Source organism: Passer domesticus, chromosome 1 (genome assembly GCF_036417665.1).
Source record: "Passer domesticus isolate bPasDom1 chromosome 1, bPasDom1.hap1, whole genome shotgun sequence".
Taxonomy (NCBI): Eukaryota; Metazoa; Chordata; class Aves; order Passeriformes; family Passeridae; genus Passer; species Passer domesticus.
In genome coordinates this window covers 123,092,453-123,236,631 of record NC_087474.1, presented here as the reverse complement: position 1 = coordinate 123,236,631, position 144,179 = coordinate 123,092,453, and the positions used below count along the sequence as shown (strand labels likewise).

Here is a 144,179-nt window from a genome sequence, read left to right as displayed (position 1 = left end):
CTTAGCATATAAGTGTCTCCTCCTAGTCAAGTTTAGGCTGTTTCTAATGCTTCCTTCAGGGTTTATAAAAATGTATGCAATACTATTGAGAAAGATTATGTAATTATATGGGAGGAAGTGAAATTGGATACCATGATGAGATAGGATTATTACAACAGCAGAGAGCACTGTGTGAAAACCAAATAGATAAGTGGGCAGTATTTAATATTACAGCTGAATCCTTAAAATCAAGATTGGCTTCTTCCAGAAGAAAAGTAAATAATAATAATAATAATAATAATAATAATAATAATAATAATAATAATAATAATAATAATAATAATAAATAATAATAATAATACTACCTGAAGTACAGACATATTCACCAATTTTCCCTCTCCTGTAGCTGCAAGGCCACTTCTAAAACTCCATGAAATGACTCCATTTTCTGGGTACTTGCTAGTCACAGCTGTCATAATGTCTAAGTCCTAGACAAACAGCTAGAGTACAAATAAGCATCATTTATGGATGCAAAACAGAGGCTGATGTGTCTTGAATATATCCAGCTACTCTTGGAGACTTCGTGCAGACTGACTCCAGGAACATGCCAGGTCTTCCTGTGCTGGGTTTGTTAAGGTTGGTGGTTCTGTCTCTAACAAAAAGCTGGACAGGCAAGTAATTTTCAGAAAAAGATTAATTCATCTTGCTTGCAATGAAAGAGGATGATCAATGACGTCAGGGAAGACTCATTCTTGGACTTTCTCCTGGACAGAAACTTCAGTGCTGAAATTTGCTCAAACTGTGAATGACTTACACTTGAACTTAGAATCAAATTTTTTTGAGAAAATTAAATTTTTGTGAAGAAAATTAGGAAAGTTAAAAAGCAGTGTTAGTAGACTTTTCAGGAGACAATTACCTAACTCAGATCACCTCATTATTGGGAAGGTTTACAGTCTGACATTGAAGATCTCTTACTAGTGGTGAGCCAATGAAGCTTGCAAAGGAAAACTCAGTGCAAGTTTTCTTCTACTCTCTTGAAGGAGCAATCTCATTACTGAAAAATTATTAGGCACATGCAAATCTGGTAATCATCATTACTGTGTGCAGGTTTTCTGATGAATCCTAGGAAAACTTAGTAGTGCAACTTTTGGTTGTCCTGGGACTATATCTTAGAAATTCAGGCTGACAGATGGGGGATGAATTAGATGATGTTACTGGAGATACTTAAAAAATTTTAGCCCCATTTCATATATAAAAATATTTTCATATATGAAAGGAATCATAATGAAACTTTTCAAAATAGGCATGAGTGCAGATGCCCAATTATAGAGAAAACACTTGACCAAGATTGTACTGACAGACAGCTTTTCAGCACAGCAACTCAGTGTTTTCTCTCCATTTTCACAGGAGTCTCTGCTGCCAAAAAACACAGATTACAAAGGCTTCTGCTTTTGCAAAAGTTGTAGCACAGTTTCACTGCCATTCTCTCTGTCTCTGTGCTGAACAGATCTGACAGACCACTGCTTATCACAGCAGTTACGCACTGTAAAACATCTCTCATATGGATGGAAAATGCATTTCTTCTGTCTCCTTCCAGATGAAAACAGAGCCCCAGACATGCAATTTTTCATCCTTAGAGAAAGGAGACAGATATAGGCATCTTCCAGGTCACTGGAATTAAAAAAAAAAAATAGAGCAGACCTTAGGACAGATGCAAGTCTAGGTGGATATTTTGGGTCAAGTCACTTTTATCTAGCAACATTTCATTACTGATTCTACCCTTGGAATAGTGGTGGGGAACTCTACCATCTCCAGACACAATTTATTTTAAGGCATATCTCTGTAAAACAGTGGGAATGTATCAAAAGCAAAAAGTAAGCTCAGCAGTTCAATACAAAGAAAAAAAATAATACCATGCTGCATCTTCCCCACTGGCATAAGTCTGACAATTTGAATGTTTATATGAGTCTTATGTAGGAAGCATATATTTTCCTGCATGAGCCATTTGATGCTTCATAACCAACTTCATCATAAAAAATACCCTCTAAGTCCTCTAGATTTTAAACAGAAAAATAAATACCTCTCTAGACTAAAATTGTACATGAAGATTAGCACAGATCAATGCATTAGTGTTGCAGAGTACAAGAAAAGAGCATGAACAGCCCAGGCAAAACTGAGGAACATTTCTTCTGTTTTCTTTCCTCTCTTTCTTCTCTCCCACTTGACTTCTCACTGCTTTCTTTAAGTAGTCACATGAGGACAGTAAAGCATAACTTCTCACTAAGCCATGAGCTATTAATATCTGCCTCAGTTGCTCAGAGAAGCTGTGGTGCCCCATCCCTGGAAGTATTTAAGGCCAGATTGGAAGGAGATCTGAGCAAGCTGGTCTAGTGGAAGACAGTCCCCGCCTGTGGCAGAGAGGCCAGAACTAGACAATCTTTAATGTCCCCTATAAACAAAATAATTTTGTGATTCTAATTAATAACTGTTAACATGAAAAATGAAACTTGCCAGCTGGGGAGGTTGTAAAACTGGTGGCGACATAGAAGGAGATACAGAAAAGCATGTTCCTTACCAAAACATATAGCCCTTCACATAACAGTGCTGTATCTGTTCTCTATTGATACGCCTTCTACTGCCAGCAGTTGAACACTTTTAAGACTGGGATAGGTCAGACTGCAATGTTTTAGAACTTGTTTTCCTTTTAATAGAAAACTCCACTTGGATTTTTTTTTCAGAGGATTGTAATTCTGTTTTGCAATCAAATTATCCTGGCTATTTAATCTAAGGACTGAAGTATGTTCTAGCAAAAAAAGAAAATAAGAAAAAAAAACAACTTAAAAACCAATTCAGAGAATTATATCAGAAAGCATTGAATTATTCTATTATCTGGTCTACTTGACTCTTTTTAATACCATCTTCTTTTTCCAAATAGGCTAAACACAATTTATTCCATGACTATAAACTCAATGGACCTGCAAGGTCTGCCTCTCATTTTGAGAACTAAAAAAAAAATAATAAAATGAACATCGTACTGTATTTCCTCAATATTTGTTCAAATGTTTAAGCTAATTTGCTTGTGTGTCTTTTAAATCTCCTGATGTTTTGTTTTAACAACAACATTTTAATCATTACTGATACTATCTTTTGTTAGTACTAGGCAGCATTGCGGGATCACTGACTTTTTGCCAGGTTTTTCTGGATGGGCTTAGTAAAATTTTCTGCTACATATTCCATATTTCTTATATGATGTCTACTAGCAGTTCACTTATAAACATTCATCCCTCTCCCTCCTAGCAGGGCATGGAACAGCTGCACAGGCTCTGTAGGGAGCCTGAGCTTTGATGTCATCTTCACAGCAAAGTCCACAGGGGGCACAGATCACAGGTAATAGAGGTAGCCCTACATGCCTGTACTCACCACCTGCTCCATATTCATCTGGACCATGGCTAAAGTCTGCTGGGGACTAAAAAAGCGATAAAATGAACAATGTTTTCCAAATATATATTCTGCATATTTGCAGAATTATAAATTGTAATGTGGAAAGTGAACTGTGGAAGCATTTTCCTTCCTTTACAAGATCATAAATTTCTTTAGTGTTCACTAAGACAAGACTAATGAAAAAAAAAAACTTTATTTTGACTGAATATAATGTGTGATTGAACAATGTATACTTATGTTCTTGGAGACTATTTCCCAAAGAATTCAAGTTTTCAGGAATACGATATTAAATGTAGGACTAGAAAAAGCCAGTGTTTTGCATGTGTGTTTGTGTGTTTTTGTTCTGCAATCTCTAGTTTGGGTTAAAAAGCTATATTCTATACAAGAAAAAAACCCTGAACTTTCTGAATACTTTTTTTTTTGCATTGGAATATGATTAAAAGCTCGTTTCCAACTTCAAGCCATATGGTGAGTGGTGATTCACATTTGAAAATAATTCCTGCTTTAACTGCCTCTGGTTGCTCTTGGGAATAAAAACTGAAACAAGAAAAGTAAGCAAAAAGAGTATTCCCAAACTGTTTGCAGGAGCTAGATAAAACCTCATATCTAAAATATTTAGCATTCTTTCCTATGTTCACATTTCCAGAAGAATTCTTGGTCACCTAAGCATTTTCTGATCACTTCAGCCGACCTACTTGCTCAGGAGCAGCCAAAACCCATCAAACTTTTGGTGGCTGCTCTGTGTTTGCTGCAGCCAGGAGCCATGGTAGAAGTCTCTGCAGAACTTCAGAGGCATCTGTGCCTGCAGATGAAGCCTGTCAAGGAGGTGCTCTGGGCTGGATTCCACTGCCCAGCCCAGGGTCTGCTCCTGGGCTGCCCTGCTGCCAGGGTAGGCAGGCAGGGGCATGCACTGAGTTGGTGTCTCTGTCTTCTGCTGCAGGCCTGGGGAAGTGGCTCCAGTGCTGTGCACAGCACATGAGCCTGGCTTAGAGGGAATTCCTGCCACAAGAGAGAGCACAGCCAATAACCAAAGGGATGATTCCTGTTCCAAGCAGCATCTGATCAAAATTATCGATCATCTGTCGGGCACAGCCAAGTGCCACTGAGGCCAGAGCAGCTCTGCGTGAAGCAAGGAGACAGCTCAGACTGATCAAATCACAGGGTTGGAAGGGAAACAAGGGTAAGACAACAACTGAGCCCGAGTGCCAGGAAGAAAAAGGAAAGAAGAACATAGTACTTAAATCCAACAGAGAAACAAAAAAACATGGAAGCAAATCAGCTGTTGTTGAACTTAGCTGTTAGTTCCTTTGGGCTTTATGAAAACATACAACTGGAGAACAATCTCTATTATGTATCCAAGTGTGTCCTGATAATCTCATCAAATCAGGAGAAACATCAATACCAAATCTTGATTGCACGCGATTTCAAATTGGAGAATTCCCAAAGGGTGGAAGAATAGTATGGAGGAATGATTTTAAAATCATACTTTCCCAGTTAATTGTTCTCTTCACACCCTGCCTGCCAGAGGATTGTAGTAGGTAAGCTAAATAACAATTACTCCCTTTTTTTCCAATGACATTTTCTGAGCTATTTCACAGAACAGCACGTGTATCATGGAAACATAAACCTCGAAGATCTTGCACTAGGTCAGGACCAAGCGTAATTTGTCACCTCTTATCTCCCTTTCACTCTCTTCTGGCACTACTAGGCTCCTGATGAGAGCTTGTCTTAACTGCCTTCATGCCAAAAAGTGTTAATTGCCTCACCAGTGGAAAGATTCTAGCTCTCCCTCTGGCAGGTGAAAATAGGGCAAAATGAAACATCATCAGTTCCCAAGGAAACAGGTCCTTGCTTTGTACTTCTTATGCTTTGTACAGCAGCTTTTGGAGACTGAATAGGGTTTGCCATTTTTGAATATACTATAGACTATCATTTTCACATCTGCTTTCACCATGTAGATAAAGTTTTAGTGTATTAGAAATTGCTCAAGCAAATGAACAGTTATGAAGTCCCTTAATTTTGTGAAGATTATATTATGGAGCTGTTACAGCAAACTCTAGTCCCTTTCTGCCAAAAAGCCAGCTGTAAAATCTCAATTCTCCAATATACAATTCTGAATTTTTAATTTTACAGAACATTGTCTTATCCAAGAAACTAAATACATTATTGATACTATTGCACAAGATCTAAAGAATTAGCCATCTAAAAGAAAATTAGACAACAACATTTATTTTTAATGTGTTATAGAAAAATTCTCATGTGAAAGTTCATGTAATTTGAATCACCATCTTGTTTCTTTCTGCCTATTCTTAAAAAAATCACACCAATGTTGTCACAGAAATTAAAACAGTGCACCCATATGTATGCACTTCTACTCTTGATGTTACTGAAAAAAATGTAAATATCTTTATCTTAAATAAATATGAGTGATCTTACAGTGAACACATTTTTATGAACAGGTGAGTACATATAGAAAACCAGAAACACAAGATAACTCCAATTTAGAAAATTGAGATTCCATGGCAGGCAATGTTTGACTTAATTGTGACAGTATATTTTGCTGTAAACTATTGAAATTTCTTCTCAGTTAGATGGATTCTCTAGACTGCTGAGGCTGCCAGACCAGAACATAGTCCACCTGGGTGTTTAAGGAGGATGAGACAAAGGCATCTCACCTGGATGTAGGAACGTTTGATGTGCTTGAGAGAGGAAGACAAAGCACAATGAAGGCACACTTCTCTTTTCCCATTTTCTTTATACTGGGAAGATTTCTCATATTCAGAAGAAAAATTGTATTTAGAATCATGCAAATCAGATTGACCTGAGGAAACACAATCCCACTTACTACTTATACAGGGATGCTTTAAAGCAATTCCACAACAAACAATGTTCTTTGCAAATAATACACTTTAGTGCCCAAGCATTACAGGGTCTTGTCTATGCCACATCCACCCTAGGCCAAGACCATCTCCCATGTGTATAAAACCAAAAGATCGTGATATGAATAGACATTCATTCAATTTTGGAGAAGTTCCTGAGAAAGAAGGTCAGCTAGACTTGCCATTGAATCTTTCAAGGTTAATGGTAAGAGTTTAGCACAAGAGTTTATCCACAAGAGTTTATCTCATCTTCCACTGGTCCCAGATGGAGTCAAGGGCTGAAGCCCAGCTGCACGCGACACTTCTACACCAGCAGGGCCAGCTCAGAGTTTTTCATAGAAGGTATGGATGCACCGACAGTGAAATTGATGTCTGCAGGTGATGATCCCATTTAAGGCACTTTCCCAGACCTCTTGAAAATATTCCATCAATCTCCAGCATCCCACAGGGCAGAGGTTGAATATATCCAATCTGGAGCTGTTGTTCCTGTCACTGGAGTGCCTGCCATATGCTTCCCAGAAGACAGAATAAGCTTGGTGTTCACAAGGAAAAAAAAAGAAAAAAGAAAAAAGAAAAAAGAAAAAAGAAAAAAGAAAAAAGAAAAAAGAAAAAAGAAAAAAGAAAGAAAAAAGAAAAAAGAAAAAAGAAAAAAGAAAAAAGAAAAAAGAAAAAAGAAAAAAGAAAAAAGAAAAAAGAAAAAAGAAAAAAAAAGAAAAAAGAAAAAAGAAAAAAGAAAAAAGAAAAAAGAAAAAAGAAAAAAGAAAAAAGAAAAAAGAAAAAAGAAAAAGGAAAAAGAAAAAATAAGAGGAAAGCTGGGGAAAGCCTCTTTATATCTCTAGAGCTCATTCTCTTTTGTTTCCTCCTGTTGGAGGTGCACATATCGGGTGGTGGGGCCAAACCACGACTATTTTAACCACCTCTACATACAGAGAAACAATAACATAGTGCTGCTAGGTGGCTGGGTGGAGAGGAGTTAAATCAAATCCCTTGCAAATGTATGAAGAAGAGAAAGACAATCAAAACAGAGCAAAAGGCATCACAACTGGAGAAAAAAGGAAACAGCAGCAATCAAAGGTTGATGTTCCAAGAGCTGATCAGGATCCACTCCAACTGTGTGGAGATGCTGAAATAATGGGTCTGTTCTGATTGATTTGACCAACTTTGAATTACTTCCATAATCATGTTAATGAATGCCCAGTGATGTCACAGTATTTATTTACAGAAGCCCGATAGTTTCTTGGGCAATTGTAATCATGGTGGATTTGATTCCTGCCGGCACAATCATCCCACACACTCCCATTCTCTGACCTAAAGGTGAACACTGCCTAACAGAGGTTACAGCATCCTTCTGTAACTCTCAGCTAATCAAAATTAAATATATATTTTTTATTTTCTCCCCTACATTTCTAGCTTCTTTTGGCTTGTCCTGCCAGCCTGCAACTCAGAGGCATCACAGTATAGAGCTCTCTATCACATCCTTTAATTCTCTCCATCCACTGAATGCCTGACTACCAATTGCTCTTTATCAAAAATTTTGTGAAATAAAATCAGGTTGGGATTTTATCGCCTCCGTCATGTCACAACAAATGAGTTGTGAAACCACATTTACATAAAAGCTGTGTGGTCTTAGAATGGATGGACGCTCCCTGGAAAGGAATTCCAATTCCATATGTATATAATGACTAGTAAAGAAAATAGACAATACTAATAAAATATTCCTGGTAAGTACAAATAGCAGTAGGGACATAAGATATTAACACATGCATCTGCTATTCCCATAACTTATTAAGAAAACTGAAATAAATTTTTATACATATTGACTAATTGTTAATACTTTTCTCAAGTTTTATTTTGAATTCTTATTTATTGGCTCCATGGTCTCATGTGAAGCCTTCCCCAAAGGCAAGCACATTCATTTAATAGTAAGCAGTTAAACATTTCAAACAGCTTGAGAGACAGTCCATAACAATAAAGGGATATACTTAATCTGGATACACAAATTTCATAAGTTTCTCCAGGGCAGTGTATTCCCTCTGCAGTGTTCTGCCAGCTTAAATGCCAGCACAGCTGTCTTTATCTTTCCCCCTGGGTACTAGTGTTCCTCTTAATGTTTCATGAGGGAAATCAAAAAAGGGAAGTTTGGTACAAATAATTTAGTTTTTAGAAGAAAACAGAATTCACACTCAGGACTGGCACTCTATCAAAGGAACATTTAATTTGTGGGTCATTTGTGGAAGAGACCTTATTTCTCAGGCTTCTGAGACAATTCTTCAGGTCTGTAGGCACAAATAAAGCTAGTGCCACACATAAAGGTTGAAAAACAATTGAGTCTTTTGTGCCATTACAGCAATTCTGGAAACTTTATGTTATACTACAAATATTTACCTGATGTCACCAGACAGCTTTTTCATACAAATTCTGCCCTTAAGCATTCTGGAGATTCCTTCTATGAGTGTTGTACCAGGTGGTTTTTATTGTCATCATTCAGCTCACAGGCTACCTTTTTGAACAGTCCACCCTACTACAGCTTCTTGCTGTTACTGCAGTATTTTTTTATTCCAAATAAGTGCTGAAATCTTCAGCTTGTGAAATACTTCAGAAACCGAGTGGAGATCCTCTGGGGTAACTGAAACAGTGCAAGATTGTGCTAGTTAAAGACCTATTCCTCAGCTGTTTGTTTGCATGGTGCCTTCCTTTACAATAAATGCATGACACTGCAGATGCTTCATCCAATTGAAGTGACTCCATAACTGACTGGCCCCCAGGCTGATCCACCCCATGGATCAGGAACAAGGACATTCAGTATCAGTGAACACAGGAGTTTATGGCTTTTACCAATGCTAGCAACTCTTTCCTGAATACACTATTCTGGCAGATAATTTTGCCCCAGATGTTTTAAGACCAAGAGAGCTTCTTTAGTACTAAATTATTTCATGCTATGTGTGCAGGTAGTCTGTGAGCTTCAGGAGGAGAGGAGGATTGCAGGTTGCACCTGAAGAGAGCTCTGTCTGCTACTGACTCCTGAACAGTGGCAAAACTTCCACTACTGCTCTTCCAGGCGCTTGTCTGGACTGGTGTCCAGGTCCATCAAAATTGTTCCAGCCCATCTGGAAGTTATTGTCACACGAAGGAAATATCTGGATGGGGGTAACAACTTTCTGCCTAGCTTGCGTCTGCAATGCAGCCACAAAGGCCAGTACAGAAGAGAGATGGTATAGTGACATGATTTTCACACAATCACAGAACACTCTGAGTTGGAAGGGACTCACATGGATCATTGAGTCCATGTTCTGGCACTGCACAGGGCATCCCCAGGAGTCACACCATGCACTGAAAGCACTATCCAAATGCTTCTTGAGCTCTGGCAGGCTCGGGGCTGTCACCACTTCCCTGGGGAGCCTGTTCCAGTGCCCTACCACCCTCTGAGTGAAGAACGTTTTTCTAATACATAACCTAAACCTCCTCTGACACAACTTCAGGCCATTCCCTTGGGTCCTGTCACCAGACAGAACACATCAGTGTCTGCCCCTCTGCTTCCCTCACAAGGAAATTGCTACTGCAGTGAGGTTTCCCCTCAGTCTCCTCTTCTTCAGGCAGAGCAGACCCAGTGACCTCTTTCCAGGAACAACCAACTGCCTGGTAGAGATCAGAATAATTTTAACTGTGAGGATTGTATAAAAATTAACTGTCACTACAACTCTGCAGCACACCAAGTTACTGCTAATACAGTCATTGCTAAGGCATTGCTGACACACACAAGAGCTTATTTTGGAGACCATATTATATGCCTGGACTTGCCAGTTATTGTGCAGTGATGGAACAGTGTTAGGAAACTAATATATATCTAATCACAAAGGTCTTCAGAAAGTGTGCTTTATATATCTTCTAAAGCCCACCTCAAGTAAAAGTCTATAGACCGAGGCATTTCTTTTAGTCGGGAAATACTAAATTAAAGTAAAATGAATTAACCCATTTTCAGGATTCATGGGGCTGTTCTTAATGTAGTAGGACAATGTCATAGTTATTTTTATATTTTGTATTGTTCTAAATTGCAAACGTTGAATGCCATGGAGCATTTCCCAAGGGGAAAGGGGGAGCAGGACTAACAGAGGTGCTGACCTTTCAAACCTGCATTCACCATACCCTTTTCACAGAACACAGGTGCTCAGAAGACTGAGAAGCAGGATATGGGATGGAGGCAATCCAGCTGCAACATCTTGGCATTGCCTATGCTATACAGGAGCTGGCAGCCCTGGCAGGATGCATGGGAAGCTCCAGGAAGGAGGAGGTCTGTGTGGTGACTATCTCTTATTTTTTCCTCATTTCTGGGGTGAGTGCATTCAGTTTTCTTTAAGCTACTGTGAAGATTTGAGCCAGTTTTGCTCACAAGCCTCCTTCTTTTCTGCCAAAGATTAGACTTGCTTCACTTCTACACCTGAAGGTAAATCAAGGTGAAATTCACTAAAGCTATGCAACTAGGTAAGACCAAATCTGGGAACAGCATAACCTCACTCTCTCTCTTCTTTTTAGTTACACCTGAGTATCAGTGACACATCACAGAACTGGCACTTTAAAGTACAGTACATCTCCTTCTTTTGATGGTTTTGTTGATGTGCTAGTGCTTCATCAGGAAGAAGGACTGGAGATCAGAGAAGTATGACAAAGAAGTATGAATCGGGTCTGCAAATCTTATATGTTCTCTGAAATACTGCTTTTGGAGAAAGGAAACAAAACCTATGAGGGATTCATACCTTTCTCTCTTTGGAGTTTGGTCTGCCACAAACAATAGTCAGTCAATTGTCAGATAATCAAAAGTTAAAGAAATCTGCATAGGTCATTATGGGCAGGAAATTGCAAAATAGTGATCATAAAGTAAAAATATAATTTTTCATAACTGAATTAACAAATACCTTATTCTTAGCAGCACCAAGTCAGTACCTCTGCCTCCTGATCTCAGGGGCTACACAATTTTACCTAAAGTCTTAAAAGTAAACTGCATGTTTTATTAATCATCTTCACTGTGAAGCACCACAATGACCAAGGTACCAATATTTCATATGACAAAGCACATCATAGCAGGACAATGAGGAATGAGTGGAAATGGATGTTGCCATAATCCACTGTAGAGAACAGGATGGAGTAATGATTCTTGTAATAGGTAACCAGCCTCTGGAGCACTTTAGTTAGAAATTTGGTTTGTGTAGTGTAAGCTCCCAAAAGCCAGATTACATTTCCCAGAAAACATTGCTGAGAGCCTATCCAGTGGGGGAGGTAGTAGCTCTACAGTTGACAGCACCAAAATATTTTGGTTTTCAGCTCCTTGTCAACAAATCAAATAACCCAGCAGCTGTAAGCCCCTGGGATGTAGACGACCATTGTTCTTGCGTTCCTTTTTCATATCTACAGTTCCAACCAAAAAAACCCTGTCCCAAATATCCAGAAACCAATGTAATAATTACAGAGGTAATATATATACATCTGTCTGCTCACTGCTAGCACAGGGTCTGAGTGACTGATTAAAATCAATTACTCAGAAATGGCTGCAATTTTTTCTTAATTACCCATATTCCTAATCCAGATGAAGGTAAGTTTATTTATAGCACAATGCAGTATTACCTTGTTGAATTTCTACTAAATTACTGTCTATTATGAGTTTGTACAATTTCAATAATAAATATTCAGTTCCAATTTTTAGAGAAGTCCAGTTTTCTCCTTTTTAAATAGTCTTTTACAACAGAGTAAATTAAAAAAATGACTCTTCATCCTAACACATCTCAGTCAACATGTATGTGTGGTAAATCATCACAGAAAATTTAAGTTACGCCCCCAAAACAATTTTAAAGTCATAAAGGTGTAGTTTTATGGTTCGGTTTTATCTCTATGCATTGAACTCTGTCTTTTCTTACAGAAAAAGATTCCATGAGTATAAATATGATCCTTTTGCTTAGTGCTATAGAAATGTGGGAGAGGAAGTAAAGGAAACAGAAACTGCCAAATAAAGTATTATTTGCGGACAACAGCCATGTACATTTGAAGTCTGGTTAGAAAAAAAAAAAATTAAAAAAAAACCAAACAACACAGTTTTTATTATGAAGGGTCTTGAGATGAAACAATTTCAGAGACATCCTGCCACAATCTTTCAATCTTAGTAGGATGTATACAGCAATTTCAGGATTCTTCTCTTGTCCATAAGCATCACTTCTGAACAGAAGGGTACTACTCTGCTACTCTGGAGTGCCCATGCCATGAGCTATTCAGAAGGACAATTGTTTAGGAAAAGTACACAAGAATACTTCAGCAAGCTGCTCTGTAACTGCAAGTGAAAGCATATAGAAAACAATTGAAATCAAGATGCAAACTTGAGAATATCTGAATAAACATCAAGGTCAAGCTCTTGTGAAACTCTGGCTGACTCAGAGCACTGCTTTTTTGGTCTACCAGGGACACATGAACCTGCAAGACTGTGAATTTTTTAACACACTTGGTTTGAGAGAGTTCATGGGTCTGGAAGGCACTTCTCTATGCCTGCATTTTCTACATCATCAAAATGAATTGATTTTATCATCCTTTGGAATATATACAGTATATAACTTGTCAGTCCAATGGCATTTCATTCTTTATCCAAATGCAATATTGCTTATGATCATTTCTTATGCTCCACTCTATTTCACAAATCAGCCATAATAACGCTGTTTAAATCTATCTTTAAGATTAGTCACAATCCTAAAATTTTATGGGGCATAACAAATTTATACTGGTAAACTTAGCTGAGGAAAAATGAAAATGAAATTACCTACTGTTTGAAAGGTTAAATATTTTCTTGATGTCTCTGTGTTACATCATGTTTAAACAAAAGCCTTTGATGTGGGAACACATCCAACTTTCAGAAAGGAGGATTTTACCCACCTGGATGAGTCTATTCATGATAACAATAAAAAACTATATCGCTAAGATTTTTCTACAGCAAGGACTTTTGTCTGAAAGCTATCTATTATGTGTAGGATTATGTATGCCAAGTCCCTTTCTTGATTACATAAAATATGAGATTTCTACCATTTATGAAAAAAGGGAAGAATTTAGCATACTCCCATGCAAATTTAAGCCCTTTATATCCTCCTCACATTTCTTTAAGCAGTCATTTTGTTTCCTATTTTTTTCTAACAGTGAAGACCTGCAGCCCTGTTTTATATATCACCCAAAAACTGCAAGAACAGCTTATCCACCACAACATGATATACTGGAGATATTTTGTCCTCATCAATTCAAGCACATTTTATTCAAAGAAAATAATGATATTTTTTTAACCAACAACACCTTTATAAAGTTCTGTATTTTTCTGAATTTATATTTAAAAAATCCTGGACTTCATTGCTTTTGATGCCTGGCAGAAGAGGCAAGTGCCATTAGACTCCCTGCCTACAAGACCTGAGCTCAGGATGATCTGTCAGAAAGAGTGTGACCTGTAGGTTAATAGACTGGGGATAAATTGAGATGAAAACCCCAAAACATCTAAACTGGAACTAACTCTTATGCAATAGTTGAACAGTTATTCATACTTATACTTCACCTCTTGTCATTCTCCAGAATCACTGTGCTTCAATATCTTTCTCTTAATATTGGCAACTGATTCTTCAGAAAATGGCAAATAATTCCCATGCTGAGCTACTTAAACAGGAGTGCTCAAGGGCAGCTGGCTTTCAAAGGGTCTGGAACACTTAGTGCTCTGTTTGTTAGCAGTATCAGGCACTCCTTATCAGTCCAAATGTCTTTGTAGACAAAAAACCAGAAAAATCAATCTGTATTTTAATCAGGTACAACTAACAGGAATTCTAAGGTCCCATAGCAATTTAATTGGGCTATTAGATCATCAGAATATTTCAGTGGGAAATTAAGAACCTAAATATTTTCCTAGCTCTAGAGCTTGTAGCCATCTTCTCACCAGTTTAAAGCCGCTGTTTGCCATCTGGAGTTTCCTCTGCAGATTTAGTGCCAAGAATTATCCCTAGCCTTACCTGGATTTGTTCCTGAGTGTAGAGTGAAGAACATGATGAGTAAGAGTAGAAGTAGAAAACCTGATTAAAAAGGCAGGGAAGAAAACAACAACAGCAGCAACAACAAAACGCACAAGAAAATTGCAGTCCCTGGTGCTCCATAAACATATAATCTGCTCTGAAAGAAAACCACAGCTGTGGAAGGCAAAAAAGGATTAACTTTCAGCTGTGATAGAGCTGAGACAATTGTATACAAGTCTTATCCTGTGAAAGTGGTTAAGAGTAAATCTGAAAATAAAGAAGATTAAGAAAAAGAAAACTCCTATTCAACCTGTGATTACTATGAGAGCAACAGATCTGAATCTCAGATTTAAAAAAATGCCTTTAAGACTTGAAGCTGAAAGAAGTGAAATTCTTTATTTATTTCTGTGTTTCCACCTGACAGGGATTTAGCTAAAGAAGATTTTTTTTCTAACTCAGAGACAGCTAAAAGATTTAGCCAAGTGTTGCTATGTCAAATGTGAGCTACTGCTGTGTAACACAAATTAATCTCATGCATCCACTACTCAAAACTGATGTAAAATCCACCTTTGCTGTCCTCCATTTCTAGAGTCTGAGAACCCACTCAAAATATGGGGAAAACATTCCCTTGAAAGTACCAGCTTCCCTTGGAAACTTATTTCTGCAGAAGTTATAAAAGAAACTTTCCCTTCTTGTCATTCTGCTCCACTGCCTCTTACTGAGGAGCAGCTTGAGGAGCTGTAGCTGCTGGAGCACATCCCTCTCCTCCTGAAGGCAACATCTGCCTAAGTGAGAACCCTGAGACTGCTCAGAGCCCCCTGCCCCCTTCCTCTATCTGACAGCAGCCAAATCCTGTGTCTCCACAGCTGGGTGCTGACAGCTCTGGACAGCTGAATCCCTGCAGAAAGCCTTGGATGTTGGTGCCGCAGGACTCGCCCATCTGCACCATTGTATGCAGGCATGACAAATCAGAACTCAACATTAAGAAAACATTTTCTTTTAACAAAGCTTGAAAACTGCATTTAGTCAGACATCCTTAATTAGAGCAGCTGCCAGTGAAATAAGTGCTTTGACTAGAAAAATAAAGAGATCTGCTATGCCTTTTGCTCTGCTCAACCCACTTGAATGTGGCCAAAACATAACACAAAAATATTAATTGAATTCATGTTTTACAGATTTGGATGTATTCAGCTGTTGAGTACTCTCAAGCCTAAATAACAGCTCTATTAATTATTACCCACAGTCCTCTGCTTAGAGCCACAGCTGCTTTCCTGTTTTACAGACATTTTTCACAAATTACAAAACTACCTAAATTAATAAAAGTCTAGGCACATATGACTGCAAGAGCTGGAAAGAATTTCAGCTCTAAGCTCTGTGACTCTCCACATTGCTAATTTAGAGCAACTGAGATACTTTATCAGTCAGCTTTCATCACTTAATGAAGTTACTCAAATATTGAAAAACACAGCCTGCATATCTTTAATGTGGGTGGGAAAGATGTCTACTACTAGCTACTGCTGTTTCTAGTATATTTTGGAAGATGTATCTAATAAATTTCCTAAACTCATGTAGCACTTCATGGTATCATTATATATGTGCCCAAAGGGACCACCATCTATCAGGAAAATCAGATTATGAGGTTTTCAGAAAGCTTTTCTCAGCAGCTGGGAAGAAAAAGGCACATTTGTGAAAGCAATGACTTTTTACATAGCCTTGGAGACAAATGGAAGAGCTAAGCTGATGCTACAACTGTTTTCACACAGCTTTATTCCTCCAGAGTAGAGGTGATCTGGCATGACTAAAACCATGGACTTAATTCTTGGGGAATGTAAGAGCAGCAATCCAATTTTTGTCTCTGGTTGCAGAAGAAATAAAGCACATCAACAATGTGAAATGTCATGTGCAATTTTTCTGGGAAAATACCCATGAACCAATACTGCATTTTAGTACATTTTTAAAAGCTGTGTGCATTTTTCTGTGAGGTTTGAAAGGGTGCATATTTTTCTTGATAAACATGAATTCATTCTACTAATATGAAAAATTACTGTAACAATTTAAAAGGAGAGGAGAGGAGAGGAGAGGAGAGGAGAGGAGAGGAGAGGAGAGGAGAGGAGAGGAGAGGAGAGGAGAGGAGAGGAGAGGAGAGGAGAGGAGAGGAGAGGAGAGGAGAGGAGAGGAGAGGAGAGGAGAGGAGAGGAGAGGAGAGGAGAGGAGAGGAGAGGAGAGGAGAGGAGAGGAGAGGAGAGGAGAGGAGAGGAGAGGAGAGGAGAGGAGAGGAGAGGAGAGGAGAGGAGAGGAGAGGAGATCCAAGAGAATTAATTTGTTTTTTAAAAGATGTGTCAATATCTAAGCTGAAGTTTCACATCCTTGAAAGCTTCCATGATACTTTGAAAAGACCTAATATCCTATAAAAATGAGGTAAGATAAAGAACTGTGGGCTTTTAATCTTTTTTAGTAGATACAACCTTATTCACAGCTCTGCAGATCACTTGTGGGTTTTGTTTATATTCTGATTTTGCATTCCAACTTTTAAAAGTTTTTCCTTTTGTTCCTGAAAATGTTCTTTCTGTGATTAGAACAATCTGGTGTCTGCATATGCTGCCAGCTACCAGACTCTGGCAAAAGAGAATATTAAGGTATAATGGCACTCAGGACAGGATTTGGTCAACATTTAAAGTGATGTCCCACAAGACAATGCAGAACAATAAGTGGCCAAGGAAGAATATTCCCTCTGTCTCTAATGCTGTGTTACTTCTGAAAGAGGGATCAGGGATCTGCTTTGGGCCAGGAGACAGAAGCCACAGTACCAGCAGAGTGTTTGTACCAGCCAAGCACCACCTGGACTGCCTCCAACCTTCAGAGCAGCCAACCAGCCAATTTCACTGCTACCTTCCATCTGTGGGTAGGAAATAATGTGAAAAAAACAATAAAAACATTCATTCCCTCCTTCTTTCCATTCCCTGCTATTGTATTCTAGCTGCATTTCCTATGTCAATAGCACAATTTTTAGGTCAATGTGAACATGTTCCTGTGTGTTTGTAATCTGAATGCTCTCCTAGTCTATCTCATTGGTTTTTTTTTCTGGGAATTGAAGGTACTCTTCAAAGCTGAAGGGGCTGGGTTTTTTTTCCCCTAAAACACTAATTTTCTTGATTACAATAAAACAGCATTTCTCCTTTGGTGAGTCTACAGTATGCAATTTGCTGATTAGATTTGCAGCAGTTTTAAGATGTGGTTTACATCACACTAGATTTCATCCTTTGAGATTTTAAACTGACATGGTGTCCAGAGTGTCCACATATTACCAGCAGGGCTTGGACCACAATTTTTTCATCTCAGGCTGTTGGAGAGGGAGATAAGGATGAGTAAATCAACTGAAATCAACTTTGCACCAGCTAGAGTTCAAACTCATTTACAGTTTTTTTCTGTGAAATCACTTAAAAAGCACAAACATGTGCAACTAGGGAAGATCTAAAACATACTTGGGAGTTGTGAATTCTAAGGGATAGAGTCACTATACAGAAAAAAATGGAGTACTTTTAAGACAAGGCAAAAGCTGTATCATAGATCATTTGGAACTGTTCTCTGTAGTGTTCCCTATAAACTTTCTACCTTCCTGTATTTCCCAGGTACATTTTCCTATACATATTTTATCTAAAAATGAAATGGTTGACTTTTACAGGTACTGTTTATAGACTCTAGGGCACCATTTCACTGTGGAATGGGTCATTCTATGGAATTCACACCTTCTGCACACACTCTAGAAGGAATATATAAAACCGATCAGAAGAATGCTTCCTTTCAGAAAAAAAAAAATTCTCCAAGTAAGCAGAATATGTATACACCATATGTATGGAAAGTGTCATGTTGTGTGGTTTTTTTTCTCTTTTCCATGAAAATATTTGCTGTAAACATTGTAATCTCTTCTCACCAGTTGTGTCCCCTTCATCTTTACAAATAAGTCATCTCTCTAAAACTCTTATAGAAAAGTCCATATCCCAAAGAACTCTGCTAATCAAGAACAGACACTACACCAAATTTAGAGGACCCTTCCAGTGTTATATCATTCCGCCAGATCTTTTAGTTACTTATTTCTTGTTTAAATTCAAAACCGGCTGAAAGAGGGATCTTGAATTTTGGTTTTGATTATAAAATAACCAGCATATTTTGTTCTTCTCTATTAAGCCATGGACACAAAGAGGGATTTTTCCTCAAGCTTATTTCAAGTGTTGAAAAACCTTCCTGCAATCAGGCAGAAGTAACAGAAGACTCCAAGAGTTCCATGGAAATAAGAATTTAAGTGTCAGAAGTGCTGTAACTAATTACTAATGAATGAATGACATAAATAACACAGAAAAAAATATAACAAAAAAAGACAAAGATATATTGATGGTACTTAAAGCAAAAACATGAAAAGCATACATGCACAATAATTTCCTTAGCCACCTCCCCCCTTCTTTTTTAAAATTAAGCTCATCCAGGAGAAAGAAAAGGATACTTTTAAAACTTTTATTAATGCTCTTCTCTATTAGATAGAACAGGATTTGCATACCTGCTCCTTTTCACACTTTTTTACTTCTAGCTTCACCCGGTACTAGAATATACTTAGTATTCTGTATCAATAGTCTTTTTTCATTGAATACCTTTGTCTTTCTAAGTGACAGCCTCAATCATACCAGATAAAAGCAGAGTGAAGTTTGCATTAGCAGAATACACTAAACATATCATGGTCCTCATTCATTGAAGAAACATTTGCATAATTGCCCTAAATTAGAGACATTTAATTTTAAGTGATTTACTAAAAGTTAAAAAAGACTTTTTATTCTCAATTGTGTACAGTCTGATTCATGACAATTCCTTTGTTGTATGTCACACAGAAATTTTCTATTTCTTGTCAAGATATTCAGTTGATAGCAACTTTTCTACCAGAGAAGTTCGTGGCAGAGAGTCATACTGTGCTCCAGTAATCTGGATACTCAAACTGCAGAGGTAGAAAGGGGAAATCACTGCTAACTTCTGAAAGTATTTAAACCTTTCTGCATTGCTGTTACAAGCAAACACATCAAGTTCTAGATTTTATTTCTTTTATATTTCTCTCCAGATTCATAAGCCTTGATCAATTTCTGCCTTGAGACAAGCCAGTCCACCTCCTTCTAAGTTCTGATGTGGAAATGTGGATAAAAATGGATACAAATTTAAAGGCTGGAGGAAAATTAAGGTTTGGAAACAGTTTTTTGAACTTTCCTTTATAATTTCTGCTATCTTAAGAGGTAAATAATGAAACCAGGTTTGTGAGGGTCCTCATCCCATTCCATCATTTACAGGAACTTTTCAAATGTTCTGTCTATACATAGGAATCAAGTGCTACTTGAATGGCACTCACATGCCACCAGGTCCTGAGACAATCACGAGCTTCTAGGCTGACAGCAGGTAGGATATCATTCCAGAATGTCTGATATGCCACTCTACAGTCAGCTGAGTGTAGGCAGCAGAGCCATGCCCTTCCTCACACATTTTCCTGTCACAGCCTGTCAAAAAAACACCTTTTCCCTGGTATTTGAGCTGAAGTGGTTTAAAATAGTATATCATCAGCACCTAGGATACGTGATCAGGCACCATTAATCATGGAGCTGAGTCATTCAGGTGGATGGGCATGCAAGGCTACTGAGGATGGATATGGAAGAAGCTGGGAAATCTTTCCAGCTGGGAAAAGTAGAAGTTCCAGCATTTGAATCATTCATCAGCCTACTTCTGTGAGGCTGACACCTTGTTCCAGACTCTGCCAGGCCGGACATGTCACAGCAAGACTGCTGCACCTAAACTGAGTCTCCAGCTGCCCACCCATCTGGGTGCCTGGGCAAGAAGGACCCTATGGCATATCATGACACATGACACACCAGTCTACACATGGTGATAGGATCCTCATCCCTTCGTTTACGACTGTTCCAGATAGGCAACATCAGTAAAAATGGTAATGAATACTACTCTGACTTCTACAATCTGTTCCAACTCTCCCTGTTTTTTTCTTTAGGGAGGTCATTATCTTTTGCAGATCTAAGAAAGATTTCTGAAAAATCAAGGGGTTTTTTCCTGCAGAGTGAAGAGTATTCTGTTGGTTACAATGAAGTGAAGCAGAACTAATGTAATTATTTTCCATCAGTTTTCTCCTGTTTTATACCAGTATATCTGATGCCAAATTTGGGGTAAAGTTATAATTACATATTCTTTTCTTAACTTATTTAAATTTGTAGATTATATTTTATTGGTATTCTGCTTCTGCATCCTGCTGACAAAACAGTGTTCCACCAATGTATCTGGGATGAAAATGGTGGGATTTGCAGCAGGAAAATATTTCAGCTTCTAGAATAAATGTTGTCATAACTGATCCATTACTCATAACTCTAATTTTACCATATAGAACAAGAGAGTAAATGTAGGAAAGGAAATAGTGTTTCTGTGTGTTGTTAATCTTTACCGTGCAGAATGGAATATTAAAGAAAATAAATTAATTCACAGTAAAAATCCTTGAAAGCATTTTTTTTCATTCAAATATTTCTTTAACACTCTAGGAGCCAGAACATTTGAAAAAGAAAGCACTGATTTCAAAAAGACAGTGTCATATAACCATTACCACACTATGGGGAAAAGTTCATGCTGATATTATTGCATTTTCAAACTTTGCTTCTCTTACACCACTCTGTGAATATGGCTTATCAAGATCAATAACATAGTTTTGAGCTATTCCATGGATTTACCCTGTTAATGGATGAGTGGAAAATAGCTGCTCAGTACTAATTTCTGTGAATAGTTTGGTAAATTTCAAATTAAAAAATCATTTTGAAGTTGTTCTTTTTGTTCCTAAGCCATTGATAAATATATAGAAACCCTCCTGCTGCACAATGTGAACAGCAGATTGTTTACCAAACTCTGGGGCTTAAATAGACTAATAGATTCCCCTTTAAATTAAGAGAATTTGGTAAATTAAATAAAACACCTTTCACAAGAAATTTACTGGCTATTACTCTAATACTCAAACTTCTGTAATACTGATGATTTCTGCATAAGCTTAACAGAGCTCTAACTCAGCTGTGCTGCTCCAGCTTCAGCTCAGCTCCCAGAAATAATGAGGTATCTGGAGAAAGAGCTTCATGTTGCAAGGAACAGATTTTCATAATGAACTGTAGATTATAATTTACTTCTGATTTTGTGCTATTTGTTTGGTTTTAAACAACCCATCATTTGCCATTCAGGATGAATTTAGAATGTGATATAAACTCAGAAATATATAGATTATGTATAGTAGCCACAAAAATTTCTCTTTGGTGAGAAGAAAAACAGGTGCACATTCAGTGACAATTTTTTGTGTTTTACTTCCTACACTAAGAAACAATTTAAGTTTACTGGTCCCTTACCTCCGTTCACAGAGCTACAAAGTTATCATAAGTAGGAATGATGAAAAGGCAGTATTGAGATGGATGTCACCAACATAGAATTCAGTAAGTGTCCTTGTGGTTCTTCACTAAAATTCTGCATAACTTTCTTTTTAGATATCTACTGATCAGTGAGGAATAAGAGCATGTCAGTACTCAAAAGAAAATCTGAAATGTCAAGACCATTTTGCCTTCATTACCAGAAACAAAAGATCTCAGTTATCAGATCCCTAGCCTCCAAAATAATCTGGTCCTGTAACATAAAAATATTAGTGAAAAATGCAACAAAATACATTTAAAGACCACCTACACTCAGCCTACAGATATCAATGTTTTTTGGTTACAAAACAAGCTACATCTTACTTAAGAAGCAAGTAAACTTATTACTACTGCATTATTAGTGATAGAGACTCAAGTAGCTAATATGCCATCAGCCATATTTTTTCTTGTAAGTTCTTAAAAAAATTATGATAATGAAGACATTTATAAATTATGAGCAAAATCATAACTCAGTGGTTGGTCTTTTTGTCTGCCTTCTGTTTTCCTGCACTTCAGAATAATTTTGTTTCAGACGGCTTACTGAAGGCACAGTAAGTGCTCAAAAGGCTAAATACAGAGATCAGTAAGTGGCATGTAAACAGCAGTTGCTCATGATTAATAAATAAAAAAGTAATCAGTAGACTCATTGTTTGCATCCTGCGCAAGTAACTTCCATGGCAAAATAAGGTCACAGTGGCTAATGTGATTGTGTGTCTGTGTTTGTGTATTTAATTTTGGATTAATGTCACCTTAACCCACAGGTTTAGGAATTTAAAAGAGGTCAACTAACAAATACACAGTATACAGTCTAATTCCACCTTTATTTGGCCATAGTCTCACTGCATAGTATTTAAGCAGGGTTTGCTTAGGGCCTTATTTAATGAATGAGTATAAAACCTGGAATTTCTAACAATGATAGTTGGCTTCAAGACAGATTTCATGTACACTGCACACCATACAAACTGAAGAATTTTTTTTTTAATGTGGGTTGTCTTTTTATTTTTTCAAAATACCATAGATAATGGGAGGATTATCTCAAAGCCTACTGGTTTGGCAGTCACAACATGGCACTGAGGAAAGAAGTCATCAACACATGACACTGTCCAGGAGTGTGAGGTGTGCCAGAGATGAGGATGGTTCAGGCTGTGCACAGTGTCTGCCTGGAGTACACCCTGTGATGAACTCTGCTGCAGTTTCTTAAACACAGTTACTTGGCTTGCTTGCAGCAGGATGTCCAGGAGTAAACCATCATATCCATGATGTGGAAGCAAGGAGAGATCAAAGTGGCAGTGTTGTCACATCCATGGTTTCAATGAGGACAGTAAACAAGGTCCCCTTTTCAGCCTGAGTATCTCTGTTGGTGACAACACATGAATGGCATCACTTAAACTTGCTTTAGAACCCAACTGCAGGGAAACTTCTGTATCATGTAGTTGGTATGGTAGTAAATTTACAAGAAATCAGGTAAGATTAACAGAACATTTTATAAACACATCAGATAATGATCCATCCAAAAATTTTGCTATCAATGGTGAACATCAATATGCTACATTAACTGCCACATTATAGGTTTTCTTTTCTGTAACTAGTCTCTGTTTTTGAAGGTTTAATCTCTCCAGTTTTATCTAGTTCCTCATTTTGGCATGCATGAAGAAAAATATTTGTATATCTGTCTCTGTGGGTTTGTATTTAAACATTTTTCCAGCTTGCACTCAGATAAAGAAGCTTTTTCTTTTTTTATACTTCTGACTGCCTGAAAAGTGCTGAAATAATGCTGTCATTTCTCAATAAATTCCTGATTGTTAAGTGATCAAAATAGAAGTCAGTGCGTATATGCTCAAAAATATTTCCAAAGAGTTTCAATAATTAAATCTTTTTGTTTAGGATGCTTCAGCAAACATGTAGGTCTAAAACCTTGATATGGCACTTTAGATCTAGCATGGGCCGGATTCCTGTTGATTTGCTATGTCCATAACATCATCAATTGTTGCTGCATTTGCAAAAACAAGAGATATCAGGGGCAGTAATTTTTTACATTGTAGGGGAAACAAATTTGCTGTTAAAAATCAGCCTACTACAGATTAGAAATCATCTTGCTAGAGATTAAGTTTTCCTTTCATGAAGCCTTTCAGTCTCATCTGAAATTAGAAACAATAGGTGGAAATATCTGCAAAATTTCCTGATATTCCTATAGCTGTCAGTGGAACACCAGCTTCACACTATGAGTATCATTACTTTTGTTTCTCTATGAACAACACCAAGAATGGCAAAAAAAGAATTCAGAAACTTGAAAAAATAAATTTGTCTAATATTCAACAGACTGATTACTCTGAACTCTGTAGATTGACAGCAGATTGGCAGCCCAGCATTATTGCACCAAATACTACATCACAGGCAAAGAAAAGATAAATGACATTATAATGTTCAGTGAATCATTCCACTTGCAAATGCTGACACCTTTTCCTTCCTATCAGACCAAAAGAAAACATCATAATTACATCTAAGATGCAAGTGATGGCATTCTCTTTTAACACTCCAGTAGAGCTGTGAAACATGGCAAAGATCTTCATCAAAGGTAGATCTTTATGTTTTCCAGTTCCCAGTCTGAATTACTGCCACATACACCAGCAACATCACTCAACCAGCATTTCCGTCACCTGCCTGTCTCACCAGAAAGTTCTTAAATCCCTCTAACAGCAGCCTTAAATTAATTTTAACACTCTTGTTTCCCATATATATGACCTTGCAGCCTGCAAAGAAGAAAAAAGCATATGAAACAGGAAGTTCAATTGTGGGTGGGTAAGTTGAAATCTTGAATAAATATTGACAAATAAGAAGACAGAAGAAAGAGCAAGAGGTTCTAACTTTGTCTTCTAATTACCTTTGATTAAAAATGGTGATGATACACAACACACACCCCTCAATCCGGGACGTTTAGAAAAGAAAATAAAACCACAGACAATGGGATGATACAGGTTTGGAGTCTCATCTCCTCCTCAAAGCAGAGATTACTCGGATGCTCTGGATTGCACAGAGCCTTGTTCTGCCAAAAAATCCAGCTAACCTATACCATAATCCTGCTGTCTGCTATCCTTGCAGCAGTGCAAGGATGAAGCCCCTCTCCTGTCTTTCTTTCTCTCTTTTTGTGGAAAAAGAGAAAGATCTTTATAATTATATCTAACCAAAAATATCTCTGGAAAATGGAAGGTGGGCTTGGTGCTTATGAGACTAAATTTCCAGATTATTCTGAAACTTTGACCTTCAGTTAACAGGTTAATCAGCAAATGGGAAGTTGTAAGTCATAGGGGAAACACTGACCGGGAACATCTGCAGGGAGAAGTGTCTGCAGAAAGTGTCGTTGATATAGACTTACCTGAGGAACATGACAAATCTGAAAAAGTTTTTCCCAGAAAAAAATTCTGATTGGCTTAAATTACTATAACTGATTTTTTAGTACTTGCATTTCTTTATTACAAGTGAAAATTGTTAAGGGCCCATCTGGAACATCTGAATCTTAATTTGCGAAGGTTCAAGGAGATGGCCCATTTAAAAAAAACTGGTCATTTTATCATTTTAAAAATTATTTTCTTCTTTTCTGATGGAAAGTTTTGTGTCCTTACAACATTACATCTGATTGATTTGCACCAGGGATGTAAAGTGTGTTAAAAGTGGTTTATACACCTCCTTCACTCCAGAGGCTGAAAGCAGAGAACAGCTGATTCAATATCAGTCTGTTTTCTTTCTCAAAGAAGTTTAAAGTCTGCTAGGCAGTGATTTAAGAAATGCAAATAAACTGAGTCGCTGCTTATTTTTAATTAGTGATTTTTTTATATTTGATTTTTTTTTTCAGAAAACCAAGAAAACTACTCAAAAGTTGCAGTACATGACTCCAATAACCACATTTTGTCAGTGCTAGATAGCAGACATTCAATGACAAAATACAGCTCTCAATTATTTTTATTTCTCTAAACTGATTTTATGAGTCTACAGAATTACAGAAACATGGAATGGTTTGGGTTGATAGGGGCCTTAAATCATCTCATTTCAACCCAGCTGCCATGGGCAGAGACACCTTCCATGAGACCAGGTTGCTCAAAGCCTACTCAGCCTGACCTTGAACTCCTCCAGGGAAGGGGCATTATTACAGTCATGAACCGCCTTTGAATTTTTGATATTTGCTAATACAAAGAAAAGGGCAATTAGAGCAGCTGGGTTAAAAAAAAATAAAAATAAAAAAAGAAAGGTGTTTTCTCTGAAACCCATATACCCAATGTCTAAAAACAATAAGATCCTGTAAGTTACCATAGCAGTGGCCAGAGGAATTTTCTACATATATGAATTTTCATAATAGCATTATTGCCCATTTCTTTTTCCCCTGTCTCTTTTTGTCTATTATTACCAACTGCTAAGGAAAAAAAAGACCAACAAAAAAAAATCCCACCAAAACCCAACAAACCCAACCAATATAGATGTATTTAAGTCCTGGTTTTGTTGCTGTGAATAGCTATTTAGCAATCAGTAGCCTCTCCTGCCAAACTTTTTTTGTGGTATAGTGGATATAGAAATTGCTCAGTCTACAGCTGTGTACCTCCTGTTACTAGAAAGATCCTGATGAATAATTCAAAAATCACATCCTGCCTACCTCATGTGTAATAGAAATATAATCAAATTCAAGCAGGAAAGACAATTTTTGTCACTCTTTTAATTTGCCTCAACAGTAATTTTCACTGAAAATTGACTATACTATTCCTTATGCTAATTTTAAAGTTAACGGTGTTTTTCAGTGAAGCAGGCTTGAAAACCATCATCAACAATGAGGAACTGCACTTATTCAGTAGTGGTAGGGGGCCACCAAACAATTTGATTGAGTTGTTATTGAAGGAATGTGCAAGTTCTCATGGCACAAAGAGCTCCACAACCTCTGCTATGGCCACGTGCACCAGAACGGCAGCACGAGTTAAGGACGGGCAGTGCAGGAGTCTGGTGTGTCAGCATCAGAAACTCATAAAGTACATCCCTGCAATAGCCTCAGGATCCAGTACTGGAAATCACCTGGGAACTTTCACTTATTATTCCACTAGGAATATGGATGGATCTGAAGCAGAGCAGCAACATATTCCTTGTTAATATCAGCCCTTACATCAGTTCTGATGAGACTTTCTCAACTGAGACCACTAATAAAGCCAGCGGTAAGAAATTTACCACCATTACTAAGTGGTTAAGAGAGTTTAAATGTAACTCCCCAGTTTTTAACTTCTTTAGCCACAACCTGCTTCAGCCACAACCTGCTTGAAAATTTCTAAAAGTTTTAGCTTTTCAGGTTTGGATTTTTTTAATAGACTGATTTGAAATATATGTCGTAAGCTGCAATTTTTTATCTTTTGTTGAATCAGGCAGCTTCTGTTGAATAGTGTGCTTGGATGGAAGGTGGAATTACTCAGACCCATTCTGGGCAATGAATCTATATTTGCTCAATACCCTGTTAGTTTATTATCTTTTTCTATGAAAAGTGATGTATTAGTCCAGCTTGCACTGAATAATAGTGAGCCCCCTTTGACTCTTTTTGAATCTCATAAACATGCTTTCTCTCACTCATCCTCTGTTTGGCATTTTGATAGAAGACAAAGAAGGCTGCTGCTTAAAACAATAACCATTTTTAAAATTTCTCTCTTCATCAGAAGACAAGTGTGCCAGGCAGGAATATCAAGTCTTGGTTTAGAAGGCACAGAAAGGAGATGTTACTTCATTAAGGATGCTGTGAACATACTTGGGCTAGCTTGGGGCTTTTCTGAGCAGGAAACTTTTGAAGCTGTTGGAGGAATCCATGGAGGATAGAGAAGGCTGGCCTGGAGGGTTGGAGGCTGGAGCTGAGGGACATAAGTGGCTCTGAATGAGAAAAGGAAATGTCACAGCAAAGAAAGAGTCCAGAAAAAGTGCGGTGATAAGAGTCAGAAGAAAGTGGGATGAGTCCAGAGGTAAATTTGAATTCTGGAAGAAGAAAAGTGTGAAAAACAGAATAGTGAGGAGCAAATAGCTCTCTATCAAGTGATCTGCAACAGGTATTCTCAGTTTTACCCTCTGAACTGCAGAATGGAAAAAGGCAAGATTATAAAGAGGAATTTTATTCATCCCTTACAAATACCACATAAAAACATTTAAACCTACATTATTTGGTCTCCTCTGCAGCAGGGTCCTCATGAGCAGTGTCACGCCCAGATCACACTGAGAAAACTGTGATCTTCCTACTGTCATATGTGATTGACCAAGCCCTGTAAAAGATGAAAGCTCAGGTCTATGAAAGCACATGTCCCTTACAGAAACTCTTGAAAATCTTAAGGTCTCTGGCAAACCCTATGTGTCAGGACAAAGCTGTATGAGTGTGTATATATTTGTGCATGAGGGAATGAAAGGGATAATTGCATGCTATTGCATATTCATATTGGATAACATAACATGTGTTTTGTTTGTACAGAGAGTACCTGGAGTTTATTGAGTTGTGAAAAATGGGCAAGATATGAAACGGAGTCATCATGTCAGATTTTAACTTATGGACTGGGTAGAAACTTAAAATAAAATTCTTTCAGTATTGCTTGTGTTGATTCTTAGCTAAAAATGAGAGGCCTCAGTTTTGTCTCATATTGAGTAGCTCATACTGAGTTACAGAAAGAGTAGAAGGGCAGAAGTAGATGCTGTAGCAACTGCTGTGAGCTGAAGGCTGCAGGCTGGTGGAAAGGTTTGACAAATCAAGGTCCTGGATTTTTATTTTTTACTTCCTTTATTAAGCTTCATTTAATACTTCAAAACTTTTTTTCTATGTTTTTTATTCTCTGAGTTTATTCTGTATAACATAATGTCATAATTAATATTTAGCAGAATATTTTTTTATGTTTGGTTGCTGCATTCCAGGATTGTTTATAAACTAAATTTACCAATCGTAATGCTCAAATTAAAATGTTAAAACTATAGATCATCAATGAGCATAGCCTGGCTTTGAGAAGCACAGTTGATGCCTCCAGTGGAATCAGTTCTTGTCCTTGCTATAGTCTTTGAAGTCATTGCAAACTTAATGATGTTTTATCCTGTATCTGCCTTGCTAATCTTACCCCCAGGGATATAGACTATATGGTGGTTCAAATCAACAAATTATAGAGATTTAAACCTAGAGCAAATTATATTAGAAGTAGATGAGGTTTTTAAAAGGTTTTCTGTATCATTTTCAGCTATGACAATGGGTTTTTTTCTGTTTCCCTGTTTTTTTAAAACCCTAAGCACACTCCATTGATAAATGCATAGCAATTTTTTTTTCAGTTTTCTTTCTATGGCTAATATAGTGGAATGCATTCTTCCTCCTGGCTATGCTGATTCAACCAAGTATGTACTTATTTTTATTCTCATGTTGAGGAGGATTTCATAACCTAGCTATCAAAAGGTATGTTGTGAGGGACCATGTACACAGAGAATTTTTTTGGGTTTTTTTGTATTTTTTCTATATTTTTGTAGAAATCTGGAGAATAAAAAAAACCAAAGTATCTCAGTACATCTTTTTAAGTCTGAACAAAAAGCAGCAAAGTTTAATTTAATTAGTGTTTGGAAACACTTGTTCTGACTTTAATTATATTTAGCTTAATTAGTTCTGACTTTAATTTAATTATGTTTAGCTTAATTATGTTTAACAATTAGATAAAATGCATGGTAAGTCCTGTTAGCAAGTCCTCCCGTGCTCACTGTTAGCAAGGGAGAAGGAGTAAGTTATTCAGTTCTTCAGGAAAAAAGTTGACAAAGAATTATTGCTTATAACACTAGTTTATAACTTCAGGAGGAGATTATTAAAATAAGACTCAGAGAACAGGTTTATATGTCATCAAAGGGATATCTACACTTAGACTGTGTATTTGAGCACCATATGAAATCTGAGCTTTATTCCAGCATTGATATTATTAACTCAGACCTCATTTCCTAGGCCTCCTCCTGTTCATAAACTCTGTGGGTGACTCCTACAGCTTCAAGGTTCCATCTTCACAGCCTAATTGTCTTCTTAGTCCTTATATATGTCCAGGACTTTTGCCAGTAGATTTTTAATACAAAGATACACCGATTTTTATTGGTTTGCTGTTGTGAGGTTTTTATAAGTTCCAGTCCTGGTCTGTTTGGCATATACTGGAGAGGGAACCAGGACATGTAGTAAAAGTCAATTCCCCATCCCTGGAAGCATTTAAGACCATATTGGATGCAGATTTGAGACACCTAGTCTAGTTTCTGTGTAGTGTTGGATAAGTTTGCTCATAATACCTCATGGCATCTTTAGAGAATTAACGTATTTTGGTAGAGGAATGTCTTCATTTGATTAAATCTGGCCTTTTAACTGATAAGGTGAACACTGTAAGGGAAACTCCTTTGTCCTCATAAGGTTTTTTCCTAGGACTTGATTGTTTCTGAGCTTTTCGGTGTGTTATGAATGCAGTGAAATTTGAAGAATCAAATTCACTGGGGTTTGGATTTTCTCCATATTCATTTGCCATTTTTATGTTTATTCTGGCATCTGAATGGTCAAGTATTGGAATACTTCAGATGTGGTTTGAATGATGGTGATAACTGATCTTGCAGATTAAATCAGGCACACTGTTAAAGATGTCATTTTCATACCTAGATAGAGCAGGGATTTCCTGGGATTTTGGATATTAATTTCTTTTGGGTAGTAGGTGGCAAATCAACAGTAGTCTGGAATGAATTACATTTATTCAACTTACTCCTGCTCTAATAAAACCCTTGTCTGAAATGTAAGCTACCACTATGTTGTATAGTAAATACCACCTAGTCTTGCAACATATGATTGTAGCTAATTTTTAACTTCTAGAGAAATAACTATTTTTTTAAATGGTGTAAGAAATTAGTGAAATATAAACATAATGATAGTTTTTGTACTGATGATTATATACAAAAAGTAGAACCTTGCACAAACCTTATCTAATAAATGAGAAGGAAAAAAAAATGCCTCCGTAGCTGATTCTTATTAAAGAAAGATAAAAATAAAACACAATTCAAATGTATCCTCTAATAGCTTCCACTACACAGCCTGTGTTAACTTAAGGTATCATTTTTTTCCTCTAACCTATTGCTTACTCATCAGCATAAGCAAAAGAATTAGATATTTTCCCAGTATTTGCAATTATAATGAATACCAGTGATTGCATGACTCCTTCCTGTAATTGTCCTTGAGCTGATTAAGTGCATGGGTCTCTAAAGGACCAACAACCCCTCTGCAAATACTTAAAACTCTGGTTTGGACTTCAATCTATAACCAAGACTCCTTTCCTCCCTCTAACACAATGCTAAATTTTCTCCATGAATTTTTTTTTCACTGAAAACTTTTTCACTAGTTTTGGCATTTTTTACTCTTCCCTGTAGGTTTTCTTGGTGACATGCAATAACTTTGTGGGGACCTTTCACTCCACAGTCATCCGTAACAGCACACAGAGAAAAACATCACTGATGCTCATTCCAGGATCAATTCTCATGAGCATGTACCAGAAATATCTGCATTAATCTCAATGCACTCATGGATCTCAAGCAAGTTTCCATCTAAAAAAATCTTTCCTTTTTCTGAGTATCACCTGGAGAAAGAAATGGTAATGATAAGGTAGGTAATGATCTTCACCTGGCTATGGTTGTGAAACCCTGGAAATTGGGTTAATTAGCAATTGCAGCTACACAGTGTTGAAAGACACAACACAGCTCTTCATGCTCATTCAATCCTAGACAAGGATTTGTAACAGCTGTCAGAAAAGGCCTCCAGCCAAACTCCATTTCTGATCCTTGATGTTTTTCCTTCTAAAGGCTGTGCAGTGCAACATTAATGATGCTCATAACTCTCTCTCCAGTTCCTGCCACCCCGCTTTCCTCTGACTCTACCATCCATTTTCTGGGTTTGCCCTTCTGTCACCTTGCACCAAATTAACACAAAGAAAACACATCCAAATCTGAGAGCTTAGGTCCCTCAAGGGAGCCCAGTGCTGCCAAGCAGACATTCCTTGTGGGCTGCAGTGGCAATGCACATATTAAAGAAAACAGGAGCATGTCCTAAAAGTTCTTCGACAAGACACTCGACACATCTTCAGCTCTTCCTCAATTTTCTGCTTTAGACTTCTAAAAAAGTCATCTCAGGACAAGTGCACATTTTTCGAGGACAAGGTAATATATCTGGGGATGATAAATACAGTGAAAATTGAAGTTCTGACCAAACAACAGTCTGTGCTCACTACCCTTACTACTTCCATTAGAAAGAGCTTTTATTCTGAGAGGGGGATATTTTTCCCCACTGAAATATGCTTTTCAAATAGCTCCTATAGTACTCTCCAATCATCACTTGAAATTGGACTATAAAGCTGGGCAGGAGTGTGTGTGAATCTGCTGGAGTGCAGGAAGGCTCTGCAGAGGGATCTGTACAGGCTGGATCAATGGGCTGAGGACAATTATATGACGCTCAAAGAGGTGAAGTGCTGGGTCCTGTACGTGGGTCACAACAACCCCAGCACTCCATGCTTGAAGAGGCACGGCTGGAAAGCTCTCCAGAGGGAAAGACCTGGGAGTGCTGGTTGACAGCCAGCTGAATTTGAGCCAGAGTGTGACCAGGTGCCCAATGGCAGCCTGGCTTGTGGCAGAAATGTTGTGTCCAGCAGGGCAGGGATTGTCCCCCTGTACTCAGCACTGCTGCAGCTACACCTCAAAATCTGTGTCCAGTTCTGGGCCCTTCACTGCAAGGAAGACACTGAGGTGCTAGAGCATGTCCAGAAAAGGGCAACAGAGCTGGTGAAGGGTTTGGAGCACAGGCCTTATGAGAAGTGGTAAGGGTTGGTCTCTTCTCCCAGATAAAAAGCAATGGGACAAGAGGGAATGGCTGAGATGCACCAGGGCTACTCATTTAGTTTGGCTATGGGGAAATATTTCTTCCACAATAAGGTTGTCAAGCATTGGAACAGGCTGCCCAGGAAAAATGCTGTAGCTACCATCTCTGGAGATACTTAAAAGACATGTAGATGTGGCACCCAGTGACATGGTTTGGAGGAGGACTTGGCAGTGCCAGGTTAATGGCTGGACTCAATAATCTAACAGGTCTTTTCCAAGCTAAACAATTTTATAATTCTATGAATTATAAGCTTTACACTGCCTCGTGAGGAAGAAAATTAAAAAGCCAAAGTATAACATTTTTAGCTTCATTCAGTTGAATTCACCAGCAGAATAAGGAAATGGACAAATAGAGAGAGATTTTAGGGTTTTTATTTTGAGAGAAAAAACCTTCCTTTGTGATTGAAGCAAGAAAAAAGCCATATAAGATGTTAGACTTCCTCTGTGCACCACCCCCCCCAAAAAATAAGCCAAAAAAAACCAAAAAAAAAAAGAGAAAAACAATAGAGAAAAAAAAAAAGAAGAAAAAAAAGAGAAAATAAAAAAAAAAAAACCTTTAAAATAATGTCAGTGTTTAATATGCTTTGCTACAAATAACTCCCACCACCTTCCTGGGTGTTTTTCCTTCCTTTTCAATATAGTTCCCAATTCCACTCTAGCATCACCTGGAAAACCTTCTTCTGCACCTTTGTTTCTTCTGCTCCCCTCAGAAATGTATGTGGGAGATAAGCTTATTAATACCAGCAAAAAAAAAAAAAAAAGTACTTAATGTGCAATTCCACAAAGTACAAGCTGAAAGTACTTGTTCATATGAAGCTATTGCCACAGTTCAAGTAATTACTGAAAGGCAAAATAAGAAAGATGGTATCCATTTAATAAGCAAGCTTACAGCCTTTAGGGTGTATTTGATTATCTTTACAACAGTTAATCTTTTCGATGTTACAACATCTGTGATTAAAGTTACAGGTGCCAATGAAGGGTGGCCTTATTCAATACTTTTCATGTGACAAGCAGAGACTTGATGGATGCTGCTGTTACACTCGGAGTGGGTAAATCTGCCATGAGTTGTGCATCACCCAGGTCACCTGAGTGCATGAAGTCACTGCACAGGGATGCTTGGCTCATCTTCCTGTTGACAGCACCACTGAGAAGGGTGGCAGCTCTCAGAGGAAAAGATCAAGAATGAGGAGAGATGAAGGAACAGGACCACTTGATATTAACACAGTATTAAAGGTTCTAGAAAATCTGACAGCTGGTGTCAGGCATAAAAGGCACCAACTAAAAAATTATATCTATATATATTTAAATCCACAGACATTGTTATGTGCTTCCACAACTTTCACCTTGGTCTGTGAGCATGAGAAATATTGGTACTTCGTCCTAGAGCACAGCCACAAAGCCCTACTAAAACATCAGTATAGAGACATAAATTGCAGAAACAGCCAAACTGCAGTTACACAATGTTTGCAGGTGTACACATAATTGCACTTTCATTATATCTTGTTAAAAGTGATTCCACATCTGTCAATAGGAGTCATATTTTCTTAACCACAATCAAAGCTGTAGGTCATAAAAACATATCAGAGTGGATAATTAGTGCCATTGAGTTTGGGGAGTGAGTTCATCTGAATGGACTAAATATTCCATATCTGCTTAGGAAAGGAAACATCTGTGAGCATAGACCTTCCTGCAAGGACCTAAGGAATTGTTTGCCTTCATGTTTATAGCCCCTAAATGTGCTTTCTTAGTTGTCCTAAGTATTTGTCCTCTGTAATAATCAGAAATTGCTAATCTGATTAAAAAGAAAAAAATAAAGTGTACAAAACCTGAATTCATCAAAAATTGAATATAAAAGCTTTTAGTAGTTAGGCTCTCTCCTGTATATATGTCAGTAAAACCCTGACTGCATGTGACAAAACAAAATGCAGGAGCTTTGGAGAAGGTGCAACTGATGTGGCATGATTTCAAAGCAAAAATAAATAAATACTAATTGCTTTAAATTAGTGTATTCCACGTGCATCTGGAAAAATCACTTGAATGGATTCATTCCATGTGAAAATTTATCTTTCATGAAAATCCTGAAACTCTGCTTCTCCCAAGTCCTTCTCTGCAACATCTGTCATCCTCTTTAAAAGAATTAGGAGCAATCAGATACAATGAAATATCTTTGTTTCCTTAAAGCTCTATACCTGAATGTAGTCACTGTGTTGTATTTGATCAAAGGGCTTTCATTACTGATTGTCTTTAACAAACTTCTGACATTGGATTTTTCTCTCCCATTGTTTTCACAATCTGATCTTAATGGCTGAAAACCAGGAAGTCAACAGACTTTTGAAATAATTTGACTTTAAAACAGGAAGCTTTATGAATTTTTAAACTTTATTGCCTAGCATACATGTGAGGATCTCATTCTATCTAATTACATGGGTCTGAATTAATACATCAATGTCGTACATGACTGCATTCTAACCTGAAAGGCTGATTGTAGCTGTGAGAGCACTGTCACATATTGCAGGAACTAATTAAAGACTGCACAACTTCATTAGTTCTGTCACAAAGCTCTGGTTCGATTAAATATGCTGCAATTATATCTTTGTTAGAGGGTGGATTTGGAGAGAAAAATATAACTTATATAGGTGAGAGCTTCTACATCTATTGCAACACTTGAATGAAAATATTGCAGCTAAATTGCTGTCATAATTTTTTTTTTCAATCACAGCCATTAAGAAAAGAAAGTTGTAGTGGATTTGATGTAGTCTTTACTAAACAACTGATTCATAAAGTACACTTCCATTCTTGGATAAAAAAGTTGATGAGTTTTTCTCTTATTTTTTATTGTCTTGTTTCCTGTTAAGTTTTATTAGAGACAAGCATATGAGTACAAATAAAATGTAACACACATTAGGCACGTGTTACAGAGGCATCAAAGATTACAGAATTAACGCAGGACCTGGATTCAATGGTCCTTTTGAGTTCCTTGCAACTCAGGATATTCTAAGACTCTATGAACCCTGCTCAAAAAACTAAACAAGCTCCCAGCATAGAAAATACCCATAAATCCTAACATTCCATAGAAATTATTTTTAGCTTTCTATAACTTCTGAAAATTTCTTTGTTATAAGACACTGTCTTCAAAATCCTCAGTTTCCAGAGCACTTCTACAGTCAACCAGGGTAAAATGTTTTAAGGGTCCTGGACTGCTTGAAGTGTTTTGTGGGAAAGTCAGCAACTGGGCTAGGCAACGTGATTAGACCTCTTCATAACTCACAGTGACCTCCAGAAAACAGCCAGCACAGCTCTTGAGCTTTGGCATGAAAGAGAAAGAGAGGAATTTAGCAAAAGATACAGATTATCTCTGCCAACCTGCTGATGTAGAATCAGAGAGCTGGCAAAAGCCACAGGGCAGGGGAGAGCCAGGTGAGTAACTGTGATGATCCAAAAAAATCTGGAAGGGCATTAACAATCTGTCATACAGGCCAGCTTCACAACAGCATACAATTAAGCCCCTTGCATGTATTTGGAAAGCTGTCCAACTGCCCAGGTTGTTCCATGCCTGCCCACACCTACCCAACAGGATAACAGATTTAGGGGGAGACAAATATATTCATCTTCTCAGCCTCCCTTTCCTCCTGAAGCTGTTGCTGCTTTTATGCTCTTGGATTTTCACTTTCTCCTTAAACAGGAGCTATAGTGCTTTAAAATGATTGATTATTCCTCTCCATAGGTTCTTAGCATGTTCCAAAATCTTCCAATACTCTGTACACAGTGGGGTGGCACGGGAGGCTTCCTTCACATTACACGGCTCTTCTCTCTCTATGGCCACACAGGTGGATATCCTTACTCCCACCTCCCTGCTTGGGAATGTTTAAAGGGGAAAATTACACTCAATTTCTGTGTCTAGACAGAAAGACTTGCTTTCAAAACTGTAATTATGTTTTTAAAGTTTGAAATGACTAGCTAATGAACAGATCTAGTTATATAAATGAAAATTAAGAAGTAGTTATGCAACACCATCAGTGCACATACCAAAAGCTGCTCTTTTAGAACAGAAAATTCTGGTATCTGCTGTTCAGTTAATTCACTGTTTTGATTTTCCTCAAAACTTTTGAATCCAATAGAAAGTATGTCAATACTTTTAAATGATTAAGAGGGAATAACAAGTTTTTGTCTTTATGTAGGTTGTCAGAATTTCCACAAGAAGCTTGAACTGTAAAGAATGCTTAAAAAATAATATTTTTCAATGCATTGTAGAAGGTTATTCAATTGAATTTCACATATAGTGGAATTACTAAAATGGTTACTTCTGAGTTAAGTGAACAAGTAATTCTCAAGAAAAATCATCAGTGGGCTGCAGTATTGTCTTAAGTGTATTGCCTTTGAAGTTAAACTGCTTACCACGATTATACTTTAAGGGTCTTACAATGATTATTCATGGATCTTTGCTATTATGTCAGTGAATCATCAAAGGAAAAAAGGTTAGATTGATTTCTGCAAAAGATGAGGATTTGTCAAAGACAATTTTCAAAATAAAAGGAAAACTGCAGGTTTTAGTTTGTAATGAAGAAAAGGTATTAAAAAACACACAGATAATTATGTTCTAACATAAGACTTCTTTTGTGTGGGAAGAACAACTTTTTAAAAGCAATGCATAGGGAACTAAAATACATTAACCACATAATTATTTTTGATAGGATTTGTCCAGATTTCTTCTTGTGTGCTGCAATGAAAGTTCACTCTCGCAGGACTCAGCTCAAAGGCTTTTTGCCTTTTTTTTCACCGGCACCAGGTGAAAAATACAAAATTAAGAAATAGGCTTCAACTGCATCAAAGAGAACATGAATTTTGCTGTCCTTAATAGATGAAAGGGAAAAGCATTATAGCAGTACAACATTCTGTTCTTCATAATTATTGTCATTACATGAGAAGTGCACTATACTGTGCAACTCCTCTTAATGTGGAAAGATCTCTTAGCTTTTCTCTACATAATTATACAATAATTGAAATACAACCAAGGACTATCAAATTCTGCAAAAGAGTTTTTCAACAATTTCTGTGAATCCCATTATAATGAGTTCTGAGTAAAAAGCAGAGAGCATCTGTTTTGTACTTTCTAATCATATGTTCTTTCTGAAAAACCAGGGATTATCAAATCAACTCATTTGGCCAGGTTGAAACCAAGGTAGAATTGAAACTTCTGATGTTACAAAGCTGTTTAGACTCAAACTCATTTGATTCCAGAGCAAGATTTAAAGCTACACTGGGGGTTGTACCACTCAGTCCAAAAGAAGTGTAGAAATAGGTTTTGGGATTGCAAACTGACCCCTTTGTAAATATTGTGAAAGCTAATAAAATTTTATGTTACCAAACGTGTCTTCATTAACTGAACCTCTCAATTTCCCAATGAATATTTGCCAGGTAAAATGTTCTGGGAATGTAGAATATTCCATCAGGAAATAATGATGGCTTTGTAGGAAGCTTTTGGAAGAGACCACAAGAAGGAAGACATTATCCTGCCATTGACCATGCAAATAAAGTCTTTCACAGCTGCTTGGAAGGTTAGAACTGTCAGCTGTCCTTCAAAGAGAGCAAGATGCACAAACACCTTTGATGTATTTAATCTCAGTCATCAGATCTTAATCTAGCTATACAAAATACAAAAATGTGGCAGCAGAAACTGAGAAGCTTGGCTAATGAAGGCTGGGGAAAAGCAGATTAAAGGGATAGTAGAAGATTTCAGGGCTGATTTACAGTACAAAGAGTTTCTAAAGCCTACAATGCAACCAAAAGAGACATTGTGCTTTCTGATTTCTTCTCCTTCCCATAATGAGAAATTTGGTAGAGGAATCTATGAGCACATGGGGCCTTTGGGTAGTTGGTTATGAAATCTGTGAAGACCAACAAACTTTACTCTTGATTCCCCTTCTGTTGCTGACAGCCATTTGAGATGAAATAAGACAAACAGTAAAGGATATGTCAATGATGTGGTATATTGTTATCAGAATCGCTTATATTTCCATGCTCTGACTCATCTAAATTTGTCCTGGTATCTTCAGAAGAAAACTTTTTTTCCTGTGTCAACCTCCCCAATTAGTGATATTTCCACAAGTAAAAGGCTATGCCACATGTCAGAAAAATAGGTCTTAGTCTACTTAGTATTTAAAGAGCAAAGAGCTATGCTGTCTGCACTTTCCTAGTGACAATTGCTCCACAGTCCAGACATCATTATATGGCTTACAGATGTTATTTAAGCTGCTACAAGAGGAACCACTTGATAGACAAAGAAGGTCCAGTTCTCATTTCTGAGGATAAGAACATTCTTCTGGTTATGACTGCACACAGGTAGCTTAGTGGGGAACTTGTCAAATATTCCCTATTCTGACAGAGAAGATATTCCATTCACCACTTAAACTTGCTTAATTTCCTGAGATCACACCTCAAAACTAATTTTGTCAGCTATGGGTCCATTTTCAGAAGGCAAATTTCCTTTTTTATGTTACTTCACCAATTTATTCTAGGTTCCCCGATAAAAACTCTTCTGTCTCAATTCACTTATCTTGTAAAGTTCATTGAAGTTCACAATTAATTTGACAGATTAATAATGAATTCTTTCTATGAATTAACTTCAAAGAACAACTTCAATGAGTGTAAGAAATTGATGTCATAACAACAAAATCATGATTTACAGCAAAAATTCCTAATCATGGGCAGTCACCAATCTAAGAAAGTAATGAGCCAATACAGACTTTGGTAACTTAATGACTTTTTAATACCTAGAGCATTATGATCTATCCACTGACTTAGGGAATTGTATCTGGAAAGTGTTAGGTAGGAGGCTTACATAACGTAGTTCATCTAAAGTGCTTTCCTAGAACTTCCTGGGTGAATATTGCACATTGCATTTGAATACAATACTGCTCTGCATTTCTTTTTCTTAGGTTATTTTCACAATTGCAAAAAAATTTGTAAATGTTCATCACAGACTTTTTCCTTTCTGTGTGTCCTTTTCTAGTCTAAGCAGTTTGCAATGACTCGTCTTTGAATTCAGTGCCACATTCAAATGAGAAAATAAAGTTTGAGCATAGATTTATTTTATATTCATTTTAATTCCCATTCCACGTGCTTTTCACAGCTGCTCATTTTACTGAGTTGCTTTTCCAAATGAAAACTCCAGCTGCTCCGGCCTCACAAACCATATAATACATGTTGTATAAGCCTGTTTCAGTAGACTGTTCCAGATACCAAACAGTTATTGTTTTCCTTATTTTCCACCTCTAGCCAGAAAAATCTAGTGTTTAGGTTTCAGTTGCAAATGCAATCCTTTAAAGTCCCAGCAGTTTCTTAGTTGTATTCCTTAGAAAATGAGAGAGAATCACATACTCATAGGATATTCTTAATTGGAAAGTAGTCACAAGGATCATCAAGTTGAACTCCTGGCCCCATCCCCAAGAGTCACACCATGTGAAAGGTGTGAATTCTGAATTTCTTGAATTCTGCCAGGCTTGGGTTTGTGATCACTTGCCTGGGGAGCCTGTTCCAGTGCCCAGCCCTGCTCTGGGTGAAGAACCTTTTCTTAATACCCCACTTAAACCTCCCCTGACACAGCTTCAGACCATCCCCTTGGATCTTGTCACTGGCCACCACAGAGAAGAGATCAGTGCCTGCCCTGCCTCCCAAGAGGAAGTTGTAGACTGTGATGAGGTCTCCCTTCAGTCTCCTCTTCTCCAGGCTGAACAGGCTTCAGCCACTCCTCACACAGCTTCCCCTCAAGGCCCTTCACCATCTTCATTGGTCTCCTCTAGACACTGTCTAATAGATGAATGCCTTTCTTATATTGTGGTGCCCAACACAGCTCACAGCACTCCAGGTGAGGCTGCCCCAGTGCAGAGCAGAGCAGGACAGTCCCCTCCCTTGCCTGGCTATGATGCTGTGCCTGATGCACCCCAGGACACTGTTGGCCCTCCTGGCTGCCAGGGCACTGTTGACTCACATTCAGCTTCCCATCAACCAAGACCCCAGAGCCCTTTCCACGGCACAGCTTTCCAGCACCTTATAGTATTGTTATTTGCAGGGACCCTCATGGCAGGGAGGAATGATGAATCTGACTCCATGTTCTCAGAAGGCTAATTTATTATTTTATTATACTAAATTATATTAAAGAATACTATACTAAATAGTACAGAAAGGATACTTTCAGAATGCTAAAAAGATAATAATGAAAACTCATTACTCTTTCCAGAGTCCTGACACAGCTCAGCACTGATTGGCCATTGAGTCAAAACAACTCACACCAGAATCCAATGAGGCAATCACCTGTGGGTAAACAATCTCCAAACACATTCCATATGTGAGCACAACAGGAGAAGCAAATGAGGTAAGGATTGTTTTCCTTTTTCTCTAAGGCTGTTCAGCCTCCCAGGAGAAAATCCTGGGTGAAGGGATTTTTCCAGAGAATGTGAATACCATATCATAGCTTGCTCTCTTTATTCTCCTCAGTAATTTCTAGGTTATGGGACAACTTAAAAGAAAAGTCAGCATGTTTCCAGCTGAGCCACTTTCCATATGCCTAATGCAAGTAGGCTGACAAGTGAAACCCTTTGGTCACATCATTAATTCAACCCTTTTGAGACATCAAAGAATCCATGTTCATGCACAGCCTTTAGGATAAGTTATTGATCCTGATGCGGAAATACTTTTTACATAGAAATAGCTCTGTAACTCAATGAATTGCCTGGCTTCTGGCCATTGCCAGTCAATGTGACAGAAGGCAAATGTGCCTGTGTTTGCAGGAAACCTCACTTTTAACATCCCCATGAGGCAGTTTATAATGCAAGAGGTCTCCACTTACCCTAGAGAATCTCAGCTCCAGATTACAGTTTGCCTTGCTACAGTTTTCCTTGGAATAGCTGTGGGACACCAAGAAATCAATACTTACTGACAACACAAGCAGATCAGGCTCTGAATTCAGTTAACTCCTATACCAGAAGTAGCAGATTATCTGCGCAAAACTGACTCTTGTTACATTTCTACTTAGTAGGCACACTTTTCCTTCTTGGGAAGCTCAGGGAAGTTGAGTGGGTTTTGTTTTGCTGTTGATAGCAAGGTCTCCTGAGATATTGATTGGAAGTCTGTGTACCTGTCTCACATGCAGTGATGCTGCTCATTGCCACAGACGTTGCCAGCTGTGTGCCAGTATTTTATTTCTCATCGCTGAGCAAACCTCTAGAGGTACTTGCCAAAGGATGTTGCAAAGACTGTTTAGTAGTGCTGCCACTTCCTTGAATCCCCTTGTATTGTCATGACCCAGGAACATACAGCACAAATTAATCTAGTGACAGCAACTGAATAACATATTTTGGAGCCCATGGGAAAGATTTTGAAACGTCCCTGGTATAAAATTCCAGCAACACAGTAGAGACACTTGCTCTGCATCATCAAAACAGCCCTACATTTCAGCTATCTGATGGCTGGATGAAGAAAATAAACTGCAAAAGCAGCTGTTTGGAGTGGTACTATCAAAGAGCCATGCTCATACTCCAAAAAAGGATAAATTTCCAAATCTAATGCTCTAGGAGATGGATCTGCACCTAACTTATGCTAAAAAAAAATCTATATTGTTTGCAAAATTGGTAATAAGAAGTTGGTTGCAAACTGCAGGTGGGTCATTGTTTCGACATTTTCCTTCTCTTTGCCTCTTAAAACCTCCAAACTCTAAACAATGGTTTGCTGTCTAATCCTGAGTATCCTGCATTAACTTTTCAGTGGAGTCTGCTGTTTTATCATAGCACAGGGGATGGGATGAAGGAAAAGAAAAGCTGCTTCTGTTTATTTCAAAATTTATAATTTATCTTTGTGAATGCTAAGATGGTAGCTAAGGATGCAGAAACCAGAACAATTAAACTATGTTGCTCCTCATTCTCATTTTTTTTAGCTTTCTATTTTATGTGCAATTCAACAGATTTTAACTTCAGCTTTCATTTTTGTTAAACAATACCACATATTTCAGCTTCATCTATTTCTATTTACTTTTACTTATATAAAATGTTGTAGTTCAGAAGTAATGGTTTACTGTGAAATTTTTATTCTGTTAAAAATAATGTGTGGAATTAAATCAGTACTGTTATGTTTTCCAATAATAAAAATTTTAAAAAATACTTTTCATAAGCAAAAAAAGTTCTTCCAGGATCATTGCAAAACGTTGGTACAATTATTTATCGAAAACATTACCAACATAAGTGCTGAACACAGAATTAATTTATTACATTAAATAAATATTTAAAATTCTTTCCAGTTTTCAGGGTTTTTTAATATTGAGAAAGACCATCTCCAAGGGTTCATACTTGCTTTATCACCATCAGTTCTGTCTCACTGTCTATTCACCATGATTTTCCACAAAAGACACAGTCCAGTAAGGTCTTGGAGCTTTCAAATTCTGCTGCTTCAGTGAACATCTTCAATCTTTCAAAGGTGATCAGCTCCTTCTTGAGATGGCAGTACAGTATAGACATGTGAATTATTTAATGAGCTATAATGCAGCAACTTTATTTGAAATGCTCTTCAATTCCCTCCAGGCTACCCCGTTTCTATTGCAATATGATAACTAATCTTCTATTTTTTATTGCTTGTGAGCTTACACAAGTTCAAAGCTAAGAGGCTGGGCAATTTTTCATAAGTAAAAATACAAAAGAAAAACCAGATACCTATTAACAGAGCTATGAGTCCCAGACCCCCCTCATCTTTATAATATTTGATAATAAACTCCTTCAATAGCGTTGGGTGTTTATAGCTTTCTATCCATAGTAGATCAATTTTTGCCCTTAGCCTTCAAGATTCTTGTGCAAGCAGTTAATATTTACAGTTAAAACTTTAAAGTAACTCTTTTCAGAAATGACAACTCACAGAGAAAATAAATTTATTTTGAAAATGATGTCAAGAGCCTGTCTACTAAATTGCAAAGCCCAGAAGGTGATGCTATAATACAGCTCAAACTCCCACCTGCTGAGCAGGGTGAGCATTCTCTTGTGCTCTTTGCCTATGATTTTTTTTCTATAACCTGTCATCACTGATGTTTTGAAGCAACTTTCCAAAGAAAAAGAGAGACATCATTATGCTATTCATTATGAATAATTACCTGTTTGTAAGAAACATTAGTTTGTGACAGCCATAGATTTTTTTCTCCACATGTTCAAAATTCAATACAATTCTGCTTCCCTTCATTGGTCATCTGTATTGCTGTGGTAGTGATTAAATATGATTATATACTTGATGAGTCTTTCCCCCTCAAGCAACTAATTTCAAAATGCAGAGTCTAAGTACTTCTACAACTGATTATTTTGTCAATCTATAATATCAACTGTACAGTAAATTAGATGGAGCTCCATGCTTCAGTATTGTCTCATGTCTGAGACTCAGGTGGTATTGATGGGCTGGTTTTGTGCTCATTTGAAATAAGCAGGAATTGAAATGTCGAATATTGTACTGTATTATACATAATAAATCTAACCCATACAAGTGGCTGAAAATGCAAAAGGATGCTTTTGTGGAGAAGGAGGAGGAAGGCAGTAATATTTTGTCTTCCTCCAGGAAAAGACTTTTTTGTGAGAGTTATTAAAAAAAAATTCCTTTGGCTTTTGCTCTTCTCTCTCAGTAATCTTGGCTCTATATTTCTAGACCAGCAGTTTCCCAAGGATCACCCTACCAGCTTCTGACCAAGACCAAAAGCTGGGACATCCCCAGACCACCCCAGGCACACCCAATTTACCCTCTATGAGTACCTTTAGGAACAACCACAATCCTACAAGATCTAGCCCATTCCAGGACCTGTTTTACTTCCAGATCCCCTCTGTAAGGCTCATCCTAGTGACCCAGCCCATGCCCCTGCCCTGCATCACCTACCAGGTTTCTGCAGGCCACATTTGCACCATCACCCACTGCAGCCTGTGGGGTGGCCAGAAGGCAGGAGTTCCAGAAAATCCTGGCCAGAGCTGGACAAACTCACTGCCCCAGTTCTACCAAGGACCAGCTTTACTTCCATGACTCCACAATCAACTACATTTCAGATGCCTGTGGAAGCGCTGGGAATTCAGTGGAACCACAGGAAGTTATCAATCTACAAAATAGAGACTGTTGTCACTCTTCAGAGGGCCTGCAGCATTTTCCAAGACTTTTCTGCTTCTCAAAACGCCTGAAGTGTGTGACACATGTTAAAACCATGCTCTGGTCTTGCTATTCCAGCTGCATGCTCCTGGGTGGCTGATGACTTTCTCCCTGCAAAGCTGAGAGTTGGTCCACACCCAGTTTGTTCTTGGATCCTTCAGAGCTCTCTTGGATTAAATTTGTCTATAGACCTACTTGGGCACCTTGGTCTGGGACTGATTTTTTATTCAAATAAACACAAGACAAATAAATGCAGATTGGTCCTAGGGTGACTCTCACTCAGAGAGATTAACATGCCAGATGAAACCAGTAAGCTAAAAGTGCAAGCAGAAATACTTAATACTAATAACAGTCCCACTAGTTCAGACCACAGTCTGCTCATGTACATTCTGGAAGTCTCCACCATCACAGTCAAAAACTCAAATTCAAAAGCAGAATGTGAGAAAGAGAAAAAGCCCTTTCACCTTAAGAGAAGCTCTTGTAATCCCACGGCTGACCTTTTTTCCACCTAGCTCCTTTGACTCTTGCTGGTGAACAAACCACCTCAACAATGACTTTATAAGTTTCCCTGTGTCTACCCATTTCCCTGGGTCAATGCTCTTCCTTTCAAAGCTGCTGCATCTTGCAGGTCCTGGAGAGCCAGGGAAGCTGCTTTCTGGTGCTCAGAGAGCACAGGAGCATCCAGGACAGAGGCAAACTAATCATGGGAAGGGAAATAACAGCCTGTGGTTTTCTTACCAGATCCTTAGATCACAAATTTTCTGTTATGCTGCTATTACTGGAAACTCATGATGTTTCTGGTCTAGTTAATTATTCTCTTCAAGATTCTTCAGTATAGAAAAATACATCTCATTTCCTTTCCTAGCCATAGTGCTTCATTCTTCCATTCTTCTTTCAGGACTTACCCTTTGCTGCTAGCTGAAGTGATCCTGGTCCACCTTGGCGTGCAGAGTAGGCATTCCTCAACCCTGTGATACATTTGGCAAATGCACAACAGACCCCCAGCCTCCATCTCCATAGTTTCCTTGGATAAGCCAGGTGACCAGGCTCTCATTGACTGATGCACTTGGAAGGCGTGTTCTGCTTAGCGATAGCAAAAATTACCTTCTTTCCACTATGGGCAATAGAGTGGGGGCCTTCTCCAAGCTTCAGGCTGTCCCTCCAATAGGACGATGTCATCTTTTCACAAAAGAACTGTGACATCCCGTTAGTGCAGAGGCAGAAACACACAGAGCAGAAGAGTCCCTTCATGGAGTAAATGAAGCATTACCTCCACCATTTCAGTCCTGGAGGCAGAAGAGCTCTGGCAGATGGACCCCACAGAGCACAGGTACATTGTGGACAGGGCCAGTGCTGCCCTGGCTCTTCTAAGATGCCCACAGGGCCAGGGGGTGCACAGGTCCAGGGGGTGCAGATGCTGTAGCAGCATTGGCACAGCTGTGAAAGTACAGAGAGATTCATGGGTTTCTATAAGTAAAACTTGGAGGAAATGTTAAAAATCTCTATATCTGAATATTCACATTTCACTTTTGGTGTTTATCTTGCCCAAACCCATTAAAACATGCAGGATGACAACAAAGTTGTTTTTACATTCCGTTCATACCTGAATGAATCTTCACCAGACATGATGGTAGTATGTAGCACCGAGGAGTAGGCAAGGGAACAGATGGAAAATCTCATGTCTACTGTCCTCCAGAATTCTGCCTCTCCACCCTAGATAAAACTCAAAATTCTACAAGCATGAAGGTACTTCCTCTTTCTTATTTTTTTTCCCTGCTCTGCTCCAAATCAAATACATTTCACTTGGAAAAGGAAACATATAACAGACTGCAAAGAGAAATGCTGAAGTCTTCCAGGTCTTTTTGGCACAACTGGGCTTACTAAAACATGCAGGAGCCTAGGAGTGCTGACTGGAAAGTGGGCAGCTGTTGAATTCATGTGCTTTTGATACCTGTCAGTGAATTAGTCATTACAGTTCAAATACTCTGATTCTTTTGAGAAGGGTCCATTCATCCCAACCTCTACTTTTCAGACATTTGTCTCTGACATCCTAATTGCCTCAAAACCAAATATCCATACACAAAGTTTTAATTATGGGGCAGATATGAGAAGTAGGGATTCTTCAGCAATTCATAGTTTTTTACTACTGTGGGGTATAAGTACATGACTCTTCATCTTCTTTAAACTGATGTAAAGACATTTTAAAACCCGTACACATGACACCAGGTTCTAATATGAACTGATATCAAGCATGTATCATAAGGCTGCCTTTAAATCAGAATTGCATATAAAATTAATTAAAAAAACCGCTGTCCAACAAGGTAAGGAGCTTGACATCTCTTACTTACACTGATTTTTATGTCCTAGAGTACCTAGACTACAAACACTTAGAACAGGTATTTGTTTGGGATTTTTATATTCCTGCCATCCTGGCCAAAGTGGTAGTTCTTCTATATATATTTTAGTCCTCTAGTTCTGATAGCACAAAATTTCTAGGAGACAAAACAGAGGACATCTGAAGAAAGGCAAACGATGTAACCTTAGATACAAAGCTTGGTGCTCTATGCTCTGCTTATGCTATGATGCACTTCTCTGCCACAGTTTGACTTTTACTTTTCCTAAGTCTGGAAGAACTCAGTCTTAGATGTGCCTATATAGAAGAAAAAAGTAGCACCACATGGTTTTAAAAATGGGGTTTGTGCAACTTTTATTTTCTGCAGGAAATTCAATGTCATGATAGAGGAAATATCTACAATAATTTTGGAAATAAATTTTCATGTGACTTCTCTTAATTTTTCTGTTTAATCCTTAAGAACAGAATGCATGATCCTCACACAAAAATTGCATTTTATGATCAAAATTCCCCTATTCTTTTACAAACAAAGAAATATTAATGCTTTGAGAATATGTTAAGAGCAACAGTGACATGGTAAGAAGAAATAAATGGTTTGTGGGGGAAGGCTGCATATTTAAACTACAAAGTCCTTTCATTCTATGAGGACATCATGTTCTTCTTGGGCTGGTCTGGTGAAAGAGAAAGAAGCAAGAAAATTTCTTCTTATATTTAGTTAGATGCTAGTTTCTATGGAGACAAGTTCCTCCAGTCATTTTTATTTGCAGGCATTAATAGCATAAACAATACAGAGCAGCAAGGGTTTAACCCTGGATTGAACCCCATATTGAACATATTCTGTAGGGAGAAAAATGAATGTCTAAATTGGATACAGGAGCCATTATAGAATCTCGTTAACATTCAATCTTGTTAACTGGACTCTGGCAGTACAAAGCAAAAAACCTGAAGAGTCACATATTTTCATACCCTGTATCCTCTTTTCAAACGTATTTTGTGCAGAAACCTGAGAGGGCAGCATCATCTGCCCTCTGTGTGTCCCTGTGCAGCTGATGACACACATTGCTGTGCATTAATTACCCACCTCTGCTTTCACTGGCACCCACAGAGAGGCTGGTGGCTCCCAAGCCTAAGGCTGTGACAGGCTATGCCAGGAGAGGTGAAAGCAATGAAATAAGCTACCTTTTCTAGTGCAATTGAAGTAATTTGGCATGAATGCGAAGACCCATATCATTTTGTGAATTTAAGTGATCAAAAGGGAAGAAAAGAGCAGCTACTTTCAAGTATCAGGCAATCCAATTTCTCTGAGAGCTTTTTTCCACTTTCCTTTCTCCCCTCCCTGCACATACTTTGATTTCCATTATATTATTTCTAACAGAATGAACAATTTACAGTGAACATTTAGCTATCCACATGTGTCTCTTATATATGCAGATCAGAGTATTGACTTTCTTGAGTTTTCAGGGATTGGGGGAGGGAAGAGCTGTTACTGTTCAAATATTGAATTGCTCAGTGGCATTATATAACAATACTTAATACCTGAAACTTCAATTTCACTATTTATCTGTTTAATTACATGGAGGAATTTGCCTTAAAAAGAAGAAGAATCACCATGGATGCTGAAAGAGATGTTAACTAAATATTTTTAATTCATTCAGAATATATTTCCCAATTAATACATGAAGGTTACTTAATTAAACTACATTTGCCTGTTTTAGCTTTGATAGATACTCCAGTTATTAAATAGGCAGGAATGCACCTTTTTTTTTTTTTCCTTTTTTCCAAAAATATGACACAAACATGGTGGCCTTAATTTGAAACTCAGAAGCAGCAAATAGAGGAATTTGATATTCAGAGTTAAAAGTATTTTCTAAATATCAGCAAAACATATTCAAGGTCTCTGCCAGGCACACACACCTTTAAAATAGAAGAGACAGGACACAGCTGATGCTTTCCCAACTGCGTGCTTTCAGAAATTCCAGATATTAGATACTTAATATCTAACTGCATCTGTGGAAGGTAAGCAAGTGAAATCTGGATTCCTTGCATCCTCTGGCTGGATTGTCTGGTTCTTGTAAAGCATGAATCTGCATGGCTGCAGGTCAGACACCCTCTCATCTGTTAGGGAGAGCATTGATATAAGCACTCTTTTTGCACGACAGCCTTTTCCTCAACAGAGCTACTAAAAACACCTCTCTCTTTCTGTTGAGATTTTTTTTCTACCCAGCAATCCACTTCCACAAAACCTGGAGTAGCTTTATATCCCAGAGGCGAAAGCTGCCCTGCAGCATTTGACTGAAGCAGAACAAAAAGTCCAGGACTGAGGCTGAAGAGCAGGCTCGCAGACAAAAAGACATCACATAAACCTCATGTCCTCAGGAAAGTGACTACTAGATAATTGTAATAGACTCTTTTGTCTCACAATTTGCCAGCCTGAAGCCCTCAGTTATACAATGTGATAGAGGGGTAATATATATTAGGAAGTTTATTTGCTCTGACCACTGCCTGTATCACTTCTGGGCATGTATCAGTTAGTTATTTCTTTTTCTCCCTCCACACAGAGGCTCTTTGATCATTGGCATAACCATTTGAGCTCACCTACGCAGCTGATTTCACTTTACAGCTAAATGTCATCAAATTGCTTAAGGTTAAAAAAAAATCTGAATTTTTTGTAAGTAGCTAGGCAGATATTAGGACTTAATCTGGAAGTTAAAGGAAGTAATATCACAAAAATGTCTTAACAAGAATATCATAAATAAGAGGGATTCAAGGAGGAAATGTGCTGTCAGCTTGGAGGATGAGGATGAGTAAAACAGAGAAATAGAAAACTCAGTGCAGAAAAGATGGTGGAAACTGCAGCAGGATTTTGCAAAGGCTGGGCAAAGGAAGCTGTCAGGTGATGGGCTGGTGAGGAGGAAGAGGAGGAGCAAGAGAGATCTGACCTGTATCAAGTCTGTGCAGAAGTTCGAGAAAAAGCCATATGGTACAAAACTTAAGCCAGGCCAGCTATTCCCAGGGACAAGTGGGGTTTTTTTGGGGCACTGGGTGCATACAGGATGGATACCCATACTGGCCACATGCAACTTGTGGCCAAGTCTCAGTGCAGTGGTGGCTGCCCTGTGCAGGACAGAGCCCATGAAGACCAGGGGGAAAGAAGGAAAGAATAAAATAAAGAGTTGGGAAAATAGCACAGCTGAACTGATGGTGATGAGCAGCATAACAGTGAGATGGTGGAGGCTGAACAAAAACAACTTGAGACATGAATGACCTTGGAGGGGTGAAAATTCACTGAAAAAGGTGGAAAAGAGGGAGGGTAGAAAATAGTGTGTAAAGAAAGTGCAATGCATTTGAGCATGTTTTTTATATCTTGTGGAATTACTTGTATTTTTAATAAAAATTTGACATATTCATTATGACATACCTACCTCTTTCTATAGATTTATAAATTCAGTTCTCCACTCAGAAAGACTTGCTGTCATATAACTTGAAACCTTTTTAAAATCTACCATAAAATACAGCACAGCATCTATAGGGGATAAAAGGAGGAGCAGTAAGCCTTGTGCACAGGAGAAAACTCAGCCACAAAAGGAAGCAGTCATCCAACCTTTCTGTTTGGCACTGCTGTACATCTCCACGCCCCAAGTTAACAAACTGTTGGCTCCCTGATGTGCCTGCAACTCCTCTTTGAAAATAACATATATCTGGCATATTGCAGCTTTCCAAGACCTGTGGCAAAGCAATTAGAAAGAAAATTGGTGCATTATCGATTGCAAACTTAGTGTGGTCTTAGGCAGCTACTTACAATGATTAGACTGCTCCCTTTCTCTCTACTAATTTTCCGCTCGAGTAATCAAGAAATAAGTTTGGATTAAAGACAGAGCGTATTTGACAACTTTGTTACCCAGTTGTTGTGCTCAGGAATTCAAATGTATCTCATATGTCTGGGAACATTTTTTCTGATGCCCTTTTTCTGGGAAACTTAGGCAGCTTGCTGTGACTGTCCCAGTGGTGACTCCACAGAATACACTCTGGTGAAGCTGATTTTCATGACAGTAAGCTGTCTTTTTTTCCCTACTTGGCAAAACTCTGTTTCTTCCCACAGTTTTACAACAGAAACATGAATGAAGAGTTTCCAGGCTGATTTCAGCACTGGGTGCTGTAAATGAGCACACAATCTGCAAAGAGTAGAGTAGTTACCGCCTTCAACTGAGCTTTCCTGTTGCTGCTAACCCACTCTACATAAGACACAAACACATAAAATTCTACATAAAACATATGCTGTTATTATCAAGAAAATGAAAAGATAAGCAGCCTTTCTTCATCTCAATGAGCTGTAAAAGAATGCTAAAACTTTAGTGAACCTCTACACAGCTGATCCAGCTAAAATTATGCTTCTGAACATGATGAGTACTCCTAGAGTTCCTCTCAACTGGCAGTGCTTATGAAAGTGGAGATATTATTTACAAGTCCTTAGCACTGCATTTCCAGAATTCTTAGTATAATGAGGAAACCCTTTATCCACCAAGCTGAAAAACCACCATTCTTGATGATTTGACCATCTCTAAATGAAAAGCAGAGCTGAGCTCATGCTGAAAAACCCATTGTGTTTCACCATGCCAAAGGGTCCATCTGCTCACTGGCTGTAACTCTAAGAAATAGGGACACTGACTTTTACCCAAACTGTAGAGAACATCACAAGATTTTGAGGTAGTCAATGCTTATATCTAAACTGCATGGGATTTTTCAACATTTGTTTATATAGCCTACTACCACCAGAAAATAAAAATCCATCTAGATAATATGTTTTGGATACTGAAAGAGAGGAAATATTTCTTGCAATTGTTGAAGACCTATAAACAGTTACTCCATCCTCACCAGCAGAAAAGTCTCCAGGGGAGGGCATTGAATAATACGTGTTTGTACATGCAAGTAATGCAATGGAAAGGTTTAATAATCTTTGGTCTGCAGACTTTAGCACCAGCTCTTCAGTGGCTTGTGGCAGACCCTAGAGTAATCTATACACTGTACCAACAGATCAAAAAACAAGGTGTCCCCGATGCCTGGGAAAGTTTGGCATCTGACTCCATTGATTCAGAATGCTGAACTATTGCTTTATTAAACTATATTATATTACATTATACTATACTATATTAAAGAGATACTATACTACAAAGAATACTAAAGAAAAACTCATGACTATCTCCAGACAGGCAGGACACAGCTTCGAGTGATTGGCCAAGGAAACAAAACAATCCTCAGCAGAATCCAATTAAGAATTCCCTTCAGGTAAACAATCTTCCTAACACATTCTACATGTGCAAAAACAACAGGAGCAGCAAGTAGAGATAAGACTTCTTTTCTCTTTTTCCTCTCTGTGCTTCTCCAGGAAAAAACCTAAGAGAGAGAATTATCTCCCTCTCTGTTCAGAGAATGTGAATGCCACACCAACAGCGCCTGAAAGGAGTGGGTCAACTGGACAGAAAAGTGCAGTCTCCACTAGCCCTTTTTTTTTCTGATGAGGAGAGAATCTCCTCATTGACCCCCTATGGCTGACCCCCAGAGTACCTTGGAGCACACAAACCAGTTTTTCTCCAATGACCCCAGCCAGAGCAGCAGCCCACGCAACCCCGCAGTCACTCCTGGGCGTGGGGACCCAGGGGCTGCAGAGGAGCTGGCCTGCAGCACACCTCCCTCCTCTGCTTAATTCAGGTCCCCAGCTGGCAACACCAGCTGCCTCCTGCTGCACTACAAGACAAATAGAGCCAGTTGAGCCCAGGTCCTATAGATCTGACAGATGTGCTAGGCCAGGGAAGAAGAGGATGGCCACGTGGGCCATTGCTCTTTAGAGCTACAGCTCCCCAGCCCATGAGCATACTGGACATTAAAAACTGACTCATCAAATGAGTCAATGTAGTTAGTTGGGACAGGATGTGGTGAGTTCATATGGCTGCTTTATCAGTGTTGATATTTTCTACTTTTGCCCTGGTTTATTTTACTTTTCATTCAGTAGAAAATGCAGCATCTCCCACCCCAAGGAGAGCCCCTGCCTGGAGAGTCTCTGCCTCTCCCCATAGTGTCAATGGCAGCAGAATCCTTTCCCGGGTCAGGTTATGAAAGTGCTTGGAGAGGAGGCAGGGGGAAATCAATTCTTACAGATGTGTCCCACTGCAGAACCCCACTCTAAATGAACTTTTTTTTCTCCTTCAATTCTACAAATTGCTGCAACAGCAGAGGCAGGCTTGTAATACTGATATTTATTCTCTCACAGCAATGTCCACACAGAGTTTGCTTACTCAAGCATTGTACAAGAGGGGTCTAGCTCTGTCTACAATGCTGCAGCTGTATCAAAAGAAAGGAGATGTGGCTTGCTCGCCCTTTGTGTGGGATGGCACAGCAGTGTTTGAAGAGGACTGTGTTCTCTCTCAAATAATAACACTGACAGCTTATTCAGAGTACTTGATAGGGACAGCATCAACACAGGATGATGCTAGTTCTAAACCTGCTAGTTCTGTGCTGGAACACAGAATTTTGCTGTATTTCTTAGATTTTTTTTTTTCAGTTTCCTAGTGGATGTTTTTCCCCATGTCACCAAAGGTATTGTCTGAAGAAAAGAAGAAAGCAACCTGCAAAAGTATCACGTGTACAACAACAACAAAAAAAGCTAACAGCTTCCACGTGACAGAATAAACAGCTCACTAACTTATCTGGCAAGAAGAACAGGACTGAAGCAAATAAAACCCATTTTCTCAGAGGTGATTAAACAGAACTGTGCTGCAGGTACAGTTAAGCACAGTTAAGGTTTCAAGCACAGCTGTCAAAGCTTGAACACTGGCTGTTCCCCAGTGTTTGTGTCCTTATCTTCTCCTACAGTGTCTGAACATTGCAGGTTCACTTCAAATTAAGCTGTTTCAAAGTAGCCATGCTCCCTGAAATGTGAAAGTTTATATTTAATGGCTTTTGGTTTTTCTCAGATTGGTCAAATAATGACATATCCTAAGGAAGATTTTATTTTTTATTAAAATTCCTTGGTTTTACTGGCAAGACCTCAAAAATAAAAATGTAGTATAAAAAGAGATCAACTCTGGTCCTGAAATGACCTAGGCATTTCTTAATTTTCTCACAGTAATACTTCATAATCCCTTGACTGCTAGCTAATTTAATTTTTGTGCTAGGAAAAAAAAACCTGAAAATGAATTATTCATTTTTGTGTTGAAGGGATTTTATTTTTTAATATCACTGGTGAAGACAATTACTTGCAGCCTTCTTAAATGGTAGAACTATATAATAGGACTTGAAATATTCATGCAAATTAATGCAGTCACAATTGCTTGCATTTACTCCTTTTGTCAACAATATGAGTAAGTGATTAAGCTATTTCTATGATATTTTCTTTTCAGCAGGGGAACATAATTTTTGAGAATATATTTCTTCAGTCTTAACTGACAGAACAAATATATCATTTTTGGCAAATCTGCCATTGATCTTTGATCCATACTTGAAAGACAGGATTTACTGAAATATTTAAGTTATTTTAGATTAAGATAGCAACCCTTCTTAGACAGACAATTTAAAAAATCTATCTGAAATCGCAGATAATTTTGTTACTTATAGTTGCTATCCTTCTCATATCATGAGTAACTTGATTACTTGCAACTGGTTCTCAGTTTTCAATTATCATGAATTACTCTGTACATTAATTCTTTTCAAAAAATAGCAGGTTGATCAGAATAGTGTAATGAAAACTATTTTGAGATGGAAAAAGAAAATTTATCAGTTTTTGTGATGATGTCACAAAAACATCATTTTCTTGGAATTTCTGAGAATTTTTTTTTAATGAGAAAACTTTTCTTTGCATTGGAGAAAGTTCTCTGCAGTATCAATTTAGACTCTTTTCCCCTTCTAGAAAAATCCAATCAATAGGAAGTGTTCTCTATCTTTTTCTCCTTATAAGATCCAATACAGAATTTTTTTAAGTCTTCCATTTTATCTCATACTTCCCATAAGCCAAAAAGGAAGAAACAAAGACAAGTTTTCATACAGTTTTAGGTGAAATTATAATTTCAGAAACATAAGAACTTCACTTAAATAGAACTTAACATTGTCTTGGAAATACAATGCATTTTCTGTGAGTTGATATAAACATGTCTAAACTCAGTTGAAGGGAGGAAAGGACAAGTGATCTCTTGTGTACATCCCAAATCTTCAGATGGCATTTGCTATATTTTATGGTTCAGTATTGCTGTTGGTATCTCACTAGACACTATTCAAAGAGATCAGTTTTCAAAATTTTAGATTGGGGTGTGCAAGAATACTGTAGGAAGCTGCTAAGCAGAATATCAAAGCCAGAGAAGTTAAATGGGCTTTTTACTCCTGAATAGTTTTTATATGGCATTGCAATCTGTTCTGTTAAAAATTCGATCACTTCAGACAAATTTATAACAAGAAGGGGAAGAGAGTATTTAGTAAAGAGAGAAGTCAAAAGAAGATACCAGAAGCAATACAAATATGAGAGGTCTTTTGTCCAATAAAATTTTCATAGAAAAGTTTGGTTGACATGATAGATGAAGGATACTGAAGTTTAAAAATCACACAATTGCCAATATCTTAGAAAAATGAGTCTCACTGCTACTATTGTTACAGCCTCTGTGCGGATTGTACAAACTTTAGGAGTCAAGTAACATGTTATTGGTCTCCCAGGATTACATTCTGAAGTAGGATTTTAGGATTAAGCTTCTCTAAATAATTCAAGAATATGGTTTCCCACAGGAAGAGCAGCATGTAAAGAAATGGTATCCATGTTGCAGGCAGTTGTAAAAACCATGGAGTCTTCAATTCAATGTGTTCTCCATTACTGCAATGTGTTGATGATGGTGGAGATGAGGATTACACAAAAAACGGAGACTCAGAGCTATTTAAGATATTTAAAGTCAGGAACACATTAATTTTTAAAGAATATTCATTAAGATGGACTGACTAGGGCTGGTATTGGTGCATCAGGGTTTCCACCTTTCCTTTTCTGGGCTGTTAATACAGGTAGGTGACTGCCAAACAATCTTTTCATATCTAAATCAGCATTCATTATTAGTGGTCTCTACCATCTGACAAAGAATTGTGTATATGGAAGAAAACAACAACAGCAGTTGAGCAACACCCACATTATTGTGAGGTCTAATATGAATGGGGCAGGGGACAAGGGTTGCAATAGCAGGCTAAGGCTCTCACATTAATTGAAAACACCTGCAGGGATCCACAGATCTTATAGGTACTTCTGTGCTCTTTATAATCTGCTTTGCACCCACACGATTTTCTTTTAAGCTCACAACAACATGTTGCTGCTTCTAAACAATTCCCTACTTTGAAAAGCATAATCACATATCCACCAAGTTGTAATTATTGTTGTTTTGAGGGCTGCAGGTAAAGCAGAATAAGATTTATCCCCTTTGGTTGAAAAAACAATTCATACAATAACTACAAAATATTTTTTGCTGAATAGAAATATTAAACTAGATTGAAATGTTAATTGCTAAAAATATTTTAATGTCTGTTGCTTGGGGACTGAATTCTGGGATCCTGAATCATAATATTTAAGGTATTTCAAATGTTTGGATCCCTTAAGTATCAGGTAATGGGCCATAGCAACAAAAAAAGTGTCTTAATAGCCACAGATTTTTCTAGGAAACAATTCCATAGCCAGTGTGAATAGGCTGGTAAATTCAAGGAGAGCAAGGGCAAGGTGGTGCATTGCAGGGCTGTTAGATGTGTGTTTCCAGGCACCTCAGCAATCCACAGAAGTGTCCTCTCAGGACAGGACTGGCTGGGGAGTCCTAATTTTGAGGAGAATCAAAATAAATTTGGAAGAACTCCTTCATCCCCTCATTTGTGTAAGCATAATTTAGAGCTGATGGCCTCACACATTTCAGTGGGAATTGTTCTATACAATACAAATTTAGCTGAATCTTAACACACATTTTACCTATGAATATTTAAATGTACCTGAGATAGGCTAGGATTTGGTTGGGAACAGCTAAATAAGAGTTCTTGTGCTATCAGCACTTCAGATCTAGAATGGGAGCAGAATGTATGAAATTAATATTCTCCAGTGTTGTTGGCTGGTTGTTGGCTAAGATGCATGGGTAGCACAACAAATTCAGATTAAACTGCAATATATATTGACCATCTGGAGTAGTAAGCTTTGCAGACAAGTGTAAGGTTTTCCTTTAGAAAGAGGATCAAGAAGGAATGGAGTCATGCAGTCCAGGCCTGCAGACATCCTCACAAGGCACTGCTGAAATAAAAGAGCAGCAAGCCAAGTAAAGGGCAACTTGCTGCTGGGCAGGGCAAGCTGCAAGCACTGCAAACACAATATCTTAGAATTGTGTCAAACATCTTTTATTAAGAGGAAAAGATTAATGCTCTGGTTTGGATGCATATGAATGGATATGCCCAGAAATCCTGTTCTGAAGAAACAAACTCAGTGCAAAATGTGTAAAAGCTGTGTTACATGTCTAGGTGGCATTGCTGAAAGAATCAGAGTTACTCCAAAGCTTTAAGTCCCGTCATTTACATTTCAGACATGGGTTTCAGCATACTGTAATGTGCTTAGGAGCCTGCAGGACTTACCCAAAAACTATGCAAGTAACTAAAAATCTCCCCAATGATTTAAATAGGTTTGGTTGAAGCCAAAAAAGCCAGACTCCAGAGCAAGTGTAGGATGACGTGCATATGTGTGTGTGCACTGGGGAAGCAGCACACACACAGATCCTGCTGTGAAATTAGAAAAGGAAGCAGCTGGTGAACTAACCCACAGAGCTTTGGACTCCTCAGGGTAATTAATCTCGTACAAAATATGGAGCTATGAAGAAGGAAGAGTTAATATCACAGTAGAGTCATAAGCATCTGCCACTTGAACCTGACATGGTAGCACCACAGCCCTAATTCTGGGTTTAAATTATCAGTACATGTGAACAGCAGGCGCTGCTCCAGTGAAATGCAAGACAGGAAAAATATGCTCTACCTGGATATAGAGTTTAGCCTAATAAAATGTTGGATAATATACAATAACATCCCTAAACCCTAAAATAAGAAGTAAATTCAGCCCAAAATTGAACACATAAACTTTATTTTTTTACCATTTTTTCATCTTTTATTTCTGTATTGCCCTGTGGTTCAAGTTAATAATTTTGTTCTAGCCAATATTTTGCTAAAAATATTAAACGCACCAGAAAGAAGTTAAAACCTTGTACTTGTTCATAAATTGTGATGAAAGTAAGGCTCAATAGTCTTAGCTATATCCTGAAAACTTCTTCATTGCCGTTGTTTCCCTCTAAGTCTGGACTATTGAAAAATTGTGCTCCCAGAGAAGTTATGTGGGCCACCTCTAACTATTGTGTTTACTATTTAATTTGGTTTTTTGCACATTGGTAGAAAAAAGAGATTAGTCTCATATAAAGAAAATAAGACAGTTACTTTTAGAAGAGTAATTTTCTTTATTCCCTTTGCAAAAATGGAAGTGTAGCAATGTAATGTTAGCCAAGCAATGCTGTTTCTCCTTACAGATAAACAATTTTGCTTTGTTCATCTTCCAGCAAGCATATTGTGGGTAACTTCCTAACCAAAGGCTCTCTCTTTTCCCCTTAAAATCAGTTTTTGAAAATGTCACACTTCTACAGGCTCTCCAAATCATGCATGATAAAGCACCCAGCAATGTTTTCTGTTGTTAAAAACTCCTGCCTGATCTTAAGAAAAAAAACCCAAACCTACCATGAACAGCTAAAATTCAAAACTATTTATGATTGCAAAATGCCTTTTCCATGCTCAAAACCACTATCCTCTCCTAATACATCAAAGCCGCACTGAGAAGATTGCTCTGTATTTGAAGGAACAGACAGGATCCTGAAAAGTACTGTTTGAAGAATGTGATTACGCATCCCACTTCAGAAAACATAAACTGTGTGGTAAAGAGAGCGGGCAGGTATCACAAAAAATAAAGGTTTATATTGTGCCTTGTTGATTGTATCTGGTGAACGACAGTAACACCAAAGTTTTAGCTTCATTTAAGGTTAAAAAAAAATCTCCCTTTACTTATAACACAATTTTGCTTAAGGCCTCTGTTGAAATACATTATTTTGAACTCCATAGGGTAAAGATAATTTCATGTCAGCATATATTGAGGAAACTCAGTGGATCAGGTGTCTCAGGAATGTTTCAGCTCTAGCTCACTTTTGCAAGTCCACAACAGGTTTTCCCATGATTTATGGTTTCATCTCAGTGGAGTATGTAAAGCTGAATTACTGATCCCAGTTTCAGCCAGAAATGGCAAGAGTACACAACAGCTTGTACCTAGCTACCTTTTGCTTCAGAAAGAACAAAGAAAGGGATTGGCAAACTTTCTTGCCCAAGAAACTCGCTTTGTGAATTCAGGGTCAAGAAACACAGAGACATGTGCAGACTCCCATTTTGTGCCACCTATGTCATTAGAACTTTTGCATTTCCCATGCCTGAAATCTGACAACTTTAATGAACAAATGAATAATGAAGAGTAAAATGCTATTGTGTTTAGCATTAAGAAAAACCATTTTCAGAAGGAATTCATTTCAACAAGCCATGAGAGGATTAAATTTTTGTAATCTATTTCCTTCCTACTCTTATTAGTTACTGCTGCTACCAGGAGATCAAGTTAAATGTCAATTTCAAATAGTATTTTTCAAATGTATTTTTTATTAGCAGCTATTTGCCATGTTTGAATAGTGGCTGTGTAAGGTTTGCTTCAACTGTTCATTTTTCAAGTATCTGCTGGGTCCCAAGCTGCTGTTTTTCCTCTCCAAACAGGATAGGTGCAATTTAAAACCAAGGACTGAAGAATAATGAATTTTCATTGAAAATTTTCAAATTAGCAAATATGAAGACTGCAATCTGTGAGGTTTCAAAATTCGAAGAGTTTTCTCAATTGAGTGGAATAAATAGTTACACTTCTACTTTTTTGCTGCTTTTGTTAATGAGCATCTTCCTGAATCAGGAAGAACTAGGAAGAACCAAAAAGAACCAGGAAGAATCAGAAAGAATGAAAGACAAATATTTGGTCAGGAAATATGTCTGTTAATAAGCCAAAGATGTGAACTTGTACCACAGCTTTGGCAGTCCATAGACAGAGCTCATCTAGAGTACATAATAGTTGTAACTGTTTTTGAAAAAGCATACTAGGATAAATCATAAGATTATGCTATTTACCAAGGAACAAAATCGCAGATATAAGTGAATTAGAAGTCAATAATCTAATAGCCTCAAAAAGGGTTATTGGATGCATACTCCAAGACTAATAGATAGTCTTCCTCATCATTTAATAAAACTTGAATAATGTGGTCTTAGGGAACAATCCTTCTATAGACAGGATGATGGACACATGGTAATACATTTTATAGCAGAACATGTAATTTCATTTTTTACTGCCTTCCACCTTCCCAAATTCATACATTTTCAGACAGAAAAACAAAAGTTGTAGCACAATTTTCAAAACCATATAGCAGGCATCTTAGTTGGGAGATGCGATATTATTCTCTCACTTGTTGAACACATCTATTTACATATCAATTACAGTATTCATAGTCATAATTATTAGTGCTTGATTCCACTATATAGATTCTTGAACCCTGAGCTTTTATAAGTCATTTAAGAGCATAGCTATACAAAAAATAGCCCCTAATTTTCATTTTTTTTCAGTGGTTCTACTGCTAGTCTAAAGGAAGTGCTTGTTAACGTGAATGAGTAACAAAGCTAAGCTAATGTTAAGTAAAAAAATTATCAAAATCCAACATGTACATAAACTAATAGCTGTCTTTGCAGACATTTGGATACTAAAATTAAATCTAAACCAGGATTTTAGATTAAAGATCTCAAGTGATGTAATCATTGTGTTTACACTTTGTTTATATGTTTTGGGAAAAAAAGAATAAACACACCATGATACTTCTCTCCTTAACAAGGTATAACACTTTGTTATCATTTGTTTGCTGATAATTTTGCCACAAGGAATTGCAAAGGACTGTCATTCCCCATGGTTGTTCATAGAATCAAACAAGGAAGGAAACTTGACCCTGAAAATTTCTGTCTATGAGGAGGTGGTTGAAAAATTTCCCAGTTGTGCCATATGAATACTTGAATGTTAAATGCTGTCGAATGTTCAAAGGCAATTTATCCTCTTTTTTTCGTTTGAAAACAGTGAATTTCCAGTAGTATTAATAACTGGTTTAGGAGATATACAGGTTGATCTACAGAAATTTATAGAAAATTTAGTAGATTTTATACAGAAATTTTTTATAAAAATCTGACATATACTTGTCAGCAGGTAAACCTGCCTCTTCACAATGAGCACAGGCCAGACAGTGCCTGGGAGCTGCATGGTGGCTAATGAGATGCACAAGAACTACTAGCAGAGCTTCCAAAACTGGAAAGCAATCTTAGTAACTCCAGTCTTGCTACTCCTGAGTCAGATTTTTGCCAAAATATGAGTAAAAGACTGTGCTGGTTTTGGCTGGGATAGAGTTAATTTTCTTCACAGTGGCTGACATGGGTGTGTGTTTTGGATTTGTGCTGAGCACAGGGTTGGTACTATGATGGTTTTTTTACTGCTGAGCAGAGCCAAGGCCTTTCCTGCTTTTTGTGATGCCACGCTGGTGAGGGGGCTGGGGGTGCATGGGAGGGTGAGAGGAGACACAGCCAGGACAGAGGGACAAACTGACCAGAGGGACATTCCAGACCTTATGCCATCATGTTCAGCATAGAAAGTGGGGGGAAAGAGGAGGAAGGAAGGACATTTGAAGGGATGGTGTTTGTCTTCCCAAATCACTGTAATGTGGTGAGGCCCCATTTTCCTCTGGATGGCTGAGTACCTGCCTGCCTGTGGGAAGCACTGAATTAATTCCTTGTTTTGCTTTGTGTGTGGCTTTTGCTTTCCCTATTATGCTGTCCTTATCTCAACCCATCCAGCTTTTCCCCTTCCAACACTCTCCCTGATCCTTCTGGTGAGGGAGTGAGCGAGCAGCTGTGTGGGGGCTGGGTGAGGGCTGGGGTTAAACCACCACAAAGACACATTTTTGTATTAGCTATTGGAATGTGAGAAATTGTTGGGATGAATAAGCATGTTAGTTTAAAAAACCCCACCTCATGATTATAGGAGCAACACCAGGTGCTAATGCTTTGCAGGTGACAGTCCATGTCTACAAGAATAAAAGAGAAACTCTACCAGGGAGAGGAGCTGGCACCAACCTCCCTTCCCCAGAGGCTGCCCAGTTAAAGCCCATTCATGGAGAGGAAAACAGATGTAAGGAGTTGGGACAGACTTCAGTGGAATTTCATACCCTTCCCATAAAATGCTTTTTGCCTTCCTGACTCCATGGAAACATAACAGTCAGTAATACCAAAGGGGAAAAGAGTAGTAGCCAAAAGGAACAGACCTGTGGAGAAATCAGGCCTATGTTAGCAGACAGAAAGATAATCAAGTGGGGGTTGTTGAGGTGAAAAAGTGGATGTCTCCTTGGCAACCTGAGATAAACTCATGAAAAATGCAATGGGTTTGCTATGAGGGAGAAAATGACAATCAGATTAATATTGAATCAAGATGCTTCTATTTAGTGTAGGTAAACAACTCTCCAAGTGATGTGAATGCATAAAATATTTCTTTATTCTCTTTCTAGAGTGGCCTACACATTCTAGTTATCACTGACATATCAATGTGTTAAACAGGTCAGAGAAATAGGCATGGAAACTGATGCTGATTAAATTTTATTCTGATTTCTGGAAAGCAGTACTACAGTGGAGTTGTTGCCTATTTTATTACTTTTTAATTTGGTTTCCTAATCTGATTTTTCACCTGATTAGAAGAGGGATGAAAACAAAAGGTTTATGATTAATATTTGATAGAAAAGTTAGGAAGTGTTTTCCAGTTCAATATTTGCATTTTCTTTTATTCTTTTAAGTTCTGGCTGTAGGTTCTTTCTTGACTTTTAATTTGCCTCACAGAGATTTGGAAGCTTGATGATAAATTCTCTTTTCCCTTTTGTGCGCTCAATGTGAGACTCACAAAACAGGGATTTTATTTCAGTCTGAAAAATAGTCTATAATAAAATATAATTTCAGTTCCTGAATAGTTGAGGATGAGGCAAAATTTCTTACATTTCTGAGATGGGGAACACCACCTTCCTGACAAAGCCTGATTCCACTCAATGTGATAACCAGATTGAGTGATTCCACTCAATCTGGTGATAACCAGATAAGGAACTCTGTTGTGTGAAATCCTACAGACAAATTGCCATATATAAATTCATAATAAAGTTTTGTCATTAGCATGGAAGATATTGAAATATAAATTACATTGATTTCTTAAACTTTAAGCATAGGTTTTTCTTTATTTGAATTTTTTCTGACCTTTGCCTATATATTAGCACTCTAGCACTCATTACGCATTCACATCTGGACATGTTGTGCATGCACTGTTTTTTTTTTAATGTATTTGTGAGTTAATGTTTTATTCTTTGACATTCTTAACTATGTTAAATCCCATTGTTTCACTATAACTATTCCTCTCTTACTTTTAGAGACAGTGTACTCTTTAGCTTAGCTGTAGTAGGTTTTCCTTTAAGCTGAACAAGAAAAAATACTGATGGAATACAAATGACTGGCTAAAAAAGATACTGCCCTGCAGCAAAGAAACCATTAATAATTAATATGTATTATGGTCAAGAATTTACATAGTGATATTTTAGATCCACCAAAGGATCAATATTGACTGTTTATTCTGATTCCCTGAGACAGGTCAGGAATTTTGTTTATCAGTTTCCAAATCTATCCCAAGAACTGCAGAATCGAGCTAGGCTGTTAGTGAGCAATATCCCAGTGATTTTCAGCTAAAGCTGGAAAACTATGAGGACTGCAGCACAAGGCCTTAGGTTAAAAAAACTCTCACATCTACCATTTTTCACTTAAATAAGTATTTGAAGTTTAAAAAAATTATGTAGACTCTAGTCTAGGAAAGTATCTCTGTTCAGAACAGCGTTTGACTCTCTGTAAAGACTCATACAGTGATGATTTAACACTTAATCCTTATATTAAAAGTACTTCATCTTGCTTATCAGACTTGACAAACTACAAATTTTCAATCCACTGTTAACACTCCACACCCAAAGAAAAGCATTTGCATATGTCTTTCTTTGGGAATAATATTTGAAGTTGGGATATATCCTTTAGTCTAGGCAATAGCTTCCTCTTAGACACAAATTTATTACCTCTGGCAGGGAAAAGCCACACTTCAAATGAGTAAATATGTAATAAAACAGTTGAATGAAATACTGGTGAATTTTCTATAACATTTATTTTGCAATTTTTTTAACAGACCACGTAGATTTGGGTTTTTCTTAAACTAAGAGACAGCCCTGGGGCTAAAGTTGTGTAACCAGCCCTTGCACCAACCCTACCAGTGTGTTTACAGTCAAACTTGATGTTGGGGCTACTTCCAGGCACCAAAGCATATCCCCTCTCTCCAGACATGTTTTTTTTCCCCAAAACACACAAGGGGATAATTTATTGTTCACCTCCCCACCTCTGTGTTTGGTCCACGACTGGCTCCAGGACCATGGCTGTGTGCAGTGCTGGCTACATGACCTGGGAAAGAACCATCATTTTCCACATTCATACTTAAGATTGGAGCAGAATCTCTTCTGGCACCCATTGTACATCTTGTCTGAGGACCAATGAGCAAAACAGGAGAGAAAAAACACACTGTCATGGTCTCAGAGGAGGATTTTATTTCTTTTGTGTTGGACAAGCTAAATTCAGCAAGGAAGTTATGTCAACATTGGAATAAAGTGGTGCCAGGAATGGTATAGTGGGATGTTGAAAATTATAAAAATTGCAACTTTTACAGTAGCTGACAGTCCAACTCTCTTAACACACAGTCAGATTGTTTGAAGTTAGTAACTACAGTTGTATCAGCAGCAGGGGGGCAAACACAACTGCGTGGTTCTTCATAAATCTGACCGCTGACTTCAGTTACTTATTTGAAAGCAAATACTGAAGGTCAGACTTAGTATGAGTGCACACCAATGCAAATTTTTCACTATTCTACATGCTAATGGCAAGAATCTCACCCAGACCACAAATTAATTAAGAATTTAACCTGAAGAATCTGGAGAAAAAGTACATCATGTCTGCTTAGCATTTTATTCAACTTTTCATCTGCTCATGTCATCAGAACAAACCAGCTGGTAAAATATTTTGGTGTATTTTTATAGGCTTTGCAAGCAGTACTATAAAGAAAAAAATGTATACCAGTATCTTAAAAGCTGCTATGTTGGCATGCATTCCTGGAGATATTTTTTTCCACTCTTTAATGTTAGTTCATTCTTACAAATGTTGATTTAAAATGTCTACAAGTCTAATCTTAATAATAGGAGATTCAACTGCTCTCATAAGGAATTTCAAATAATATTAGGGCCAAAAATTTTATTTAAAAGAAAAATACACACACAAAAGAAAACAAAAATAAAAAAGAAAACCAGCGCACTATTTACAGCCTCCTCTTACTGTTTGCAGAAATATTTTTGGTATATCAGAGGCTCATAATCCAAACTTGTTTTCATAAGTTGTTACAGATGATGACAGACGCTTCCAACAGAATTTTGTGTTTATCCAGGCAGGTCAGGATGGCCGAGCGGTCTAAGGCGCTGCGTTCAGGTCGCAGTCTCCCCTGGAGGCGTGGGTTCAAATCCCACTTCTGACAGTTTCTTTATGACACCGAACTGAGTGGTGCAGCTGACACACCTGAAGGGCAGGATGCCATCCAGAGGGACCTGGACAAGCTCCAGAAGTGGGGCCATGGGAATCTCATGGGGTTTAACAAGACCAGGTGCTGGAGCTGCACCTGGCTCAGGGCAGCCCCCCGTCCCAGCACAGGCTGGGGATGAACAGATCAAGAGCAACTCTGCAAGAAGGACTTGGGGGCATTGGTGGGTGAGAGGCTGGACATGACCCAGCAATGGCACTCACAGCCCAGAGAGCCAAACGTGTCCTGGGCTGCATCCAAACAGCCTGGCCAGCAGGGACAGGGAGGGGGTTCTGCCCCTCTACTCCATCCTGGTGAGACCCCACCTGCAGTGCTGCATCCAGCCCTGGGGTCCCCAGTGCAGGAAGGACATGGACCTGCTGGAGCAAGCCCAGAGGTGAACAGAGGGATGAAGCATCTCTCTCCTATGAGGAAAGGCTGAGAGAATTGAGATTCTTCAGCCTGGAAAAGAGAATTGGAGTGATGGAATTGTATCATTCCAGTACCTGAAGGGTCCTTAAAAGAAAGATAGGGCAAGACTATTTACAAGGATATGCAGTGATGGGACAAGGGGGAATGGGCTTAAACTGAAAGAGAGTAGTTTTAAGTTAGATATTAGGAAAAAAAAAATCGTTCCTGTGAGCGTGGTGAGGCAGTGGAGCAGTTTGAACAGGGAAGCTTGGGATGCCCTATCCCCTGAGGTGTTAAAGGCCAGGTTGGATGGGCTCTGTGCAACCTGATTTAGTTGAAGGTACCTCTCTCCATGTCAGGGGAGTTAGAAAAAGATTATTTTAAAGATCCTTTTCCAACCTAAACCATTCTATGATTCTGTGATTCTTTGTGTCTGTGAATAAGGAAATATTAGTAGAGAAGTATAACAATACAGGAAATCTTGGAACTTTTCTGCATTTTTGTAATGAGGGATTTTTAGGGCTATAAGACTGTGCAGAAAGATTACAGAAGTTGTATCACTTCCTATTACAATTGCATAGAGATTAATAAACTTGTAGTCATGATTATGCTATATAGAATAAATCATGAACATTTAATTTCTTCCTCAGCCTGATGCAAGAAGAAGACTGAATAATGACAAAAATTGTATATTTTTCATGCAAAATGACTTTCTGATAAAGCTGTACCAATAAAGATGCATAAAAGTCGGATATCACTCAGATCCTGCAGGCAAAGAGGAATGTAACTTGGGCAGGTTTTTGTAGATGAAATTGCCATGCACTATGGTAATGACAACACTACAAGGTGCTCTATGGGTTTCTCTCCAGTCTGGCACAATCACTCCCTCTCCATAGGCTCCTGAATGCTATTCCTGGAATGTAAATCAGACTACACTAGAACAAGCTCTTTGCAATACTCCTACCTCCATCACAGATAAGTTTTTTTGAGTTTGATTTCTATGGCCTAAAAATGCATGGCAATTGAGAGACCTGGGCTTCTTACTTGTGCAGAGCTTGGGAGGCAGGAGGAGACAAGCAGGAACATTGGTGTGATGAGAGAGCCCGGGCACATGGGCTGGGTTATATTTCATTGTCAAACACAAGATTTCCATCTTGGGCAATCACAAGATTTCCATTCAGAGAATGACAAAATTATGTCCATCCATGATGGGGGATGATGTCATCTAACTTCACAACCCAAGTAAAAAGATTGCCTGTAGCACATCTCTTCCATGGATGGAGGCATCTTCCATGATGCCTAACTGATTTAGAAGTATCTAAAGAAGTTTTAAACAAACCTGTTTAAATCACATCAATAAAAATTTCAGGGCTACGTTTCTCCTTCATATTTCTATACATTCCCTTGTGGAATTAAGGTGTTCAAGACAATTGATTATCATGTATTCAATTTGACAATTTTCATTAATTAAAATAGCTTACTCCAAGCAGTTTAGCTGTAGCTGAGTGATGCTCACCTATTACCTCTGCTGATCCTAATGATGTTAATGTAACTTACAGTTAAGATGCAATAGAAATGCAGACTCTGCCAAAATCTTCATAAAGAAAAGCTTTTTCTAAAGGGTTTTTTTGTTGGTTTTCTCCTTTTTTTTTCTTTTTTTTTGTTTTGTTTGTTTGGGTTTTTTTTGTTTTTTTGTTTGTTTGTTTGGGGTTTTTTTTAAAGTTTGTTGTTGTTGTTTAAGAAACATTTCATAGATCAAAAATTCAAGAAGCCTGGCATACTCTGTACTTTGGACTTCAAAGTTTCACTACTTAAGGGAAATTTGAAGCCAGGAAGTAGAAAGTCAAGTTTAATCATATGTTCTTTGGTACTTTCAATTGATCTGTGGTATCACTTGGGACATATACATTGATTACTCTTGAAGTCCTGTTTCCTTGAGCATCCTTATATGAAATTCAAAATAATTAATGTTCATATTAAATTATTTCAGCACAACTGGAGAGGCTGGAACTTGTTTTTTGAAGTACTAAGTTTTCTTCATTTTGTCTTCACCTGTTACTTCTTTTGGCATTATTTTTCTGCATTATTATTTCTCTTGCTTCAGAGAAACATGCTGTCCACTGGTTTTTCTTTCAGCCTCCTTCTCAAAGAGGAATCATCCAGTTTGCCTGGCTCTTCCCTCCAGCTGCTCCCTGAGGTATTAATATTTTACCTTGTGTACACATTCATTCCTCTGTTTTGCCACATGCTTTTCTATAGCTGTATGACCTTCAGCCCAGGCTTTCAACAGGGCTGTCTTGCTCAAGCTGAAATGTCTGTCAAGGATTAATGTGGAGGAAGAGACTTAGAGGAAACTGAGCAGGAGACTGCTACACTGGGATTGTGTGCTCAAACTTTTAAAGACCTCCCTCATTTACCTTGAAACTCTTGAGTAATGGCTTAATTACAGAAAAGCCTTCTAAAGAGAAACCTAATAATAGAGATTTCTGTTATCTGATAGAACAAGAACCAATGGAAGGAAGGTTTATTAATATGCTTTTATCCTGTTATTAGGAGTATGGTAGAATTGTTAATAGTGACCCAGATTGAGCAGAAGTATTTGCTCAATATTTCTAGTTGTTATTTCATTCAATATATACAATTAATTCCACACCTCTGATGATAATAATACTAATCAAATATTATAATAAGCTGAAAGATAAAATACTGGACAATTTTAAATAGTAAAGAATTTGCATTTAGGAGCTTTAAAAATGCTTAACTATCTAAGCAATTTATGTTTGCTTCAAATGTTCTTTAGAAATTTGTAAGATTATCTTGTTTTGAAATTTAAAACAAGTAAAATGAACAACAGTTTGTTCCAGGCTTGTCAATCTGACACTGATCTGAATCACAGAAAGAGCATGTTAGTTTGATAATAAAGAAACCGAAAGAGTAGAACAAATAACAAAAACATCCAGAAAATAGGTGTTTTAGAAGTTCAGTATAAACAAATAAAACTGATGGAATATGCCTACCACTTTGTAAGGATTTTTAATAGGTGCAAAATGATGGCTTGATAGTAGAACAAAGTTGGAGGCATAAAGACTAGAGTAAATAACATAACCACACTTACACAGCAGAGAACAAGAACTGCAGATGTGTCCTGAAATGAGCCTACAGATGATGAGTGATACTCGGCTTAAAAAAAAAAAAGAATTAATGCAGTCTTCCAATGCTTAAACAATGAAGTAAATCATTGGAGTTTCAGTAATTATTACTGTGGTAACTTGCTACTGAAACACCACCAGCTCAAGAAATACATTGACAGTGTAGGAAAGCACTGAGGAAGAATACAGGAACAAATAAGGATAGAAAAAGAATGTTTTAGGGAAATGTGTAAGTCTTTGTTTCAGTTGGCAAGTATGTCTTCAACTTGGTTTTCATATAAAACCTGATGGTTCATATACTTCGCCTTAAGAGAAAAGACAATAATGATTGATGGGAGTGAGCTAGTTGGAAGTTGTGGTAAATTTTCTATTGCCAGAGTATTTGTTTTTCAAGGCTGGAAGTTCTCAGCAATATTGTACAGTTTGATGACTTGCTGCCTATAAAAGCTGCAGTCCCCAGCCATATTAAGCTTAGGAGAACAAGCACTTTAAGTGATTTCTGAGAGGTAGGAATACTTCTTTTCTTATAGCAAATGCAAGTTGGTTCATAGTGACAGAGGTCACTGGTTTTCTGCAAAGATTCTGTCTCCATCACAACTCCTATGTCTTTATTTCTTTCACATTGACTCTATTTAAAAAGAATAAGGCCTTGTACAGCCATGCTGGCAGGAATACCTCCTAGTACTCCTGTACACATCCCTGGATTTCCCTAGATAATTATTAATCCAAATCTGCATGGAATTGTTTAGTCAAAAATATACTTCAGGCAAAGAATGAGTTCTTTTCAAAACTCTGTGAAATAATGACCATAATCACAATAAAAATACATAAAAGTGTATTAATTGAATAAATTCCAAGCCCTTTTACCCTTTTAGCATATTTAAACTGATACTCTTAAAGGGTACTGAAGGGGTAGGTTTATTTAGAAAAATCAGATTAACATACTTCAGCATTTTAAGTTTCCTTTGTGAGTCTTAAATATATTGTTCTTGATGCAGATAAGTGAAACCAGTGTTGATTTTTACCTGCATGCTACTAAACCACATTTCAAATCATGACCTCAAAGCTCTTGGTAAGATAAAAAAGCACCACAAATTATTAATGGGAATGTATACACCATATTATGTAAGAAATTTAAAGAGAAGGGAAGGATTAAAGATAATTTTTTCTAACTTAAACTCTTTTTGGAAAGGTCAAGGGAATCTTCATCTTGGTAAAAGACAAGCAGCAATGTTACTCTGATTGCTCTTAGTCATGTATACTACCTAACCATGTTTTTGAATTAATTTGCAGCACTTTCTTATTAGTCCCATCTCTTTTCAAAGGCATAATGGTCATACCAGCATTTAGATTCAAAGTGCCAATATACTTAAGGGCTTCAGTCAGATCTTAATTGATAGTTCTAAGATGGATATATGAGTATCTCAAACGTGGCCCATGCTTGGACCCATCACATGAATATTGCAGGCACACATTATTCTGCTCAGGGAAACAGAAAATGTAATTGCTAATTGTTCATAAAAGGTTTATTTAACTAGAATTTACATTTCTTTAAGTGACACTCCCAGACAGAGAATGTCTAAGCTCTCATTAAAACACATTTTATTAACAATTAGTTAGTCCATATTAATTAATTTGTCAAAGACAATTTCTCTCCCGTCATTCCATCCTTTTTGTATAACAGCTTGTCTACATAAACTTGGTTTCTTGTCTACTGTACTGAAAAGTGTCTCTTTGGAGACAGGCAAAGAATAAATTTTTATAAAATCCAGATTATATTCACTAATACCAAGCCAGCCTTGTTAATATCAGACTGAATGGAGAAAATCTATCACGAGGAAATTGATTACCAAACGTAAATCAGAGAAAATGAGATCCCATACTGGACCATTTTACATCACAACATAACACGCAAAGCCAGGAAGAGGCAAGGAGAATTATTCCAGTAAGAAATACTGCAAATAATTTTCACAGCAAAGTCCAAACTTCCCTGACCACAGGACATCTTCATGCTCTTAGCTCATTCCCGTGAATCAACATCTTTGCTTTATAGGATGGCAAAGATAAATGCAGGATTTCTAATGTCCATTTTGAATAAATAATTTTTCAACTAGAGACAGGTGGGTTATTAACCCAAATATTGTTTTTACAACTAAAAAGAAATCGAGTAGACAATCTAGAAACACTGAACACTGAAGGCCTGAGCCTGTCTAGCTCTGCCAGAAACTTAGGAAGACATCTATATTATTGAGAATATACAGGATTAAAGCAAATTCCCTTTTTGCCTGTACTTGCCAGGCAAAACTTCCCAGAGTACTAACAGGGAAGAGTTGAAGGCTTTGGCATGTGGGAACAAAAGTACTGCTGGCCCTGCCCATGCTGCCCCTCCTGCACCATGTGCTACATTAGCACGAGTGGGATATGCACTGGAGACACACAGGTGGTCTTCCAGTCCTTCCTGCTCCTTCCCTTCAGCTGCACAGGGAACAAGATCTTCTGAAGGGTGGAGAAGTTTGCTGGCATGGCAGTGGCATAACTGCTCCTCACTTCTGAATGACATCATCTATAGGGGAACGCAGTATTCTTTAGTTATCATTACTATTTCTCATACCTTTCCAGGGGAATCCTGAGAAGAACAATTCCTAGTTTTTTAAGGGACAAAGTTGGGCTGAGAACTGCAGGATTTGGTTAGGATAACTGGAAATAAGATAAGCTCTGTGGAAATTGCTTTTAAATTATCATTTAGTGTGATGTAAGACAGGCTTTTTCTCCTCCTTTCTCTTTTCCCACTTATTTTTTGGATAATGAATTTTTTGGACACTTGATAATTACTTAAGTGAGGGAATACAAAATACCACTTTGTGGTTTTCAGTCTGCCAACATAATAAATGCTCAGAGTTTTATTTTTAATCTTTAACAATAGAAAAACAGATGGCATGAGTAATTCTGTAGTGTCCTGTGCACTATCAGTATTCCCAAAATGCTGTGGACACTCACAGTATTAACACAACTTCACAGCAAGGGGAAGGGGAATATCATGGCAGCTGGGCTGGTATTTTTGTTACAGTGTAGTGGCCATTTGTGCATGCTCAGAAACAGAGAGAGGAAGACTCCCCCACGTGTGTAGGTTGGAAGATATCCCTGAGGGCACTTTCTCCATCCTCCTGCTCAAAGCAGGACCTGTTATAGCTGGTTGACCAGGGCCACGTACAACCAAGTCCTGAACTTCTCCAAGGATGGAGATCTCACCAACACTCAGTGCTTGGCCACCTTCACAGTGAAAATATTTCTTGGTGACTAATGGGAATTCCCATTGATACAGGACCCACATCTCCTTCTCAGTATTGACTCTCACAGAGGTTTTGGGTCACCTCTGGGGAGACTGTGACACCTAGAGACCTGATGCTTCATCTACTTCAGAAGGAAACTGTGAGAGACATAGCACAGCTAGGAAAAAATTTGCTGGATTCAAGTCTATTCTGCTTCCTGGGAAGTGTTGAGCCAGACTTCAGTAACCCACCTCTCCTAGTTTCAGTGTTTTGTTGTAGGGGGTTTTTGGGATTTTTTCTGGTTTCCAACTCTTCATACTTTCTAGACCTAGTTATTCCCATTGCTTATCAATGGTTTGCTTTTGTTTGAAGTTGAAAATGACTCAAAAGCCTGAAGTTAGTACTTTGTTCCTTTTAGACACAAGCAAAACAGTGACAATTCTTGACTCTGCATGGCAGTACAGATTCTGTGCTTCGATATAACTCCTTATTCCCTGGAACTTTGTGCTTTGTTCAGAGGACAGCATTGGTTCAATCAAATGGAAGGTCACCTAATAAGTTTAAAGTTGTTTGCTGTCTTCCTTTGTTGTGGTCTGTGGGCTTAAAAATAATGAGAGGAATTATTGTAATAGACAGCATGAACTGGAATTACTGCCTAAGGAATTTCTTTTCTCTATACACAATTTTATAATTTTTTTCCATACAAATGTGATGTGAACTTGGCCTTTATCAACCACAGGCTGTATTCCTTGCTCCTTCTCTTGGAAAGTGCAGAACATGTTGTTCCAAGTTTGCAAATTTAAGTATAAATTTACTTTGAAAGGAAATAGGTTTTATACTTTGGGTCTTGATTTTATTTTCTTGCCTGTCATTGAACAACTTGCTTTTGCTTTTGATATAAGTGCTGTCTTATGTATCAGTAATCTTTAATGATCAGGCTTGCTGGGGTTTTGTTCAAAACACTTAAGGATAGAAGTAGATATGCAGCATATTTCCTGCTCTAGTGATTTCCATTTTAAAAGACACATTGCCTGTAAAGCCACATAAATTTTCATTCAAAATCCACTCTAGTAACGGTATACACTTTGAATTCTTTTAAATCATGAGTACAAGCAATTCATCCTTGTACTCTTACATGACATTTCTGCCACTCATTTCCTGTGTTTTTATTCCACAATAGCTTTTGTTTTCCCTGTTGCTTCCCCCTAGCAATTTATTTTGTTTATCCTTAAGTGCATCCAAAGATCTGATCACAAAACTCAAATAGCAGCTCTGCCAATTAGAGGGAAACAACTTTGATGTGCCTGAACACAGATGAAACAAAAACAAATGTGGGTACTTACAAGAAAGGGTATCAAGCAGAAAGTCAAACAGCCATGAAAACAATCTTTTGGTTGTGAAATGACAAATTTAGAGGCATGAAGAAATCACATCCTGTGAAGGCAACATAAAATAAAATAAAAAAATATTATATATATATATATAAAATATATAAAAACAAATATAATGAAGTTGAGCAAGATTTTTAGGCAAAATAAAGTAATTAGTTTTTAATTCAGGAAAGTTCTTCCTAAAGGACATTTACATAGGGGGCTGATGTATCATACTAAGTAGTCAAATTGTCAGTGGCAGTGAACATCTGACAATCTATGCTCAGTGTATGTCAAAATAAATAATTTGGAAAATATGATTTGGGGAAAAAATTATATTTTAAACAAAATTAAGCAAGAAATCAATAAATAATGATAATTTTTTTTCTATGAAAAACATTTTAATAATGTTTCAAATAAGTAAATTAAAAATAGATGTATCAAATATTTTATAAAAGAAAAATAGTCTCAAATAATTTCTTACTACCAATGTTCTATAGGCAGGGCATCATCCCAAAGCCATTTTAGACTACGTCTCTATGGATTTTTATAGTGATGGAATTCCTAAATTCCCTTCAACAGATATTCCCAGTTTGGGGCACATGTCACAAGTAGGAAACTTTCCTAATCCTCCTACATGACAAAAGTAATATAACAACAATAAAACACAAGAAATTGCTGTCTTAGTTCTATTTTCACCAAAATTAATAAAGAGTACATTCCAGGAATGAAACCAGGGTTAAAAATTAAAATATGAAACGATATATAATGGATAGGAAAACTGGGCACTATTTTATTCAGAGAAGGAAGGGGAAGAGAGCAAAAAATGATCCTCCAGATAATCTTTCCATCATGAACACAAATTATTCACATAATCCTAGCAAAACACATCAAAACTTACTGGAAAAGCACATTTTATTCAGTGCATTGACGCATCTTGACAGGAGTCAGAAATATTAAACCTTCTTCATTTTTAACAGCAAATGAATTGCCCACATGTTCGTTTAACTCCATACAAAATTCATCTGAAAACTGAACAGTTCTGGATGCAGTTTTTGGCAGAGATTTCCCAGATGCCATAAGCAGAGGCCATGGATTGTGTCTGAATGCTTGGCAAATGCCAGGCCACAGGAGTCAAATGGGTGGAAAGGCTTCTTTTGGCCCACCCACAGCTGCTGATTTGGCAGATAGAAATACTTTGTTTTGAGAGGGGCCTTGTGACACATTCAGTTTTGACAACTGCCAGAGGCAGAACTGAATGATCTGACCCAGGCTGTCAACTTCCAGCTTTTTATTGGCATCATTGGGTGAAAAATGGGACGTGTGAACAAAGTACAGACATGCTGGGAGATTCAAGGTAGACCAATTAGTGATATTATCTGAATTTCTTACTTTTCATATGATATTAGGTATTTCAAAACCATAATTTTTATAGAATGCTTAAAAATATTTTTTTTCTCATTGGACACCTCAAGTCTTCACTTCCCAAGCTGTCAATTTGTCATGTACTTTATGATCACAGTGACAATTCACAGCTTTTGAGCAGAGACTAATTTGTTTCACGTTGATATAAACTGGGAATCATTTCTTTGATGTCAACAGAATGACAGCAAGACAACACAAGTAACTGGAACCAGGTCCTCTGCAATGACTTTGTGACTTGGTGATGGCAACCAAATAAGACATACTCAGGCTCCCAAAATTATTGTTATGAACAACTGTCAAATTAGTTAAAGGCAGATCCAGAAGCTGAGATTAACAAATTGTCTCCATGCACGTTTTATTGCATAGGGGACAAATATTTAAATGAAAGAAAAATATCTTTTAAAATGTGAATCCTTTTCTGCAGTTAAAGAAAATTCACATTACCCATCACAATGGAGACCATTACAAATGCAAATCACTTGAGGTTTATGTCCTCTGTTTTTGTGGATTTTATGTTATTTCTTGCAAGTGTTTTATGTACAATAATTGTTTTGCAGAGGTACCTAGACAAATGCTACAGAAGTGTCTGTGACTCTGTCTTCCATGCCCTCCTCCCCCATCCCCACTCATCCCCCTGCCAGCTCCTGCTCCCTCAGTTCACCCAGATGAGCTAACTTCCTAATACTGATCAACAGATTTGCTTAAGACTGCAAGAGGTTCTTGGAAGAGCACACAGGGCTTCATGGAAAACATCTGACTGCACTCTGAAGCTGAAAATGACTGCTTACCTAGCTGCTCCTGCTGGCTGAGATGAGGGTGGAAATTTTTGTCTATTAAGAGAAGATGGATAATCCTAAATTTCATGTACAATTTTCACCTCAGTGATTTGTGAAAAAGCCTTATTCCATGTTTCTTCCAGACCAAAAAAACTGAAATGATACTTTATCCAAGTTATCAACAGAAATGTTAGAAATACAGGTATCTGTACTATTTGCCCTGCTTCCTTTTCACCAGGCTGCACCGTTTCACATCTGTAATGAAATTTTACAGACCTAAACTAAGAGTGAGCCCTTCATGCAAGATTAAAAGTCCCCTGAATGTGTACAAACAGCAAAAGAGCAGCAATAGGACACCTCACTTCCAGGCAGGTGGTTTTAGAGATCTGTATCTTCATATTAGTCTGTTAGGAACACATTCAAAAGAATGAGGAATAGTCCACAAATAATTATGCCTTTCTTTTTCAGGCTGTTCTTAAACTTCCAAATGATTGGGGGAGAGCAGGAGTAACTAAGGGACATGGAGCTGGGCTAAGAATATGAGAATCCAGCAGCTTGTGCAGAGGTCTCAGCAGAGAAGCAATATAGACAGCTGTGCTTGAGGTTCTTCTTGGATTTTTAGGGGCACATAATACTAATGTAATTATAATGGCCTGAGAGTAAGCATCTGTAATATATTTCTGAAAGGTGATGAGGGGAAGACAATCCTTTCTAATATTTTAAAGCTCTTATTGCTTACCACTTATCACGTTTGGTGGTAAATAGGTATAAATTTTACTGCTGTCCCTGCTCTAGGTCTCATGGGAGTGTGGAGAGGGAGAAAAGCAGAGTATCCCTCTGAATGCCATGGCTTTCTGAAGGTGTGCATGGTGAAATACAGCAGTAAGTAACATGCTGAGAATCAGAATGTCACTGTAAATCAGATCTCCAAGCATGCCCCATATGCAATCAACTCAAAAGAAGAGGGATCAAAAAACTAGGAAACCTAGTTCAGGAATTTTAATCTAGGTTGAGAATTTGGGCAGAACCATATGAAACTGACCCCAAGAGATTATCCTAGAGCAACAGGCAGCCAAATCCAATACTGTAAGGCTGCCAGCACTGTTCTGGGATGGATCCATGTCCTGCTCACTTTCTACCATTGTATTCCATGAGGATTTCTTTTCATAAATTTCCACTAAAACCAGCCATCAAAACCTGGTCTCCACCCATAACCAAACCTCCAGCACAATCCTAGGAAGTCCATCAATTCCCAGAAGGTCCGGATTCCCTGCAAGCATGCCATGGGTCTGGGCCATATGATGGCCATCACTGACCATCACGTGTGGAAGAGCTGGGCTGTACATTCCCAGGAAATGAGACCCCCGCAGTACCTGTGCAAAGGCAATTCTCAGTTGCTCTCCCAAGGCAGAGGTAGGCATGCCTGGGGTTCTGTAATTCAGTGAAACCTGACTTACAGAAAACACACATTATAAATTAACCGTGTTGATGTTAATGCCGTGGAATAGAATGCATGTAAAGTATGCAAGAGGCACAAAAAAAAATCTTTCAGCAAAAAAGTCCCATTAAAACAAGTCAGATTCCTTATATGAGGTCTTCACAACCCTCACAGAAGCAGCAGCTTCTTTGTTCCCCTTTGTTTTACTGACTTATTGCTGCAATGCACCAGAGTGTTTTAAAATCACTTTCTATTGTCAATACATGATAATCTCACACCATCAAGCACAGCTACCTTTCACTATTTACCAGTGGTGGTGAATTTAACATGTTGACCTTCAGAGAAAAAACAGATCAGAGTTTAAGGTCAGTGATGAAATTGACAGTAATCAATATAAGATTTACAAGCAAATTAATTGGAGAAATAGGTATAATTACTGACAAATGCACAGATCACTTAAATTGTTTCAGTCAATCATTTTATTGGTTTTAAAAGACAGAGGCAAAATGAGGTTGCAGCATTACAAGCAAGCCAAATGCAGCTGGACTTATAAACAAAGCTGCCAAAAGCACTGGAGGCCCCTGTTTTAATTGCATGAATATCCAAATATCATGTTTGGCATAAAGCATTCAAGGAGTATCCTCAAAAGTCCACTTTTGGAGAAGAGGCAGGAATTATAAGTCTGGGCTTTATTCACAACAGATTAGTCACACGGGTGTTGCATAATTTTTCTTCAGACAAAGACTGAGCAAGTGGGGAGGGAAGCTCATGCATTGGCTTTTGGATGAAGTTGAATGCATGAAGGGGTAATTTTCTAAGCTGTAGAGGAGTCAAGAATGCAAAACTCTAAGTAAAGGGATTGGAAGAGTTACAGCATTGCCTTTTCTGGTCTGAGAGGCTACTGAGCCACATTTGACAGGGCAAGCAAATTTAGCCCACATAAACTCAAACTAGAGTGAGAAAAAGTAAATTTTATCCACTGAAAATCATAGGATATTGGTCAGTTTGGGCCCATTAAGGAGACAAAAGTGCAGTGAAAGTTTTGAATTGGAGAATAGAGGATGCAGCAAGTTTCAAAAGTATGCAGTTCTAGCTGTCTATATCTTGAGTTTACACAAAAAACTCATCAAACTAATTCTGTTTTGTGAAACTGACTTTTTGACCAAAAAAGAGAATTAAAAGCGGCTTCTTTTGCTGGAAGATCTATATGAAACTTAGGAAAAGCCACAATGTGGAATAAAGGGGGAAATAGTAAGCAAAGAATGAGGGCTGTTATGTTTGTGGAGCCCTGGAAGGAAAATTGGAAAAGAATATCCTGAGGAGTGGGTCAGACCCAAATTTTCCTGTCTTATACACAAAGTGTCATGGAATGGTTTGGGTTGGAAAGAATCCTAAAGATGATCTAACTCCAACCCCCACACCATGGGCAGGGACACCTTCCACTAGACCAGGTGGCTCAAAGCCCCATTCAAACTTACCTTTAAAATTTCCAGGGATGGGACATTCTCAGCTTCCCCGGGCAACCTGTTCCCATGCCTCACCAGCCTCAAAGTAAAGAATTTCTTCCTAATATCCAATCTAAATCTACAGTCTTGTCAGTTTATCTCATCCTATGAAAAGGACACATGCCCCTGTGAAAAGTCCCTCTCCAGCTCTCTTGCCGACCCCACTTAGTTACTGAAAGGCTGTTCTAAGACCTTTCCTAGAGCCTTCCCCTCTCCAGGCTAAAAAACCTCAACTTTCTCAGCGTGTCTTCATAGGAGAGCAGAGAAAGGGATAGTGGGAATTATAAAATCATGGCAGTTGGAAAGATATGACAGGGTGTAAAGCCCACTTAGTGCAGGCTAAAGCTAACAGCAGCGGGGGTAACAGATTCTGTTTATTTGTAATAGAACACCATATTTTCATATGATTCAGAGCTCTCAAGATGCATTGGAATCCATAACATTGCTGTAATACATTCAGGCATCCTCTTCTCAATTTCTTTTTAATTCACTATATTTAAGCTGTGGTCTTGAAACTCTTCAGGCCAGGGACAATATTTGCCAATGAATATAGCAAAATACAATCCAGACTCTGGTTGTTGGAGAACTGCTCATTCTAAAACAGTGATGCAAGAAGAGAAAACAAATCTATTATCAGTCCTGCCTTCCTTCTACAAGTTTTTAGAAATCCAGTTTTATTCTTTTAAAGCACTGTTGACAAAAATTCCTAATGCAATGGTAAGCTAGGGAAAGGTGAACTATGTCTTCTTGTTTCATGCAAGCTTTGGCCATTTTTTTCTTACCAAGTCCAATTTGTTTCATTGCTTTGTTCATCTGAGGGTCCAGAAGAAAATTCAGGCTGGGTAATTTTGACCCTAATTATCACAGGTTGTTAATATTTGGAAATTAAATTACAAAAGTAATGTCAAGCTATAAATTCCTGGAAATTACTGTCCTTCACCCTCAAATACACTACTCCCCTCTTCAGCTTGATATGACAGCATTTAATGTTGGTTGGCTTGTTGAGATCTGGTGTAATCATAGCAGCACTTTCTGATGGCTGGTTTAGTGAGTACTTATGTTAGATGCAACCTTTCTCTGATACAAGAAGATTTACCAACAAAATGTTGTGCTATACAAAAAGCATGAATGCATAATTCAGTACATGTTCTTTGGAGGGGTGAAAAGGAGAGGAAAGAGTTAATCTCTAATAAAGACCAAAAATTATTGGGTTTTTTAAAAATCCTATTTCATTTTCTGCAATGCAACAATGCACTGAATAAAAAGTGAAGCCCCATTTGTTGTGCCAAGAAAACACCAGCTAACTTTTTTTGTAGCTATTGTTGATCAAAGGCATTAGAATATCAGAAGCTCATGAAGTGGAGAAGCTTTGTGAAAAACGTCAGAAATTTCTCCTATATCATATTTTTTAAAATGAATTAGCACTTCCTTATTACATTTATCTATACAATATTGCAAAGAGATACTATTAACAGCAACTATGAGGAAAGAAGATACTAGATATAGTGCAGTAATTGGGATTTTTCATAACTGCACATCTAATTAACCACATTCTCTACCTGTGCAATTCTGAATAACAGTGCAACGCTGAATAGGAAAATAACCTGCTCTGCCTCTTCTGGGTGGATGAAGAAAGTTGTCATTTTAGTTGTAGAGATACAACACTCATGTTACAGACAAGCCCTTGAGGTAAACTAATTCTCCTTAGCTCACATTTAGTGATGATCAATGGTCTCTCATTTTACACTTCAAATGTTAAAATACTTGAACAGTCCCTTTTGGAATCTGTAATAACAAGCCAGGGAAATGACTGTATTTCAAACATACTTTAACTGGGTTTTAAAACATCCACACTCAAATAAGCAGTGCTGTCGAGACTTACCTTCTGTCTGTAATTCATGCTTAAGTCCTGGTCTCAGCTGTACAATGGAGCAATTTTATCATGTGGACAAATAGATTAGTTTTTTTGAAGAATCCTTTTAAGACACATAAAATCAGAACTGAGCAGAGAGTTTGCAGCAGTGAAAATCATTTTTATTTTTCATTAGATCCATGTTGTAAGTATTTGGAGACTTCCTGCTTGTGCAGGAGTTAGTATTTCTATGTCAGAAGCAATGCATTTAGAAAGACATCAAGCTTAACCCTGGCTGGTGCTAATCTGAATTGTGTAAAAAAGTTACATGACTCTCTCAGATCTGAGGTAAACTGATGTAAATTATTTTCTGGTTTTATTCCTGTAAATTTTGTCTATAAAATATCTTCCCATATGAGGTGAAAATTTCTAGAGGTAGTGAAAGGAAAACAAGGAGTTTGTATGCTGTGAAGTAGATCATCTATTGCACTTTGATCTCACATTTCCTCCCATAATTTAAAAACTGTTTTGAAATAGGTTATGGCTATGTATTAAACAATGAGTATCATTATAGTGTTAAATAACTTATCCCCATGAATAATTTTAGGATCCCGCTCCCTTTTTATCTACACCTCATGCAGTTTTAGTTGCCTTTGAGACAATTCATCCCAGTAGTGGTCCATATTGAAAATGTGTTCTGCTCTGAGAGGGGTGGATTAAGAGAAAGTGAAGGACTCTTTCTGTATCTCAATAAGGCCTAAGAACCAACAGCTTAATGAGAAAACTGCTTCAGTGAAATAGGATGAGAAAAGGCGTATGGACAACAAGTAAATTTTACATGACCTCAGTCGCAGGGCACCCTCAATTCATGCAGCCTGGGATGGTGGATTTTGTCACAGCTCACTGCCCAGAGCAAATACTGTCCAAAGAGAGTTCTTTTTCTCATTCCAGCTAATGAGCTGGATAGGTTTCAGGCTGCATTAATAACATATGGGCTTCTCAAGCCCTAAGTATGAGGCCCAGTGCAACAGATGTTGTCTGCTCTTTTTTGAAGACAAAAAAGCTTCCACAAAGATTCCAATACACAAGTCCAGTCCTGGCTGCGTTCCCTCAAGCCCTCAAAGTCCTCCAACACCCTTGCAGCAGCCATTACTCTCTTGTATCCTATAAGCCCACACCCTGAAACACTACCTTGTCATAATGCTATGAAAGCACCCACTACTCCATCAAGCTGCCACACCACTTGCCTGAGAGCATTCTCTAAACTTTTCTTGAACTCTGTCAGCCTCAGTGCTGTAACCACGTCCCCGGGGAGCCCATGTTCTGCAGCATAGTATGCTCAAATTAATCATGGAAGACATGATTAAATTCTTTATGGTTTATATTGCATAAACTATTAACTGTTACAAAATTAACAGTTAACAATGCCAAAACCAGCCAGAGAGAGACCGTGAGTCTCTGGATAGCTAAGACACATCATTAAATCTAGAAAGTGGGTTTTCAGACACACTCCAATTTTCAGTGTCTTTCCCTCGACTGTTTTCTAATATTTTTAAACCATTTTCCTCAGACACCTAGCTCTTGTCATCTAGCAGATGGACTGCCAAACTGGGCTTTAAATTCCGTGCCAGTAGTCATAAACACAATTTGCCACACGTAATCTGTAGACCCAAAACCTCCTGCTGAAACTCATTTGAAAACAGCCCAAAGTCAGTTACATCTTTGACATCTGACTTCAGTCAGCTGAATCATCTCTTCTTCTTCTCCAGAATGTATTGGGCATACCTGTACGATATTTTATTTTCCAGCCCTCTTGCAAATTAGCAAAGGCTTGTCAGTGTTTTTCAAAGGAGAGAGCTGACACAAGTTCTTTTCTGACCCAACAAGAAATGTGCAAAACTTCAACCTTAAATGAGGCCTGGCTTTGGTTAGAAAAGTCTGCTAGAAGTTAATGCCTAATGCCTTTGTCATGTTTTTCTTTCTTGACATAATCCTTCAAGAGATATGAGTGTTGGAGTTCTCTTTGCACTGTAAATACTAAATAATAAAAAGGTCTGGTTCTTTTCTTCAAAATATCTTTTATATACATGCCTATCAAGTCTAGTAAAATGTCTGACTCACATATGCTTTTCTATGTCAGAGGTATTAGTTAGATGAGATATATCTAAGAGTTCTCCCTTATTTAAAGACTTCAGATCAAGTTAAGAATATGTTGGAGCCATTAAAATGACATCAAACTTGTGAGAAGAGTATTTAAAGCTTAAAAATGAGCAAAGTGGATACCATTTAATAAAGTGTCTTTCATAAGAAGAAAAAAAGTAGTTCACTGCCCTCAATTAGACCAGCCAAAAGGCTGAAGGGAAAAGAGAACTATCTCTCCAACTTGCTGTGGGTGCAGGAAGGGCCAGCTAAATTAGCAGACGTGTTCATTTGGTGAGGGGCCGGAAGGCACCACAGCACTTCAAGAGCTTTTTGTTCAAATTGCACTTCAAATGAGAAATAATTTCCCTGCTAAATTGTCCTTACCAGACTTTGCTTCTTTTTTTATAAACTGCATTTTTTTTTTCTTTAAAATGAGTAAGATTGACCCAAATGGCTGGTATTTTCAAAAGTATTGGGAAGAAAACCTTAGGAGAGGTTTTTCACCTTTCAGCCTCTATCAAGCCATATGCAGTCAGTACAGTCACCCACCCTATTTTAAAGGAAAAGAACAAAATATAAACCCAAACAACTGTGTGGTTCTTTCATCCTTGATTACAGCTGAAGGGAAGACATTTTTATTCAAACAGTCCACTTTCACAATTTTTCTCTCTTCATCTCCAACCACCCACTGTTACCTGTAGTTCAAAGACGTTTTTGTGGCAGACCCTTGTTAAAAATCTACACAGCCCACTATTGAAACACCTCATTGCAATGGAAAGAATGGTGAAAAATTCCACAATATATTATTGCATTCACCCCTCACAACAGCTAATTTAGAATAGAATAAAATTTTAAGGAATTCAAGAGCATTGAAAATAGGCTTGATAAGTCATGTTCTCTAACATAAAGTAAGGCTCCTTGTTGTGTTTTAACATTAAGTAGCATGATTCACCCCTTAGAGGTATCTCTTATTTTTCAACCCATTTGTGCAATATTAAATTATTTGTATATTATCCAAAGCATGCCAACTTCTCTTACATTCTCCTGTACATGGTGAGTTCTAAGAAACCCTTTTTTTTTTTTACCAACCAGATGTTTCCAGAATTCTCTGAGCTTAATGGCTCTTTCTTCTGCAACAGCGATCAGAGATCTTTCAAGAACCTTATCTCTTTGGCCACAGGCAGCCTTTTCTCTGAGGGTTTTTTCTTCCCATTCTGTCACTTAGTTTCCTTTTCTTTCACTTACTCTCCTCTTTCATACATTTGTCTTTCCATGTGCTGGTCTTGGAATTTAAAGAAGCTTAATCTAATTAATGGTTACGCATTCTCATAGGTTATGACTGGATTTTATTATCAACATCTATTAAGGCAATTGTAACATGGGTTTATTTATATCAAAGTGATATTCTTTCCAAAGCTGTGTTGAGTAAACAGCTTTACATAACAGGTTTTCCATCCATTCAGCTAATGTCACTAAAACAAAGCAAACAATCAAGCAGTAAGAATAAGTACTAAGTAGGATTACATCTCCCTTGTCTTGCACCCCCTAACCAAAGGCAATAGGACACTTCAAGTATATACCCGTGGAAAACAGCACAGCATCATAATATTCAAGAAGGTGCTGATAGGAGGGAATGTAATTCCTGAAATCAGTGTAGGAAACTCACATATTACATAAACAGCCATATATTTTCTGAAATTATGCTTAAATCTTGATTCTGAAGCTTATGGCTGTTCACTCATTATTTATATTAAACAGTATATAATGAGATTTTTTAAAAAAACAAGTGTTTTGAAATATTTTACCAGGTTTTGCTACCCTTTAACCTTCTACCAACTGTCAAGGTTGCAGTGTCACAACACCTGGGAAATGTCTGGGTCACAGCACTGCAGGGCTGTTGGTTCCTCTCTATTTCACAAGAGCCAAGAGCAGTGGCAGGTCAAGGGTACTTTTCCTCATGGATGACAAACTGTCCTAGAACTAGCACATAATTCAAGTTTAGTGACCAGAGCTTACAAAAGAATCCATGCCGGTGATGAGCTTGCTGATATTGATCACCATAATGAACTGGGTTTTCTAAATTACATTCACTAAATCAGAGTTATATACTAGTTACTGAACAGCCAGTTCTGCTGAGGAGTAAATAATGCAATCATTTCCACTCAATGTTTTTAAGCGTCTCAGCCGAAAAAATAATCCAAACAATTGTTAAATTACCCTGAATCTTACCTGTGACATAATTTGTTCTGAAACCAGGTTTTTGAAGAAGAGATTTAAAAGCTCTTTTGCATATTTGTCTGAATATTTCAATGACATCTTTGTGTTGTAATTCAAAATAGAATTTCTTTCCATGAACATTAGGAAAAAAAATAGAGGTGCCAGTCCTCTAATGAATCTGAAAATAGAAAGATCATAGCTCCATAATTAATATTTGAGCACACAGGCATTTCTAGGACAGATACTTGAAGCAAATTTAGCTCAGTTCAGTTTTTAACATTAATAAGTGGCATTTGAATTCGTAATAAAATAGCCTTTTTAGATAATAAGTAGGATCCCCTTCTACTTTCAGAAATTTGTGAGATTGTGAATCCATTTCAGTCATCCTCTAACATTTTTTATGTATGAGCAAGTTTATAGAACCTGGAGTTTTCACTCAGCATGAGATTAAGCTCTCACAGTATACATTCTTACTTAGTCCTTCACTGGTTTAAAACCTGAATTTAAAAATTGATAATGTAAACTGTGCAGTTACTGTAAGAAAACTCCACAACACTTATCACAACACAAGGCCTCTACCAACGACTTAATGCTTACAACATCATTGTGTCAAATACAACATAAAGAGGAAATGTTCAGTCTTTTGAAGTGTGTCAAGGCAGCTTCCAAGCAGCTTAGTGAAGCAAAGCCATATGACAGTGACTGCTCAAAAAGTCGTCCATCCTTTCTCTTCGCAGTCATGCTCTGCTAATGAACTTGGAATAGCAAAGCACAATTTTATTATTACATTATTTAAATGGCAAATATCCAAAATTTATTTCAGTTTCTGAGTCACAGCCTTTGTGGTATTTTCAAATCACAGTTGTTAAGTCACTTAATTGTAATACACAGAGTTCTGCACCCTGGCCATTTTTTTGGATGGTAAGAGGTTCCATTTCATGAAATCCCTAAAGACCTACATCCAGGTGGAAGCTAATGTTTAAATCCAGGGCTTCTCTGAATCAGAGCTTCAGTAATTAGTGAAAACTAATTACTACTTTCCCAAGTGAGAAGAGACCACAGAAATAGCTTCAGCCATCACACTTTCACAATGTGTTAGAGACACTCCAGTCCCACCATAAGAGCACCCAGCAAGAAGGGAGGCTGCTGAAACGTGCACCAAGTCCATGAAGAGATAAATGGAGAATTAACTGAAGAAAAACCATGTTGTATTTAGTTCTTCCCTGGAGGAAAGCAGTAAGAGCAGGAGCAGAGCTCTTATTTATGATGGAAGCAGAACCATTGTAACAGAAAAGCAGAAAAGTGGCAACAAGAAAAGAGTCCTGCACTAAGAGCACTAGAACATGATTTTCTTTTCTGCCTTGTGGTTGATGCCATCATATATGCATTGAACTCTCACATACTTCCACAGCTAAGCCTTTCAGAAGGTTGCACAATTGATGTAAGTGGTGAAGACCACTGATTAAGCCAGCGGGATTGGAGCATACAAACACAAATGTAAAGATATAAATGCAAAGACATAAAAGGACGGAATTTTGCTTTTTAAAACTTATATTTTCCAGTACTATTCTCAAATAGTGGGGATCCTTAGAAAAAAAGACAGTTATTCTTCTTATACTGCTAACTACAGGGATCTCTTTAGCACCCTCCTTTCTAGTTATTACTTTTCTGTTCTCTCATCCATTTAATGGCGTATACATGAGTTTGTAAATCTGACTGTCTGTCACATACACATTAGTATGCATAGGCATTACTACCAAATACTAAGAAAAAAATTCTTTGTTTCTGTGTGCCTCATTCTGTATTTGAAAAAAATTCTCTCTACATGATGTACTAAGTGTTTAAATTTGGCAACTGAGGCTCTAGAATATATTTATCCTAATTTAAAACAATAAATAAAAATCAGGAATCACCACTGCTCAGGTATTTTCCTGATTTGAGGTAAAACAATTTTAATTCTCCAAGGAATTAAACAGTGTATTCTGCCAAACTGGCATCTGGGGTGAGAACTGAGGGGCTGATCTAACTTTGCCAACAGAAATATTAGCAAGGGTCTGGGCAATGGAAAAAATCCCCAGGCAGCTACAAGAGCTCAGTGATCATTTCCTCTTGAACTTGCTCACAGTGACAATTTAAGCAGCTGCGTCTCACTGACTCCAAAGTTAATGAAAGTCTTCTGTAACTACTCTCATGCAAAATTCAGTTTCAGTAATATTTGCAGTTGCCAGGGTTGTTAGTCACAGCAGAGAAAGTGCTAAGGAATATGTGTAAAAGAGCAGCTATTCAATGCTAAATCGTATAATTTGTATTATTCTGGTCATTTTTCCATCTCTTTGCATCTTTTCCCATCCTTCTGTTTAGTTTCATAGCTTGTGAGGCTTTGTTCTCCCATAAATGCATCTTCATACTGCACTTTGTATCAGGGAAACCACTTTTTTCATGTGATCATTCTGCTGATAGTGCAAATTGGTCTAAAATATAAAAAGCTGACCTATGTAGAAAATCTGGATATCAAATATTTGTACTGAACAAAAGTTTCTTCCATTCAGTATATGTGGAAAGGGAGAATATGCAAGCAAATTACTGACTCAACTTGAGTATAACTCTGTGTAGATACTGGAAAAATAGGCCTAATTAACTAATTATATTTCTCCTTAAACTATTGATTAAGGTCTAACAGAACTCTCTTAAGGCTTGTGTCTGTTCCTATTTCAAAAGCACTGTGATTTCCCTCTTCCAGCTGAAAACACTTCATCAAATAATAAAAGCTCCAACAGAGTAAAACAGCTAGACTTGTGTTCTTTAAGAAAAAGCTGATGTAGAATATGCTAAACAGTATTCAGATCAAGCTAAATATGCATGTCATCCATTTACAAACAGGGTATATATCCTCACATTTCACTCAGATCTAGTGTACAATGAGGAGTGGAAGTAAACACACAAATATTAGTACTCTGGAGGTCCCACATTAATATAGAAATGGCAAAATTAGGGGTTGAAAATGCCATTTCCCTTCTTCTGATTTTTTAGTCAGCCTCTCCTTTTCATAAGAATAGGTACTGGTCTTTTCCCTGTAAGACTTAATTGATTGTAATTTTACAATTAATTTTACAATTTACAAGGGAAATTGTAATTTTACAATTTCCTCTGTAAAATTATTTCAAACCAAATTTAGTAGTCACTCTTTCAGACATTCTTTGAAGCCACTCTTTCTCTCTATTGCCTTTTCATCTAAGCAGACTTGACCACATGTTTGCTTCTGTGTGAAACAGGAGTCTGAACTCTTTACAGTGGCAGCACAAAACATTCTATGCAGAAGAAGTAAAGGAAAACCCATTGCTGTAAATTTAGCTACCACTGTCAAACATCCCAACCCCTTTCTAAGCCATGTTTTCCTTAACCTTCACCCCTTATTCACCTTCTACCCAGCAAGCATTTCCCCTCAGCTGACCCTTGGCAGAGGTGTTTCCACTTGCCAATGCCACTGATATAGAGTTTGCACTAGAGCAAGGAAGGATGAACAGCAGGGTAAACAGACTTGTCATGAAGATTGGTTATTAATGTACAGAAAAGAAAACATTGAAGGAATCTGCAACAAATACCTCCTTTCTTCAGGAAAGGAAGATAGTGCAGGAGAATTTGTACGCAAAAGTTGTCTTTGAGAATTAAGCTTGTGTGTAAATCGTAAAATTTTACACAATACATTTATACAATCCATCAGGTGCAAATACTCCTCTGGATATTTCAAAAGTTCCTTAAATTTTTGGTCATTAGAACACTTGGGATTTTTCATAGCTATTAAAAGGATCTTCCATATGGTATTTCATAATTAATTTAGCTATATATGATTCATATAGTGTAGTCAAATTTTTACAGTGAATTGTTTAACCCATTTATGTAAAGTGTCTCAGCATTATTATCCTACTGATCTTAAAAGAACTTCTTTAGCCTGAAAATACTTCTGACTTATTTTCTTCAGAATTAACAAGCTGTGAACGTTTTGGTTAGTGCTTGGGGCTTAACTACATGAAAATATACAGGGAGGGTATTATACAGTCATTAAACAGCATTAAATCCCTCTAGGAATATTCTTATTCTGGATTTAAGTTGCTTTGTTCTAGCTAACTTATATAATTTCCAGAATAAACTAAAATAAGAGAAATTAAGACAATTGAAAATAATGCAAAATTAAGGCCACTTTGCTGCTGTAAGTACAGAGAGATGAACAATTACATTACAATTACAATTCAGGTTACTGACAGAAATGTTATTTTCAATACATTTCTTTGAGTGTCCACCTGAAGACAAACCCAGAAAGCTACCCAGGCTATTTACTCATTGTTGTGTTAACCAGAATTTCTATTCATTATCTAATTAACTAGAGTTAGCTAATTAATTAATTAGCTTTGGCAAAAGTCTTGCTTTTCTAAGGCGCTCTTCTGTAAGTAAACCAGAAAAAGGAACATACAGGAATAGATTTTTACTACATGCTTCACAAGCAAAGCCTGCTCCTGGACCTCTGTGAGTAACCCTTTAGTTAGGAAAGACTGTGGAAAGAAACAACTTACAGGCATTTTAGATAATCTGGGTGTATTCAGAACAATGCGACTGCATAGAATTTTACTACAGAGCTGAACAAAAATTACTACTGTAATTAAAGTGCTGCTATTTGTAATTTTATTTTTTTAAGTGACAGATAGGTCAATGAGAGCTGGCAGAAGGCCAACTAAACACACAGCTTTGAAAAACATGGAAAAAGACTCTGAGGAACTTTTGGCTGCTCAGCCTCCCCTCAGTCACTAGGAAGACACTGGAGCACAACCCATTCAATCAATTTCTGAGTCAACAAAGGACAAAAAGGCAATTTCAAACAGCGAACAGAAAGTCCTTTACCAAGGGCACTTTGCAGTGACCAAGGTGATTGAACAGCCACAGAACATTCAGGGCTGGAGGGCACCTCTGGAGACCATCAAGTGCAACACCCTTCTATAGAGCAAGTTGCCTGGGACCTGCAGACAGGTTTCTAGGGATGGTCACAGCCTCCCTGACAACCTCTTCCAGTGCTCGAGCATCCTTAAAGTCTTCACTCATGTTTAAGTGGAATTACTGATATTTCAAATGGTGCCTTTTTCCTCTTCTCCTGTCACTGAATAGCACTTAGAGCTTAGCTTTGGTTCTTTGCTCCCCTCGATCAGTAACAAAAAGATCATATAATAAAAAAAGAAGAAAAAATACATATATGAGGGTTAGAAAGTAATGCATAATCTTGTTTATTAATTTTTTTATACAAGTATTATAACACTAATTTAACATAATGATTCATAGCAGAAGGTCACTTAGATCATACAAAACAGACACTGCTTTTTTTTGCTAAAAGGAAAGTTTTAGATTTTGGTGTAAAATCAGAGCCCTCCTAACAAAAATTAGAAAAACAAAAAAGAAAAAAATATTTATTTTTATAAAAACTGAGACATCCCTTTAATTTTATTTTCAATATGCAATATATGTCATTTGCTATCACTAGAAATCTGAATACTTCCAACTTGTTTCAAGGTGTTAATATCTACCTGACTTTTTTTCTATAAAAGCTTAGGGAATTTGAAGGCAGTAAGTGTACTCAAAAATAAAAACTCAAATTTCTGTCCATCTTCCACAGAGGATTGAGAATTTTTACAAGGCTCTTTAGAGAAGATAAGAAAAGCAGATTTAAATGAGGCTCTCACCATCCTTGTGGGTAGAACTAAAATGGATCCTGGTACTGCCCATTACTCATTAGCGGGGTTAGGCATTATCCCAGAAGCAAACAAGGAACAAGAATTTCAAACCTGAATGTTCAGAGTGAACATTTGTAGCACTAGAAGCAAAGCATTAGAAACAAAGAGCATGTTTTAGGTAAATATTGTCTCTCACACCTTCTATTTTATTGTTTTCCTGTACTTTGGTTTCATTTATATCTATTCCTTCATTTACCTGTAGTTAAGGAGAGTGGATGGGGGTTTTTTTATCTAGACCTGAGCAAATAGTATCTACCCTGACCCTTCAGCTTTCTCTTAAATAAATACATTGCTAACTCAGTGTTGCTTCTGTTTATTTGGCTATAGTCATACTTTGAAAAAAAACAACAACAAAACTGGGGTGATGTGAAGGGGTGGAAGGACAACAAGGGAAAAGCTTTGTGTATTAACTACAATACATCTCAAAATGGCAGTTTATTGACAGATGGACAAATGTAATTGCAGGTCCCAAGGGCCTGCAATTCAAATTAGATTTAACATTATAGCAGATGACAAGGAATTAATCTTATCAGCACACGTGCCTGTGCTGTGTGTGTTGCTACATATGTCTCTTTTCATCTGGCTGGCTCTTAAGTATATGAAGCTGCAAGAACATTTGCAGTACAGCTGGGTTACAGAACAAAACAAAGTAGGATAGAAAGGAGCAAAATGAACTTTTATCTTTCACATGGAGAGATCATTCCAGGAGCCAGGACAGAGACAAAACATCATCTGTGGGTGAAGCAGGTGAAAAAGGTGTCCTTAAAAGTACCCACTTCCATGCAGAAAGCTGGAAGCACACTGGTTTTGGCAGTACCCTTTGGTGGTTCCTGGAAGACAGGCACAAGCCTGAATGTGCCAGTTCAGTGATGAAACAGAAGGTAATATCTGGGGACATGTGCAGGGGAGGAGACATTAGAGACATGCCAGTTGTTCAGAAGAAACGGGGGGGAAAGGAGCACAGTGGGAAGAGGGCACTAAGCTCCTGGGCCTTCCTGAGGAAAAGGTCCAGTAGAGACCTATTTCCTTCTGTGTGGGCTTAGGAATCACTTCTCATTTATTATTTTAAATTGAAACCTTTGACACTGACAGACTGGGTATGCAGGTGGGGAAAGGCAGGAATAAGGAGGTCAGACACATACATGGTGTAGAGAGCTGATGAATGACCTCACATGAGTCAATGAAGTCATTAAAATACTGGGAAGAGAAGATGGAAAAATGTTTCATGAGTAACAACCTAAGGTTTGCAAAAAGCTGTAGCAATCCTATAAGATGCAAATATATCACATTAATGGACTGAAAAAATATATAAAACAGTGCAAGTGCATATTAAATACCCTGCAATTGTCCCACATGTTGAGAAACTGCCACTCTGTTAAAACTAGAAAATATCATTAAACTAATTCAAAAGCTTTCAAAAGGCTTTCTTACGTGTATACACACATATGTGCATCACTCCATATAAACATAATTTTGAAATTTCAGCCCAGCTGGTGCCTTTATCTCTGAGGAGGGCTTCTTGTGGGGTTTGGCTGGGGGCTTATTTTTTCTGACATCTGTCACTGCTTTTACCATATTCTTTTAAACTGGGCTCATACTTTGAGACAAATTAATCTAGAATTCCCAGGCTAAAATATGTAAAGGAACTGTAATTGTAGGTAGTGCTGAGAGAGTAGATCTCTCTAAAACACAGCCTGGCTATGGTATACCAACCAAGGATCTGTGGAAGTTATCCCCTTTCCAAAGCTCTTGTCCAAGGTGTTTTATGTTTCAAAGGTCTTGTGGCTGGTCTGTAAACAAGCAGAGAAAAACAGAAAGCTAGATATCAATGTTGGGAAGAAATGGATATTTTTTCTTTTCTACAACATGGCCATAGTTGAATATCAATCCAACACCAGCTGCATGCATTATTTTGAGTCGCTCTGCCTGCTCTAAACCACGGATTTCTCATAGATCCCTCAGCCTTATTATCTATTTCTTTTAGACTTTATTTAACGTGATATTGTTATAGAGAAATAAGTTCCAGCTCTTAAAGAGTTTCAATGCCTTTATCTGGCTATGGCATGAAATACTGAGAAGAAAGTGAGATGTGATGAAGACTTTTGACTGCAGAAGGCTTGTAAATACTTCATGGAGGCAGTTTACACAACTGTGCCTTAGACCATTTCATGCACTCTGTTAAATGTCCTGAGAATTTTGAAGGGGCCGAAAACTGAATTTAGATGTCAAAAAGCCTTGAAAAATAGACCTTAAAACTTCTTTAGTACAAATAACACTGCATCCTGCCCATACTCGCTTGAAATACAAGAAGCAGTGGTTTTTTTTAAAAACAAGGTAGTCTGGGAATCATGTGTAATATTGACTAAATCCCTCCACTTTACCAAATGTGAGTTGCTTGGTTTTTTTCCCAAACCTTTCTTTCTTTAAAATCTCCCATACATCACTCTTTTAGAAAAAGAAAAAATAACATTGAGAGCAAGTCACTTCAGCATTATTCTGTTCACCTCTGAAACATTTTTTCTTTTGAACAGAACATAGTGCTCCTCTTCTCAAAAACCTAGTCAGGCCATTTCATATGTCTGAAACTGCTCTAACACCTTGCTGTGTGAGGCATTTCTATTCCCATTAACTTACACTGAGTCAAGACTGTCACCTGTGCCATACAGGTGCAGAAGAAACTCAGCTGTACCTAACAGTGTCATCCTCAGTAAGACCCAAAGTAATTCTGTAGCATCCGCTACCTTGCTTTTAGTAGACTTATGCATTAAAAATACATTTATTCTAAACTTTACGGTATGTTACAATATTTAGAAGCAAATCTTATATGAAAACCTCTAAGTGAGATCTTTATAATGCAATCTGTACAGCTCTGCTCTCTTGTGCTCATTTCTGTGGCTTAAAGGTCCTTCAAGGCTCTATGACTCTGTTGGGTTTGTGTGGCCAGGTTTTCGGGACAGGGGGACTACAGGGGGAGTGCTTCTGTGAGAAGCTGCCAGAAGGTTCCCCTGTGTCCAGCAGACCAGTGCCAGCCAGTTCCAGGACAGACACTCCACTGGCCAAGGATAAGCTCATCAGAAGCAGTGGAAGAGCCTCAAGGGTAATGTCTTTCAGAAGGGAAAAAAGACCCCAGTGCAACAGCACCATTCCCTGTTCCCCTGTGCCTCTGAGAGGAGGATGTAAAAAAATCAGGACTGAAGTTTAGTCCATGAAGAAGGAAGGGGTGATTTGTTTTAATATTTGTTTATTATTTCCCATTACTCTGCTCTGATTTAGTTGGTAGCAAATTAAGCTAATTTCCTCAAGTCAAGTCTGTTTTGTCCATGACAATAATCAGTGAGTGACCTCTCCTGGTCTAATCTTGACCCACATGCCTTTCATTATATTTTCTTTTCCTTGTCCAGCTGAGGAAGAAAGTCATGGAGCTGCCTTGGTGGGCACCTGGCACCCAGCCAGGATCTATCCACCCCCATGGCTAATGATATGAAACCCATTACCATTGCTGAAGTGTGGGAGTTTGGCACACTGTGGTGAAGTGCCTGTCACCTCCACTGCTTGAGGGAAAAGCCTATAGGTCTTTCCAGAGATTTTCATTGTTGTTTTATGGTTTTAAATTACTCTTCAGCTCCTGATGCAAGCTATATGCCAGTAAAGGTACAGGAATAAAAATACATTCAAATATTGAAAATTATATAACCTTTCTTAATTTTTCACTCCAAAATAGACATGACAGTATAGTGTGAAATATTGTAGAGATGGGAAGCAAGACATCCATATGTAGCCAAATTACGAAGACTTCACCTGGAGTTAACAACCATTTAGCACAGACTGAAACCAGCAGACATCCTTGTTTGGTTTTTTTTAGTTTCCTATTGACGTCCAGGAGAAGTGGAGCCAAACCTGGGGTACTCTACCCATGATTTATAACACAAAGGCTGTTCAGTGAGCAAAGACTTGACAAAAAGAAGCACTAACTGAGACACTGTTTTGCGCAGTGGATGAGATCTGAACATGTTTTCATAGATGCCTGGTGCTGTGCTAGTTTGAGGAGCAGAGTCATAGGCTGTCTCTCAATTCTTGAAGAGGAAGGTTTGAGCAACAGAAACGGTGCCAACACATTGTTTAATTTTTGTTCCTTCCTCAATAGCTTTCAGTCAGAAATCAGCGAGGGGTTCCCATCTTGTTATGATAAAACAAATGTTACCAAGTTCCAGCGCCGTTGTGACAAAGCCAATGTAGGTAAGAGCTTCCCTGGTTCCTGAAGGAAAAGCCAAGAGCTTGTATGGACATATCCATAAGAAGAATAGGGAAAAGAATAAAACCCAGTCCTAGCCAGGTGACAGAGCCTGTGGGCTCACTTATCAGCAGAGAAGAAATTCAGTTTTTCTTCTCTTCGCGAAAAACAATATTTTATTTTACTAAAAGAAAAGGATTCTTGACAAAGTAAAGATTTTTCCCATAATGGCAGTCCTCCCTTGTAGAAAATTGAAAATGTGCAGTGAGACAAGACTGAGGAGAACAAAAGCTGCTAGAGGAGAAAGAGGAAAGCTGGAGTCAAGGAACAGAAATGAAGCCAGAAAGACAATTTAAATATATGCAATGTGGAGAGAAAGAAAGGCAATAAAATATAGCATTGGAATGAAAGAACGAACCTTAGACCAGACTGAAAATTGTGGGCCAAATTAATTTCAAACAAACATGTTCAAACTAAGGAAGAAACATAGAGGTGATGAAAAGAGAGAAAACTATGGATTTTTTTTTTTTTTTTTTAACAAAGGTTTACTGTGAATTCTGTAATATTTCTTTACAGCATACTTGCAGTCATCACCTGTCCAGGTGTCTTCATATCAGGGGTGTCCACAGAGAAGGTACTGTGGCTCTCCTCTACATCTGCCTGAAGCTTAGTGCTTCACCTGTACTGGTGCAGGAGTGAATAGTGTGGCTCCATGCTAGGCCTCCACCCCCAGGAAAAGAGAATGTTAGTGAAGATCAGCAGCAGAAAAAAAGGATGCATTTTAATCTCTGATATGCTTTCCTGACCCCTCTAATGAATTAGCTTTCAGAACAAGCAGTGGGACCAAACCTGTCCCCACAGCTATTGCCACAACATTTCCTTTCAATAAATAAATATCTTCACTTGCCCTGACCCCAAAGTGCTTCTGTCTCACACAAAGGTTTGTCAACCATGGAGTTTTCTTTAGAACAATTCCTTACAGCTATTACCAGTTAATGCGTTATTATTAAAGCTTTTCATTTTCAGCAGTATTTCCTTTGGTTTTCTTTCTATTTAATTTAAAAAAACCAAACAAAAGGAAATAAAGTATGTTCATCCATGACTCTGGCAGCAGACCAAAGCAATTTGGAATCTTTATTACTAAAATTTAATGTTGATTGCCCATTGGTAGGATCTTGTTAACACTTTGATACTTGTGCTCCACATATTTTACCAAACTCTGCAAGAGAATATGCTGGCAAAAAAATCTCACGCCTTTTCCTGACTTGCAAAAGCACTTGCATGCATTTACCCCAGACGTGAGCAAAATAATGTTCTGCAGATGGGCTGGGGTGCTTTGTGTGGGGCCAGGCCTCCTGATGCCAGCAATGAGCCCCTGGCCAGCCCAAGCTGCCAGTTCCCTTGCACAGAGAGCATCCAGAGCACAATCCAGCTCTTTGCTCCAGATTAGATAAAATCACATCTCTTTCCTCCGGGGTGTTTTGTTCTAAGTAAACTCTATCCCCAGAGTGTTGTAACAGCAGCAGCAAATCTCTGAATGCTGAAGTTTGCAAAGGGCATTTGCAGACATGATATTTAAGCACTCAAAACAATTCAAATCCCAGCACGTTCAGTTGGCGCACACGGCAGCAGAGCAACTTGCCAGTCCATTATTTTTGAAAAAACTTTGGAGACCCAAACAGTTACCTAAAGGCCCCAAAAGCAGCAAAGAATTTTGCTATAGCAAAATGTACATACAAAGATGTAGAGATGCTTTAAAGATGCACTCATTTCCATAAACATAGAAGATAAATAAACTCAGAGATTTGCCTCTGGTTTAGTGAAAACAGTTCACTGGATGTGCTGATTAAATCTTGCCTGCTGCACTACAGAGCTATTACCAAAAGAACTAAAACACATAATTTCAATTAAATACATTCCTTGTCTATGAAGAGAGGTTTCTTTAAGAGGAACTATCACAAAAATACAAATCCTTTGATGTGGGCTTTAAAGTAATCAGTGAAGCAATATGGTGAATTTTTTTACTCAACAACATTGACCGAGGTAATAAGAAAGAAAAGAAAAAAAGAGTTAATTCTCATTTGGATTTGTAAAAATATATACATTTTGCTTTTCTTTGCATTTCCCACTTCTCTGCCTCCTGACATGCTCTGGTTCTTTGTGCAATGGAGGTGAGGTGGTTGCACCTGAAGAAGCCCGTCAAGTTCTATTGATTTGGGTTTTGGGCAAGTGAATTTTCACAGCTCTGTAGCACTTACCAAGTATTTTGGGAGAACTGAGATACACTCCATCAGTAAATCAGGCTGAAATCTTCAGAATTTACTTGGTTTAGAAAAAGTTGTTGAATCACAAGCATCAAAAACAATTTCTGGAAAAAACAAAAAGCATTACGAAATTCTTACAGAAGGAATGAAACTCAAAAATTATGTCCCTTTTGCTAGGCAAACTTGCAAGCCTGTATTCATTAAGCCTGTGTCAACTTACTTGCAATCTGATTATTCACATTTCAAAGCTGTAAGTTTCAGAACCTGATTTTTGTAGTCACTTTTCAAGCACAGACTGTCTAATCCACAGTGTAAGAGGTAGGAAACATATGTTCATAAACATTTCTAATTTAATTGAACAGTTCCTACATGTAGGAAAACTAATATATTTCTAGAAGGAAAACAATTAAGATCAAAGAAATAAACCAGAAAAAAAAAAAACAAAAACAAACCAACAACAACAAAAAAAATAGGCTTCAATAATAGAGGATTCTTTAGGGGTTTCTTTATAAAGGTATGAAAACCTAAGTAAATATTCTTATTTAAAATAACTCAAGACATCTGGTTTAGGGGCTAAATCATAGAAGCATTAACCCACAAGGTGTTATTTGGTTTATAAATACATAAATAGCAGCAGATAAAAAAAACATACCCAGTTCCTGGAAGTACCATCTCCACCACAAGATATTTTAATGATGACATTATATTTTTTGTACTAAAATAACCCATCTTTTCTGGTGGTTATCAGGTTATACAGGTGTGTGCATGTCTTCTGGTGTTTGCTCTAGAGGACTACAGTGATAAATAAATGAGAATCTGATATACAATAACTATAGACTCTACTAAAAGATTTATTTTTAATTGTATTTTTTTTCTATAAATTATTAACCTGTAACATGAAAAACAATGAATAATATTAAATGTTTATACTTGCCACAAAGTGTAACCTACTATTTGGTAGAAAATAATGGACATTCAGCATCATATCTAAAGTGGACTTTCCACTGTTCTTGGCTTCGTAGCAATACACTGAGCTCCTTCCACATTCCAAACCAAAACATGAAATTGAAGTATTTTAAAGTTATTACGTATTAATAACTTTAATATGTTAAAGTACTTATTATATGTAAATTATGTTATTATATCAAATTTTATTAAATATAATACAATTATTATGTTTTATTAATATAAAATATTAATATGTATTAGTAACTCTAGCATTAGCCTAAGTTTCAAAATAAATAGTCCTCTGAACCTCAACAAAAAAATCATTAAAAAAGTTAAAAGACCTCTTTACAATTTTGAACACTTTTCAATACCAATGATCTTATAATCATTTTGATAAAATTTATATTTGATAAAATATTCTTGTTTTGTGAAATAACACTTCAAACTAAAAAGGCAGCTAAAAAATAAAATTTTTTCAGCTTTTGCACCAATTCTGAAGCACAGTCTTCACCTCATGGTTTTAATACTTTAGGGAAATTCTTTACAGTCTTCAAAGCTGTGGTTCTTTCTTTTTTTTTCCTTGCCACGGACTTCTGCAGATGTGAATTTTTGCATGGTGTTCAGCATGTGGCATGTATGTTTTTGCAATATTAGTAGATGCCTGTCATTACTGATTTGTCTAGCAAGTGATTTGGCTACTTATTTCACTGAACTAACTCTTTCATTCATATACATCATAAGTTTGGAAAGATAATATATACTTTTATATGAAAAACATTATATTAGTCCTGAAAGGAGTAAGCAAATTACTACCTGACTACTTTAATGGCATATTATTGGCTCGGAGGTTATTGGATACAGAAATATTTTTCATAGATCAAAGCCACTTCTATGAATATCACAGGAGAAACAGCTTTATTCAAATGATCTTTGCAATGGGTCACATTTCTCAAATTTGTTACAGTCACCTGTATGAGATAATGCTGTATCTTCTCTACCCAAATGTATCTTGTGTGATGTGGCAGACAGGAAGTAAAGCTGCCCATGGGTGACTTTTTCAGACAGTTTCAAAAGAGACAGCTAAACAGATATACCATTTGTCCTACTGCATCATTGTCATTGAAATTGCGTCTTGTGAATCTTTTTTTTCCCCAGTAATTGAAGCAAATTAAAGTCATTTATCTCATGTAAGTCTGCCATGGACAACTTTCACTAGAGTTGTATCTGATTATGGCCCAGGTTGTATCTGAGTTTTGATGTCTCTTCTGTGAAACTTCTAACTGGAATAAAACCGAAAACACCTTGTACAAATTTTGTCAGGTCTAAAGTATTAATTTTTCCTTTTCCCTCTTTGTTTTTTGAATTACTCACTACAAATATGTTTCTTGCAAGTCTTGGTGCATTGGTTATGTACAAGAAGTTTATGGTATGTTACACTATATAAAAAATCACTTGAAATTAGAGTAAAATCTGATTATACTAAAGAAAGAATTATTGAATGATTGAAAAGAAAGGAGTGGTGATAGAGTTGGAGCAAAACAGGAGGAAAAAAATTGCTGGATGTTAGGGTGGAACTGGGTCAGAATAAGAAGCCACCATTTTCCAGGACTGTGCCCTTGCAGGTCCTTTGGAGAGTCATGTTTGGGACTTGAAGGGAGAAGGTAGAAATTTGCTGCAAGGGAAAATTGTACTTCAGAAGAATTCGTGCTACTGAAAGACCTTACCTGGAGAAGAAGACCTGCATATGTACCAAACACAATCTTAGGTGCTAAATATATTTGGGTGATTGAACGTAGTGGTCCAAACACCAGCAGTGTGTTTACCCTATCATTTCATTTGTATGTTACACTCTCATTTCCTTTTGTCCCTGGACTGAAAAGTCATTGCAGAGACATGAATATGACACATGCAGTCATGTGTCATGCCATGGCTGATATCATCTGTGGCCTGTCCTTTATGTCATGCAGTAGGTATTTATGGTCTTGGAAGTGCCTGGAAAATTCAGGACTTGGCTCTTGTACTACTGAATGGGTCCATAGCCCTGTGTCCTGTTCAGATAATTTAGCCATCTTATGGCACTCCCTGCTCTTCACAAATATAAAGTAGTGCAAAATAATACAGAAAACCTGTCCTGAAGAGTTTTCTCTAACAGCCTTTATCCATCACACAATCTGATTTTAGATTTCTCTTTCCTGTTGCGTTCATTTAATAGCTTTGCTAGAGTTTTGAAGTTTGAAGCAGTTCTTCAGTTATTGTATCAAATTTATGGGAGACAAAACATTTTTCTGTGGAAGTAGGGTAGTGTGTTCTGCTGGAACTCATATCTTCCTCACAAGAATGGCCCTGCATTCTAAATAGGTTTGAGCTGATCAGTTTGCAAGCTGGTTTTGAATAGGCCTACCAGGAGTATCTGCCACTCATAATGCCTGATGACTTTAATAGGATTCTCAGTACTTTGGTCTGATCTCCAGATTAGTCCATTTGATTAAAGATAATTAGGACTTGAACATTTTCTGTTTAAAATTCCAATCAGCTTGGATCTTTGCATACTAGCCATGACTGCAGCAGCCTGTGTACTTCATTTTTTTGTCTCATGGATACATGGCACTGAGTCCAACTTGTCTGGAGATTTCTTCCTGGATAGTTTCTCTTACAGGAAAAGTATATTTCTGTAGAGTAACTGAAAGCTCTTCCCTTCTCTAGCTCAGCAAAAGTGTTAAAGGAACAAAATGTAATAGATTCCAGTCAGCATGGTGTTACAGAAACAGACTTTGTCAAAAACGTTTGATTTAATTCTTTCAGGAGATTACAAGTTGGGTCAATAAATGTAACAGTGTAAATGTGATAGAAATGGTAATCTATTTGCCTTGGTGCCATATTCATTCTGATAACAGTGAATTAGAGTGGGGTCAGCAAAGTGTATTTCACGTATATTAAAATCCATCTAATGGACAGATCTTTAAAGTAATCATCAATCATTTCATGGACTTCATTATGTCAGGGTTCTCCTGCTAGAATGTGAGATTAAACCTGAGGCTTCCCAAAATTATTTTTTGTGATATCGGTATAAATACACTAACAATTTAAAAGTTATGAAAAATGTCTGAATGAAGATTAGAAAACTGCACAGAGCAAGTTTCCTTACTGATTTCCTTGTAAAATTTCCTGCACAGATTTCCTTGTAAAATTAAATCAGTTCAAAGTGTAATTTTGCACCATTTAAGACAAAATTATGCCTAGAAGCAATATATGAATGGCAGTATTATAGAGTGGGAATTGTGTTTTGGAGATGAGGCTTGTAGTGGATAAGCAGTTTTGTATAAGCTCCCTGACTGATGCTAAAAAGCCCATCAGTAACCCTGATAGGAGTTAAACACATTCCATATCTCCCCTTTATTTTCTCATATCTCAGTTTTCGCTAAGTTCTGACTCTTAGACTTCAGCTGAATAAAGAAGCAACTGCAAAAAAAAAAAGTCAGGGATTAACAATCTTTTCACTTCTAGTACTCTGCTAAAAATTTGGGGTTAGGCTATTTGCTCATCCTAAAACATGTGGGACATGTGGTAACTTACTTAAAAGAGATCAGTGACTTATATAAGATCCACATTACACTGAAATTATGGACCACTTTCCATAAATGCTACAACAACCTTGAAATGAGCACTGAAAGCCAATCTTTTTTAATTGCCTAAGCCACAAGTCATAATCACATAATTCTTTCTGATTACCAAAGCACACTAGACTATTAAAATCTATGCATTGCAATCTGAATAGATTAGCCTTTAGGACATATTAACATCAAATTTCATATGATATTAGCTAATAAATTAGTCAAGCAGAAGAGTTCAAACTCTAATTACCAGACAGTCATGAGATATGTCCAGTTGCTAATATCAGGCAGAGCTGGAGGGAGGGAGGGAGAAAAGGAGGGAGTGTTGTGATTAACTTGTCAGGGAAATGCAGCTGTGAAAATCATTACCCGGCATTTCTGCAGTGCTGTTGGAAGAACCATTTCATCAGCTGCTGTAAGTATCATAGAACTAATGCATTTAATTGTAACAGCTAGGCAGGCTGGAAGAGGAATGCCTCAAAAGTGGGCCTCCTCTCCCTGTGGTAGAGTCTGACTACATACATGTGTACCTACGACTATCCACGTGCAATGTGTGACTGTGAAGTTGTATTTTGGAAAGGATTCTCTCTGTGCAATGATTTTAGCTGCAAATGGAAGAACAAAAGAGCATGCCATACCATCATCCGTGTCCCTCCGAACCCCAAAACCACAGGTCACTGACACACCTGTGAGTATCAGCAAACATAGAAAATCACCCAGTGGCGATAAATGTTTCCTCACAGTGTACAGGAATGGCACTTATAATGTTTCTGCTCTGCCTCAAAGAGTCAAAGCATGCCTCTAAGCAAGCCTGAGTCACTTCATAGAGGTAGAAAGAGTTTAAAATAAGATTCATTCAGCCTTCACTGTTGCAGAAAACGTTCGCTTCCTCTGCATACCAGACACAGGCTAAGAGGCGGCAGAACCAAGGCATCTGTAGCAACATATTCGTATTAATTCATTTGTAGTGCTGAAGAACCCTTGAATGAAAGCCTTTGAACACCTCTCCTCCAAGAGTCCTCTAAGGTTAAGAGAGTCTATTCTTCCCTTGAAAAAACACATATATTTTAAAAATACATGAATGCAAGGTTGTTTAGACACCAAGCAAAGAGGCAACTAAGCCGTAAGGAAGTGCCTTTGGTATCTTCATGCTGTTTCCATTTGTTCTTTGTGTCATTGGGAGTGCTATCAGAGTAATTTTTTTAGATTGGTCTGTTCCTGTTATTCAGCTAATCAATGTCCCTGAGAGTCCTCCCTCATTTCTTCATCTCCAAGAATACTAGGAAAATGCTATTTAATTCACTGCTGAGAATTTCGTAAAAGATTCAGCTTTACTCATCCTGATAATGAGCAATCAACATTTAACAATGAGAGCTGGCTGAAGTTCAATTTAACCTTTCCTGGGTTTTTCATATTGTATCATTTTAGGTTTCAAGACAGCAGCAAATCTAGTAGGTTGTTCCTGCACCTCACATCTTCATAGTGCTACCTCTATCTCAGAAAGAAGAAAATTTGATTGCTCTCACTGAAGATATGATACAGTGTGATTCTGTAATTTCTTCCTCTCGCACCCAAAATAAGACAAATTTTTTGTTGCAAAGCATTTAAGTTTTCACTACTAACAGATATTCTTGAGCTCAGGATCTTTATGGCACATTGCTCTTGTCTTGGAGCCCTTCAGAAAACATTTGATTGCATCCTGAAAATACTTGAGACTCCCTGCTCCTCATCTTAGTGTCTGCTTTGCTTCTGTTTCTACAGATGGGTAAATACACTTGTTCATTGATACATACCTACTACTAACCCCGAGTTTCAGTACATAAAGGATCACAGTCCACCAGGTAGAAGCAGGGATGTTTTTGGATGTTGGCAGAAGCAGCAACCTGTGGATGTTGTTTCCTTACAGTGCCAGAACACTTGCTGATGTGTTCAGTTTAATGGATGAGTAAGACGTGGCTCCTTTTATCACTTCCAACAGATGCTGATGCTTCTAATGAAAAGAGCCATGATGAAGGTACTGTAGGCCTTCATTCTGCCTCTCTTCTTAAATTACAGATCACAGCAGAAGCTTGGAAACTTTTGAAATCTGTAGCAACTCAAGGTATCAAGTAATCGGTGATCCCAAATCAGGATTTTCTTTAATAAAACCCCTAAGGCACTGTAGAAGTTTTTTTTAAACACTGGATTCCAAACACTAGGCTATGGAATTGTCCTCAAGGGTTACAAGCTGGACAAAACAAAGCTGGAGACTGCTAAATGGATGGCTATAAGTTCTATATTATAATGCTCCTCTGTGCTTCTTCCTAAATTTAATGTTTTCCTGTTAGCATGTAGACAGCAGCAAGCAAATTCTTTCTTTATTTTTAATTCCTGTCTGTCTTGAGTTAAAGGTTGCTTCATTAGGACTGGCAAAACATCAAAGTGTTCCATTTTTATGTTCCTTAAAACAGAACTGAAATAGCAATGGCCAACATGGAACAAGAGTAATCAAGATTATCTAGAAAATAAACAATGTTCAGCTGCTGACTGGAGAATGAAAATAAGGTGTTAGTGTGGTAAAATTGTCTTCCAGCAACTGGTTTTAGTCAGAAAATCCTACAAATCTGGCCAGCCAGAAGAAAACACCATGCAATCTTTGCTAGTACAGGTCTTATGTGTATAAGAAGCAAGGCAGAAATTGCTTGGAGTCAAAGTCTCTCTGAAAGAAATGTGAAAAAATAAGACATAGAGCATTAAAAGGCAATAAAGACAAAAGTATTCTAATAGTTTTTCTTAATCCTTCAATTTGAAAAGACATTTTTTTCCCATTTGACATAATGCTCTGACTAACAATAAGCCTGTTTTTTCTGACAAATCATCATCATCATCATCACTATGTTTGAGTAAAATATAAAAGATTTTTCTCACCATTCTAATCTTTTTATTTTCGTCAGTCTGAAAGCTCTTTAATATTCAGTGTGGAAGACAGCTACCGAAAAACAGACAGTAATGATGATGATTTTATTGATTTTGACTTGCAAAGAAATCTCAAATGGGAGTAACAAGTAATTCCTTCTTCTTTAGCAAAACCTTATACCAAATCATATGTCAAAAAAAAGCATCTGTGGTGTCACAGCTCATACATTTTGTATTAACTATGTTGTTATAAACAACATTGAGACCACATACATGTCTTTACTTGTTGATTACATGGACCCTTACTCATTACTATGTGGACCTTCTAACCAATTTAAATCAATTCAGTTTCTACAACTGTCACAAGAATAGAAATATATTTCATTTTTTTCCTCTAAATTGAATTTCTGATCTATGACTTGAAATTTATTCTGCTCTTCTTGACATAGCTCAGTTTTGCAAAACAGAAATCTTTCTCATAGTGCTGCACTGTTGAGAATGATTTGCATTGAATGAGGTTTGTTGCTCAGAAAAATGCACACGGAGACATTTGGAGGAGACAATTTTTTTATGCAAAAAAGTGAACAACATAAATATGTCTGTTATATATTCACAGGAGACATTCTCCAATGGGACTTACAGTAGCATTAATATTTCACCAGACTTCTTCCAGACTGGCATGCTGCATTACTCATTCACTGGAACAACACTAAACTGAATATTCACCAGCAGCACAAATGTCATGTGCTGTGAGATGACTCCAGTGCATGGACCATGGTTATTTTCACAGTGCTCAGGAAAGAAGTACTGTGTCCCTCTAAAACTCCTGGAATCCAAATTCCAACTGCATGCAAAGTGTATTTTCTGGTTATTTCTCCTACTTCTTGTCTTCAGTGACTGTTTGGAATAGAATACCTAAAAGATATGTGACTTTTTAAAGTAGTCTCCTTTTTTCCTGAAGTTGCTGCCTCAGACTTCATATAATACATATTCATATAGCTTCCATCAAATTCCACTACAAGTTGTTTTCTTAAGATTTCTATTTCTATACTGATAATGGTCATGGAGAAAGAAAACAAACAAAAAAAAAAACCAAACCTGCAATAGACAGGTTTGACTGAAGTCTCAGAAAAACTGAAGAAGTTCAACCCATCAATTCTTTCTGAGGTTTTGGTCTCATCTGAGTTGGAACATTGGTTCTTCCTCAAGAAATGTGTATCATACACAAACAATATTTTGTGCTTACTTGAGCAACAAAAGTGCATGTCTGCTTCTTAATATTTATATAAATACACACAGGCAGCACACTTAAATGATCTTGCTTTATCAGTATTCCACAAACAGAAATCATACAATAGTCTCAAAATAAGTTTTATAGCATAAATCTGAAAGCAGTAATTACATCTCATTCTTGATGTGCAAATACAAGCATTTTTGAATACATCTGCTTTAGAGAGATTTTTTGTTTGTTCATTATTGTAATGACTTAATTCTTCCCAAAGAGAAATAATACCAGCAGTTCTGTTATGGGACTAAGAAAGATCATCAAGTAAAAGATAATATACTTTCTCTGTTATTTGGAAGGAAAAAAAAATATATATATATATACACGTTCAAGAATGTACACATTCTTCATGCAGAGATTTTATTTATTTTATTTAGGCTCCTGGAATACTTAATGAACCTTTTCAATATTTTTTTTTACTGCTTGCCAGGAGTCATTTGTAGTCCAGCAGCCAAACAGCCATCTTTCGTTCAAAGTGATTTAGATTTAGATTTCCCAGAAACAGCAAGCAGGTGTTTGAGGTCAAGAAATGCTTCCATATTGTAACTTTTTTCTTCTCATCTTTCCTTGCAAACACTCTTCTGTTCTACTTCTGTTACCTAGATATTTCCTCTTTCTTTTTCTCTGTTTCTTTAAGAAATGAGTTTTCTAAGGTGTTATCACACCATAGTTTACTGTCCTAGAGGACCATCAGATGCATGGTCCATCTGATGCAGTCTGCCTATCAAATGCTTGTTTACACAATGACTTTTCCTCAGACAATTTTAACCCCTTACACACAGCCCAAAGAGAAAAATGAAAGAAGAAATTTCAGTCTGGAGCTTACTGGAAAAACATTTTGTGTGACACGGACAACACTGTGCTTACCAACAGATCTCTGAGTACAACTGGACTGGCTGGGAAAAGCTTTGCCTTCTCCAGGAGCTGCTGAAGAACACCTCTGTTCACAGATCCTCTTTCTTATCTTCAGTCAGAATACCTTGCTGCACACCTCTTCACTATGCTGACTGCCAAAGCCCCAGAGGCAGGTACATCTCCTCATGCCTCAGAGAACAGCGCAATTAATCTCATTTGTATGATCAGAGGAATTACTTTCCTGTCAAAATGAGTAGCTCCTAAATCAGTTACGTTTGGAAAATAAAGTATTAATAGTTCTAACCAGCAGGAAATAATATTCAAGTAAAGAACTTTGGAAAAAAAAATTTGTTCTGACTCTATAACTCACAAAGGTGTGAATATTTTCTCTTTAACACAATACAGAAAATAAATATCCCATGGCTGGGTGATTAATTAATGGGGAATAGACTTTTTTTCACCTGGAAATCTCTGTATTAGGTTAACAGGCATAATAACTTATCAGAAATTAAGAGTGGCAAATAAAAAAAAAAAGGATTAGAGAAAGTAAATAATCTTTCCATATGTATCTTGAATGGCAAAATTGTAATTTCTGGATATTATTTTACATCATTGCAAAATCAAATATCATCTATTTTAGTTCAAGGTTTATTCTAGTAGATGTGTTAATTATATTTTTACCTAAATAGGAAGTTAGGAATCCCATGTACCTAGATGGAAAATTGTAACCATGCAGACACCTTCACTCATGCTTTCTGTGCTATCTTCTGATGACATGACTTTAAAACCACCAAGAAGTTTTCTTTTCATTTAATCACACTGACTGTCTTAAATACAAATATGGTTTCCATTTAGTTTCTCAATTACTGTGCCATTATAAGCCTTCAGCAGCACTAGCTTTTAAATTCCATCTTTTCTACAGAAGAGCCAAAGTAAAAGTTGCAAATCCTAATAAATCATATGACACATCAGCTACAAGCACATGCAGTGTTAAAAAGTCACAAAAGCAAGGGATTTTTTTTGACTTTCAGTATTCTATTTTTATATTTGTTTTGTTCTTTCAGTAACAAAGGAAAATAAATCATGAATCCTGGCTCAGTCTGTCCAAGATACACTAGAAATTAAATTAAATCCAGTGCAACAGCTGACTCTGTATTGCTGCCTTTTTCTTTGAAGGCCCTGATTCTAAAGCAAGATCCACCTAGGCACAGCAAACCTTTCCCATCAGAAAGTGAAAGAACAATTTGGGATGATCTTGGAGGGATTCTTCCTTTTGAATAATTTCATCAGTTCTTCCCTATCTCTTCAGGGAACCATTCCTGCCTGACTGTATCTCCATGTTTTCCTTTGCGTCTCCTCCCTAGCAGGCCTTGAAGCGGGGGGACCTTTCAGATGGGTCTCCACTTTCAAGAAAAAGCCACCAAGCATATTCCTTGAAGGAAGAGAGAGGTACCCTAAAACTCAGGATGGCAAAACTCAGGTGATGCCCTGAGTTTAGGGTCCATTCCCAGGATTTTGATGTCTTCAGTTTTTGGAGTTCTGGAATGCTTTCTGAGCTGAAGCTCCCCGCAAAGACACCAGGAAAGGTGTGCTTTTTAGAAAATAGGTCTTAGTAGAGCTGCACTTCTGAGTAATGAACTTCCCTCCCCAGGCTCCTTCCTTCTCTGAGAAATTGTACTAACAAAAAATACATATTTCCACCAGCCTGCAGCTGGAAGAGGTCTCTATCTAGTTCATCCTTCCACTTGGCAGGAATATTCTTGAAGCCTAAACCCTGGCAGTGCAGGAGCTTTCCCAGCTGTGCTTGTCTGATATAGGCTCTTTTTAAAATATCATTGATGATTTTTTCCTCTAGCTTGTGAGAGTTGAATTCATTCATTTAAAAGGAAACAAATTAAGAAACTTGCTTAGTCTTTAAAATAATTCTCTTTGGGACCAATATCAGGCCAAGTGTAGCAGAATGAAAATTAAGTGCATTTACTTAAATATTTTCTTACCCAAGCTTGAATGAATTTTGCAAATGTGACACTTTCTTGGGATCACTGTCTTTATGGATATCCAAGAGCTAGAAGAGCTGCAAATGGAATTTGTGATATTGCATGTCATTTCACAGAAGTTGTTCTAGGTAGGAAAGTCACAGTTTAACTAAGGAAAATTAGATTCCCCAGTGTTTAATGAGATGAGAATTGCTATTTAATGAAGAAAGACAGTAATGGCTTTTTCATCAAGTTCAGAAAAACTATTATTAGCTCTTTAAGACTGCTTTTTCATTTCACAGGATGTCTTTAGACAGTCCATCTTCAGAACTGCCCTTCTATGAAGGACGATTTTTTATGAGAAATTGTGATATATTAGAGTTGCACTTTCCAGCAATATGTGGGAGTTAGATTATCTCTAAGTAGTACAGAGTAACTGCTGGCTTAAAGATAAGTTAAACCTGGAGGAGAATTATTCTATACCCTGTATAATATGGTCAACAGCAATTTCTAGCTGTACATCATGGTTTATAACATTATCTTGGAGAACTCTAACAATTGAGTTTCACAAATGCATGGCAGTATTTATTCATTTCCTGGCAACTTTATTTTAAACTTGATTATCTCACTGTGTGTTCCATGACTGTGAGGCCCTTGCTTACTTGCAATTACTTTTGAAATTGCTCTCCCCCCGCCCCCCCCAAAAAAAACAAAACAAAAAAAAACCCACCACAATTATCTGTCCAGTGTTCCAAGCCTTTATATCTGCAGTATTTGTATTACAATGTGTCAGAGCTCAGCCAGCAGAGCAGCTATGGGCTGTGCTGAGACAGACACCTCTTGAGATGACCTTGGTTGTATGATGATCTTGGCCCTTGGTAAGGGCCTGTTTGAGTCTTTTTTTGTGCCCTCAAACCTTTACTTCATATGGGATACAAAATGTTGCAGCCTTGCAGCACATACAATGCAGAGCTCACGGAAAAGACAGAAAGTGCATTTCCACAATCTTCCTCATCCTCCAGATCATTTAGCCAAGCCATGGCTTTTCACTAGGTCTCTTAGAGAGAAGATGGAAAATACCAGAGCAGTGTATTTCTTGAGAACACCACTTCACTCTGTGATTCTCTCTCCAGATTTCTTGGGGGCAGGCAGGGAGGGCTGACTGGTGCTTGCCACTTTGCTCTCAAACAGGTTGGTCCAGCTTGGAGTTTTTTTCAAAAGAAATGCTCTCTAAGTCATGACTCAGACAGCATGACTATTTTATTTGCAGCCAGAACCCCATCAGATTTCATCTTTGCTCTTTGCTGAGCAAAAGGATGGATGGGATTATGAAAGAGGTGACTAAAGGACACATGGTACTGAGCTTGTCACTTCCAGGCAGAAGCACAAGCTCCTGATGCAAAGCTGGCATGATGCAGGGATCAATCTCCTTTAGTTCTAGTTATTGCACAAGCAGTACAATGGGATAAGAAAGGAGTTTTCCTGGTGCCAAATATCTTCCTTTGATTTGAGTTGTCACAACTGTCCCTCTTCAAGCAAAAATTCTCCCAACAAGTCTCAGTGTTTCAGTGTCACTAACATCTCCTTCCTTCTGTTTCTGTTCCTTCTTTTCTTATTTTACCATTTCAGCCAGTGACTGGAATATATAGTGTGTTGTCTGTTGCCACAAAACAGTCATATTTTGTTTGTTCCTTTGTGTAAATTGGATTGCATCATCAGCAAATTGCTATCATGACAGGGTTTTTGCCCGGTCATTCCAGTAACCAGTTCCACCCAATTCAATCAGATTGTTCAAACAGGTAGAGAAGAAAACTTTCCTATTGGATGCTCATAGAAACTGACAGCATCCTCTTTTGTATAGGCTAGGAAGGTTTTTGAAGAAAGCCCAAACTTCTGATAAAATCAAACAAAACTAATTTTAGCTCTTCCTCAGTCTTTTTCATCTCTTATTTCTGTTCTGCTCTCCTGCAAACACAGCAGAATTTCCAGTAGCTTATTTTAAGATACTATTTGCCTTAGATTCAGCAAAATCAAAAACCTCTGCTCCTCTTTCCTGCTCTGTGGGCCACAATGCAATGCATTTCACACACACAAAATAAAAAGACATAGCTGCAACTCAGTTTAAATACATCATTTTGGTCTATCTTGTTTGCCTCGGTTTCTCAACTTCAGCTTTGAAAAGCTTCTTCAACTCATGAATGTGATCATTTAAGATCCAAGCTGCAAACTATCTCTCAGCCAAAGAGTTTAGAAAGGCTCAAAATGAATGAGATTCAAATACACACAGCTACAGAGATAGGCTGCAAGTTCCTAAAGTATATGAAGTTTTGTGGGTTTAGATAACAGATATTTTTCAAATACCAAGAGCTGAAGCAAAACTTCCCTCATAGCACAGTGGCAGGGGACAGCCAAAGTGCAACAATTCAGTTTCATGACAACATGGGAGATTTTGGTGTTCATTTTTGTCCTTCACTGGAGCAAAACCAAAACCTCTTCCATATTTTCACAAAGATTTGTACTAATCCCAAAACTTCTTTTTAAAATTTAAATTCTTCCCTTGCTCTTATCTTCTCTTCAGAAATGACCAGAAAAGATGCCCTGGACCTTAGAAAAGAGAAAACCTTGCCCAAGTCTTTAAGCCCCTTGGCTATGTGGTGTTCACACACTGATATTTGCAGATGAATGCCTTTGTGTCAGCAAAAAGAAGACACAGCAGCCTTCCCAGCCCGAGTCCATTTTCATGCAGCTGTGAAGCACCTTGCCCCTTACAGAAAGGCATCAGTGTCTGCTTTCTGGGTATGGGGCAGCAAATCAGGGAATCATGGAACACCCTGAGCTGGAACCTTCAAGGGTCATCCAGTCCAGCTCCCTGCCCTGCACAGGACAGCCCCAGGAGTCACACCATGTACCTGAGAGCACTGTCCAAATACTTCTTGAACTCTTTCAGGATGGGGCTCTGACCACTTCCCTGTGAAGCCTGTTCCACCCTCTGTGCCAACCATCCTCTGGCTGAAGAACATTTTCCTGAGATCCAGCCTCCTCTGACACAAACTTCAGGCCATTCCCTCAGGCCCTGTCACTGGTTACCAGAGAGAAGAGTGGGACCATGAAGAGAAAATTCTTGATCTCTAAGCATCAGAAGAGCTGTAAGAAAATTCCTAATTCAGGGAATTATTTGTTTCTCTCATGGTCTCTACCTGCCCATGGATGGGTGCATCCTCTTAGGAGCACACAGTGGGTGAAGGAGCAACCCCAAGCAGCTACACACACTCCCCAGCTGACATTGGACCCAGGACAGTGAGCACTCGGTGCTCCAGCCAGACACTGTGCTGAGCAGCAGCATGGGCTCCAGGACATCCGAGTCCAGATAGGTCCTGACACATGGAACAAGAAAACTGCAATTCTTCATTAGCAATTTTAAGAGTATCTCACTTGTTTGCTCTCTTTGGGGTTTTGTTTCCTCATTTATTTGTTTGCCTTTGTCTTTGTTAGGATTTCGATTTCTCCCCCCCCCTGACATTTAACATGACCACTCATTTGGCTCTGTGACTGACAGCAGCAGCATTAAAAAGGAGATGAGAGCAGCTCTGGAAAGGATTAAACAGCATGAAGCCCACAACAACTGCTTTTCAATGAGGCATTCTCTGCCCAAGTGCTCCCTGCTGCTGCTGACACCAGTGCAGGGAACAAATGGATCTGACAAGGGGGAGAAAATCTAGGGATGGGGGAGCAGCAAGAGAGGATATTTGTGCATCCACAGCCTCTGTGAGAGCAGAGAGAGCCCATACACAGCACAGACCTGGAGGGGCAGGCGAGCCAGCAAAGTCATGTGAAGACCTGCTTTCCCTTGCCCAGTTCTGCAGCTGTCTGAGTCACAAAACTGGCCTGCACAACAGCCACACTGAACACCTTTCCACTCCCATGACCACTGGACTCCTGAAATAAAAATTGTTTCCAGAATTTTAACACCTGTCGTTTAAAAAATAGATTTCTATTTTGAGTGAGTAATATTCAGCCTCTCTGAAAATCAGGACTGCAGGATCTTTCCTCTTCTTGTATAATGGCTTTATTGTGCATATTTTTATATTGCTATTTTGAGGTAGATTTAAAAAGCAGTATTTCATACAAAATGGTGGAGGCCCCTGCTAAATTCAGGGAACAGCTGGATTTTGTTAAATTAGCTTTTATACAGCTATTGTTGTGCCATTTTTCCACCCAGCTCTTCTCAGAAACAGTGAATGAAATTGTATAAAGATTTTAACATAATGGTCATTTTAATTTAGAATAGAAAAGTATTTCTAGAAGCTGAATTAAATTTCATTAAAACTTTCAGCCAATTGAATGAAACCACAGTATTTTGCTTCAGGCTGGTTAGAGCATTTCATGTAAAATTGTTCTAAGTTCTTAATATCTATTTCATCTGCTTTTATCTTTTCATTTTGAACAGCTCTTTTAGTTTTGAACATTCTAAGGTTTTAAAATGGGAAACCTTTCTATGTTTGCATTTTGGTGGTTTGAGGGATCTCTCCAGTGAACTGATGAAATCCTGGAATGAATTTTATTTTACCTGTTTATAAAATCCAGGGATCAAACACATACTTAATCCTCACAATACATCACTGCATAGTCTCTGCAAGATACCCATATGCTTTCCTGGAAGTATAAGCTTCAATACCAAAGCCAGTGATACTTAAAACTCATGCAATAATTAAGACTGGGTGTATACAACAGCTAAAAAAATGCAGCTCAGATTATCATGTGATAAAAGCTACTCTGTATGTCCATAAAGAAGCAGAGGGAGACGTAGTGGGGGAAAACCAAATAATCACCTGCCAGGCTTTTCCACAGTCCATCACAGAGCCATCAACCCATCAAAGATTGTCCATCTCCATAAGCCCAGAGGAGCACAGGGGCAGGTGAAAACCCAGATTAAGGACTCAGGAAGGGACACACTGCCCAGACCAGTCCCAGACTTGTCCCAGAAGACCCTCAGCCCAACATCCAGCCATGGAAAAGACCACAATGAGTCAATGCTGAATCATCTCTCAGACCTCTGGGGTTTGCTGCCTGAGGTTGTCGGACACAATACAGGACACAGAGGAAGAGATTGCCCAAGGCTTACTATGGGATGTTTAGGAGTTAAAAAACCCAGTTCCTCACCAGAGTGAATAAAATCAAGTGCCAGTGTTGGAATCAGAGCTGAGAGGCCTGTGTATCCATGGTGCTACTGAGATGGAGAGACTAGGATCCCGGGGTATCTAAATATATGCATAGATTTCCACTAGCATCACTCCGTCCTGCTTATACAGAGAGGAGGTCAGGATGAGGCCCCTGACACTGAGTGTTTGTGTGAATCCTCAGTGTTTCTGTCACTGTCAGCCTGTGTGTCTGGCCATGTACATGTGTATTTATGACTCTTCATGGTGCACATGCCTGCTAGAAACACATCCTAGTTGTGAAACTTGCTGCTGGTTGTACCTGGGGGAAAAGAGCTGTGCCAGCCTAATATCCATTGAGCTGTCAAATCTGTCCCAGCTCCCCTAACAGGGATGATTTATCAAAAACTTTAATAACAGAATGGTACAAAACCTGGAACCTCTGCTGATAATATTTTCATAATTTATATTGAATAAAATATTTACATTTGACATCCATGTGTGTTCCATCCTAAAGAGAGAACTTCCAGAATCCTGGAAATAATAATCATTCACCTGTTATTTGCATTGTGAGTCTATTCCCCAAACAGTTGTTTTTCTGTAGTATGTTTGAAAATAGAAGTGGAAAACTTCAGAGAACTGATCAGTCTAAAAGTCATTTAATGTTATCTTGCGTCCTCCCATTAGACTTTATTCCACACTTTATTTAAAGACTTTCTCTCATATTGGACCTGTTACCAACCCAGTTTTGTAAAAGCAAAGTAGCATTTATCACTGCTGCAAAAATTAATGTTCCAGCCACACACATCTTAGAAGATCCGGTGGTATCCAGCTTTATAACATGACCTTTTCCCCCCAGGAAAGCCAATTACTCTATTCTGTCTTCAGAAATAGTAGTAGAGTTCACCCTCTCTTTGTGAAATGTGCTTGGTACTCGATCAGTTTAATCCTCACTGGGCTACACTCTATAAGCAATAGAGCTACATTGTTGCTGGGGAAAAAACAGGGCTACAGGTGAAGCCTGCTCCAGAAATTCTTAGAAGCAGCATGAACCTGTGAAAGGTTTGAGCTCTGCCCAGGTGATTGGGAGAACTGGAGGTTTCTGGCTCCTGTGTTCACCAGGCTTTCATTGGCACAATTCAAAAAGAAAGAGGAAGCAAAAGAAATTTTCATTTTCTGCTAGCGAAGTTCTCTGGTTTACGCCTGCTGCAGTGTTTTCAAATGCTTAGGACAAAAGCAAAATAACACATTTTCAGCTCCCAAATTGGCATGACAGGCTTTTGTCCTTAGTTATGCTTTTCCCATATTCCCTTAGATTCATGTATTTTCCTCTGGGAAATATCCACAGGCTTCTCCATGCTTTCCTCCAGTGTTCCAAAAAGAGAGATAAAGAATGAATTAATAGCCACAGCATAAGGATCTTCAATTTGTCTGTTCTGAACAAAAGCAAAATTATGTTCAACTCTCTGAATATTTTCACTCTAATTTTTAATCCATCAAGTTGGTGGGCTTACATCATCTTTCATTTTTCAGATACAAATATCCCTCCCAAGTATGATTTAGCCATTTATTCAGAAATCAAAATAGAATGTGAGTACCGTAAACTGAAGTTACTGATGTGGGCTGGTGAAACTGAAAACTGTGCATACTTGTTACATCCACAGTAAAGAAGAACATGACTAAGAAGACTGAATTTCACTCTCAACATTAAAAGGGCAAGTGCTGAAAGTCTTGGACCTGATGAGACAAACTGGGGTCTCTTGGTGGTTGTCTGAGGCCCAAACCTCTCAGGCACAATTTGTGCTGATGATAGTAGACGTCAAGAGCAGAGTTTCAAGGTTGGAGCCTGCAGCCCAGCCTCTGCTATGATGTATCCCAAAAGCCAGCTGTGAGGCTACAATTTTTTTCCATTAAAATGTCAGCATTATCCATTATTACAGTGTGATGGTGTCTGAGATTTTGTGTGTCTCATTGGTGCTGGGACTACAGAGTTATGATATGTAATGGGTAAATAGGTCTGGACAAATGATGCTTTCATTGTCCCGTAAGAGTTTTTGAAGTTTAGATGTTTCTTTTGAGCCCATTTCAGAAAGAAAAATAAGTTAAATGATTTTCATTCACAGCCATCAAAAAGAAAAAAAATTTCTCAGCTCACTAAGATTTTTGTTTACTTTACCTTTCTGCTCTTTTTACCTTTCCAGTGATGACTGTAAGTAACATTTTGAAGAGTTCTTTATAAAAAAAAGACCTGATCTGACCATCTGACTTTTCCATCTTCTCTAGCACAGAGGAGCAACAGTCAACACAAAACTCTTCTCACGACTGGTGTTTGCTAACTGCACATTGGGTTCAAAATTACAAATGCCACCGATGAGTTTGAAACTGTAGATTCCTCAGGATGAAGGCAGTAGGATAAGATGTGCCCACAGCCCCACAGACACTTCTAGAATGACTTATTGAAAATCCAGAAAATAATATTCTCCTTAAGATTTTCATTTTTGCAACAACCTCAAATTCTCTGCCTTTAAAGATATCTTACTTTTGGGCCCTGTCTTCTCTCATCTTTTATAGATCATAATACTTTTCTTCTTATATGCAACATTTTTAAGTGCAACAGCCACTTTTGCCTGCTACTTCTACATTTTAGCTAACCATCTATTGAATCAATGAGGAAAATCAGTGCAAAATTTACTTCCTCCATCTCTATAAAAGCTCAATCTGACACGTACAGGCTAAAATGTAATTATTTCTTCTCCCCTGTTCACTCACTCTCAGTGACTTATATGAAAACCTGTTAAAAGATGCAGGTTTGCTTTCCCTGAGGGAGTCACACTAGAGCTGCCCATTTAGTAGATCTGAAATGCAAAAGCCTTAACTTACGTACATGACATCCCAAATATCCATGAGATTAGAAACATGACCTTGTCACAAAAATGGATTAAGCCTGTATTTTTTTCCTGAATTTATATTTCAGAGGAGATTAATCTGGTTTCAACTTTTGATATAATCTCTGCCTAAGTACCAAAGCCTGAATAAAATAAATGCAGCAATATATTGCAATAAGACATTCTTATAAGAACAATTTTGCTTGGAACAGAGATGAAAGCAGGGTGTTTATCCTTTCTAGAAACAATCTTATCTTGAAATTAACACAACCAAAAGATCCTTCAGCTATCAGTTCTTATGAGAAAAATAAACTGAGGAAGAGAAATTATACTCAATCTACTTGCTTCATGGTAGCTTGAAAGAGCATACAGTTATGTTTTCCTCCTTTATTCCTTAGTATTGATAAGTGATGGAGAAACACTGTGGGATTGGAGTCTTTACACAGGAAAATCCCAACACTGTGCTTTTAGAGCAACCAGCACAGCAGGTATTCATACTGAGCTGTGGATTGCTCAGGTCCCACACCTGCTGTTGCTCTTCACCCCAGGAGTTCTGAGGTCAACCCCCAATGTTGTAATACTACAGATAGGGATTCCCCTGTACAGACACCAAAGGTGCCCATCTCAGTTGCTTCCACCATCACCAAGTGGGTCTCAGTTTATCTTTTTATCAGTATCAGCAGGAGATATCTTGTTTCAGTGTGAGAGAAAGAGCTTACTGAAGCCAAAGTCTTTCCAGCAACATCTGTTTCATCTTCTGTCTTAAAACAAAGGCCAGCTTTATCAAATTTGTCACTACTCAGCAGCTTGGCATGGTCTTCAGAGAGCTACTCCCTGATCCATCAGCTATATGGCCATTAATTTCGTTTATTATTTTTTCACTTCTGCTAAGCAAAAAGATAGGTTAATTTTCCATCTCTCAGTATTCAATCTCTCCACAGTTTTTTTCCTCCTGTCTTTTCTCTCCTCATGTAGGTGTTTGAGTATTTACAGGGTTGGCTTGGTGACTTACAGGAGCCATCTGTCATCCCCGTGGTGTGCCACAGCTCATGCTATACAGCACTAGTCTGTCAGCACTCAGCTGTCAAAAGAACCAGACCTGTGTCGGTTCCTCAGCTTCAAGTGAGTGCTGGAAAGTGCACAGCAGGGGGGTAAAATGTACGCTGAGAAATTAAAGCAGTTGAATCACAAAGCACTTAAATGACCAAACACAGCTGGAGCTTTTGGAAAACTTGAAGGAAGCAGAGAAGTTTGATGATAATGTTGAGGCCACCATCACCACAGTTTTCTCAATGGACAAAGAAATCCCTTTAGCAAGATTCCTGTAAAATCCCTGTAATGGTGAGCAGTGCAAGGAAAATAATGCTTACTTTTGCTGACTGAACCAAGAACTTGAGACCCATTCCTGTAGAAACTGGGATGGACATGGGATACAAAGCTTGATACAGAATTTAGGAAATGGAAGGCAACAATTTAGACGTTACTCTTCCAAGACACACTGGCAGCAAAAGAGAAGCAAGGTGCCTGTAGGTGTCTCCAGGATGGTTGTTTGCACAGCTGCCAGGTGAAGGTGTACCCAGAAATGGAAACCAGGGGTTTGTGCTGCTGCTGCACTGAAGAAAACTGAGTCTCTTCTGTTGAACAAGGAGAGGAAGGTTTGACACAGGGAAAGATCCGCTGATGTATTTTGAAGTGCAAGACTGAACCTGGAATTCCCTTCACACAGATGCAGAGTATGCTTGCATTTACCCCAAGTTATTGGTAGTCCCAACAATAAGGAATACTGAAGAAATGTCTCATCAAACCTGGATCAGTTTTTCAGTGCTATGAGCTCTTGCCAGTTTTTCAACTCAAAAAAAACCACAGTCATTTCCCATTTAACACTACAGATTAAATCTGCCACACAGGGGGCATGGTATGAAATAGAACAGTATTCCAGAGTGTGCCAACTCTCCTTAAGTCACAGTCAGTAATAGGGAGGGAGAATGCCTTTTTTTTCCTTCTTGTTTTAATGCCAAAGTCGAGACTTTCAACATTTTGAATGAAACCAAAGACCCGGAGAAGAGCTACATGCAAAGTTCATCCTTTGCAAATGTGTCGCAGGGATACAGTCAAAGCACATTGTTCTCAAAAGCAAGTAATAATTTATTTCAAGGGAATCTGCATCTTTAAAGGAATAAGGTAACTTCTACTGTAACTGTTATACACTCTGTGATGATTTTAATACAATCTTTTCATAACCAAGTTCTCAACCACATTTAAACTTAGTATTACTCACAATTGAAAAGTTCAGTTTGCATTTACAGTCACAACACAAGTGTTTGTCAAGACACAAATCCTGACCATTCAAATATTCAGAAGGGATACAATGTTCTGTCAATGTGTTAAGAGAGGAAGGGGCACAATAGAAAAAAAGATTACTCTCTATTTTTTAATTTCCTTCTTTGTGTATAGAACTGGAAGCCCCAGTCTCAGTCTTTATCCACTAATTAGAGATATTTAAATGTAATTCTATTTTATTCTTCCTATATTCTTCTATTAAGGCTACATATAATGCCTAATACATCTGACAAATTACCTGCAACACTGACAAAAGATCAAACAGATCCAGAGTTCATAGAAATATTTATAGAAATATGCTATAAATGGAGGAAGAGTGATGTATTCAATGAAATAAAGACTTTTAGCAGCACTGCTTTGATCTGTCTATATCTGAGCCCACTCAGAGCAAATTTTCTTGAAAATTTAAGGTTAATTTTACACCAAAGAATGCAATGTTATTGACAATTATATAAAAGTGTAACTTAGGTTAAAAAAATCCAAAAAAGGCACAAATAAAAGATTAATAAATAGGAATCTGCTGATTTTTCATAGAACTTTATTTTACTTGTAGAAATTTGAAAGACAAATTGAAAAGAACAGAAAATAACATAATTTATTATTTTTTAAATGTTTTCACTTTAAAAATATTCTTGGAACAAGATTTTTTTTTCAAGCTGTGCAATTGTTACATGATTTTTTGTTTGTTTGGGTTTTTTTTTTTGTAAACTGCATCATTGTATTGCTGTTTTAGATGAGATCAGAAATTCCTCAGCTCAGTCTGCGAGCTGTTACAGCACTCACAACAGCACACCGGGTTGTCAGCTTTGGTCTTGGTCTGAGGTGTAGAGGAAATGTTGAAGAAGAGCAAATAGTGTAAAACAGGCATTATGCAATGGCAAGACCGTGAGCAAGAGCTGTGGATACAATTCTGCTGCAGTAAGTCTTAGGGACATGAGAGAAGCTCTATCTGAAGGAAGCTGTATTCAACAAAAAGACAAAAATACATAGACTACTATAATAATTACTTGGAGGTTTTGGTGAAGGAAAAGCAAATTTTACTCAGATAAGACCCTACACCACTTACATGCCAGGAGAAACCCCTACCATCATCTGTGACTGCTGCTTGTGTTAGATATTAGAAAGAAGGGATGGATTAATGGACTAGCCAATGACCTTCCTGCCTCCATCAGCAATTCAACTTCGGTATCCTGCCTTTCACTCATTGTATGAAAGAAATTGATACTACAGTATGACAGCAATAAGTCATCAAGGTTCATCGGGACACAATCTGTAGGTAATAAAAACATCATTCATCTGGGGCCCTTTTTTATTCCCTTCAGGACTGGCACTCTATAAATCCTTCCAAAGGGAAAGTGCATCTCAGTGCCCATAAATGACAGTATTTCTGTTCTTTTCCATCAGCTTGAATGAAGATCGCACATGCAAGCAGCCAATCTTAAGGAATGAATCATTATTCCAATATAAGAAGCCACCTTGGTATATGTTTTTTTCATTCCTAGACTGACTCAACATCTGCTTTAATTAGATAGTCTCCATGTGTTCTGATTTGTGCTTAGTTACACATTCATTTCAAGAGGAAGAGGCACCTGGGTTTATACACATACATAAAGAATTGTCTTTGTATGAACTTTTAGAGCATGGGAAGAGCTGAGCTTTCATATTGAAGAAATTATATTAAAACTTAATAATCTGAATAAGCTATTAAAAGGAAAGTAACCATAATGCACTGGAAGCATCTTTTCTATTGGTAATTATAAAGCTGTCTACTGCAATTCCAGCACTTTTACTCCAGTGCCATTCTCTTACTGTGCTGCACTTTTAACCACATGGCCAAGTACTGATGACCCCTTATCTTATGACTATCTATGTTCTAAAATGACAATAGAGAAAACCAGCAGAGAATTTAGAAATTTGGGTATTTTCATCACCTTAGGGAGCATGAGAATGACAACGTGAGCAGTAGAAGCCAAACTCCAGCATGCTGGCAAAGGAGTGGAAAAGAGGAACATCTCCCTTCCTCATTCACTCCTGCAGCCAGAGGAGACCCAGGATGCTTTCCATCCCTCGGCATCCTGAGCCATTCCTGGGACTGCACAGCCAACTTTGCCTCCCTAAGTGCTAAGGCAAGCTGCAGATGAGATGAAATCAAAAAGTAACGCTACAGGCTGAATCTTTATCTCGAGTTAATCTTGACAATAATGTCTGTGATGACATTTCCATTCTTTGAAGTATATGGAAATGATACAGAGATAATCTTTGATGAAGGGACATAGTGACTTTATTGAAACATAATTCATGCAGCAGTTAGTGGAGAAAAATCTGATGTTCATGAAATCACGACTTGGAAGCACTGATTTAAACCCTACACTTTCGATCTTTAGGAGAAAAATTATACCAAGAGCTCTCCAGGCAGTTTCACCTCTCTGAACTGTCTGGATGACAAAATTACAACATTTTTTACAGTTGGTTACAGTTGATTTAGCCACAAACAGAGAGTCAAATAAACAAATAAAAAAATGTTGGCAACTGGATGAAAAATACCTCTCTAGATCACTATAGCTAGACTACCTGTAATTGAAGTTAAACCATACCTGACCTTAAACTGATGAAAAAAAAATTAAATTATCTTTTAGGCCATTTCTTACAGTTTTCCTCTGTAACTAATCAATGTACTCTCTGCAAGAAGGTACATGACTGGGCTTGCAGCTTTGGTATCAATCTTCTTATTCCCATCTATCAATGATGGGAAATCTGTTAGTGACGGCAAAATTCTAGAGGATTTAGGAAATTGTCTAAATTGGCTAAATATGCCACAAGGCTGAGTGGTAGATCCCAGAGGGCTGTGATCAGTGGCACAGGGGCTCATCAAAGGCCTGTCACCAGTGGAGTCCCCCAGGGTTCTATACTGAGCCCAGTATTGTTTAACTTATTAATCAATAACTTATTCATTCAATATCTTGTTCAGCAAGTTCACTGATGATGGGTTGAAGGATGGAGAACTGTGTCAGTGCAGAGAAAACATTGGGAATAAGCCAGAGAGGTTGTCGGGTTTTGGCCAGAACAAAGATTTAATTGGCAGGATATGGCAGAATAATACACATGACTAATAAATCGCTATAAGTGGATACAAATTAATGCAAATGGCCTGTTCTGGAAAAAACAGGCAAGATAATAGAGAGGAAATGTTGGATAAATTAAAGAGAGAGTATCCAGGCTGCTTTGGTAGGTGTTGGTTACAAACCAGAACACCAGGCAGGGCAGAATCCTCCAGAGCACTAACTGTGTTCCCCCCAGAGGATTTCAGCTGATCAAATGCCAGATGCAATAGGGACACAGTAGGACACAGTCTGCCAGGGTCATGGCATGCATCATATGCACACCTTCTGCATGGAACCCCACTGAAAATCCAACCAGGCCTGAATGTAGGTGATTTGCAGAAAATTCAGCAGTAATAGAAATGTGACTACCTGTCCATGTCATGACTGAAAATTGCATATTTGAACAAATTTTATTTTTTCATAGAAATATCAGATAATTCCTCAGACTTTAATCCTGACATCCAGTATTTTCCATGAAGATCTATAATTTTGTAAAATGAGTATGTGTGAGTGTAAAAAGGCAACGAGAACAAAAAGTGGAGTTTTACTTAACATAATGCAAACCTAATAATTATTGCTAATATTCATTTGTGATGCGTATCACACTGAGCTGCCAAAGAAAACTCTTGCTGCCCTGCAATGCTGAAATGCTTTCCACCAAGATCTGAGTAATTTTGCCTGTCAAGAAAACAATCAGCGTGCTTTATTCCATAGCTTGGTTCCATCACCATCTCTCATTCTTCTTCAAGGGGCAGAATCCTCTCTCTGCTTAACTTTCCCATAAATACCTGCTTAGCATTTCTTTTAAATACCACACATTGTCAGCGTGTGCAATTAGAGATCTTTGGCTGAGTGAGGAACCTTATGCATGTTTCAGACTGGCTGACAGGTGACAGATTTACTTCCCACATCCACAGGTTGTTATGAAGCACAACTCCCCCACTGAAGACTGACAGGTGCCTGCATTTACAAAGCCAAAGCCCCGCTCAGACTGATTAGTACCAACACACCAGGCAAGATTGGGAAAATGTTCCTATTGCTCTGTACACCCACACTGAAGGTGATAAAGCTGGTCAGGTGATCAGGTTTCTCACACTGCCATGAGCAATTTTCTGATTTAATATCCAGAGTTCCTAGACCAATTCACTGTTAATTCTGTAGGCTGCTTAGGGCTTTTTCCCTGCAAAAGCTTAACAAGATACCATATGCTACACATTTCATGGCTTTTTACTCCTTCCTACCATTTGTGACGTGGAAAGATTCATCTCCATTTACAGCACTAAAAATAGGCTTTTGTAGCTCAATGGCTGTTTCAGCAGAGGTCAGCTCATCTCAAAGAGTTTCTGATGAACTCTGTGCTTGCCCTGCTATAGAAAGAGTCCCCACATGACTGAGCTAACTGAGCCACAAGAGTAGATGGAGCAACATGTAGAAGAAGAAATTTCATTCAATATTGCCAACTCCACAAGATAAAGGACTGCCAGAAAAAGACTTTTATCAAGGATTTTCAATTACTGCCTTGGTTCTGATTATGTGCACCATATAGGATAACACCGTTAGGGGCTTCAAAGCACATGAGAGGAGCTTGCCTGGGGTAAAATGAGGATGAAATCAATCATCCAAAGTTGATAGTTAAATCTTTGGGATGTAATTTAAGGTGATATTTAAAACATTGTACGTATCTTCTTGTCCAGGATATAGTTCTTTTCCTTTTTTTTCTTGGCCACTAATCACATTGAGTTAAATGTCACCTGGAAACAAGTGGAAATATTCAGCAAGTTTTAGTCACTGACAGAAAGAGCATCAGATTTTGGAGAAGATACTACTGACTTGTGAAAAACTTTTCTTTTTTTGTTGCCAGCAAGAAAACTGGCAGTACTTTTTCCGGGATGAATGGACAGTCAGTCATCCCAAGGGGAGCACAGTCCAGCCTCATGTGGGGTTTAATCTGTGCTGCAGGAGAAAGGGGAGGGAGTTAAAGCTGCTGAAATTGTTTCTCCTGACTGTGGGAGCAGGGATGTACCTTGAGACCTGCCAGTGGGAGTCAAGTCATTGAACATGGGCTTGTCTTAATCCACAGACCGTGTAGATAACTTCAGCAACCCTACATGCAACCCACTCCATGTATGTTGTGTTTTAACAAGGGAAGATGATAACTTTACCCAGTCTTTGTGAAGATTGTTGTGCACTGACTGAGAAAAATCCAAGGAGCACTGGAAATTTAAAGGACCTGTAATGAGCAGACTGTGACTATGTTACTCAACATATAAAAGAGATTGAGGAAAATGAGGAAAGACTAAGACAAAGAAGTATATTTCTATGGATTGTGACCTGCTTACAAAAAGGGTATGGGGCTAGCTGCTGTTTGAATGCAAATCAAATAGCTTCAAATCAAGAAAAGAATTAGTGAAGTGGCACACATCCTGCCTGTCTGTGCTCATATACACATCAGGAATATTTTTGAGGGAAAATCCCAAGAATTACCAGTGGGATTTGTAATTTCTTGAGAAAACAGGAGAACTGTTTAGGAAACAGGCCTACTCAGATCAGTTAATCTGTGCCCAGAATCCATTAGGCAATATCATTTCTTGTTTTGACAGAATTTGATTTCATTTAAATCATTAAATTGATGCAAAGCCCTGTGTTCCATTATCACTGAACAAATCCACAGCAAATATTTTTAATTAAATTATACGGAGATTAAAATACCTTAGAGATGATATAATTATGCCTCAGCATTTGGCATGTGCACATGGGGATTTAAGAAAGTGCTGAAAAAAGCAGGCAGGAAATCTTTTAGCTCTTTGATGAATAAGAATATGTACTGCAAAGAGGATGAAGTTCTCAAAACTATGAGACAACTCAAATTGTGAAAATTAAAATTCATATGGATTCTCAAGAGAACTGAAAATAGGCAATCTGAACAAAGTGCTTCCTTTCTAGCAAGTTTCCATTTTTATTATTTTAATTGTGTCATTACAACAAGGTTCTCCTAATTCTGAGGAAAACTTTCAAAAACAACTAAGCACAAGTTTCTGATTTTCCAGCTGTTTATGCAGATCTATTCTGACAATATAATATATTGTCATATATAATACCTTTGTCAAGTGGGTCTAGCCCAGCTCCTGTTAGTGTGGAACGTGAGCCCAGTGAAAACTGATCTGGTTGCTTAAGATGGACTTTGGTGTACTGCAAGAGCAGCTGTATGAACTGTAGCAAACTTTCTCATTCCCACACAGCCAGAAATTTGAAACTTTACATTTTCTATTGACTCAAGAGGGAAGACCTAGGCAGAGTCTGTCTTTAGTTGAGTTTTATTTAAGAGCTTTCTCTTTGGGAAAAATTTACTGCTGAGATGTCTAAGCCAGCTGCTCAAAGAAGGCACAGGTCCCTTTCCCTGGCTCCTGGGGCTCCTCTGGAAGACCCTGTGTATCAGCACCAGCCCTGCACTGTAAGATGCTGTTTGCAAGGTTGAGGTCAGTAAGGAGGGTACGGATGCCATCCATTAATTGGCACTGGGTGTGTGGCACTGAGTTTGTGTAGGAGAATGGTGTTTTTATTGCCTCCACGAGCAAACAGAAACCCAGGAAGCCATTTTTGCCAGTCCTAAGGCAGAGGTTGTGCTCTTACCAGCTAGTGGGTCTGTCATTGCTGGGGGCATGAGCCAGAGGGACAACAAAGGCCATCATGACATACTTCAGCTCTGTAGCCTTCATGGGAAGGGCACCCTGAGCCATCACTGACCTGCTGGGATCTAGTGGGAAAAAGCAGTGCTGCACAGGCTGGAAAAGCTGTCTCTGCTGTCATGCACAGCTGATAACACACAGGACCTTCCCTCACTTGACCCCAGTGTCCTTCTCTCATCTGCTGGCAGATGGTGAGAAAAAACAATGGATTCTCTTAATACGGGGTATTGCAGCAGAGCCCTGGGCTGAGCAAAGAGCAGGTTTGTAGGGGCAAGAATTACCCTGGGGGTGTCTCACAGAGAGACAAGTGGAGGCTGGCAGCCTGCCCTGCAATCTTCGAGGTTTCTTGCTTTTCTAATAAAGAATCACCAGGCAGGAATTAATGCCCTGGGACTTGCCTGAAGACCATGAGTTGCAAAGCTAGTGCAATATGTGTGCTGTAAGACAGGAGGAGAGTGCAACTCAGAAGTACCAAAAATTATGATTGCGTATCAGAGTTCACCCAAGTGTACGATCACAGGAAAAATGGGAAAGAAATGCACTCCAGATTTTAAGATTATAAATGTTCCATTAAACAATGAGAAATTACTTCAGCAGGATAATATCCCTGGCTAACTGCTAAGACATTCTTTTATTACGTAACAAAATCACTATTCATAACCAGCAGGAGTCGTTAAAGGTCTCTGCATGCAGCCCACTGGCATGACTGCTTTGGTCTCACTAACACCATATTTCAAATGTTCATTTCACTGGTGTTTCTTCTGAAGGTAGAGAAAAATATAATACTCATCAAAGGTTCCTTTATCATTGCCTAGGCACAAAGACATCTTCAGCTCTGTTCTCACTAAACTGAAATTTAACATAGAATTATCATCTGCAACGATACTCAGTGATTAATTGCTTTAGTACATCCCTAGCCAGAACCCCTGTGGTCAAACTTCTTATGAAATGAGTACCAATGGCTGCTTTGAAATTATAATCAGTGACTGATGGCTTGAGAGATAACATAAACTCTCCCTGTAGAACTTCAGAATATGTTTTTGTAGAAGGGAAGATCATAATTTTCAAGTGACATTGAAAACTACTAAGGAAATGTACCACATTCATTCTCTTCACTTTGGGTACTTATTTCAGTGTCCTCTTTCCATATAAAACAGGACAAAAATGTATAAAACTACAATTTGAATCTGTTCATGAAGAGCAACACCGGATGACCATTGCTCTTTCTGGAAAAAATCAGAACACATATTTCATCCAAGTAAAGGTACATATATACTTGCTGATGTGAAAGTTTATTGAAAATATCTACAGGAGCTGCAAATGAAGGGATCTCAGTTCAGACGATCTGGAAAAAAACTTCAAATAAGCAGTGATCCATGTGGCCCAGGTTTCTTTTAGCCAACAGAAAACACCAGAGCTATAACAGCAGCTGTAGGACAGCTGAGGAGAGAAGATAAAACAATTCACCACAGACAGAGGTGTGCCCTTTATAAGAATTCACAGCACATTTGTGCCCCCACTAAAAAAATTAATAAATATGAGAAAAGCTACTGCATCTTTCTTATTTAGTAGCTGCAAACAGATTGACCAGTAGGGCACAACCAGGAGGGCTTACACTTTGTTCCTGATGAGTCCAGCACAGAGCTTTCTGAAAGCAATATAAATTTTATATCAGCTTTGGTGGATTTGATTTCAGACTTCCTCAGGGCTATGCAATGTGCCAGTTACTGAACACAGCCAAAAAAGAGAAAATTAAAGTTCATTATCAGAAAACTTGAATCAAAGCATCAATAAATTCTTTGATTACTGATCAACAATGGATTTCTTCATAGTAGAAAATATTTATAATATTTTCTATATCTATAATAGTTCCAGTTGCACAGTATTGCTAGCCACTTAATTTTTATTGAAATTTATTAATATAGAAATATTATGAGGTTCACAATAGTTTCCTCAAGAATAATGAATGAAATATTGAAGTTTCTGATGTAAGGAGATTATAAACACAAAGTTTTTTTGCATTATAGGCAAAGAAATTAAAAATAAAAGAATTCTTTTCATCTTGAATTATTAAAAAGTTACAGTGTATATAAAAACATATTTTTATCTTCCCAATTTGAAAAATTATACATTTTCATTCATTTTAAAATGCTTTATTTTGAATGTGTCCTTTAAAGATCTGTATTCACATTGACGGAACCATAAAGTTAAAAATGCAATTTCAGAAAAATTTAAAACTTACTTTTAAAAACATCTGAGAAGAAGAATCTGGTTATTTCGAAAAAATTCACAAGTGTGAAATACATGAAAACTGCTATTTCCTTGTGAAGTGTTATGAATGCAAACAAATTGTATTTTACGATACACAAAACACTGCTTCAGAAAAGTTGGGACTTGTCAGGGCAGATGGAAATATGTTGACATAGGGCAAGCAGAGGAAGTCAGGGGGCAAGAAAATTCCCATTTCCCAAAAGTTTTATTCTGAATCTGTGTTAAAGTTTCCTTAGGGTTATTCAGCTGTGAATTTACCATACTTTTTGGTCCATGTCCATGATAGAATTGTCTCTATATTGCCACTTACTCAGATAAGAAGTGTACTCTCTATTCTATTTACCTCTGAATCACAGGCAGTAACTGGTGCCCAGCCTTCCTCAGTGCTGAAGTCAAAGGTATCTGCAAGTGGTCAGACGACAATGACAAATGTCCAGGTCAACTTAAAGTGCCTCCAGAGCTTGCTGACTCTGAGCTGGAGGCAATCCCATCCTTCCACAGGGAGGCTGAATGGAAGAAATCAGCTCAGAAATCAGACCAGCACAGTTGCAGCTCAAGCGATGGCACTGGGCCACCCAGGTGGCTGGAAGGGCAGGTGGCAGCAAGTTCATGAGCCCAAAATCCCCTCTGCTCTCAGTGAAAGATCAAGTCTCACCTTATTGTAAGTGAATGCAGAGCACAAGCTCCCCTGTCCTTTGCGCCCTCCATGGAGCCTTCTCTGGCCCCAGGGAGGTGAAAGGGGGTTCATTTCCCTCCCTTGACCTCTGCCACACTCTCTGCCATCTCCAGTAAGGAAAATTCGCAGAGGAAGAGGCAAGAGCAGCTCCAGGAAGAGCTCTGTCCATAAACAAGGTGTCAGAACCAACAAGAAATGCTGATTAATGTCATTGACAAAGGTTGTTCTCGTGCTTACAACTGGACCAGGGCACCCTGGGCTGAGCTCTAACACAGAGGCAGGCCCACCCAGGGATCTGTATTCACACATCGCTTGTTGTCCAGTCCAGAAAAAGACACAAGGTCGTGCCTGTGTGTGGTAATAGCCCAGGCAAGCAAACATAAGCTCCAGATTTCCTAGCCATGGAAGTTAAGAAGGAAATTATCAATGCTTTCCAAATGCAGCAAAAGAGCTGGTCCAACAAGACTAGCACTGGTCTAATAAGAAAACTGTAGAAAACATTCCTCCAGCTTTTCTTTCCCTGTTAATTTGATGTTTTGCCTTTTTATGTCAACATCTGCAAAACCATTATCCCACTGAACAGCACCAAGATCACAGCCATTCCACTGACTGTTTACATTCTACAGTCAAACACAGCTTTTATTTTTACCCTGTCTGAGAAGAAGCATGATAATCTATGTTAAAGATGGATTTGTGACACCAGCAGAAAGATTTGATAACTGTTTACAATTCCAGCTGGGCAATTAAACAGTGTTAATTTTTGGAATCCCACTTCACTCTATAATATAATAGGCATTTTTCTGATTAATAAGAAATTAGGCTATGCATAAACTCTCTGCTGGATGCTAAAAGCTTTGTTGTGACAAAAGTCTTTCACTGTGTGACAATTAAGGCATGCATCTAGCTTCCTAATTTCCAAATTTTTCCCTGAACTGATATGCCCCTTTGTCATCAGAGCATCCAGAGAAAATGTGGAATATCTTGTCACAGACACCTGCCAGTTCAACTCAAATAAAGGGCTATATGAAAGGAGATGTTCCTCAAACACTCTTTAGAAAATGTGAAAGCCTTGAAAACCAATTTAACCACAATAAAGGGGAGAATTTAGAATTAGAATTAGACCCTCTGTCTAATATTAATTTGCCCAAGTTTTAATTGGTTTTAGGCTTCATGAATTAGATGATCTTTCTCCTGTATGCCATCAGTGCTGAACACAGACAGAAGAAAACATTAGGCAATGATGATATTCTCCATACCCAGCCATGGCTGAACTGAATTTTGCCCTGGGTTTAGTGAATGGGCTAAATGAAATGGCTCTAAACCAAAAGGTAGAGCTGATTTTTCATAAAATAGTTACGTAGGCCCACACATTAGGGAGGTTCAAATTGCTCTAGTACTTAATTTGGAAAACAATCTTTTATTTAGCTTAGAGTGTCTTAGAACAATGAAATCTAAGCAAGTATTTCCCTTTTCTTGTATCTCAAAAAGAGGGAGAAAGATATATGGAAAAACTGTAGGTATTTCAAAACTGTTAGGAAATCAACATTCAGAAAAAAATCATACACATTCTCCAAGTTAAAATGCTTTTTCTTCTTTAGTATCCTCTTTAAAAAATGTTGACTGTATCATTTCTTCTCAAGCTCCCAGAAGAATTGAATTTTAAAATTGCTCCAAGAAAGAGGACAGCATAATATTCAATTCTCACCATTAGTAGTTTCCAGGTTCCTTCTGGCTTAATTAAAATTCTTCTAAATTAGTCAGCAAAAATTTTGCTACAAGGCCACATACCCACATCACAAGCTTCAAGGATTCCTAATATAAAGAGCTTGAGATGAAATCCAGTTCTTGAAACAAGAATTCTGTGAAAGCTTTTTCACATCCTGGATACTTTTTTAATGAAAAAGGTGAAATATGCCCTTTTTATTAGAATTGTTAGTGCTTTCAATTAAACTTGAAAATTCTAAAATTCCTGGAATAAGTTTAACACAAAAAGAATACCCAGCAGCCACATGACCACAGTAGCCACAAGGTGGGTCAGGTATTGTGTATCAGTTCATTGACCAGTATTGATCTACTTTATCTTGAGATCCCACCAAGTAACCCAGTATTTTTTATATCTGTGCCAGTTTTCCACTCCTGTGCATGGTCCTGTCCCTGTTCCTGCTGGTCTCTCCCATCATGGTACAAGAACCACTGAGGCAAGAGAGGTAATCACATTAACATGATTTAGGTAAGTCCCAGAAGAAAAATGTGAGATAAAATTTGCTAATGCCTCATAAAAATTTGACAGACAAAAATAGCATTTCAATAGACTAAGTACTAGGTTTTCAATTTTTTTTCTTAGGGGAAAAAACAATTGTAGGTTGTTTTCCTAATTATCTGCATTTCAGAGATCAGAGTTTTTCATACACCACTGTTGTTGCCAAATTAAAAAGGAAAGTGTATATATTTATTTATTTACACATACATACATATACACATATATATACTATATATATTATAAATACTAGATTATATGTATAAAATTACAATAAAACTGAGGCAAGTACACACAGAGCCGTCTTAATATAATGTTTGTGAGCAAATTGGAAATGAGGAAACAATGACACGCTTTAATACAAGATTACAAACTTGGTTCTTATCCAGGATCCTCCTTTTTCTGGTAAAAAAAAAAAAGGCTACTGAGTATGTCCCAACACAAGGATTCATACAGGGCATGGGCTTGAAATTCCCTATGTTAACTGTCAGACAGAGGTGGAAGGTTGGTCTTTAAAAATGTTTGTCTATGTTTTTGGAGACAGCAAAGGAAAATATTTCTTTTTCTTTAATAGTAAGGTCAAAGAATTTGTTTTCTTCCCAGCTAGAGACAAAAACAATAATGGGAAGCTCTTGAAACTAATGTTCAAAAGAGGAAAAGAGAGCCAACAGATGATTAACTTCTTAGCAGGGAAGATGTTATTACAGTCAAAAGACTTCAAAATCCCTTTTCTTATGTGATTCATTAACAGATTTCCAGACCTCTTTGCCCTCATAGGAGGAGTGTATATGTTTCTCCAGTGGTGTGTCTTTTGGGGAGTTGAGATTATCAGTGCAAATCCTGTTGTCCAATGATTTGTCTCAAATATGGCACTTCTGGAAATGTCAGTGCTAGATGGGTATTAAAGTCATTCATCTGTACATTCCTCTGAGTTTTATTAAACAATAAAAGAAAATTATATCACTGCACTCTGGAAAAACAACAAAAAAATTAACATCTTTGTTATTTCCTCACTACACATCATATTGAGCAAATATCTCAAGCAGATTCTACATCTTAATGAAACTTCTAATGCAGTTAATGACAAATTTGAAAATGGGGGGGAAATCCATCTGGTCTCCATCGCAACAAAAAAACCTTTCTTGGAAAAATATACTGTAGTTCCTGTTGTGGAGCATTATTTTGGGGGCATAGGGGTGGATGCATTTAATTTGCAGGTAAAAACACATTTCAAAAACCAAACTTAGATTCCAAACTCTTCATAAGATTATCTGAATTTGTTTATCAGGCAACAATAAGCCTATTAGTGTCACTTAATAAATATATCCCATTCTCATAATTAATAACTATGTTATACTAGTCTTGAGCATTCTAAAAAAGAGTTTACTAGTTAAAGCATTCATGGAATTTATTTTCTAAGACAACAAATACCTTCCCAATATTTACAAAAAGCTCACAAATATGAAGAATTTTAACAGAATTTGTTGTTACACTGATCCAAAAGGAAAAAAGTGTGTAAAATATGCTATCAATAAAATCCAGATATAAATTTCACATATGAATACACATAAATCACAGGCATGAAGAAACTATAATTAATATATTCAAAGAAATCATTATGTGATTAAAATCACACAGAAATGCTGATTACATTCACAGAAATTTATATAGACATTTTCTGTATTTGTGATATGCCTAAAAATAGCAGATTGGTTACCTCAAACACAAAGATGATGAAAAAATGTCCTCTAAGCTGACTCACTCTTTAAACCATCAATGGCGTCATTGTTTGCCTGACACTGTACAAACTGACTAACAAGACATTTAAAATACGTGGAGTTTTACCAAAAAAAAAAGGAATTAAAGTAGAAAACAAGTGAATTTTGAGTGAGTGTACAGTACAAATAAGTCATTCCTCCTGCTATCCAGCATAGCATGCAACGGTAGCATATTTTGTAGTAGTCATATATGTCCCCTGGTTTTGTTTTCTACAAATAGATAATTCCTCCCAAAAACCAAGTCTGGGGTATAATTTATTATTTTCAAATTAAAAAAAAAATTAAATGTATAAACTGAAATCATAGACAAATACCTTTATCAGTTAAAAAAAGTATAATTCCACATTAACAATATAAAAGACTCTATCTTAAAAGTCTTAATTTAACATTAATAATATTGCAGAACAAGAACTTTGCCTGTCACACAAACCTTTTAAGAATGGCACCACATACAGTATTTTAGCATAACTAAGTGGCAGACCATAATAATTGTGACCATAATAAGTCTATTTTTGCTTTGTGATGATGCACAAAGCTAAGCCTTTTTTTTTATACCATCTCTGTAAATATTTTTAAAGCTTTCAGGTTTAAAATACAGAAAAAAAATTGCAACGCTTTAGAAAAATATCCTTTCACTGAGTATTTTGAAATTTCTAAGACACAGTTAAATTTGAAGGCTTAAATCTTCTCACAGGAAAATTTTATAGGCAAAGGTTAATTTCTGATCTGTGGAAATCTGTGAAATACTTTATTTCAAATTCCTTTGTGTCTGGCCTCCTGATCTTTGTGTGTAATACATTAAAATTCACTCAATCACTTCAAAGTCAAAAATTTTCTGAAGTTGCTTCTTGCTTAGAAATTACTGTACTCACAGAGCAGCTTCAACTCAAAGGTACAATTGAATCCTCTTCTGTATCAAGGCAAAGCCCCATACAGTAACCCCTTCAATCCTGTATTTTTGAATACAGCTAGGCTTTTTCTCACTTCTGGTTATCCCTACTCCTCACCTTCCCCTAGCTGTGTGCTTGCCCTGCTTGAAGCTAAACCCATCAGCCAGCCCTGCCCCAAAGCTCAGTTTAGATTCAGGTCTTGCCTGTTTTACATCTTCTTCCCTGCTTTTGCCACCCTGTGCGAGGTATATTTCCCATCTGAGATCGAAGTCATGAAAAGAGAACAGTTGTGCCATTTATTCCTTGAGCCCTGAATTTCAAACCCTGTGTTTCAAAATATTTATTGCCAGCATTTTGTTCCCAAACACAGGATGGGTACTAAGTGACTGGCATTGTCTGCTGGGACTCTTACAGATGGAGGAGTCACAGGGAAATAAGATGGTTTTATGAGACAGTCTTCTGCTTGTCTGCCCATCCCTTTCTTCTTACCATGTGATGCCTGTTATGACAACATAGAAATCCAGAAGCCAAATGGACAATTATTGATATTTGTTTTGCATTTCACTCGAATAAAAAAATAATTAAATCACCTCAATTTTTAGAAATCTGCAGTATAAAGCATTTTCCTAAAACTGCTAATCAATTATTAATGAAGTGTTTGGGAAATCATGAAAAGAGAAGAAGACACTTTCTAAAGAAAAATAAAATTAAAATTCACCTTAGCAACAGCCTTTCTGAGCCCCCGCAATGCCACTCACTGCGTGGCACTGCTCCCTCTTGACAAACAGGCTGCAGGGTTTGTCACCAAAGTGGGCATTGATGGGAAAAAAAGCAAGCTAGAATTTTAAAACACTATAAACTCCATGCTGTTTAGACCTTTCCATTCCCCATTACTCATCTCTGGCTCTTCTTTGTTGCAGAGAGACAAGAGGCTCATGAAGGGCACGTGGCATGCGGAGCTGCAGAAGGAGCAGGGAGTGGGAAGCATCCTCTCCTGCACTGCACAGAGTTCAGAGACATTTTTACATGGAATTGCAAGAGTAATCCTCTAATCCACAAGCTGTCAAATAATTGATCAAAAACGTCTCATAATTACTCTCTAACTATGGGTAGTCCTGTGTAGAGTAGATTCCCTCAGAGATGGGAGCTAAGAGGGCTCATGCTGGCATTTGCCTTGGAGGTCAATGTGCTCGCTTTATGGGATAAGACTGTGGCTGTGTGGCTGCAGTTCTCTGACCTGCCATCAGCCTAGGTCACATAACATCACTAAACAGATGCACAAGACTGTTTGAATATGGAGTTTTAAATTGCAGGGGACACAATAATACAGATTTAGTACCTGTGTTTCATCTTGTAGTTTAGAAGCTTTAACAACAGATCATACTTAAGCCTGAATTCTTAGTCCTATTACTGTATTCAAACAAAAAACACATATATAATTTCTAATACAGTCTTGAGTTTTCCTCTATCTCTTCTAACAGGACATTACACAGGGCTGTTTCAAAGTAAGGCACATTCAGGGCTGAGAGAGAAGCAAACAGCCTCTTGGAAGAAAGAGCACCAGGAACAAAAAACATGCATCCAGCTGAGCACTAGAGAAATGGAAGATATTTGAGGCTGGAAATAAAACAGTTACAAAAAATAGACTGCTATAAGAAAAAATTATCTAAATTACTACCTAAAGCAACTTTGTTTCTTTTGATCCCGTGGTTGTCTTCCCCTACAATGACAAAACAGCAGTAAAAATTCCCAACTCTGAATAATTATACATGCTGATGTACTGTCAATTCAATCAAAAGGTCCTAAATGTCCAAGTAGATGAGCATGCTGTCCTCAACCCTTGATAGCAGCTGCCTCTTGCTGCTGCTAACTCCAGCCAGGCTGGATCCACTTGGGCTGAATGGGGAGGGAAGAGAGCTGTGGTCTGGATGTCAGACTGCTGGGCTATGGCAGCGCAGAACTGGTTTCCTCCAGCTCCCTCTTCAATTCCTTCCACACCTGATGGTGTGAGCAGTTTCTTCAGTTTTTGCTCCACAAAAGCCATTCTGAGGAGCAGTGATGGACACACTCCTCTTTCTGCCATTCCAGAGCTACCCTGCTGCAGAAGGCTGGAGCAGACACACTGCAACACATTTAGATTAGGATGCAGAAAATTAATTTTGCAAAATTCAGGGGACCTGGCATTGTGGGTCATGTAAAATTATAAATGAAAATGTGATGGATTACAGGCATGGATGTGATGAGGTACAGGCATTATGCAAGTGAATGTACATTAACATTATGTACATTAATATTCACAAACAGCACTTATCACTCGATATACTGACTGTGTCTTCAGTTGTTCACAAAAGCTTAGAGGTGGATATAAAAATCTACCAACTACTGATTATCATAAAAATAAACAATAATTTCTAGAAATTCTCAAGGCAAACTGAAGAGTGTGTGTGTCTTTCTCAACTAAGACACTTAGAGAGTAGTCGCAACAAAAATGCAAACTTGTGGGCCCATTTAATATTTGAACTCAGGCTAAGTGTAAAGGAGCAAATAGATTTATATATACAAGGTATAAAATGTGGATGAAATTGAAAGCAAGGGCGCAGAAAATATGCCAGAGAAAGATGAAGAAGAATTATTGGGGCATTACATTTTATTCTCCTGTTTCCATCAAATTGTGCAATAAAGGACAGCTTGAAAAATACAGAGTAAAAACAACAAATGTGATAGTATATAAAAGGGAATGTTTAGAGTTTATCAAGGTAAAAAAGATAAAATAGCCTCCTATCAGCTTTGAAATATCCCCTTTCACTTTCAATATCAAAATTCATTATTAAAATCACTGCTCCCCAAATCCAGGGATTCAAACTGTTCTGATATCCCTATATTTGTTTGAGCTGTCACTCTCTCTGCATTAATCCATTTTTATGGGCTGAAAAAACATTGAAACTGGTAAGAAATCTGTTTTCAAGGAGTTTCACAGTGTCAAAACTGACATGAACAGTGAGGGATGCTATAACACATGGTAACAGTAAGCCTGAGAGCTTGAGGTTGTAGCTGATGCTTCCTCCCCCTGAACAGGTGACAGATAAACAGACTACAAAGGATTTTTAAGGCAAAGTTCATCAAGTAGCAGTTTTGTACTTGTGGGTCCATCAACTCCTCCTCCTCCACTACAAAGGTTTCCATAATCATGCCTCTCTGAGTGAGGATATTGTAAAATCACTGCTCCACAAGCAGCATATTCATGTAACTGATGGTCTTTTCTTGTTCTGGCTGGTTGCTCTTTGTCTTCTAAACACCACCACAAAAATCATCTCTGTCCACATATGCTCCAGCGCTTCACCTCCACAGCAGTGCTCATGCTGGCTGGCCAGTGCCCCAGAGATGACTGCCAGCTGGCTGATAAAAACCAGGGCTTTCACAGCTGCCCTTGCTTTTTTCACTTTTTTTTTCAGTAATCTCATTCCCTGTTTAATATGCATTCACCAGCCTGCACAGAAATAGTGAACACATGGTTGGTAAACTTACTCAAAACAAATAAATAATAATTTCTCCTTCCTTTATTTAGAAACCCAAGCTAACACTGCTAGAAGTGATTTTTTTTTTTTTCTGTCATCAAGCAAAATTATTCTGACATTTGCTTTTCAGGTTCTCTTCTTTGGCATTAATACCAAGCAATACACTCCTTTCTGTTATAGGTAAGTTGGAAAACTCACCTTTACATGTCTACCACAAGCCAGAGCATTAGCAAACAGCACTGTGAGTGGTGTTTCAATGGCACAGGCTGGCAACACCTCTGTGCTGCAGATCCTCGGCTCACATCCTGAAAAGTACTTTCATGGAGAATGACTATTTTAGTGATGCTGGGGACTGTGAAGAGTGTAAAACATCAGTGTGTGATGCACAGAATGAGCTAGAGGGAAATTGAATATGCATTTATGAAAGCAGTTGTAAAAGTAACCATTTTATGCAAATAAATGCAAACTAGGCAGCAGGGGCAGAATCTGACAGAAATTGAGAAGGAGAGAGGGAGTGTAAAGATCTCAGACTAGAAAAGCTTGAGCACTGTGCAAGAGAGCACAGATCTGGTGGCCTTCAGTGTGCCTGGCTCAGCCTGGGAGCACAGCTGGTGCTCTGACACAGCAGCTGCCCTTGCAAAGGACCAGCTGCCTGCAGGTGACAGAGGAAAAGCAAACAGTGTTAGGAACATTGCTACTTCCACTGACGCTCGTGTGACAGGTAACACTGGGAATGTGTGAAAGGCAATGGGCTCACAAAGCAAACACTTGAGTATGGTAACTGGAACACACACCATGGTACCTGAAAATATGACTGTACATTTATCTTTTCTCCTTGGTAAGGCACATCTGCCTTCAAACTCAGTGAATAACCTGGGAAAGTGTAAGCAGGGGTCATGCAAATAATTTTAACTTGCATCTTCTGAAAAAATTGTATAGTTACCCCAGCTCAATCCTTGCTCTGCAGCATACTAGTAATTAAAATTTTAGGAGACAGTCATAGAAACATGGAATGGCAGGGGTTGGAAGGCACCTTCAAGATCATCTAGTTCCAACCTCCTTGCCATGGGCAGAGACACCTTCCACTAGACCAGGTTCCTCAAAGCCCCATCCAGCCTGGCCTTGAACATTTTCAGGGTTGGAACATTAACAACTTCTCTGGGCAACCTATGCCAGTGTCTTACCACTATCACAGGAAAGAATTTCTTACTAATATCTACTCTAAAACTGTCCTACTTCAGCTCATCATATCACTACATGTCCTTGCATCAAGGGCATCATCATAAACAAACAAACAAACAAACAAACAAACAAAAAAAGACCAGAAAAAAAAAACCACCAAACAATTATTTGGCATTGTCAAAAGTGAAACTTGTTCATCAGAGTTGAGATAACCTGTACAACCTGAAACCACCTCTAAGTCACTTCAAGAGACAGACTGTGCTTCAAATCTGTCCTTCTGGCTATAGCCTATTTCATCTATAGGCTAATAGACCTATAGAAAGTAATCTTTAGAACAGAAATGTTGCAATAAATAGGTAGAAATGAATCATCCTACAGGCAGTGGGGCTAGGTTCAGATAGTACTTCACATTTACTCTTTTTAATTCCTTTTCTCACAGAAACTGGAATGATCAGTCTTGCTGGCAGGAGGTAGCCAGCATTTGTGTTTCTTGCATGACCATCTTTTTAGGAGGTTGGGGGAATTTTTTTTGTTTATTTTGTTTATTTGTTTAACATATCTTTAAAAACTAAGACAAGCAAAGAAATAGGAGCACAGGTGAATGTTTTCAAGCACACCTGGACAGAAACAATGCTGTTGCAATCTTGTTTTGCTGCTGTGTGTGCAGGAACCTTTTCTGTGTGCAAATCACTTCTCAGTTCTCTTCTTTTGCTTCACATATTTGGATTATGCGCTGTGAAAGAGAGTCGTAGAAGTTTATGCAAATATTGAAAACCTGGGATGTAAAAACTAAATCATGCCATCATTACATTGTCAGCAGAGTCTCCCATCTCTGTGTACCTTCAAACAGTACTACAACCAAAGGTGTCATTTCATTCAGGATATGCCTCACAAGGAGGATTAAAACACTGTTGCAGAAAAAAAATATCACAAAACAGAGAGGCCCTAAGGAATTCCTTCATCACTGAATCCTTCCTACAGGGAGTTAAGATTTGTCTGGGTGTTTACTTCAGTTCATTAAAAGGGGTTTGGCTTATGTTAGATAATTATTACTGGAAAGATACAGGGGCAGTTCTATTTATATAAAAGAGGGGATAAAAAAAATTGCATAGACATTTGTTTCCCTTTTTCACAATGGCATTAAACCTTCTCACAGTGCAAAAGAGGCCCCAGAGTGCCTAAAATGATGGGAATAGAAAGGGCTGAACTCAGTGGGAAGAGGAGGGTGCAGCCACTCAACACAAAAGTACATGATGTACCAGGAAGGGTTTGTGTGAGAAGTTAAACATTCTCTACCTTTCCAGTCAGTCTTGGGCCTGGAAGGCAGTGCAGCAGCCTTTCATTTCAGCTTTTAAAGCAAAGTATGAGAACTTGTGACTTCCTCTTCAATATACCTACAGATACAGCAAAGCTCTGAAGAGCAAATCCTGCATTTATGTGTTATCAGCACTACAGCCTGCACCAATTGCCTTCTAAAGGTTCATCTCCAAAAGCAGATCCACCACTGTGGATAAGTGCCAAACTGTGCATGACCAGGACCCCAAATACTGCCTGGTCACAGCAGGCACTGATTTTAATCAGGGTACAGAGGATGTCATGTGATGAGGACTTTCAGACCAGGGCATGCCCACGCTCACAGCTGAAGTTAGCACCTGCTGGCATCAATCTGACTGTGGAGCATGTCAACAAAGAAATTCACTCATGAGGAAACTCAGGATAGGCACATGCCTGTAACAATGAGGCAGAGTGGGATGCAATGTCCTGAGGACCAGCAGAAAGCAAAGGAGAGCTCACCATCATAGTAACAAAATGCTGGATCAGCAGATATCCACAACTTTTCTCATCTAGTATCTCCTTCTAAAGTGACCTGAGCAATGGATTGAGTGGAAGGGAGGAGATCCAGAGAGGCACAGCAGCTGCTTCCAGTAAGGTAGGTGGGCTTGGAAAGGCAAATTCAACATTGGAAAGAAGCTCCAAGGCCTAACTGCCTTTCTTGTGTGAATTATAAAAAGAATGAAGAGTTTGAAACAAAATGAAATACAGTTTTTTGCAATGTTTATGTATTTGCTTAATCATTCAAACATCCTGCATAAGATATGTTATGTCATTCTTCAACAGAAAAAATGTGAACTACTGCATATGGTCAATGGGAGAGAAAAAGGGATTTCTATTGAGCTTTCCTGGGCCTCAAATTGCTGAGGTACTGAAAAATCTGAATGCATCTTGGGAAAAGATGATATCATATCTCTTGATCCATGAATAATTAATATTTCACTGAAGATTTAATACAGATCAAAAGTGTTTATTGCAGATCAAAAGGATTTAATATAGATCCTGGAGGTGTTCAAGGTCAGGTTGGATGTGGCCCTGAGCAACCTGATCTAGTGAATGCCATCCCTGCCCATAGCAGGGAGGTTGAAACTAGGTGGTCTTTAAGTCCCTTCCAACCCAAACCTGATTCTGTGATTCCAAAACAAAAATTCACAATGTAGAAATGGGACAATTCAGTGTAAGTATGCAATACAAACTCTATATGACCTTTCCAGAGTTATTAAAAAGAAAAACTGATAAGCCTAACATGACAATGGCAAGAGTCATATTGAATTTCAAGCAAATACCAGGTCACAGTGTGTGTGGATGTTGAGTTTTACAGGCCATTCACTCTGAAGATTTTCCCACATTGCACTATAGTGTACAATCAAGTGATGGATAATGCCATGTAACCACAAAGCCTCAGGGAACCACTGATTATGATTGCCAGTGTCCACATCCCCAAAACCAGGAGACTTTTCAATTATACAGCTTTGTATTAAACATGCAATTGTCTTCCCACTGCACTCAAAGGAGAATTTGCCCATAGTCTGTGGGGAGCTGGCTGACCTTCTTTTTATCCAGCTGCCAAACTGCACTAATGGATTAAAAAACATACACAAGAGACATTCCAAAAAATATTTGTCAGTAAACAACAGCAGCCCGGCCACAGAGACATTATGCAACTAAGTGCAAGCCACAATATAGTTTCTTTATTAAGAGGAGGCCAATATACAAAGTGGAAAGCTTAGTTAGCTAGCCTTAGTTATCCACACTTGCTGTTCAATCTTCTTTTTTTTCACACCCTAGTCAAATTAGCATGTTTCCTCTCTGCCCACATTAGTACTGACAAACCTTCTTTGCAGCAGCTCAAATATCTGAACTTTTTGGTAATTGCCAACCTGGACTCACACCCTCTGTTCTCACAGGTCAGCCAGTTCTTTCTATGGACAATTTATGTCCAGACAAATATTTATTTTGCAGACTGGTTTTCCCTATTTATTTCAGCTTTCTCAGGGGAGCACTCACAATATTTCCTCCCCTCTGCAGAGCCAGTCCCTGTATTCATTAAGCCCCTGGGGTAAGGTTTGCCATCAACATAATTTCTTCCCTAATGTTTTCAAGTTAAACTGAATGAAGCACAGAGACCTCAAATCTTCTTTCCCTACAGTTACCCAGGATACATGACTTTGACTGGAGAATCATCCCACCTCCCTCCAAAACAGCGTGCTGCTTTAGACTCCATTACGGTCCATCATCATTAATTGCTCTGCTCTCTCCTCTTCTGGAGGTGCAGGTCAAGAGATTGACAAAAATTTGAGGCTCCATCAAAACTACTCCAAAGTCCCATTTGTGCATCCTCATGCAAAATGCTCCAATGCCATCCCATGCATATTTAGCTACTAAAGCTGAAATGCCTGGAAATTATGTTAAAAGAAAGCTCCTTCAGCGTTCTGAGTCACAGAAACCCTTTGGCAATTATTACTAGTTTGTGACTGTGACCAGTCCACCGAGGTTATTTATCCCAGCTGCAAGGTCTAAGCAATAACAGTACCTCAAGAAACACATGATTTTAACTCTAGAGATCTTTGTGCAAGCTCCTACACAATCTCCCAGTGCAAAATCACCCATCATAAGCATGGAGATCAGCAAAGAAGAAAACGGGGGATGAATATGAACGTTTAAGTAAAAACCCTTCATGACAAGACTGACTACAGCTGGAGTAGATGACCCACAAAGGTTGCAGCAATTCCACCCTGAAGAGTTTAAAAATTTGACTCAACAAGGTCCTGGAGTACCTGATCCTGCTTTGAGTACGAGTCTGAACCAGGCAACATCCAGAGATCCATTCCAGCCTTCATTTTGTCGTGATTCTTTATTCTCGTGTGCACCATTGTGCCTGGAATGGAGCCTACCTGCACAGCAGCAGATGTGCCACAGTAAGAGCCAACAGGACTCTCACTCTTGTCAGCCACTAGAAAGCCACTTCCAGTTCTGTACAAGGTCGGGAAGACACTTGGATTCCTCAAAGGCTTCTGATTCCAGTCCCAAATACAATGCAGTATTGAAGCTGTTTACTCCTGCAATTTGTTGTAAGGCTGCTAGAGGAGCTTTGAAATTAAATATTTCTAACTTCTCTCTCAACACAGAGGCAATAATGACCAACTTGTTTTCTGTGATGTTCAGGAGGGATACAGAAGGTATTGGTCTGTTAGATTCAAGTGAGAGACATCTACTTCATATCTATAGGGTTTTCTTTTACATTCAATCATAGGACACTGTTAAGTCTGCAGCCATGACATGGCAGTATGTCAGGTATGATGCTCTCTTCTTGCAAGCACTAATATCTTTGAACTAAACGAGTATTTTAAGTACTTTTGGTGTTTCATTTCATTAGGTTCATATATGTGTTCTCCTGGAGGCTTCCTTTCCTCCCTCTTTTAAATAATCATCCCATAAACTATGACACAATGTTGAATAATAATATGCAATGCTGAATTCACACAAATCAGCAGAGGAACGTATAATTTATGTGGGTCATTATAATTTAGTTATTGTCAGGAGCCATTTTTTTTATGCTGAAAGTAAGCATTGTAACAACTCCCAGACTTAAAAATCTTTGAAGTGACAACACTGAAACAGTTTCTAAAGACAATAAATTGATAAAGAGCAGAGCTAATGAAACTTAAATTTGGGGTTTTTCTGTCTTTCCGCTGCATTCTGATGTCTCATAAAGGGTGAA

General features: G+C 38.0%; 1 long non-coding RNA gene and 1 other non-coding gene across 2 annotated transcripts; both read left to right on the top strand.

The window, feature by feature from the left end:
- Positions 1–40,747: 40,747 nt before the first annotated feature.
- Positions 40,748–137,604, top strand: LOC135289459 (uncharacterized). Its single transcript, XR_010352207.1, has 4 exons — positions 40,748–41,053; positions 68,544–68,604; positions 131,631–131,734; positions 135,350–137,604. It is a non-coding gene; the product is annotated as an uncharacterized LOC135289459 (long non-coding RNA).
- TRNAL-CAG (transfer RNA leucine (anticodon CAG)) lies at positions 65,872–65,954 on the top strand. Its single transcript has one exon. It is a non-coding gene; the product is annotated as a tRNA-Leu (tRNA).
- Positions 137,605–144,179: the final 6,575 nt, after the last annotated feature.